Source organism: Cavia porcellus, unplaced genomic scaffold (genome assembly GCF_034190915.1).
Source record: "Cavia porcellus strain 051 isolate PalLab524CR breed Dunkin Hartley unplaced genomic scaffold, mCavPor4.1 scaffold_8, whole genome shotgun sequence".
NCBI lineage: Eukaryota > Metazoa > Chordata > Mammalia > Rodentia > Caviidae > Cavia > Cavia porcellus.
The window spans coordinates 89,990,944-90,110,746 of record NW_026947491.1 but is presented as its reverse complement, the minus strand read 5'-3'; the positions used below and the strand labels follow the sequence as shown (position 1 = coordinate 90,110,746).

At 51.3% G+C, this 119,803-nt stretch overlaps 2 protein-coding genes and 1 long non-coding RNA gene across 16 annotated transcripts; 1 reads left to right on the top strand and 2 right to left on the bottom strand.

Moving 5' to 3' along the window:
* Nucleotides 1-1,407: 1,407 nt before the first annotated feature.
* On the bottom strand, nt 1,408-68,770 carry Mybpc1 (myosin binding protein C1). Of its 13 annotated transcripts, XM_013159336.3 has the most exons (34): nt 68,594-68,770; nt 54,878-54,913; nt 52,598-52,639; nt 50,977-51,018; nt 45,327-45,365; nt 44,602-44,637; nt 43,329-43,451; nt 42,555-42,703; nt 42,340-42,457; nt 41,447-41,498; nt 39,368-39,424; nt 35,051-35,217; nt 33,365-33,497; nt 31,179-31,303; nt 30,420-30,525; nt 29,184-29,350; nt 27,680-27,842; nt 25,993-26,099; nt 25,603-25,736; nt 22,617-22,776; nt 21,632-21,736; nt 20,237-20,425; nt 19,016-19,150; nt 16,303-16,356; nt 15,358-15,525; nt 12,995-13,083; nt 11,086-11,281; nt 10,393-10,532; nt 9,999-10,158; nt 8,223-8,359; nt 6,299-6,485; nt 4,173-4,231; nt 2,746-2,788; nt 1,408-1,707 (listed from the first exon to the last, which is right to left on the bottom strand). In XM_013159336.3, exons 1-33 carry the CDS (start codon nt 68,616-68,618, stop codon nt 2,783-2,785), a joined length of 3,606 nt encoding a protein of 1,201 aa, XP_013014790.2. In that variant the 5' UTR covers nt 68,619-68,770; the 3' UTR covers nt 1,408-1,707; nt 2,746-2,782. The 13 variants fall into 13 exon arrangements, with proteins under 13 accessions (XP_013014790.2, XP_013014794.2, XP_013014795.2 ...); XM_013159340.3 differs by lacking the exon at nt 4,173-4,231; XM_013159341.3 differs by lacking the exon at nt 16,303-16,356 and having other exon boundaries at nt 68,594-68,769.
* A 20,892-nt stretch (nt 68,771-89,662) lies between these two features.
* On the bottom strand, nt 89,663-103,289 carry Spic (Spi-C transcription factor). Of its 2 annotated transcripts, XR_010049451.1 has the most exons (7): nt 102,847-103,289; nt 101,306-101,331; nt 100,767-100,860; nt 99,141-99,250; nt 97,483-97,594; nt 93,744-96,501; nt 89,663-92,216 (listed from the first exon to the last, which is right to left on the bottom strand). XR_010049451.1 is itself a non-coding variant. In XM_063255447.1 (6 exons), the coding sequence occupies exons 2-6, from the start codon at nt 101,306-101,308 to the stop codon at nt 96,035-96,037; spliced, it is 786 nt and encodes a 261-aa protein (XP_063111517.1). In that variant the 5' UTR covers nt 101,309-101,331; nt 102,847-103,289; the 3' UTR covers nt 89,663-96,034. The 2 variants fall into 2 exon arrangements, 1 of the variants encoding a protein (XP_063111517.1); XM_063255447.1 differs by having other exon boundaries at nt 89,663-96,501.
* LOC134477394 (uncharacterized) lies at nt 95,721-102,111 on the top strand. The gene is made up of 4 exons (XR_010049452.1): nt 95,721-95,859; nt 96,365-96,472; nt 100,653-100,898; nt 101,487-102,111. It is a non-coding gene; the product is annotated as an uncharacterized LOC134477394 (long non-coding RNA).
* Nucleotides 103,290-119,803: the final 16,514 nt, after the last annotated feature.

The following is a 119,803-nucleotide window of genomic DNA, read 5'->3' as shown; positions in this document are numbered from 1 at the left end:
GGCCAGGACACCCCCTCCCCATGATGGTCCCGGTGCACACAGGCCGGTTTCTCTCCCTCATATCCCCACCCCACCCCTAGCCAAGGAGCTTCGAGGAGGCCTTTTGGGCCTGGCACTCATAAACCAGACTGTAGAAGGTGTGTCCTTGGGACCAGGGAAGGCGTCCCCAAAGTGGGTCTGTAAGTAAGCTGTGCTGAGGGTCCCACCTTAGAGACTGAGGTGCAGCCCGCACGAGGGGAAACTGCACCTCCCAAGCAATGCCGGAAGCCAGAGTCACAAAGTGGTGCGGTGTACGCTGCCCTCACAAACAGTACTCACCAAACTCTGTATCCTTCGGGTACTCACGGACTTGCCCTGTTGATGCTTCCTGAGGAGTGCTAAGCAGTCTTGCATATTATAAGTTCCTCAAAGGCACGAAATGGCTATGAATCATGGCGATCCAAGCTCAAACTCACACAGCCGACACACCAGACATTCACAGACGTGTGTGCTGGGCTGAATACAGTGTTTCAGAATTCAGTTTCAACCAGCAAGTTGATGCATACCTGTAACCCGGCACTCGGGAGGCAGAGGCAGGAGGATCCTGGTGGGATAGAGGCCAGCCTGGGCTGCACAGTGAGACCCTGTCTCAAAAAAAACCAACAAAAACAAAACCGACACTATGGACACACCTCCAAGTCACCATCTGTTTAGAATGTGGGCGAAAAGACCAAAAAGAGAAACATGGGGGAGACCAGCAGAGAAGCAAGAGTGGGGAGACTGCCTGTCCAGGCGGGAGCAGCCCTAAGGGCAGGGAAGCGGTACACAGTTTGTGGCTCAGCCCAGAGGCCCCAGGAAGGAGGTTTGGGAAGGTACCGTCAGCAAAGCCTGAATTCTGATCCTGAATCCTGGATGCGCACCGCTCTGCACGGTGCTGACCCCTCCACCACCCCTTGGAGCAGCTCTGCAGAGATCTGGGGGTTGGGCCAGGCTGCTCTGCCGGTGGACACCCTGGCTCCTGGACTTTGGCCTCAGGCTGTGGGTCCAGGAGTCCATCTCCCGGCACCTACAGCAGTGTGCACCTTGACCTCATGAAGGTGGCAGGGATATCGTGCCATTCACCGAGTCCCATTTCCTTTTTTTTGTGTGCTGGGGATCAAACTCAGCACCTTGCACTTGCCAGGCAGGCGCTGAGCTGCTGAGCTGTATCCCCGGCCCAGGACCCTTGTTTTAAGCCAGCCTGTGTGGAATAAACAACTCTGATTTGCTTATGAGAATCTATTAGATAAAGTGCGAGACAGGTTCTTAAGATGCTATCACAGCATGACGTCTTTCATGATAAAAGGCTTTTCAATCTCTGCTTTCGTTTTTATTTTTTATAAAGTACAACGAGCAAGACCATACAATGAGCCAAGTGCAGACGGCAAATGAGGTTTCCTTTTTGCAGCTTTTAATGAAGCAATCTGTGCAAACTCTTTTATTGTTTTTTTATTTTTTTGTTTTTTTCTCCTCTTTAACATTCGGAGGGAAAAAACTGACCACACGAGAGGCCTGGCGGGAAACCAGGAAATGCTTTCTCTTTCCAAGCAGATTTCCAAGCCGCGGAGCCGGGAGACAGCGCTGGCCTTCAGTACTCCTCGGGGTAGCTGGAGTGCAGGTCGCGCAGGTAGGAGTCGATGATGTTGGGGGGCACGCCCTGCAGGAGCAGCCTGCAGAAGGACAGCCCGCCTGCAGGGGGAGAGGTGCAGGGTCAGGGCCGGCGCCTGGAGACGGCTCCGCGCTCCCCAGCTCCCCAGCCACCGGGCTTCCTTCGCCTCTATTTGGAAGCCTCCCCAGCTCCAGCGCATCCAGAAGCCAAAGCAGTTGGCATCCAGACAGGAAAGCGAACTCCCGGCGGACCCGTGGCAGCGTCTGGCCCCTGCCAGAGCCCAATCTGAAATCCTTAAAGGCAGGCCAGCGCTCCCACCTTGTGACCCCTCTGGAGCTGACTCCAAGGTCCTGCCTGCACAGCAAAGTGCGTGCTGCTGACTGAGGGGTCCGCGGGAAGATCGGTTTCCCGGGTGCTAAGGCTCTTTCTCATCAGGCAGGACACGTTCCAGTTCAAGCACAGTGGACAGGGAAAGACACAAAACGCTTCCCTGGACTCTGACCGTTCGCACGGAACCGCCTGATTACAAACACCAAGGCAGACCCAGTGCCTCAGGCAGGCAGGAGGGAAGCCCACCCAGCCTCTGTACCTACCGTCGGAGTTTCTGAATTACACTGAAACACTCAAAAGTATCAGAACCCATGAAACCACACACCTGCACGGTCTCTTTAATAAAGTGCTTTACTACTCGCTAGAAAACTCATAACCAGACCAAGACAGCATGCCGTGTGAACATTCTTAACATTGCTCGAATGCAAATCTGAGAAAGTCATTCTCCTTAAAAAAAAAAAGAACGAACTCAAGTCACATAGTGGTAGAAACGATGCTGTGTATGTCCATTCCTTGATGCAAAGAGTTCAGGATGCGGGCAAACATTCATCTCCAGCCAGTTAAGGGGCTCGGGTCCATGCGCGCCCACATTCCACAGCCTGCTTCCATGGATGCAAGAGACTAGCTGTTAATGCCGAGATACGGGATACCAGTTAAAACTACAGGTTAGCGGTCCAAAGGAGCTGTTTTCATCGGACTCGGTAATGAAAATCATGCCATTCTCCACAGGCTTGGGATGGCTTATGACAACCATAAGCTTCATATGCCGAAGCCATATGAAAGCTTACCTTAGATGGCAATACACATTCACAAATCCTTACTGTGCTACAACTAAGGGAAAGAGAGAGAGGGAGAGAAAGAGAGAAGTTGTGAGCATTAACGATGCCGACACCCGAGGCAGGAATTCGTGGCAGGAGATTACGGTCAGGATTATGACCAGGTGGTTCATTAATCCTTAGTCGTGTGAAGGGGGGAGGGGAGGAAGAGAAGCGGGTGGAATCGAGGGTGGGGGCTCCAGTCACTTCAAGGGGATCATTAATAGGTGAACGGTGATTAATTTGCACAACCGCTTCGCCAGCGTAGGCGGCAAAGCCGATCTGATGGTACAGGGGAAATTTATGGTGAGAGCTTCCAAACCATTAGCTTAGAGGGACAAAGACCCTACAACATATATATATCGTGTTTTTCAACAAAAGAAAAACATGGGCAAGGGACCAAGTGTTAGAGCTCATATATATATGTTGAGATTCCAAAAGGCAAAATTATCAAGTGTGACAGGGAGGCAGGCGGGTTCTGTCACGCTCTGTTCTGGGCTGACTGTATACAAATGACCCCAGTAAACTCGGCCTGCACTGCAAAGGGACGCTTCCTATGGCCTGCAAAACCATAAGGAAAACGCTCTCGGTTCCTCTCCGGAGCTGACACTGCCTACGGGAATTCAGACAGCGACTGCCCTAACCTCAGGCAGACCACTTTGCATGCAGTTGCTAGCCCAGCTCCCCAGGCCCTTGACTGTTTTTCCATGAGGGAGGAACCGTGCATCCACCACAGGATTAGGGTTTGTTTATTGCTCAGCACAGTTCAGTAGTGGCTCTTAGATTCCCTTTCCTTTCTAGTTCATAAACATGAAATCGTTGGGGCCCTTGTCAATACTGGGCTGACACAGAGTGAAGCATATTCCATTGGTGAATTTTTCACCGGAAAATCTTATATATGAGGGCTTCCAAAAACATGGATCTACTTTTGATACAAAACACACGGGACACTTTTTTCTACAATTTAGTGAAAAATGTTCGGTTTTCTGAACCTCGTCATGCACCTAAGGAAAGGGTTTTCCTGTAATGCTATCTTGCAGGTCAAACCTAACATTCCACCTGTGAAAAGTGAGGGTATTCAGCAAATGTCGCTGCCTCCAAAGTCTTCTCAGTGGTCTTAGTATTCCATAAAGGGAAAGGCCATGAAACACAGCTTCCTGCTTTATTTATTTATCAGGTATAGGGAATTGTCTGCTGGGCTTCACTGTTTCTACGTGAGTTAAGATCCTTGAATAATTTGGCCTTCCTTGTTCATGGCATAAACGCCGTATGCCATGAGCTGCTAAGAAATACGGTTAAAAGCAAGCGAGAAACTCAAGCTTCGCATGCAAAGTGCGTTTTCATTGAAAAGGAATGGAACCGAAAGGAGAGAGATCCGGTGGGATGGGAACTGTTTAGACCTGTGGCTGCCCTTCCAGCAGGACCGGCTGTCCAGGGGTATTTACTCCTTGATATATCACTGCAGAATTAGAATATTTGTACCGATATTTATTTATTCTCATAGATTCTTACCTCTTTTTTTTTTCTACTCAGCTTAACTTGATTCAAGTTGCCCATGGTCACGCAATCTGATTAACAGTTCCAATTTACCCTTAGGACCCCAAGTTAGACCAGCATCATCAACCGTCTGTCCCTCCCACAAGCTCCCAGTGTCTGTTCCTCCTGGAGCTCCCACGAGCTCTAGGAAACATTCTCCTGATTCCACTCACCCACTATACATAATTGGATCTTATGCAATTATTGAGCAGAATGTAGCATCTCCATGTACAACATTGTTTGCTTTTACGAAAGAGCATAAATATAAAAGCCACATACAAAAGCATAATTTTACGTCATTAGCAACGTTCAGTAATTCCCAAAGTGCAAGTGTGTGATAACCTTTTACGTTTGTTTTGTTTTTTAGGGAATAATTGGTACTTAACTATCAACAATATCGTGGAACCAGTAAGCACAGGAGCTCAGAAGCTGGATGACTTGAAAATATGGCCTTCACTGCTATTTAAATTTAATAAAGCTGCTAAAAATAATTAAATTTGTAAGGTCTAACTCAATAGCAAGTTTTGAAATTTTCTAATATTATATGCTTTCTAGGTATAAGACAAAAATAAAATTTTCCTTATCACTGAGCTATATATAGATCCACTGCAGACTGAAACACAGAAATCAGAAGAGAAAAAAAAACTGCTTTTCAAAGTTACAAAAAAGAAGTTACTTTGGTCCATAAGTTTTTTCCACCGTATTTTTAAAAAAGAGTAAAAGACTCTAAAAAAAATAAATACCTGAAGCTTTTGCTATGATTTTCTCCCCCCTCAAAATCCATTTTATCTCAAGGAGAAAAAGAAAAACTAAAACAAAATTTCAAAACACATTGATCAGGGGGCCACAAAGGTACACACACTGCCCACTGTCACCCCCTGGTTTTCTAAAATAGATATTTATGCAGTCAGCGTTTTTCACGGTGGAGAGGCAGAGACAGTGAGCCCTGGTGGGCACAGCCTGGCAATATAATAAAGGGTGAGAGAGGCACCGTGGGCTCCTGGCAGCTGTGATCTCACAGTCACTGACTTAGGGGTTCCCCGGGCCCCCAGGTAGGTTTTGTCAAGAAAAACTTCAGAATAAAAATTATAGTTAAGATGAAATGTAAGATCACAGTCTACACTGAGACTTTTCTATCGTATAAATCCCATGTGTTTTCTGGGTCTCCACATCTTTGTGTCTTTTGGAGACTAGATCATGCTATTCTGTTCAGGCTCCTGCGATCCTCCTGCCTCAGCCTTCCAAGGACTCGGACTACAGACATGCGCCACCACAAGGGGCTATTGTCACATTTCTTAAGACTCATATGAATGAAATATGTTTCTATAAATAGGAAGTCTTTAGTTAGCAATTTTGTTCTTTTCTCCGTGCAGTACTGGGGCCGTCACACTGGGCTGCCTCCCCAGACATTTTTATCATTGTTAGTGGCTAACTTGCCCAGGCTAGCTGGAATCTGGGATCCTCCTGCCTCAGCCTCCCAGATGCTGGGATTACAGGTGTACAGCACCCCGTGCAGTGGGCATGCTGTAGTCTCTCTGTGTAACATCAAACCCCCATCAGCAAACCTAGGCATATCCCTAACTCTGGCTCTACACCCACAGTGCTTCACAGAGTTGTAAACTAAAAACCTTGCAGATTTGCTAACTGCGGGGTCACTCGGTGAGCTTCTCTCTGCAGGCCACCGTGTCACCAGTTATGTCCCCTGACTCCCTCTCACCCGGATCTTTCCCTGAGTTAGGAAGCCTCCCTCACTCAGTCCCAGAGGGTAAACATAAGCGGGCTCTCTTTGGCCAACAGAGTGGCGTGGCCGGGGCAGGGAACATATCCCCTCCCCGGGGAGGGGCGCCTGCTTGTGAGTTCCTCCTTTATTCTGAGACAGGGTCTGCTCGGCAGCCCAGCCTGGCCTGGAGCCCGCAGCGACCCTCCTGCCTCAGCCTCCTGAGCGCAGGGATGACAGGCGTGCGCCCCGCGCCCGCGCACGGCCACCCACCTTTCACCTCCAGCTTGCACTCGATCTCCACGGTGCCCAGCTCGTTGACCGCCTTGCAGCAGTACGTGCCACCATCGTAGGGACTGGGCTTGCGGATCTCCAGCGTGCACACGCCCTGGTTGCTGAACATCCGGTACCGGGGGTCATCCACGATGGCCACTTTGTTCTTCATCCAGGTTATCTTGGGCTGCAGGTCAGAGTGAGCGGGGTCAGGTCGGGGCGGGGGCTGCAGGGCGTGAGGGGGGCCCCAGGGCCAGCGACTGAGGGGGGCTTCGGAAGGTGGGCGCAGAAGGGAAAGCAATGGGGGGGGGCACTGATGCAGCGCTGCTGCTCCCGGATAAACCCCTCTGAGTGCTCGGCCTGAAAGCTAAGGCGCAGCTTTGTTCAGTGGACAACGTGGGCAACCTTCCCAGAGGGGTCCACTTCTCAGGCCCAGGCGTTCTGCGCATGACACCTGCCCCGTGGGCGTGGCCGAGGGCCGGGTTTATCACTGTCCGGGAGCCCTGGACATACGCAGGTGCTGTCAATCAAATTGTGAGCGCACCTGCTTTTAGGGCTGCCAGGCCTTCTCCTCCTGTCCTTGCTTTGCGCCTCCTGACCCCCCGAGCTTCTCTGCAGGCTGCACGGCCCCTCGCCCTGCCTCCCTGCATCCTTCATGGGGACCCAGATCCGCTGGGACCAGGACCCCTCATGTGCTCTGCGCCCCACCGGGGTGAGCCTGGCGCGTCTCTCCCTGGGGTCTGAGTGAGCAGTGGCCCGTCTGCAGGCGCCATCAGCTCCAAACCTGACACTGTGTCCTCCCCCACCTTGCCCAGCGGAGGAGGCACCCGGGCCGCCGGCTCCTGCCCCAGTGCCACAGAGACCAGGCGGGAAATGATGGGCATCGGCTCGGGGTCAGGACATGAGGCAGCCGCACCAGGGCCACCGACACCCACAGGGAGAGGACAGGACATGGTGGGCGTGTGCTGTGCGGGGGACATCTGCTGGGGACGCGGCTGTCACTGTGCACGGTTCTAAGCGTCTGAACTCCCTGCCATGTTTGGGTCCGGCTCTGGCTCTGACGTCTGACGCCAAGGGCCCCTTTTCTGTCCCTGTCCCCTTGCCCCTCTGTTGTTGTCCCTCCATTTTAGACGTCCACTCTGGTGTCATTTTCCCTGCCCTGGTCCTGGCCATGCCTCCTCTTCTGTGTCCTTCCCTAGGGAAGCAGCCCCGCGCCTCACCCCGTCACCCCGACACCCAGTCACCACCACTGCTTCCCCGGGGACTCCAGGGTCGAGCTGGCCCGGAGCTCTGCCCCAGCCTTGTCTGTCTGATTGTCCACCTGGAAGCAGCCAGCGTGGTTCTGCAGGGCACTGCCCACCAGCACCCTGCCACCACGTCCCCGATCCAGGCCACTGCCCTCTGTGTCTCTGGGGTGCCGTGGCCACCAGTCACTAATTCATCAGGTCCTAGCGCCTGTGACACAGCCCCGTCCCCGCACCAGGGCGCCTTCCCCTCCCGCTCCACCCGCCACCCACTGGCTGACTCCAGGTCGCCCCGAGGAAAGATACCCCTTCCGCTTCCCTCCCCGGCAGCTCTGTTAGGGTCAGCCGGTTTCCTGAAGCAGAGATCTTGGTTTTGACTTCGATTCTGAACAGTGCGGACATTACTGCACCAACCCCGCCCCTGCTCGCAGACCTACTGTCCAGAGAGCAGAGCTGGCCACAGAGGGCCCCTGCGCCACTGCAGCGCGGCAGACACGCGATAGGGACCCTCGCTGGTTCTTCTTGGTTGTTTTTTTGAGACTGGATCTCACACTGCAGCTCAGGCTGGCCTGGAACTTGCGGCGACCCTCCTGCTTCAGCCTCCCAGTGGTGGGATCCAGGCGTGTGCCCGGCCTGAAGGTGGTTCTTATATCCAGCTAATGCACCAGGGTGCCGCGTACCTTGGGGTTCCCCCTGACACTGCAGTTCAGGGTGGCGTTGTACCCGGCCACAGCGTAGGTGTTCACCAGGGGCTGCGTGAACATTGGTGCCTCTGTGAAGTCGAAGTCTTCGTACACAGGATTTTTGTAGATTTTACCTTAAAAACAAGAATTCAATCCACTTAAATGAATTTTCCTCCCCAAAAAGAACCATCCGTGGCTCTTGTGGATGGTAAAGTTGCCAATTTTAAAACATTACTAATGTAGTAAAATAGCGTAGAAAAATTTTATTAAAAGGATAAAGTATTACTTTTAATTAAGAATTTTAACCGCTTGACTAATTTACTTATGGTTTTAATTTTGTGTGATATGAATTATTTTAGGGATATTTATCATTCTACTAAGAAGAAAGAGAAAACCTGCAGATATTTTTCAACATAATTCATCTTAGTCTTTGTATCCTTGTAGGCTACTTTGCTAAGGTCACAAAAATAAATCCCCTGAAGTCATCTTTTTAAAAGGTATGTGTCAATGTAGGAGGCTAATTTATCAAGATTGCTCTCTGCCCTATAACTTTTTAGTTATGTTGTCATTTCATTCACAAAGTTTTAGTTTGGTTTGGTCTACTGTCTTGCTCTTAATAAATTAAAAATTCTGTAGAAAAAAACCCAAACCAACCAAGGGTTCAGGTAATAGCGCACCGGACCTCCAGGGGCCGAAGGCATTGGAGAGCCCTGGAAAAGCAAGTGGACCGAGCCGCCCTGCTCCCCGGTACTTCCTCACACTGCAAAGCTCCTGATGGAGAGAGGCCGCCAACGCCTGGCCTCTGCGGCATTCTGAGGTGTGCAAATGTGTGTGCAAATGTGCACAGCCAGCCACACACAAAACGGAAAATCAGGTGGCTGACACTAACACGTATCACCAAGACTCCAGTGTTTCTCTGAGAATTTAATTTTCTATTTATTTATTTTTCTCTTTTTGGTACCAGGGTTTGAACTCACGACCCTGCACTTGCCAGGCAGGCCCTTGTGCTGCTGAGCTAAATCCCTGGCTAAATTGTTCTTTTCTTGCAGTACTGGGGATTGAACCCAGGGCCTTCCTGCTGAGCTGCATCTCCAGCTGTTTTTAGTTTTATTTTTTCGAGACGAAGTCTTGTTAGGTAGCTCAGGCTGGCCTTGAACTCACTATGCAGCCCATGCTGGTTTTGAACTTGCAGAAACCCTCCTGCCTCAGCCTCCCACGTGGGATGGCAGGTATGCACCATTGCATCTGGCTGGGTCCTGAATATTTCAGTTGGGAATTTGTTCTGATGGGAAATCACAAGGAAGGGCTACTGAAGGAGACTGACTGACCATGGAACGTAAGGCGAAAGTTAGAACTTACTTCTTCGTCTGCAGCGAAGGCTTCTTGTGTGGCTACACCAAAGCCACCTGGTAATAAAATCAACTGAACCCTAGAAATAAATGTCTGTCCCTGCGGTGTGGGCCATTTAGATCCTGGGCCCAGGAAGTGGAATGATTTAAAGCTTAGAGCTACAATATAAAAGCTGCAGTGACAGCAGCTGTGGAGGCACACACCTACCACACAGCACTAGGGAGGCTGAGGCAGGAGGGTTTCCATGAGTTGGAGGCCAGCCTGAGCTCCACAGTGAGCACTGTTTCAAAACCAGAACAACTCAGGCTGTGCAGAGAAAGCCATTCCCCTTAGAGACGCCTGCCCTGCCTGCTGAGCAACTCCTCCCACACTTCCCCTCCTCCCCATCCTCTCCTCCAGGCCCTGCCCTGTGCCCCCACTCACCATCCTTGGCGATCACCGCACTCTCCTTGGTCATGGTCGCATCCTCGCTGAGGCCGCACATGTTCTCAGAGAAGACCCGGAAATAGTACTCGTTCCCGATGACCAGCTCCGTGATGGTGGCGTTGGTGCGGTGGTAATGCTCGATGACGGTGAACCACTCCTGAGAGGAAGAACAATGCCCGTGATTTGAGGAAACAAAACACACATGGTGGGCCTTCCCACGTGTCGACCCTCCTGCCTCAGCCTCCCCGAGCGCTGGGATCTCAGGCCTGCGCTGGCTCCAGCTGGCCCACCTTTCCCAGCCCATCGCTTCACCCTTTCAGGCCCCCATGGACTCCTCTGGGGCCACCCAGGCCACCCTTGGGAGTGGGGACGTGGCAGGAAGCCCCCTCACCATGCTCTTCCTGTCTGCTTTCTGGATGGTGTAGCCGGTGATGGCGGTGTTGCCGTCATCCTTGGGTGGCGTCCACGTCAGGGCCACGTTCTCCCCCCACACGTCCTCGATCTTCACCATCTGCGGTGGCCCTGGACGGTCTATGGGGTGCAGGTGGGCACCAGTGTGAGTCCACGGTCCCTCCTCCAAAGGCCCTCCGAGGCATGGTGCAGTCCCCACCCCTCCCTCTGATGGGCCGTGGGTCCGCACAGGCAGGTTAAAGGGATGTCACCCCAGAGGGGCTCTAGGGGATGCAGGCCTCTGCTCAGGGCCTCAGGTTTCAGCTAATTTACTGCAAATTACACTAAGAGCAATGGGAGACAGAGTCCTCCCAGCCTGCCTCTCACATTCCCTTCCTCCTCCTCCTCCTCCTCCTCCTCTTTCTTCTTCTTGTTTTTTTGAGACAGGGTCTTGCTCTGTAACCCAGGCTGGCCTTGATCTCACAGTGATCCTCCTGCCTCAGCCTCCCAGTGCTGGGGTTATGGACACCACAGCCGGCTAGTTAAAATTTACTTGGGAATGCTAACAACTGTACTGATCTATCGTTCTGTTTAATCTTGGGAGACTTCACGCTGCACCGTCCTGACAGCTTCCCTGCTCCTCCCTTGAGGACCAAGGAGGCAGGTGGCCGCCCCGCTTCAGGCCCAGACCCACCGACGATCCGGATGTCGATGGTCGCGGTCTCCACGTATTTTTCCACCTTGACCTGCAGGTCGTACTTCCCCGAGTGGCTCCTCTCCGCCTTCCTGATGAAGATGATGGTGTCCGTCTCCGAGTTGCGGATGTTGATTTGATTCTTGTCGATTTCCTGCCCGTCTTTCTTCCAGGTTAGTTCCGGTCTTGGTTTTCCCTGCAGAGAGAGACGGCAGCATGGAGGGGAGACCGCAGCCATCCAGGGAGCCGCCTGTGTCCTGGGGGAGGCGCAGCCCTCGGGCCCTGGGTTGTGCATCGCAGTGACTCGGAGCTTCAGTCTCCCCGAATCGTGCAGTGGCTTCCCAGCAGGGCACTGTGGGAGGGGGTCCCGAGGTGCCTCTGCAGCCCCCAGAGCCCGCACGACCATGACAGTGGCCCAGGCCATGGGCTCTGAGCCCCAGAATCCAGATCTAGAGCCCAACTCCTGTCAACCTTGGGCCAATAACTTATGCACCCTGTGCCTCAGTTTCCCCAGTAAACTGGGAAGGGTGGCAGTACCTGTCCCTCAGCAAGGCTGTCAGGACTGCAGTCCTAGCCCGGCCCCTGAAGAGCCATGGTGGCACCGAGGGCACAGGTTTGGTTTCTGGGACACGGGACCAGAGCACAGGCAAACAGGAGCCCAGCACGGAGCCAGGTGGACCAGAGCACAGGCAAACAGGAGCCCAGCCATCCCCCGGTGGAGGTCCCAGCCTGAGTGCTGCTGCTGGGGTGCACGTTTCCCCGCGGGGTGCCCAGGCTCACAATGCAGCACTTGGGCGATGTCATGCGGTGAGGCGAAACAGCTGCTCATGGGCTGGGCCGTCTGAGTTCTCCAGTCACAAAAGAAGTGGAAAACAGTGCCGGGCTGTGTGACCCCGAGCAGGTCACCACCGTCTCTGGGGGCAGCGTCTCCCCTTTCCCAGGAGGGATGAGGAGACCTGTCTGTCCAGCACCCACTTCCCTGACCCACAGTTTCTGAGCTTTGCAAGAGAAGGCCCTGGGGTCTAGAGCTGCCAGGTGCAGACAGGACTCCCAGGCATCAGCCCTCTGTCCCGGGCAGGGTCCCTCCCCCTGCCAGGTGCCCAGAGCCCCAGGGTGGAGCCGGATGTGGGCTCAGGTGACAGAGTCTGGACAGATCTCTGCGTGTGAGTGTGTGCCTGTGCAGGGGAGTGTTCACGCGTGTGCAGAGCCCTGGGTTCCCCATCAAGGCCCACACTACTTGACAGAATAATCACGAGCAGCGTGTGACTCTTTAAATCAAAGTAATGAAAGTTAAAACTGAAAGTTTGTTTCTCCAGGTGCACGGGTTCTGGTGGCGCCAGGAGGGACGGGGTACACAGGACGCTTCCACATCTCAGACGCGCCTCGTCTAGAGACACGGGAGCCACCACACACATGGTTGTGTGCAGGTGTGCGTGTGTGCAGGTGTGCGTGTGTGCAGGTGTGGTCAGTGTGCGGAGAGCGGTGCCGATCCCTCCGCTCATCCTGTGGCTGAGGGTGGGGGCCTGAGTTTAGGCTGCAGCGTAGAGACTTCCGTGGGAGCCCATCCTGCTGTGGGACCCCGGCTGGGTCTGCGGTCACTGTGGGAGCCACAGGCTCGAACTGTGTTTCCTTCGCAGGCACCTGGAGCTTTGCTTAGATCACCTGGTGTCTCAACACGCACCTCTCTTGCTCCCCAGTGACCCCCGAGCTTCAAGTGAAACAAGAGCCTGCCCGTCTACTTCGGGAAGAAACCCCGGCCCTTGAGGAGATCTCTGTACTCATCAGCATGAGGCCGCTCACCTCCCCTCTGGTCTCTCCTGGTTTGGCCCCTGTCTCCGAGGAGTCCTGCACCGATGCAGTTGACTCCAAGAACCCCCTCTGATCCCTGACACCCCACCCCTGGGGTTACCTGGAAGGGGATGACCAGATTGACAGCTTCCCCGACCCTGCGGATGTAGGTCTGCTTCAGATGCCTCGGGATGCGGATTTTCGGAGGCTCTGGGGAAAAGCAGAAGAGCACAATTCTGCAGTCAGGAGATGGTCCTGGAGGGGGCCCTGCCTCAGGAAAACGGCTCGGTGCTCACGGCCCAGCCTGGGGTCTCTCTGGGCACCCTCGGGTGTGCCACCGCGGCGTGTGTGATGGCATCTTGGTCCAAACTGCTGGCTTTGAGTGGAGATACATTAAGAGATGACCGAAATTTATCCCTGGATCCCTGTTGGAGACCACTACACAGCGGCTCTGAGCAGGATTTATATTTTACTAATTGGCTTTCTATGTTTATTTGTGAGTCTGTCCTAAGCCTAGGCCCCTTGCCTGGCGATGGGAGCTGAGTCACAGTAAGTGAACCTCTATGAATCACTACCTGAGGCCTGTAGTGGCCTGTGAGGCCAGAGACACCTCAAAGGGCACGATAAGGCCACAGCTGCGGACACTTGGCTCAGACATCAATTAGGTAGATGGAGACTGCAGCTGCAGGAATTCCTCCTCCTGTCTCACTTCTGCCATGTCTTCATGATAAGACAGCGCTACTGAATTGACTTGATTCATTCCTTGGGGACGACCTTGAGGTGACTCCCAAGGTCCTGCTCATTGCCTGAGCTTTCCTCAGTTTCCCTGCCCTTCGTTTTGGACCTAATAAAAATGGGAGGTCCACAGAAGTCTTTGTCTTAGCTTTCAGCATCTCGAGCTCAGCTTTGCTCCTCCTGGAGCCCTAAAATCAGACCACTTGTGTCATCTATTTAAGCCTCCGCCCTACACTCGTTTGGGAGATCCGGGATCTAGGCCAGGGCCCTGTAGCTCCCCCTGACTGCATCGTGACTCTGTGTGTTTATTTACGACATTAGAGGCTAACGCAGGTTTATAGCAAACCGCCTGGATTTCACTCAGGACCTTGTACACGTTTCTCATCGTGCCTAACATTAAGAGTGTTCCCCAGTGAACATTCCACAAAAGATCTCAGGCACCTCCTCGTCAGCTGGTGAATGGGTAGCAAGCACTCTGGTTGCAAATCACAAACAGAGGTTCCTTTGATTCTCACAATATCTTGACGTGCAAGTATTATTATTACTCTCCCTGTTGTTCAGATGACAATATGAAGGCTTAAAAAATCACAGCTCTTATCCAAGGTCACATTGTCAATCGATGATAGAAAAAGGATTAAGCCTACATAGTGTCTCCAGAATCTATTAAGAAAATATATGTGCTTCATGCTTTCCTTCATCTAGTCCCCCATCCACCCATCCATCCATCCTTGCATCCATCCATCCTTTAATAAGCCTCTCAGGCACCCGTGGATGCTCTTCGGTTCCGTAGTAAATGCGCTGAATTTCACTTTCCTAGTGATTTGCCGCAAAGGGACACCCAAAGCCATCTCAGTGACCTTTCATAACCAGTCACGTGCGAGCCCATTATCTACCTTGCTTTCTTTGTTTTCTTTTGTGTCCTGGGGACCGAACTCACACCTTGCCGCTCCTTGCCGCTCGCTAGGCAAGTGCTGTGCCACTGAGCTAGATCTCCAGCCCTTTCTTAAAAATCGCTTTTCAGACCGAGTCTGGTACCCAGCTGGCTTTGCACTTGGGATCCTTCTGCCTCAGCCTCCTGAGGGGCTGGGCTTGTGTGGTGCCACCAGCGCAACTGGGTCTTTTATTTTAAAGGGGAGCTCGGAGTGGTCAGGAAGACAGCGATGGCCGGTAGAGTGTGGTGGTGCTGACTCGTCTGCGCTGGGCACTAGCGGTTTGATTCACTCACTTCCTGCCACTTGTGCAGACGCCAAGACACTGGATGGGACCAGAATCCACGTACGTGAGTCTGGAAATGGTTCAGACCTCACAGACACGACACGGGAGCCGGGAGCTGCTGTGGGGCTGTCCATACCACACATGGGCACATGCCCTTTCCAGTCACCTGGCCAGGTGAATGAAGGGGTCGGTCCTCAGGACGCCAGACGATAAACTAAGCTGGAACTGACCTCCTGCACTGCCCCAAGAGCTAACTTCCTGGACGCATTCATTAAAAAAAAAGCAAAGAGGAAATACAAAATCGGTATCAAGCAAGAAAGGTGTTTTAAGAAATAAAGGTGAGGCCTGGCGTGGTGGCACACGCCTGTCATCCTAGCAGTTGGAAGGCTGAGGCAGGAGGATCGCTGCAAGTTCAGAGCCAGCCTGGGCTACAAAGGAAGCTCAGCCTGAACTCTGCACAGCAAGATCCTGTCTACCAAACAAAACAAACAAAGGCAAGACATGGAGGGGGATAGTGTCCCGCTGGGCACCGACCTATGATCTCCTTCACGAGGATGGGCTGCGAGTAGTACTTGGGCTCGCTGGCGCCTGCCGCGTTCACCGCCTTCACGCGCACGAAGATCTTGGCGTCGGTGGGCAGCCCGGTGATGGTGAACTTGGTCTTGTCGATCAGGTCGGTGTTGGCGGTGATCCAGTTGTCAGCTAAGGCCCGGAAAGAAGGAGGAGAGGAGCAGAGCTCGGTCAGTGAGCGGCCGGGCTCTAACCTCAGCCGGCGCGGGCCTTTTCGCACGATTAGATCATCTGGACCAACTGACCTCGCTGCCGACTTGGACTCTAGAGCGGGCATTTTTCATGCATTTAGATGAAAAATGGCCTGAGGCTAAGATAAACAATCCGATTTTGCTGCTTCTGAAATATTATTCTAAATAATAATATTGTACACAATAATAATCATTGTTCCTCAGCATTTTGCAACAGGTTTTTTGTTTGCTTGTTTTATTTTTTGTCCGTTTGAGACAGGGTCTCGCTATGCCGTTCAGGCCAGCCTTGAGCTCATTATGTAGCCAGGCTGACCTCGAACTGGCAGCAATCCTCCCGCCTCAGCCTTCCAAGTATTGGGAATATGGGCGTGCACCACCATACATGGCTGTACAGTTTTTAGGTTTTATTAGTACATGTTTGCAGTACATGATGGTTTCATTCATCATGGAGAGATTTTCTTTTTAATTTAGCTTTTGGCAGCTTTGCCTACAACAGCAAGAAAATTTAGCCCTGGAATTCAGGGTTTACGAATCGTTCGGCTTCTATAAAAGTGAAAATGCACGTGGCCCAAGGGAAATCAAAGACTGAGGTCCCAGGACCGCCTCCCCCACCCCGCTCCGGGGCTCCATGCAGGTGGTGACGGGTGTGTACGCGCATCAAAGACACCCCAAAACGTTAGCACACAGCGAGAAGGCCCGGAGCGCCGCGGTACTTTACCTGGCAGTTCTGACGCAGCCTCCCCATCCTCACCAGACTGTTTGGCTGAGGTACCTTTGAGAGTCGTCATTAGAGGGATTAAAGACACCCACGCCACGTTCACACCAAGAATACCGCATCAGTAGCCAGCATTCTCTGTTAGTCACGTAGGCAAAGTGTGCAGAGAGATTCGCCCTCAGGGCAGGGACAGAGAGACCGAGCGGGTTAGTCAGGGGCTTCCTGCAGCCCCGGCCCTGCCCCGGAAGAGGAGCTGGAGAAGAACCAAGCAAGCCCCCCAGGGCGAAGTCCTCGGTCCTGCCCGCCCCCTCAGCCTGCGAGTGTCCGGAGCACTGGGGGTGCAGGGCTGGTGACTGGGTAGCCCCATCTTACCAGGCTCCCAGGCTCACCATGGGGGAGGGAAATGGATTTGGCCCCAGGAGCTCAGGAGGATGCTCTGGTTGCCATGGAAACAAACTCTGGGTCAAGAAAACAAACTCAGCTGCTGGGTCCCTCCACACCTTGCCCCGGAAAGGTGGCCTTCTCTGTGCGGGAGAGGAGCAGGGCTTAGGGACAGGACTGGCCACCCCAGGGAATCCCTGCCCAGGGTGCCAAGGAGAAGGGACAGGAGGCCAGGTGCCCTGGCACCAGGCGGCTGTAGAGAGGGAGCTGGAGAGGGCTGAGTGCGGGTGTGGGGAGAGCTCCGCGGCTGGGATTCCCAGAGCCAAGAGGACAGATGAGGCAGTGAAAAGCAGGAGGGAAGTCATCGGGAAGAAGGGAAGATCAGCCAGAGAGAACATGTCCGAGGAAGAGAGCACTGAAAAGTCCAGGGCAGCCCAGCCGGTCTCTTCCCACCCGAGCCCTGGAGACTAAGGGAACACAAGACGAGATGTGTGTGTGCGCGTGCGCATGCGTGTGTGTAAGGGGTTATTTGAGACACAGGGTGAAGTTCTAAGAAAGAGAAGAACAGACAGATGAGAGTGAAGGAAGAAAACAGAATCAAATGCTGCAGGCATCAAAAAACCAAAAACCCAGACAAGAAAAAAGCAAAACCAACACACGGTCTCGTACAGAAAAGCTGCTCTTAGGGGGTACACCCAACAGGTCCAAAGCGTTAAGCACTTCTGAAGGTTAGTCTAGGAGACAGCAGCCATTAAGAGGGGAGGAAAAACGAGAGAAGCCCCCCAGAAGAAGGTGTACGCGTTAGGAGAGAACGTAACTTCCACAGGACGCTAACTCCAAGACGTTATGTGGCAGCTGGATACGTGGGACCCGCTGCGTACTTATACAGATGTATACGGGATATACATGTGTATCTACACAGACCACACGCAAGACCACGTAAAATACACTTCGTTGTATTTTATCTAAGGTGGGTAACACCAAAATGACAGCCCTCTATCATTTTGCTGTATCTTCTTACTTTTTAAACCTATCAGAAAGAAAAGAGCAAAGAATTGGGTCTAGTTCAGAGACTCACAAAGGATTCGGGGTCACAGGCCCGCAACGCGTACAAGATTGGGAAATCCCGCTGGTTGTGTGAACATCGGTGCTTGTGACTTTTTGTTTTCTTAAAGTGAGGGGACAGGCAGAAACAAACCGTGCTCCGGAGCCTGTGAGCACTCTCCAGGTGCGCTGGTGGCCGTGCCCGCCTCTCTTGCTGCGGTAACCCCAGGACTTTGGTTCTAGATGCCCAGTGGCTTGGGTTAAGGCTTTCTGAGCCTGGCACAATCATGCACAGTGCTCTGTGAGAAGAGTGGGTGGAGGTGACCGTGTTGCTGGGTTACTTGGTCTCTTCTGGTTTTCTGCCCTCTGGCCGGGAATGCCCGTCTCCATCGGGCCCCACGCAGGGGCTGGGGTTCTTTCTGTGACCCTTTCTCCCTGACAAGTTGCCTCTCTGCAGTGGTTTTCTTCGGGGTGCACATGTGGGTTCACCTCCTAGGTTCCCAAAAGCAGACTGCAGCCTCCGTCCCCAGGGAGGACCCATCTAAAATCTGGGTGCCAGGGCGCAGTGGGGTGCTCTCAGAGCTTCTGCCTCAGGTTCCTTTTTGCAGATGGGCTCCTGGTCACCCAGGCAGAGCCTCGAGCCTCCATTCACCCACATTCGGATGCTACCGCCTCCTCCTCATCCGTCATGACGAGTAGGGGACGAGAACCGTGGCGGCTCCTTGCCAGCCACACCGCTGCAGGGGTGCGGCTCCTCCTCTCCCTGGCTTCTCTCAGGGGTCTCCTCCGACCCCTCCTTCACTTCAGTGATGAAGCTGTTGGAAGCCCAGCACTCGTCACCCCACTTCCTGCGCCTGCTGGGGTTTAACAGCGTTTCCTTTAACCCGGAGAGCTGTTCTCGGCGACAACCCAGACCACCTCTTGATGTTGGTTTTCTTTTTCCCTCGGGAAGGCAGCGGGCCACCACATGGCCGAATGCACAGCCTCGGCCGGGTCCCCAAGTTCACGGCCCGGGCCAGGTGCCGAGTGTCAGCCGCGCTCCTCCTAGCTGGCCCTGCCCCGAGTTAGGGTCCAGGGCAACCTGACCACTCCGGAACCTCGAGTCCCTGGTGTTGTCTGGTCGATCGATGGTGCCACCTGATCAGGGTAATTTCTAGATCTCCAGTCCCTCGAACAGGAACTAAGAAGGGCTCCCTTTCAGACCTCTCCGCAGGAAAGAGACAAGAGCCCAAGAGACAGAGAAAGCCAGCCACCCCCTGCACGGTACCCGCTGCCCCCCGAGTGTACTCACAGCCTTCGAAGCAATACTCAAGCACATAGCCGTCCAGGCCAGCGGCGCCAATCTGGTCCGGGGGTCGCCACTTCATGGTGACTGTCGTGTCCGTCACGGAGTCCACAGCCAGGAGAGTTGGCGGGCTGGTGACCGCTTCAAAGACAAGGGAGAGGGAAGGGGGCGACTGTCAGCTACAGAGCCACGGACAAAGCCACGGAGACACAATGAGCAGGGCCACGCTGGAGGTGGACAGGGAGCCCCAGCTCAGTGCCACTCAGCTGAGACCCCAGAGTGTGGCTGTGTGGGGGGCAGAGGTCACATCCACTGGAGGCCCGTCCGGAGTGTGGCCACACTCACTCTCCGAGTCCCGGTGTTGGCGTGAGGGCCTCGGGCCCGAAGGGGTTTGGAGAAGTCAGAGTTTTGGGAGCCAATGATGGGAGTAAGTTTCCCACAGCCCTTCAGCTTTGAAGTACAATTTTAAGTTGGCAGCACGTTCGGGAGGCTGAAGCAGGAGGGTCACATGAATTTGAGGTCAGCCTGGGCTACACAGTGCGTTCACAGCCAGCCTGGATGACATAGTGAGACCCTCATCTCTCAGAAACAGTAACAACAGCAAAAATATCCCACAACAACATAAGGGACAAAGTCTTATATTAAATTTTCTATTAAAAAAAACCCAAAACTTGAGTACAGTACAGTAGTGGAGATATCTCTTCTGTACTTTTTTGCCTCATGATCAGTTCAGTAGACAAAATTGAAGGCATAACCCTAAGCAGAGAGACGAGCGACCAGGCAGTTTCCCGACGGCGTTGGTGGCCTTAGTTACACTGCTGTGGTCGCACCGAGGTCTGTGCATACTTGGAGTGTGTGTGTGTGTGTGTGTGTGTGTGTGTGTGTGTGTGTGTGTATAAATGTGTTCACGGCTCAGATACCTGTTTCCAGGGCCAGAAGTAGAATCCTAGAAACCAACTCCGGGGCCCCCTCTCTCTGCGCGCGCTCAGCTCTTCCTAGAAATTTGCTCCTAATCACACTTGTCTGTTTGTCTGTCTGTCCGTCTGTCTTGGTTTTCTGAGACAGGGACTCCTTCTGTAGCCCAGGCTGGTGAGCACTTGTGGTGGTCTTCCTGCCTCAGCCTCCTGAACATGCTCCATGCCCACCGGCCGCTCCTGGCAGCCTCGGCTTGATCTGGCTGGCAGGGGCATCACAGGAAGCAGTGATGCCCGGCCCGGGGTGACTCACCGAGGGGCACGAAGGGCTTGGATGGCATGCTGGGCTTGGAGATGCCGACGGCGTTGACTGCGAAGATGCGGACCTCGTAGGCCACGCCCTCAATCATCTTCTTGGGCTCGAAGGTCGTCTCCTTGCACAGCTCAAAGTTGAGCCTCATCCACCTGGAGCTCTGCTTCTTCTTCCTCTCGATGAAGTACCCTGCGGGTGGACAGACCCGGGCGGGTCAGAGCCGGGCTGCAGCCGACTCGGGACGGTCTTAGTGGGACGGGACAGAGCCCAGCTCCCCACCAGTGGTGAGAGGGGGAGTGCAGAGAGCACAGACCCGCGCGTCAGGAGATGACGTAAAGAGAGACGGCGGCCAGGAGAACCTCAGGGCACTAGAAAAGGAGGACACACAGGCGGCAGACACGTGGAGTGTGTAACACACGTGCATGGTGTGTGATTCAGCTGCTGCATCATGCCGGCCAGGGAGACACCGAGCAGGAGGCGGCTCCCTAATGCAGAGAGGACAAGCTCTTGTGCCACTTGGGAAACAAACTATTCTCAACATTTAATGACAAAAGAAAATTCTTCATGATAGAACACTCCGGAACTAGGTACCCACTGACTGGGATGGTGGTAGTTAAACTTAGACTCACTTGAAATTAGATATTAAGCCAGGCATGATGGCATACACCTGTCATCCCAGTACTCCAGGAGGCTGAGGCAGGAGGATTGCAAACTGAAGCGTGGGCAATTGAGTGACTTAGTGAGATCTAGTCTCAAAACAAAAATTTACAAATGGGGGGGCTGGGGATTTAGCTCAGTGGCATAAGCACCTGCCTTGCAAGCAGTCGGTCGTGAGTTCGATCCCTGGTACCGATAAAAATGAAAAAGACAAAAAAAAATTAAAAAATAGGCTGGGAACCTAGCTCAGGAGGAAGCCCACAGATTGGATCACCATTACTGCAAACCTTTTAAAAGATAGGTAAGTAAATTAATGATAATGAAAATGACATATTGAGCAGGGCATGGTGGTGCACACCTGTCATCCCAGCACTCCAGGAGGCTGAGACAGGAGGATCATGAGTTTGAGGCCAGCCTGGGCTACACAGTTTGAGGCCAGGCTGAACTGCATAGCAAGACCTTGTCTCAAAACCAAACCAAACCAAACCAAACCAAACCAAACCAAACCAAACCAAAAACAAAACAATCAAACACTGAGTGTAAATGACAGAAAAAAGGAACGGTTAATGACATAATGCCCACAGGACCTCCCTGCCTCTCACTGGTCAGAGAGCAGCCCTAAGCCCACAGCAATCTGATGGATGTGCAGGAGCCAGGCCAGAGCTGAGCTCTACTCCGTGCGAGCGTGTGTGGCAGGCACCGTCCCCACAGCGGCACAGCCCGGGCCACGCTCCTCACCCAGGATCGGAGAGCCGCCATCGTAGACCGGGGGCTCCCAGGTCATCACGCACCAGTCGTCCCCCACCTCGGTCACGTTCGGGGCCACCGGGGGGTCCGGGATGTCTGTGGTGGACAACAGGACAGTGTGAGATGAAACAATGTGACACCTGGGGAACGGCGCAGAGAGGAAAATCGTTCCCAGGAGCCCTTTTCTGTGTGACAGACAGTTAACTCTGAGTGTTTTCTCGTGCTCTCTGGCACAGTCACACTCAGCGTGAGCCATGGGCGGCACAGTGCTGGGAACAAATCCACGGTGTCACTGCACCGGTCCCACAAACGTCCATGTTGTACCCCGAATGCCACCCGCAAGCCGAGACCCTGCAGCTGCTTCTTGCAAACATTAACACAGAAACTGCGTGGTGTCAGGTGCGATTTTAGCTATAAAAGAAACTTCCGGGCCGGCTGTGTGCGGAGGACCAAGTGTCTGGGTCACATCAGGTGGACGAGGGGCTGTCGCGGTGGGCTGGATGGATTACAACTCACCTCCCAAGGAAGGAAGAAAGGGAGGGAAGGAAGGAGGGAGGAGGGAGAGGAAAGGGAGGAGAAAGGGCGGCCATCACTGTCCGGCCTCTGCTCTGGGCCCCACAAGGCGACTCATCTCTGGTGGCTCTGAAGCTGGGGTGTGTAGGGGCGATGCAGGGCGAAGTCGCACCCCGATCATCCCCCGATCACCCATGCACCTTTAGCAGCTCTTGTGCGGCCTGGCACAGACCCTGTGCCCACCGCCACCATGGCGCGGGCAGTCACCTGGGCTGTGGTGACCTTTAGAGGGCGCCAGGAGGGACTCAGGGTTAGCAGAGCTAATGACCAGGCCCCAGAACAGCTGCCCTTGGGGACTCGGCCCTCAGAGGGCTCCAGCGGAGGGGGCGGCAGGGCCTCCACGGCCACGGCTGTCGGCTGCGCTTGGTGACCCTGGGGTGGGGCAGGCTGGCCGCCGACTCACCCACCACCTTGATCTTGATGCTGGCGTGCGCCTCGCCCGCCTCGTTCTTCAGGTTGATGTGGTAAACGCCCGAGTCGTCCCGCTCGGCCACGTCGATCACCAGCGTGCTGCTATCGGGGTAGTTCTCCGAGCGGATGCGGCCGCTGCCCTCCATGATGGCCTGGCCGGACAGGGACAGCGCGTGGGTCATGTGTGTGGTGACAAGGGCCCTCTAGGGGGCCCAGGGTCATGAGCCCCACACGGCGCTAAGGCCCGAGACACAGTAGGTCACTTTACTCCTCTGACCCATGACAGAGGCAAAGTTCTCATTGTATAGTACAGGCTGGTCTTGAACTCCTGGTGATCCTTCTGCCTCAGCCTCCTGAGTAGCTAAGATTGTAGTCATATACCATGCCTGGCTAACTCCTTTTTGTTTGTTTGTTGTCTTTTTGAGACAGGGTCTCCCTATGCAGTTCAGGCTGATCTTGAGCTCATTTTGTAGCACAGGCTGGTCTTGAATTTGCAACAATCCTCCTGCCTCAGCCTCCCGTGTGCTAAGATTTCAGGCATGTGCCACCATGCCCACTTGCCTAGCTAACTCTTAATTTTTTTTTTATCTTAGTACTAAGGGGATTGAACCTAGGCCTTTGTATTGAGCTACATTCCTAGTTGATCACTTATTTATTTTGTTTTTGAGAATGGGTCTTGCTATGTAGCCCAGGCTGGGCTTGAGCTCCTGGTGATCCTCCTGCCTCAGCCTCCTGAGTGCTGGGAATACAGGCATGCACCGCCACAGCCCACAGCCCTTTACACTTGTGCCTGGATTAGGGCTCCTAAATCTTCAAACATGCAACTGTACAACAGTAAGAATATCGGAAATCATTTCCATAATTATTCTACTTTATAATAGAATCAAATCACTCACAATACTGTGGCCTAATTCTACTTTTTTGGTTTTTTGGGTACTGGGAATCGAACTCAGGACCTCGCACTTGCTAGGCAGGAGCTGTGCCACTGAGCGAAAGCCCCGGCCCTACTCTAACTGAGGAGTGAAAAACATATTCTACCTTTATGATTGTTCAGAGAGAGACGTCTGTTTTGGGTAGTGCCACATTAACCTCTTGAGTCTTCTGTGTTAGTTTATTTTGTTTGTTTGTGGAAACCTGTTTCTCTAAAGTAAAACAGTTTTGGGCTCGTTGCTCTAATTGTAGTCATCGTCACAATGAAGACAGAGATTATTCCCACGTCTGACAGGTCCTCAGGGACCTGGGAACCAGTCCACACCCTCGGCCTGGTCTCTGGAGGTCTCTGGTCTAATATCTTCCCTACAACTTTCTTTTGTCCCAAACGCTGTACAAGTGGAATCAAGAGTGCACGGCCATTTGAACCTGCGTCACACTGCGTGATGCCTTTTAGACTCATCCGCCTTGCTCCGTCTAATACCCGTGCTTCTTTTCACTGCTGTGTAGTGCTCCATCAGACAGTTCATAGTACAAAGAAATATCTAATCAGTCAATGGTTCCCTCCACTCTATTTCTTATCTGACATGTTCTGCAGTTTTTATCTCTAGATAACTTGATTTGGGTCTTTTGTACTTCAAATTCTCTTAACTCTAAACTGAGACCTAAACATTTCTCCGCCTGACTTCTTGGACACATGGAACAGGTTGTGCCAGCAGTGTCCCTGCCCTTGTAGCTGGTCCTGACACACAGGTGAGAGAGCCGGGCGGGTTCCAATGGACTTTCCTCTTCCTTTGGGTCCAGTTTCCCTGCTGATTTCTCCGCAGTCATGACAGTGGATGGAGACCCTGCAGACTGTGCCCTGCTGGACGCCTGATATTTCTGCATCCCAAGTCTTGAGCTTCACTTTGGGGTGCAGTGAAGTCACTGGACAGTGACCCTTTGGGGCTCATTTCTAGGGTCCTGGGCAGTAGCCAGGCCCGGGGGGATTACTCCTGGGTCCCTCCGGGTGCTGTGCACGGTGAGTTTTCAGGCCCGGGGCTCCGGAAGGCGGGTGCTACCCTTCCTGTCCTGCCTCTCAGCCGGTTTCTTCCCCAGTCTCAGCCCGGCTCCAGCACTGCGCTCAGAGAACCCTGCACGGCCCGCTCTCTGCACACACTGGCTGACATCTGCCTGCCTCAGCCTCCAGGGCCACAGGCAGCCTTAGACCTGCTTTCCCTCCCTCATGCCCTGACCAGAAACTCTCTGAAGGCACAGAGCTGGGACCCTTGCGGACTCCGCTCCTTTGCTGGCTGCATCTCAGGTTTCTGTTGCCCGGAGGCCGAGGTCCTGGGAGCCACAGCTCCTCATGGTCATGCGGGGCCGCCTGGGGCAGGCCGCCACCGGCAGCTCTGGCTGGAAGTGCAGGTCTCACGCTCTGCTTTCCAGGACTCAGCATTTTGCTTGCGCTTGTGCAGGGCCCCCTCGAGCTCCTCCACACTCTTTCCCTCCCCTCCTGGCTGCCTCTGCGCAGGCGCTGGCTTCCCCTCTCTCCCCGAGCAGGGGTGAGCTGATGCTCACACCCGAGTTATCCAAGGCGGTCCTGCTCCTCCACTCACCGCGTGTTCTATCACACAGCATGTGCCGCCCCCTCATCCTACCCCTGCCCTCCGTGGAGGGAAAAGTGGGATCCTGGAGCTGGGCGTGGTGGTGCACGCCTGTCATCCCAGCACTTGGGAGGCTGAGGCAGGAAGATGGCTGTGAGTCCAAGCCCAGCCCAGGCTACAAAGTGAGCACAAGGCCAGTCTGAACTGCACAGAGAAAGCCTGTCTCAAAAAGACAAAAAAAAAAAAAAAAAAAAAAGCAGGCTCTGGCTCTTTCCATGCAAACCATCCATGGCCACAGCAGGTGGACAAAGCCAAGCAAATGAATAATTGCCAGATTTGCCGGAAATCAGCCCCTTCCCTGCTCCAAGGAATTCGGTCTCCACGTTCATTTGCCTTCTCCCCTCATCCGGCCAGCGGAGCGTGCGTATGTGCATGCATGTGTGCACACGGCGGGTGACAAACCTTGTCCGCCCGGCTCCAGAGGGCCTTGGGGGGCGGCTCCCCAGAGATGGGGATCTCCAGCCGCAGCTTGTTCCCTGCCACGACTGTCACGGTGTTGTCAGCATCCAGTCCGTCCAGGATGATCTTGGGGGGATCTGCAAAGGGGAAGCGGGCTTGTGATCTGCTGGGGACTCCCAGCGAGTCTCTGGTGAGGGATCGTGGGCCCTGCAGGGAGGCATAGCAGGCTGCAAGGACTGTGTGGGACCAGGGTGTGAGGGCCGGCGCCCAGCACACGGAGGACCAGCACTCCGGTTTCTCTGTGGATGCACTGTTTTCTTTATCGTCCAGAACCGAACGCGCTGTAACTCTCAGGCCGGCGGGGCACACGCAGGAGGGTGGCTCTCCACTCACCGATTACACGCACTTTGGCAGGCATCGGGATGTTGTAGGCGTCCGGCGTGAACACGTAGTCCCCCTCATCCTCTGGGAGGGCGTTGGCGATCACTAACTTGTGGATCCTAAGGGACCGAGGAAAGGACATTGTTACAGACTCGGAGGTCAGAGCCAGGCGATGCAGCCTGAAGAGGCCGGGGTTGGGCTGTCACAGGCTGGGGAGGGAACCTGAGGCCCTAACTACCCTGCTTAGGGACCCAGCTAGAGCTCTGTGCTCCGGGTTCTACAGCTGGAGCTCCACAAACCAACCTGCTCTTCGATGTATGCAAACTCTATTATTTTCCTTCTTCTGACTTTGAACATAATAAACACAGCAACTCAATCACGCTGGGCCTGAGGATTCTGGAAATGACCGAGGGCACCTGGAGGTGGACTTCCCACGCCCAGAGATGAGCAGTGCTTTGGTTTATTGGGATCCCCAGACAGTGAGTGTCAGATGGATGCCACGGCTTCTCTCACTCTTTATAAAGCACTGTTTCGGGGTTCTGGGTGTGGCTCAGGGCTGGAGCACGTGGCTAGCAGCGGTCCATCTCTGAGTCTGACCCTCAGTACGGCAAAAAGATAAACAACGATGTGTGATACATGAATGGGCATAAATATCACGATTCTCCTAGACGAGAAACTGACTAAAAACAAAGTGAAAAGCACAAGACGGTGACCGGGAGTCGGGAGACGGGTTTTTCCCGAATGGGAAGGGGAGGGTGTGGAAAAGGACCTGAGGTGGGCTCAGTCCCCAGCCAGGCCCGTGACACATGTAACCGTTACCTATGACAAATTTGTACTCACAGAAAACAAAAACTGAAAAAAATACAGTTATTGCTAAAAAAAAAAAGTATGGAGTCAATACTTTGAGGTTCCGAAAGTATGTAATTTTGTATGCAAATAGAATTCCCTCACAATTTCAGGGGATATTTGGGATCCTGAGAAGTTCATGTGTGATCTCAAAAGAGTCTCTGGGGCTGCATTTTAAAATGCTGCCTTGGGGCTGGGGGTTTAGCTCAGCGGCATAAGCACCTGCCTTGCAAGCAGGCGGTCGTGAGTTCGATCCCCGGTACCGATAAAAATGAAAAAGATTAAAATGCTGCCTTAGGGTTTGCTGGATTCTAAGATAGTCTACACTGCCACTTCAGGGAAAAGGGGGGACAGGTCACTGGATGCTTGTCGATGTCAAAATCCAACGCCACGAGAAATGTCCACCTTTGTCTGACCTTCTGGAACCGGGCCACACGTCAGTCTAGACGCCAGTGCTGGGTGCACTTCCCGGTGTGAACGGGCACTGGCCTGCTGGGGGGCCGGGCCTTCCCTTCTTTTTCTCCTGATTTCCTAAGTCAGGAGAACACTGGGTGTGGTGGGGTCGGAGCCTAGTGTGAGGGGCTCCACCTTGCCGGGGTGTGAGGGCCTGCTGCAGAGGCTCGCTCCGAGCCAGGACTCCTGCAAACCCTGCTTCACCTTGGGTAGGGACAGGGGATGAGTCACCGGGTCCTCAGCTGGACACACAGCCGGGGGCCTTGGGAGACACACAGCACTGGGGCACGGTGGCTGAGGAGAGTGCACATGCCCCAGACAAGAAGGAGGAGGAGGAAGAGGAGGAGGAGGGGGGGGAGAGGAGGAGGGGACGCCATCCTCCAGGGCCCCCCGGGCTCACCGTCCTTTGTGGACCACCTTCAGCCGGTCGGTCTCCTGCACGGGCAGGCCATTTTTTGTCCACTTCCCAGGGACATTTTCTGAGATCTCGCACTTCAAGCAGATCTCTTTGCCAAGTTTGACCGTCTGGTCGGTCAGGGGCGTCATGATCTTCAGGGGCTTCACTGCAGAGAGAAGGGTGCCGTCACTCCTGCTGCCCCTTGGAGCAGGACGGCTGCCCCCAGGCTCCCGGGAGCGTCCATCAGATCCCAGACCCCCGTGCCCAGCTGGGTGGACGGGGGAGGTTTTTATCATGAGGTTTCTAGCTCTTTAAAAACATGTCCCTGGGAAAGATCTGTGAGCTCTGGGTCTCTAATCTCATTTCCTCTAAAACCCCATGGCACCTACTCCATGATATGGTTTTAGAAACGCGGAACTCGCCTGATAGCAGAACCCAGGGCAGTAACTGCTGTAGGAGGGTGCAAACAGCAGATACGGGCCGGCCTCTGCTTGAAAACCTTTCTAACACTAAAGCTAAAATGTCCACACTTCCATGGAGCATAAAGCTAGCACGATCTGAGACTGCTTCCGAGTCAGTCGGTGATCACAGAACCGACGGCAGGGTCCACACAGAAGTCAGGAGGCGAGATTTCTACACTGCAGATACCACCAGTCAGCCGACATTGGCTGCTTTATTCCTTTTTTTATATATATATAGGTCTCATATGTGACCCGGGCTGGCCTCAAACTCACAGTGACCCTCCTGCCTCAGCCTCCTGAGTGCAGTCACAGGCGTGTGTCACCGCTGTTTTAATTTTCACGGCAAACTGGGACCAATTCTGCCCTGAGTAGATGTCTCCTGTTAGAGGTTGTTTGGGAAAGCTCGTTAGTTCTCTAATTCTCTGAAACCTATTAGCAAGTCCACTTCTGCTCATCTCTCTGGTGCTCTTAATTGGTTTCCCATGGTGTGAATAACTTTCTCCTCACCTAGGGCCCCTGAAGACCAGTTGGGTCTTCATTTAATGAGCAGTCAGCAAGCTCCCCTGCGGAGTGAGCAAACATTGTCAAGATTTGATATCAGAGCCGGGCATGGTAGTCCCAGCCCTTGGGAAGCTGAGGCAGGAGGATTGCTGTGAGTTCAGGCCAGCCTGGGCTACAAAGTGAGTTCAAAGCCAGCCTGTCTCAAAAGGACAAAAAAAAAAAAAAAAAGAGAGATTTGATATCGGATCTGAGTGTTTATTGTCTGTTTTGCAGTTTGGGGATGACAGCCTGGAACCAGCCTTCCAGCTGATGGTTTCTATACTGTCTCCCCAGAGTTTCTGCTCTGCTATTAAAGCGAGTTCTTGTCTGTTGTCAGAAATCCTGACTCATCTGATACAGATGTACCCCCAGAAAGGAGCCCGATTTTGCATGCTTACAGTTGCCACGGGTAGAAATCAAACAGGCCCAAACCTTCCCAAAGTGGATCAACAAACCCAGCACCCCTCGGCCGGCACAGAAGGTGTGTGAGAAGGAAGGTCACTCACAGTCCACGCTGAGTTTCGCAGTGGACTGTCCACCCGTGGTCATCACCGAGTACTCTGCGCTGTCCGCCTTGGTCGCCCCTTCTATGACCAGAATGTGCTTTTTGCCCTCGACTTTAATTTTGTATCTTGATTTGGGGCCGGGGATGATCTCCTCTCCGTTCTTGAACCTAGGGACAGGGGTTGTGGAGAGTTTTATGACATGGCCCTGGGGCACAGAGCCCACTGGTCTCCTTCACCCTTGATCCATCCTGACGTCTCTCTTCCAGTTTCAGGCAGACCCCAGACAGATCCCACCAGGTGAGAGCAGCAACCACTTTGGTTTTTTGTCTTTTTTTTTTTTTGTACCAGGGATTGAACTCATGACCTTGTGCTTGCCAGGCAGGTGCTTATGCTGCTGAGCTAAACCCCCAGCCTTTTTTTTTTCTTTTTGAGACAGACTATCACTATGCAGCTCAGGCTGGCCTTGAGCTCACTCCGTAGCCCAGGCTGGTCTTGAACTTGTAACGATCTTCCTGCCTCAACTTCCCAAGTGCTAGAATTACAAGTGTGCACCACCACGCCCAGCTAGTGACCACTGTATACATCCCGAGATTCCCAACGCAGCAAGAATCATGCAGAAAATCATGCTGAAGGGACACAAACCCTGCCTTTTCATTTACGAGCAGGCAGATACACTTGCTGAAAGTGACCTGTACCCTCTTCTGGGTTTGTGACACATTTTATTTTATTTATTTTTGTGGTGCTGAGGCTTGAACCCAGAGCTTTGCTCATATAAGGGAAAAGTCCCACCACTGAGCCCCAGACCCAGCCCATCCTGACACGTTTGAAAGGTAGCTATGACCCTAGACTTGCATAAACCATCCGCTCTGTACCTATTACTACAGCTGCCCGCTGTATAGTTTATGTGAATAGTGATTTTTTTTTTTGAAGTAGGGTCTCAGTATGTAACCCAGGCTGACCTCGAATTTGTGATGTTCCTCCCGCCTCAGCCTCCTGAGCGCTGGCATTATAAGTGTGTAACACCACACCCAGGGCCAGGGTTAGCTCTGCAGCAGAAACCCCTGCCTGGCAAGTGCAGGGTTGTGCGTTTGATCCCCAGCACCCAAACAAACAGACAAAACACTACGCCCAGCAAGGGTCAGCATTTTCTCATGTTTAAAAAACGTTTGTATGTCCCGTCCTGGCCCCCGGGGAGGTGACTTTCTCTCAGAAACGGGCGCTCTGGAGAGTCCTCACCATTTCACGTTGGCGTCGTCCTCTGACACCTCGCACTCTAACTCCACTCTCTCCCCGCAGTACGCGTTGGTGTCTTCCAGCTGTTTGGTCACCATGATTGGAGGCTCTAGCGCGGAAAAAGACAGGAACTGGGCGTCATTAAACATGCCAAGCCTGCTCCTAAGCCCCAGGTTATTCACAGATGCAAACCCAACAGTGTGGAAACCCCATCTGTGGCTCACATGGTACAGAAGGGAAGGGAGGGGTTTAGTTTAGTTTAGTTTAGTTTTTTAAATGGATTTTAAAAATGTCTGTGTTTGGCAAAAGAAACACCTGGTAGTTCTGGAAGGGACCCAGGCTGGAAAGGGGAAATCCTAGAGGTGCTGGGAAGCCGGGCATGATGGCACACGCCTGTCATCCCAGCACTCTGGAGGCTGAGGCAGGAGGATTGATGCACGTTCGAGAGCAGCCTGGACTACAAGGTGAGCTCAGATCCAGCCTGGAGTGTCTTCACCCTCCCCCAGGTCTTGGAGCAGTGAGTGTCCCCGCAAAAATGACTGGAAATCTCCAGGCAGTGGGCCCCTTCCTGAGGGTCCTGCTTGCGATTAGCGTAGTGGGTGCCCATGGGCACTCAGAAACATGGCAGGGGCTGGAACTGGAACCACCAGGCGGTTCTCCCTGGGCCTCTCCCTGCCCTCGCCCCCTGCAAAGCTGAAGCCCAGCCAGGACCCGAGCCTAGCCAAGGCCCAGCCCGAGCCGAGGCGGGGAGGCCGGCCTCACCTCGCACGAAGAGCTCAGTGGAGCACTTCTCGTCCCCTGCCGTCACGTAGTACTCCGAGTCATCGGTCAGCGAGCAGTTGTTGATGAACATGATTCTCTCGCAGCCTTTGTGCTCAAAGATGTACCTGTTCCGGGGACGGGAAGCGCTCAGGAGCCTGGTTTCACAGGCCCCTCGGCAATACTTGAATGTAAGGGGTACAATTCTCTTTTTATTCCCCCAGGGGGCAACAGTGGTGCATCCATTGTATATCCCAGCCTCCGATCACTTACCCAGAGCACAGGACATCTGGGGTATCATTTTTACCTTACATTTATATATTTTAGAGCTTAATATCACACAAAAAATGTTCATTTTTGTGATGTGTAATACATATGCATGTTTATATATCTTAGTTTCTGTTATTTTTTACAATATAAGCTTTTTACTTAAAGTATAAACCAATCATCACATACTTGCTATGTTATTATATTTTCCCCCCACTGCTGGAAAATAAGGTTGTTGGCATTGTCAGAGAAATTTTAACTCTACATTTTTAAAATGACCAAATCATGAAGATGGGGAGATTTGATCTTATTTTTTTTCTTTGATCTTATTTATTGACACGTACCCCATTCATCCCCTAACCCAGGGCATGATAGATTTTGTTGGGTGAATAAATAATTCTTTGATTTATGCAATAAGGCTGGGTGTGGTGGCACATGCCTGTAATCCCAGCATTCAGGAAGCTGAGGCAGGAGGATCGCTGTGAATTCAAGGCCAACCTGAACTACACAACTTCAAGCAATGATCTAATCTTTGTCACTAATATAATTCTGTATAATGTGATGCTCTATTACATGAGCTTAAAGAACTCGTTCTGCATCATGTAGCAATTATTGTCTATTAAGTATTTGGAAACCAAAATGTAGATGTGAGCAAGATCATAAAACTTAGTGATCTGTGGCCTGGGTCACAAAGGAGCACATTAGAGGATTATAATAGATCAGAAAAAAAATTTGGCTTGGGAACTTCTCAGCTGAATTCATCAGGAACAGAATATTCCAACATTCTCTCCAGACAGCCGGCCAGCTAAGTGTTTCCAACCATCCAGGCCGTGGTCAAGAGATTTCCACACAGGTCAAAGCATCGCACAGTCACTCTGCTTGGAAATCACCTCATTGTACCCAGAAGTGACAGATTTCCAGGATTAAAGTTGCTCATCAAGGCACACGTGGCTCTTGTTAACTTAAAAAAATATAGCAGAGTTGAAAATCTCTGGAGCTGAGGAGGATCTCTGGGAAGCGGTTTCATAAGAGGCCAGAGATAGCATCAGCCCCAGGGATTAGGCAGGCTGGTCCCCTGGAAGAGGTCCAGGGAGAGGAAAGCACTCGCCTGCCTTCTGTCGGATGCAGCTCCGAAGAGTGTAAAAACAGCACCCTCGGGGACACAGCGGGGACCGTGTCCACTCGGCCCAGGTGCTCATCAGAAACAGAAAAGTCAGGTAATCATGGCAGAGGATCCTCAGTGGGCACTCAGATGTGTGCCTCCACACGCTAAGGTTCTATTTTAAAAACCAAGATAAATCCAGCCGTGCTCTAAAATAGTTAATCTGGTAAAACCCACTGAGGTACGGAATTATTACTGGGACTCACTCAAAGTAATAAGCATACAACTAAACATAAAATCAAGTTCTCCCCAGTGTGGTGGCACACGTCCTTCCTCCTGGCACTCGAGAGGCTGAGGCAGGAGGATCGTTGCGAGTTCGAGACCAGCCTGGGCTACTAAGTGAGCTCAAAGCCAGCCTGAACTGCACAGTGAGATCCTTCTCAAAAACAACCAAGCAAACAAAAAACCTAAAACCTCAAAAACCACAAAGTTTGGTCCAAGTGAATCAGGCTTCGTACTTGCATTTGTCTTTCCGACCTTATTGTGATTTTAGTGGTTCCAAAATATATGGAAAGAGGGGCTGGGGGTTTAGCTCAGCAGCATAAGCACCTGCTTGGCAAGCACAAGGTCACGAGTTAGATCCCTGGTGCCAACAAACAAACTATAGGAAAAGAGACTTAAACTCGGTATAAAGAGACCTTCCTCTGTATCATCGTGCTTCACAGAGATATCACTAGAAGTGACTGGAGCTCAGAAATGCAAGTCAGCCCGCTGCTGCTTGATTTACGTTTATCACTGATAAGTAGAAAAGCCCACTTACTTGGTGCTGGGTCGAATTTCCTGGCCATTTTTAAACCATTTCACTTCCAGCTTTGGATCCGCCAGTTCCACAACGAACCTTACTCGGCCTCCTTTGTCAACCTGATACGCAGGGTCAAGAATTTTTGCAAAAGCTGGTAGATAAAGAAACAAAAGTACGTCAGCATGTGTGTCCGTAAGCTATGAGTTTTAATAGTCAATCTATGTAAGTGAATTTAAAAACAAATGAAAAATGCCGGGTGTGGTGGTGCACGCCTGTCATCCCAGCACTCAGGAGGCTGAGGCAGAGGATCACACTGAGTTCGAGGCCAGCCTGGGCCCCATAATGAGTTCAAGGTCACCTTGAACTATAGAGTAGGACCCTGCCTCAAAAAAATTGTTTTAAATGAAAAAAATGAGTCTTGGAGAAGAAAAAGTTAGAAAACTCCCAAATTATTCTTTATATTGTGCTCAGCAACACAAGCGCCTGCCTGATGAGCACAAGTCATGAGTTTGATTCCTGGTATAAAAATAAAATAAAACTTCAAAAGACATATGTCTTTTGAAGGCTCCTAAATAGAAGCAGTTAATTTTTAATGTAATATTTTTTTTCTGATTTTAAGATAACAATCCCCACATGGGATTTGAAAAACACTGAATACAATTTCCAAGTGTGACTGCATCAGGCCTCATCAGACTTGCATTTCTGCTTTCTGACCTCACTGTGCAGTGGGTGAAAGCCCCTCACTTCCTTACATTGCAGCAAAATAAGAATGAATGTTAGCTTTAAAGAATCACATTCTGAGTGAGAATGGGTACGAACAGAGGTCTCATCCGCCGCCGGGGAAGGGTCCCCTGGCTCTCACTGCTGCGTTCGGTCCATGACTTCTCAGAAGATAACTTGGGACGGTGAGAAGCTCAGAAGCACAGGGCGGATTTTAACAAAGCAGAGTCCTCCAGCACTGCCTCTGCATTAGCAAAACACTCAGCAATAACAGCACTGACGTCTAACCCCAGGGGGCATCAACGCAGTAACCGACAAGGTCCTAGTCCAGGAAACTGGCTTTGTGTTGTTATTCGGTTCGGTTTGGTTTTTGGTATTTTTGAGACAAGGTCTCACTGTGTAGTTCAAACTGGCCTTGAACTCACTTTGTAGCCCAGGCTGGTCTTGAACTCACAGTGATCCTCCTGCCTCGGCCTCCAGAGTGCTGGGATTGCAGGTGTGCACCACCTCACCTGGCCAGGAAACTTGGAAGAGAGGATAATCAACTTAAAATTCATTCCCTTCTCCTTTTCCACTGTAAAACGGTCCTGAGGAGCCAAACCAAGGGCATCTGCTTCAGACTCCCAGGGAGGAGCAAAGTTACTTTAGAAAACAGAATCCCCAAGGCCTGAAGGGCTGGAAGAATACGATGGTAAAACAGACACAAGCTCTCCTTTGCCTAAGAATAGAGAGAAAAGAGGAAAAGAGAGGAAAGAGAGGCCAGTGAAAGTGCCCAGTGGCTGGTGATGTGCGGGTGACAGTGACTCCATCTGAAGTCCAAGATATCCTGCACCCCAACTTGGCCCCATCCCAAACCAGGTGCCAGACAATGGGAAGCCAGGCTGGGAGCTCCTGGCCGCGCACCTGGGCCGGACACCTGTGCCGGACACCTGGGCCCTGGGCCGCACACCTGGGCCGCGCACCTGGGCCGCCGCGCATGCTCACCTGCGCTCTTCTTCTCCACCCTGCGCATGCGCTTGAGCCGCTTGAGCATGCCCCGCAGGTCGGTGATGCCGTACTGGAAGGCGATCTTCTCATACTCGCTGGGGTTCGCGTTCTTCAGCAGCTCCCAGACGTCCACCTCGGGCTCCTCCTCCTGCTGCTTCACCTCCCTACCCGAGACCCACGGCCTAGGTTAGTAGCTGACCTGGCTCCCAAGACAAGGAAATCAGGGTATGATTCAGATTTAGGGTTGTGCTAACAGTGCTGGCGAAGGCCCTCGGGAGGTGCCCGGCAGGGCTCATGGCACAGCACAGAGCCTGCAGAAACGCCCAGTGGGCAGACGGGAGCTTTCTGAAACACAGCTGGCTGGGCGGAGCGGCCAGCAGGCTCTCACGGTCAGCGTCCGAGTCTAACCGAGGCCGAGGTTTTTGAGATCCTCTACTTAGGGATGATTCGCACCCAAGAAGAGGATATTGCATTCCCGTGGGAAAGTGGATTAAGAAGGAAGGGTTTAGGTGTCCCCCCGACCTTATGCGTCGTCTTACAGAGACCGAATTTCAAACCTGCACAGTTTTCTCTACCACATTGGCAAAGAGCACATTTACTATTTCCGCTGATTTTATATTAAAAATTGAAAGTACCATTGAAGTGTTTTGTGTGCTTGTTTTCATACTTTTGTGGATACAGAGACTTTTAAAAAGAAAACTGATTTCCTAAATTGGTAGAGAAAATGAGGAGTCGGGTCAAAAATTCTCTCCGATTTCATCTTAACATATTGTGTTTAATTTGAGGGAGCAGGTTGGGGGCAGTTACGAGCATAAATGACAAACTGCTCAGGGGTCTAGGAACAAGGAGGAAGTAACTTCGTAGGACGGTCATCAAACTTAGAACCCAAATACTGATCGCTGGCTACACAATGTGGGAACATTTTAAGAACATACACGTTTCAAGAGTATACCAGGCTTAAGCGACACTTCTTTTCCATTATTTTAAATCCACAAAACGTAGGGCCGGGGATACAGCTCAGCAGCACCGTGCCAGCCTGGCAAGCACAAGGCCTGAGTTCAATTCCCGGTAACAATAAATACATACGTACATACATACATTGAGATCTATACAAGAAAAGAGATTCACTGTCTTAAAAAAACAAGAAGGAAAAAAGAAAACCACAACAGGAAACTGAAACCAGGAATAAATGCTTCAGGCGGACGGGCTTAGTATAGATGTGAAATACAATTTGAATAGATTTTCTTCTGTGTCGGCCTCGCTGACTGTGCTCCTCAGGTTCGTTTGGGAGTGGACGGTGACCACTTACGGTCAATGACCGGGTCACACTTGACGTCCTGGTGAGCACATCACACTGTGACCCTGGCTCTTGGGTCCGTTAGGGGACGATTGGGGGCAAGTTTGCCTTATTTCATGGCTGCCATTGGTTTAGGTTCTTCCCTAACCCTCTCTGTCCTTGGTGTCAGGGTGATGAACATGAGGGAGAAGGGGCCACACTGAGCGCTCTGCGCCGGGATAAAGCCTAAATATCTTGTTTCCATTTCCCAGTGTCATGTCAGCATTTTTGCCTACAGAGGTCACGGAAGGAAGTGAGGGTTCGTTCAGTGATCTGATGGAGAGGACTACTGAGCCCCATTAGAAAAACGCACCCCCCAAACGGCAGGTGCACACATTCTCTCTGTTTCCCTAGTGTGCGAACACACCCTCTGTTCATGAGGGGAACTGTAAAGCTTAGGAAAACTATCCTGAAGTTGGAGTATTCATCGCATGCCAGGTCTACGGACGAAAAGAAGTCTCCATTTCAAATACGTATTACAATCATTTATTTATCTAGTGGCTCTGAGGATTGAACCCAGGGCTTCACACTGATTTATAGCCCAGTCTTGGTTCTTAAACATTTTCGGAGACAGGGTCTTGCTAGGTTGCTAAGTTGCCCAGGCTGGGCTCAAGCTTGGGGTCCTCCCGCCTCAGCCTCCCAGTGTGCTGGGGTTCCGGGTATGTGCCACCATGCCTGGCTATTGTAAAAGGATTTTAATAGGAAGTCTTGGAGAATTGCAATTTAATGAATATGTATGTACGTATATCTCTGTGGAGTATTTCCTCCAACTATTAATGCTTTGTTTTTCTTACATTTTAGCTTAAACATAGTCCCCACGCTTTAAGATTGTGTTACTCTAGATTGTGCAAACTTTGGATTTTCTTTTTTATTTGTTTTTAAGATAGAGCCTCCCTCTGTAAATTCATATTTTAATCAAGAACTACATACTTACACAATTCAAGTAGCCTCTTGGTATTGGTAAAAAGATTTAAAGACATCAAACCAGATAAAATTTAAATAAATTTTTAAAAAGGCGCAAGTCAAACATGGAGACATGCCTAGACCCCTCAGGCGATGATATAAGACACTTATACTAAGTTTATGCTAAGAAACAGCGAGGAGAAAAATACAAACCTCTGACTCCTTTCCATACTGGGATAGACCTATGTAGCATTCACAGTGCTTCCGTCTACATCAAAATTTCTATAACTCGATCTTAGCGGAGTAGAAAGTGTTATAGAAATTCTATGTAGGGTGAGATTGCAAGTATTTGCATAAGTCTAGTCCCATAACGAATCCTGCCCCCGATTTATCTACGTGTGCTTGAAATAAGCTGGCTTTGATCAGCTTATTTTTTGGACCGAAATGTTGGTCGTAATGCTATTTATCGGAGGAGACCCGGCCACACGCCCGGAGAAGTAGAAACGGTAACCATGTGGTACGATCACGGGGAAACCCATGCAGTTCACAAGTTAGCTGGGAAACACGTGAGCCTGAGTTAGGAGGCCGTTAGGACAGTAGAGTGAAAGGGCACAGTCTGATGTTAGCAGCAAACCAAATCCGGATCAAACTCTTAAGGATGGAAAGAAAATAAAAACTGAAGACAGGTTGGCTTCTGAGGTCCTTCTTTCCTACTCCTGGGAAAACCTGTCTGTTACTTTCTCCTCTTTCCTGTTAGGGCCAAACAATGGCCCTTAATAATCTACTGTACCTCAGCTTGAACGATCGTATGTGTGTGTGTGTGTGTGTTGTCTTTTTTTGAATATAAATATAAACAAACTTTCTTTTTCTGTTTGAGGCAGGGTCTCACTATGTGTTCAAGCTGGCCTCAGGCTCACTTTGTAGTCTAGGCTGGTCTTGAACTTGCAGTGATCCGCCTGCCTCAGCCTCCTGAATGAGGCTGAGGATGACGGGTGTGCACCCCACACCCAGCTCTATAACCACAGAAAGTGCTAAACATAATTGAAAATAAATCTGAAAAGCTAACTTAAAACACCAACATTTTGAATTGTTAATTCAGAATTGTAGTTTTAATGTTCAGCCAGACATTTGCTGGATAAAACAGAATTGTAGCAAAAATTATTTTCTTATTTCTTCCTCACTATAGTAAATTCTAGTAAAAATCTCTGTGAAATTTTGTATATAACACATTTATAATGTACCGTGTGATTTGGTATACACAGAGGAATCTTATGAAATGGCTCTGTGGCATATATTCCCGCTGGAATTCTGTATATTTTATTGCAGAAAAAGACGCTGTCACGGGTTTGTGAACGAGCGTAATGATAAACATTTATCGCCATATTTCATTGCTTCCAAAATGGACATTTTGGGAATACTTTAAATATCTCTAAAATAAGGTTATATCTTACCAATATTATGTCATAATAAGCTTATTTTTCATTGCTTAGTGATTTATAAAATACTGATATATCTTCAAATCAATAGTGCCTTAAATTCATTTTTTGTCTTCTTTCCTTTTTGACACAGGGTCTTGCTATGCAGTTTGAGCTGGCCTAGAACTCACTTTGTAGGCCGGGCTGGTCTCGAACTCACACCAGTCCTCCCGCCTCAGCCTCCCAAGTGCGGGGATGACAGGATGTCACCATGCCTGGCTACCCTGCCTGGCTGATAGTGTCTTAAATCTGGAGAGATATAGTAACTCGTAAACAACATGATCAAGGTAGGTCTGCATTTTCAGATCCAGATCTATCCCTGCAGACTTCTACCAAGAGTGTGGGGCTAGTTTTTTTAGTCAGATATCGAGCATCAAAGGCAGAAGAAGAGGAGTTTTATTTTCTCGGTCATGCACAGATTAGTACACAGCTGTTTCTCTCCCTCTTTCTTAGAGCACTCTGTTACTGTCTGTAAGCAAAACGCGTTTTAAGACATGAAAATCCCTTGAAAACCATTCACTTGAAACTTGACTTTGGCGGGAGAGGGGGGGCATCGAGCAGACTGCGGGCCACCGTCCCCCCTCTGAGACTCGTTCTCACCTCCGTTTCAGGAGACCACTAAAGTCAAGTTCTCCCGCATCCTCTTGACCTTCTCCGCTGTCGTGGACAAAGAAAAGCAGATGGGATTTAACGCGACACACGGTGACCGGTTCCCCTGAGCGCCACTCGGAGCGCATATGCAATGCATCTGGCACACAAGGACTGGGTCCACGGGACCGGTCCTTTTCACACAAGTGACGGCAGAGTTTTCTGCACTTGTGGAAAAGCAGACGTGAGGAGCTTGTGCTGCTCTATGCTTCCAAAGACACCGTCTCATCGATTGCATATAGAGGACTGCTTGGATTTGTGTTAAGACCAAGTAACACAAATACACTGAAGCCAAGCGATGCAAAGTACTTTGTTTTTTTGCATAGTTGGGAGCTCTTGAAACAAAGGCGTGTAACAAGCAAACAACTTTTGCCGATCTCTGTCTCTTGTGGAAGACAGCGATTAGCTTGAAGGAGAAAGTGGACCCGGTCAGGGATATAAGTACAAAGCCTTATATGCAGCGGTCACCTCTCGTGTCCAGGAGCAGATGCGTGCGGTCACGTTGGCACCCACAGAGCCAGCACAGAGCTTTTTAAAAGATGCATTCCTTTCTCTTCAAAAGGGGCTGCCCACTAAGCTGCAATCGCTTGATTTTCTAGTTCATGTCTTTTAGAATGTATTTGTCAAAAATTCCCCTTAAGAAGTCTCTGACCCCTCTGCTGGCAGACCTGAGCTGCGCTTTCCCCGTGGAGAAATGCATCTTTAGGGACTTCAGAGGGACCCGAAATAGCAGCTACGGGGCCAACACTGAGAGGAGGCTGCGTAGTTACTTACGCGTTTAATTTGGCTAATGAAGAGTTTTTTCCTGCTCTTTACAAGGGTTAGCCTATGGTGTCTAAGGAAAAGGTCTGTGGGTTTAAAAACAGTGTGTATAGAGTGTAAGTCACGAGAATTCAGCTCGAGAAATGCGCTTTCAAATTTTCTTACATGGCCCGTGTTTGGGGGCCCTCTTGAAGTAACTTTCTGTTTGTTTTTTATTTAGTTTTTTGGTACCAGGGATCAAACTCATGACCTTGAGCTTGCAAGGCAGACACATGCCATTGAGCTAAATCTCCAGCCCAACTTTTAGGCTTTTAAAGTACGAAACAGCAGAATGATGTCTCCCTCGCCTGAAACACACCTATCCATGTCATGAGCAAGACATTAGACCTGTGCATTTGCTAAATTAAGCATGCGCTAAAGTGGTGTTTGCTTTCCTACGCAATAGGATTTGGAAGTTGGACATTTGTTTCAAATTTTAAAAATACCATTGACTGATCAGGTAATATTCTGTATCTTTAAAACGTAATACAAAATTTTAATTTATTGATTAAGTAGGTGGAAACTTTAGTGCCTTCACTAAAAGGTTGAATCATGGCTTTATAATTATGGGTGAAATATCATTCTAGAATGGTTCAAACGACTGTCCTTATTCACCAAAGTTGCTGTGGCTTCAGCCTCGGGAGAGGAAACCATTTGCTCTCAGTATGAATGTGTACTCTGGCATCATTAGATGCTTGGTAACAGAACGAGAAGGGGTCAACTACATCTCTCAGAATTTGGAAAAATTTCATTTTTCTTCCTTAGTCCTGATTTTTCTTTCTTGGCAGTTGCAAAAGTGAACAAGTATTGAAGTTTACTGTTCTACCGTGTTCTTTCTGCTAGTGGGTTTTATTTAGGAGAACTCGGTACTACAGATACTTCCGAAACATGACTCTTTATGTATCTCTTTTGGCCATTTTTTGGGAAATATTGCATTTAAAGAAGAAACTGTACACTAACAGTTTGCAGGTCCACTTTTCTAAGCCAATTGTGAGGCCAGCAAAGACAAAACTTTCAAAGAACATTTTCAAAATGTCTCAGAACAGGTTTGGTTGGGCATCAAGCCCTTGGCTTTTCTAGAACACCGCCTGTTAAACACGTGGAATGTGCCAGGACTACAGAGAGGGATCCTCCTACTGGGAACAGGGGTGTGGCAGGAAGGGGTGTACTCTGAAAACCCTCCACATCGGAGTCTCTCCCGAGCCAGCCGGCTTCCCCGCCCGCGGTTACCTTCTCTTGAAGGCTGATCTGATATCGATGTTTGGAGTAGTCCCGGTAGATTCTTTGAAAGGAAAGAAAACCATGAAATAAATACCTGCACGCCAGGCAAGTTTGGGTTCAGTTCCTCTACAGGCTGTGGGTTCTTGAGACAGAAGTGTGTCAAGGTAAAGAGGCATCGTCCCCCCAGATGGCCGGGCCACCAACACAGAATCATCCTGTCCTCACAGAGGGCCAGCAGAGGGACCTGGGGGCGACCGTCCAGCTGCCGTTCCTCCAACCTGCCTGTTGGAATTGCTGGAGGATCTTAAAAATAAACCACCTTCTTCATCCTTCCTACCAGAGATTTCAATCTTGCCAGATCGGGCAGGGATGTGATGTTTTGCGGTACTGGGGATCAACCTCAAGGGCTTCACACTAAGCTACCTCCACAGCCCTTCAAAAAAATTTATAGGATTTTGCTAAGTTGCCCAGGCTAGATTCCAATTTTTGATCCTCCTGCCTCAGCCTCCCAGAGACCTGGGGTTACAGACATGTGTTGCCACACCTCGCTCGCAAATCGATATTCTTAACAAAGTCTCCAGCAAATTCTCAGAAATGCCTGGCCAAGGTGATTGAAGGAATAAGAGATTCCTAGCCATAAAATCCTCCAAGCCCTACTTTTCAGCGATTCCCATAAAGATTTAATTTAACTCTGCTGAAACTATCACAATCAGAAAAATGCTGTTTTAAGCTTTGAAATTTAAGCAGTTTGAAGGCCACCTCTCCCCAAATCTGACAACATTCAGTGGCCACAAAAGATCTCTCTTGAAGGGGAAGAGGACCCCAACCTGGAGAGGGCTGGGGGCGGGTGGTGCATGGATGGGGTGGAGCCGGGGAGTGGAGAGACCGGGGCGGCTGCTCACCGTGCACCTCCAGGTCGAAGGAGCAGCTGTCGAACTTGTCCTTGTAGGTCACCTCGCACCGGTAGTTGCCCGCGTAGTTCTCTTTGGCTTTGATGATTTGCATCTCGAACGTGTACATCTGCCACGAAACGCACCCAGGCGCGCTGCAGGCCCCAGGTCCTCGGCGGTGGCCCGGCCCAGGGCCGTCCCCGCCAGCCCATCGGCCCCGGACGTACCCGCGTCTGCCGCTCGAAGGTCTCCTTCAGCTGCAGGTGCTTCCCCGCCTTGCTGGCCAGGTCCATCCACTTGCCCTTGAACCACTTGACAGTGGGCTTGCGCAGCAGGTCCTCCGCCTTCACCTTGGCCATGAAGGTGATGTTCTCCCCTGCAAGCAGCGTGGGCTCTCTGTCTGGCTGGCCTCTCTGGCCGCAGGCCACACCCCTCGGGCAGGGAGGAGCAGGGGAATTCAGTGGGGAGAATTTCATGCATGGAGGGGAGTGCACCCAGGAGCCAGGGGGAGGGTGACTAGATGTGGGGGTTTGCGCCTCCCTTTTACTAGGACTCCTGGGGCCTGCTGAGGGAAGGTGACCGACTGTGCCTGTGACCCATCAGCTTGCAGTGTCAGCTTGCAGCCTTGCAATGGCCCACAGTGCAAAGCCCTGCAGGAGTCCAGGGCTCCCTGTGCGGTGTCACCTGCCCAATGTCTGTGTGTCAGCCCCAGGAGAAGTCCTCTGAATAGTAATCAGCAATGTGCTCATGGGCATCAGAGATGTATAAAGTTTGGTGCTGGGCGTGGTGGCAAATGCTGTGTTCCTAGCACTCGGGAGGCTGAGGCAGGAGGACTGCTGTCAGTCTGAGGGCCGCCTGGGCTACGAAGTGCGTTCAAGGCCAGCCTGAACTGCATAGTGAGACCTTGTCTCAAATAACACAAAACAGAATTTAAAAACCACAAAAAAACCAAAAGTTCATTTTATGTGATCAGTTTCGCGAGTCAGTCCTGAGTCACTCACCCACTTTCACCGTTCCGGACTGCGGCTTCTCCACGAACAGGAGGGACTGCTGGGAGCTGTCGTTCTGCTTGTTCTGCTCCTCCCCGCCGGTGCCACCGCCAGGGGCCTCCCCGAGGGACCATTCTGGCGGGGAAGTGGACATCGGGCATCACTCAGGCTCTGCTCTGCGGGGCGCTCTTACCTGTGCTGGCGTCCGGAGCTCGAGCCTCTGTCCTGCCTCCTAAACCCAGGGACAGGCACAGAGCCCCGTCCTGGCGGGTCTCTTCCACACAGGAGGAGTGTGAACCCCAGAAACAACCGGGCTTCTCTGCTAAGTGTCGGCTGCCTCGGTTTCCCCAAGCTGCCCCACTCGACCCCTGCTGCTGGATGACTGAATGATACACAGAGGTGGCCCAGGTTAAACGACAGGACCCCGGTCTGCGGGTCCACGAGGAGGCCCCGGGGCTGCTGTCCTGAAAGGAGGCGAAAAGTGGAAAGGAAAGAAATCCCGGGGTCTCCCGGTTCGTGCTCCCCGCGGTCCTCTCCTCAGGTCTCAGCTGAATCCGGGATGCTAAGGAAGTGCGTGGTAAGGTGTCTCGGGAAGAAGGAGAGGGCATGTTCAGTTATTTCAGTCTCCAGGGGTCCGTCATGCTCGGAGCCAGGATGGCTTGTTATTTTGATGCCTGGGTTAACGTGAAAACTGTTTTGTGTGTGCATGAGACCCACAGTGATCATGGGGAGCGGTCACTCATGTTCCGAACATGAGGGGAAGTGTTTTATTCTTTGCTTTTGCACTTGCTGTGCCTAGTAGGTAGCAGCCCATCACAGAATGATAGCAGGCCACAGCACACGTTTGTTGAATGAATGTATGAACCATGGAATTGTAGCTGCCTCTGGTGGGAAGCATTTGAAAGTGTTTTGCTTATTTAGTGTTTACTGCATTTAAAGTTCCATGTAAGTATGAGCTGCTGTAATGTTAGCTCATCCTGGGAAGGACCTGGAGTTTGGGTACTGGTTCCCTGTTTCCAGGGATACTAAAAAAGACTAAAGAAATGAAGGAATAAATTCATCAGACGAACCTGTAGGAAGTGAGGCTGGACCCGAGCATGGATGCATATGAATGTGTACCATGCAGAATTAATTGTTTTCCCAAACGTTAGTTTTCTGGTAGGAGGAAGTGTAACAGGTGAGAGGCCGCGCGCTCAGCTAGCTAGGGAGTGAGACAGTGTTAGAAGCGAGCTCCTCAGCGCTTAGGGTTAGGTGACACCCACACCGCGCGTCACCTGCCGCTCACCTGAGTCCTTCCGCTCCAGGGCCCGACTCCCCAAACCTGAAAGGAAAGCGGACTTTGGAGGATGCTGCCCGCCGGTGACGAGGGGAGACAGCGCTGCCTCGGCCTCCCCGGGCTCCCACACGCCTGGCCTCTTTCGGTAATGGGCAGAGAAAAGTGTCAAGTGGGCTGGGCGGAAAGTCAGTAGAGCTCCGCTCTACAAGGAGGACTGCTTTGAAAACAGTAGTGAAGTTGAAAGTTTCCAATTTCTAAATGTAAAGAAAGGAGGGAAGGGTCTGGAGATGGACATTTTTTTCTCCCTAGACCCTCTGACTTAAATGATCTCACCAAGAATCCTCCTTTTAAAAAGTTTCTCGTGCAGAAAAACTGGACCGGGGTACAAAGGAAAGAAAGTGGTTGGGGAGGTTTCTTCCCCTATGTCCATAGGAACTGACCCTTCCAAAAGAAGGGAAAAAGTGTGAATGTAATAAAGATATATGCTTTTAAAAAGTTTCTCACATAAAGCCAGGCACCGTGGAAATGCCTGTCATCTCTGCACTCCGGGAGGCTGAGGCAGGAGGATTGCAAGTCGGATCCCAGCCCAAGGAACTTAGTGACTTAGCCAGACGCTGTCTCCAAAAGAAAAGGAAAGAAGAAAGCCAGCGCTTTCCCTCTCGGCCAGGGGCCCTCCCTCAGGACCAAAGTAAAGGCGAAGTCAGGCAGCCAGGGGAGGGCAGGGGCTTCCTAACCTGGAGGTAGGGCGCTAGGCGGGGACACGTCCTCTTCATCTGAAACAAGAAACAGGAGTGAAAGTCAAGGAGAAAGAACTTGGCACAGGGAACCTGCGGAGAGAGAAATCTCCACCAGGGGAGGAGACGCCACGCGGAGCTTTCCCAGCTGTCCAGGGAGCCGGCGGAGACTCGGAGTCTGCAGGTTCACCTGCAGAAGTTCAGGCAAACGGAGAAAATGGAAAAACAAACGGAGAAGGAAGCCGGGCGTGGTGGCGTCCACCTGTAATCCCAGCACTCAGGGGCCGAGGCAGGAGGGTCGCCAGGCCTTTAGACCAGCCTGGGCTACACGGTGAGACCCTGTCTAAAAGAAAAAGAAGCCAAAATAACAAAGATAATAATTAATAGTGATATAGCAGAAGGGAATTGGGGATGCAGACAAGTCAAAGTACAGGTAAAGAGCAGGACTGCAGGAGGAGGGTCATTGACAGCGAGCTTTTAGAAAGCAACAGCAGAGATGGATTTCGAGGTCTTCTTTGGCGGCTAAAGTCAATGGCAGATGTTTTCCACGTATCATGCTCACCGGACATGGACACAGCCTGGTGGTGCGGGCGGGGTCTCATCCCGGGCCCAATGTCTGCTGAGCAACTTCTGTATTTAAAATATGAAAGCCCGATTGATAGCAAACATCAATGCCTCTCGCCAAGTCCACTGAGCATAATTTGAGGACCTTGGAGGTGTCTTCCCCAAAGTCATCCTGGTCTTGCCCACGCTGAACAATGTCTTAAGTTTACCCAGGAGAGTTTGTAAAACTCCACACGTGCCTTCTCCTGAAGCTTCTTTTCTCTAAAATACCTGAAGTCCTTGTCTGAGATGCTCTGAGGGTTATTTGGCATTATTGGAAACTTTGCCTCTTTCATAAGACAATCATTCTGCACAGAAAATGCTAGAATAATTGTGGGTCTCAAAAATATTGATTTAGCTGGGTGTGGAAGCACACACCTGTAATCTCAGCACTGGACAGGCTGAGGCGGGAGGATCATTGCAAGTTCAAGACCAGCCTGGGCGGCAAATTGGATGAGCCCAGGGCCAGCCTAAACTGCACAGTGAGACCTTGTCTCAAAAAGATAAAGTTAAAATCAATCAATAAATAAAAACACATTCAACCAAATCCCAGACAGGAACATCCTTCACTGGATATACGCTGGACTGCAGTCACTGAGAGAAAAGTCCACTGTCTCCGTCCTTTTGAAAGGTGGGACATACTTACTTTCAACTGGGAAATGTGCTTCAGGTTTGAATTCTGACCTTAACTGCTTGCAAAGCGGCTTGGTTAAATCTGGCTGACCTGATCGAGACTGAGTTTAATTGTTCTTGCTTCCTCATAGGAAACCAGGTCCTCTTGGAGAGAAACTGACCAAGTCTTTAGGGCGGGGTGCAGTTCAGCAATGTAGACACGAAAGCCATCGCATCTTACAGAGAACCAACCCAACAACGCCAGCCAGGATGCTTCCGGTCATGGGAAAATAGTGTCTGGAGACCATAAAAATGATTTTTTTTTACACAACTGGGTTTTCCAGGGAAGAGCTCCCAGAATGGAAAAGGGAAAGAGCTCTGCTCCCCATCACAAGCCTCGGATTTTCAGGGGATGCACGTGAGTATTATGGGATTGCTACCAGAGAGGTAGCAGGTTCAAATCCTTCCCTCTCCCACTAAATGACTTCTGCCTGGAGTTGGTTTCAGACTGTTTGCTTCAGTGTTTTAAGTCATCAGAGATAATCACAGGCATTTTAGAATAAAGATTAAAAGCACATAAAACACGTGACCCAAAAAACCCAAATATCAGTTAAATATTAGGAGAGCGCCTTTGTTAGATAAATTCATGAATTCCTCAAGCAGGGCAATCGGTCATGGTAAATATCAGTATATAAGAATAAATTCGGAAAAAAAAGGGGGGGCTGGGGATTTAGCTCAGTGGCATAAGCACCTGCCTTGCAAGCAGGCAGTCGTGAGTTTGATCCCTGGTATCAAAAAAATATATATCAGGGGCTGGGGATTTAGCTCAGCGGCATAACTGCCTGTCTTGCAAGCGGGCAGTCGTGAGTTTGATCCCTGGTACCAATAAAAATGAAAAAGACAATATATATATATATATATATATATATATATATATATATATATCAAATAACAACAGCAAGATGTGGAAAACACCCACAAAAGCTAACATTAATTTATCACATTGAGGCATTGGGTGACTATAAGGTCGTTTTTTAGTGAGAAGACACGGCCCTCACGCTTGGGTTTTCCTGGAATCAAGATTCATCCTCTGCCAGCTCTGTCTGTAGCGAGCTTTCATCCCCCAGAATCAGGGTGGCGTCCTATAACGGCCAGGTCCTAAAACTGAGAACCAGACTAGCACAGTGTTCCACACAGCTCATTGCCAGAAAGCAACAAAGTTAAAATTCGTGGGAAAAAGCACGGACGGAGGAGACGGTTGGCTGACCCTAACAGTGAGCTGCAGAAACCTTTGGGGGCATCGAGAAGCTGGAGGGCACCTTGCTGCACGGAAAGGAACCTACATGAGGAAACTCGGCCACTCCTTTCACTCAAAACACGATCACCAAGGCAAACATTCACATCTGTGGGTTTCTGTCGCTCTCTTCCTCTGCGGGTGCCTCGCTCACCGAGCGGGACCGGGGCACCCTCGGGACAGCTTCTGTGGGAACCCTGTGGCCAGGGAAGAAAGTCAGTTTGTATTTTGCTTGTGTTCAACACTAAAAGCAGTAATTTTTCCTGGAGAAAAGCGAAAAGAGGCAGTAACGGTTCCGATTGGGCTTCCCAAGAAACAAAACGAGAAATAAACAAAGCCAGGCTCGAAAAGAAAGAGACGTAAACATTTACAAACATAAAGTCTCCTCACTTGGGCACCTACCCAAGTGGAGACCTGCAGCGCCTCTGGCTCCGAGTGGGGAGCAGAGCGGGGACTTCCTGCAGGCCCGGGGCTGGGACTGGGGGCGTGTGGGTGCTGTGGAGCAGAGGAGGAGGCCTTGCCTACCCCAGCCCTGCACCCCTCATCTGCTTCCAAACCCAAATTCCCAGCATCCCCCAAAGCAAGTGTGGGCTCAGAAGGACAGGACACGTGCCTGGACCTGCACCTGCTGAATAAGTCATTTCAGACGCAGAAGGAGGTCTCTGCCCCTACAGGGGCACAGAACAGACTCTGTACTTGGCCTCTCTTCGCTGTGCTCTGGCTATTATCCTAGGCCCCAGCAGTATTTGTTTGTCTTTTTGAGACAGGTCTTATTATGCAGTTCAGGCTGGCCTTGAGCTCACTTTGTAGCCTAGGTCTTGAATTTGCAATGATCCTCCTGCCTCAGCCTCCTGAGTGCTGGGATTACAGGAATGAGCCACCACACCCAGCTGCAGTATTAGTTGTGAAAGTCATTTATTGTGTGCCAGTATGATCATGTGAAAGGGGTTTGTACATCTAATTTCTGGTGTTGTTTGGTTGAATCCCTTTTTTCTTTCCTTTTTTTTCCTGTTGTGGTGATCTTCCTGTCTCAGCCTCCCTGCCCTTGGATTACAGACATGTGCCCCCACGCCCAGCTAAATACATTTCTTTATTGGCATCCCTACTGCCTCTATTCCTGGAGGCTTTGCTTAGCACCCAGGAGGCAGAGGGGGTGGGATGGTTCATAGACCACATGTCCAGAGTCAGCCAACGTGCACACCAGCGATAATGAAACCCTTTCCCTAGATGTGCAAACTCTAACAAACCTGATCAAAACACTACTGAAAAAATAATCTGGGAATCAAACAACCCCTTCTGGCTACAAAGAGAAGTATTGGCAGCACATTTCCAGACTGTTCCTGGATGATTCTGTCGGTACGAAAAGGATATCACGGCCGTGTCCCTGGGTGAGACATTCTGGGGGTGGCTCTCCTGGGTGTGCCGGCTGGACAGCCTCGATGGTGATAGAGAGCTAAGGTACCAAGAAGGAGCTGGGCTCCAGGCGTGGCCATGCCTACCAGCCTCACAGTGGAGGTCTCCTCCTGTCCAGGGCCGATTCCTCGGTCCAAGCCCTGCCTGACCTGGAGTTTTCATGTCCATCCTGCAGTTGTGAGGTGGAGGTGAGCGGCCCAGGAGAGATCAGAGTGAGGAAGGACAGATAAATGCAGGCAGGTTGGTGGGACAGGCTGTGTGGGGAAGGAAAGCAGGGAGGGGTAGATGGACCGAAGGAGGAGGAGGAGGATGCACAGAGGGCAGAGGACACAGTTAATACTGGAGAAAAGGGACATCACTCTGTAGCCCAGGCTGGCCTGGAACTTGTAGCGATTCTCCTGCCTCAGCCTCCTGAGTGCTGGGGTTACAAGCCTGTGCCACCATGCCGGGCCTGGGCTTTGTTCTTTCATCAGAAAAACAATTTTTGTCAGTCAGTTGGTTAATCACTGCTTTGTCTTTACGGAAAGCCAAGGCTTTTATGGGTGTAGCTTAGGGGTAGAAGGCTTGCTTAGCATGGGAGAGGCCCTGGATTCAGTGCCCAGCACCGAAAATTTAGCGGGGAAAAAAACAGAAAGAAACCTCATTTAAATACTGAGCTAGAACACTGATCCCTCCCAGTGCAGGGCCGGTAGGGGCTTTGTGAAAGCAGTGACCCTTGGGAGGACATCATTGGCCCTGTTGGTTGAGCTTTAACCTGGTCCAAGCCTTTCCCAGCTCTGAAGCAGAGACGGTGCCCTGGGCCTTGTTGGGAGTCGCGTTCCCATCTCCTCAGCCAGCTGGGGCTGCCCAGACCTCCCTGAACCCCACTCAGGGAAAGATCTCTAGGAGGCTGCAGTGCGCGGCCCCAAAGGCACCCTCTCCCCGGGCACCCCAAAGGTCAGGGTGGGGTGGGGCTAACACTAGGAGGCTCCAGTATCCAGGCTACTGCAAGACAGAGAAAAAGCATTTTACGAGTGAGTAGAGACAGTGAAACAGTAGATAACGAGATCCAGCCCACCAGGAACTCGGGGCCCACATTCTTTTGAGCGGTGTCTGAGGAAAGGAAATGGGGGCTCCAAAGGGAAGCCCCACTCAGGACTACGTGAACAACAGGCCAGCGTGTAAAAACCAGGATGCAAACACGCAAAGCGAAACTGTCAAACCGACTTCCCAGGAAACGTCCTCGGCAGGTGAGGAAGCTTGGTTTAAGGGCTCCAACCCTGCGAGACAGAGGAATTAGCCTTTCGGGGCTCCCAGAAGGACCCGCTAAGGCTTATTCACCTTCTGAAACGATGGTGCTGTGTAGTGTAAGAAGGGAACAAGGGAGTTTGCCGTCCGATGAGCAGCGCCCGCCTTCACGGGCACCTTCAGCCTCTCCAAACCCCGAGCCAGACGGGAGGATGCGGTGGTGGGCATCACAGACCTGGTGAACTCTGGAACAGCTCACAGGGACAATAACCCCTTTTGTTTCTAACCGAGCTGGATCACTAGGATCATTGTCTCCAGTGGCGGGAAGCAAGCACAGGGCGGGGTATCCAGTCCTTGTCCTCCAGCAGGCAGCGAGTGCCATGGACAGCTGCTGGCCTCATCCTCCAGATAAGACAGCGGGTGCAATGGCCCCAGGACATCTTGCCCACCTCTTCCTGCCCCCACTTTGTGACCTGGCCTCCCCACCCGCCCCCTACTCACCTTTGGCCGGAGCACTTCCCGAATCTTTCTCTGTGTTTGGTTCTGTGTGGAAAACAAAGGCACGGTTTAAACAGTGTCCTGGGGCAGTTCACTGTGTGAGGAGCAGCAGAGGAAGCAAAGGAGGTGGAGACTGAGCGGCCAGGCTCATTCTCCAGCCACCCCAGTCGCTGCCCGATGGGCACAAGGACCGAATGACCTTGGTGGCAGGGACGCAGGCCGTGCCTGAGCTCACGGACGCCCTCACCAAGGCTGATCTGCCTACTGAGAGAAAAGGGAATGGCCTTTTGGAGACGCCGTGAAGGCACCAGCGAGGCGGCCGTAGCTTGCAGGGCTGGGCTAAAGTTCAGAAGGCTGTGTCTGCTTTGAATCCGCATCCACTGTGTGCCACTGTGTCTCCCACAGTCAGGATTCAGGGGTCCAGCAATCAAGGCGCAGAAGCGGGAACGGGACCACACACCGTGAGCCCCCGGGATCCACTTGCAAGATTGCTGCTTCCCGTGCCCGCGACCTCATGCTCTGCTGGCCTCGAAGCCTTGGTCCCAGAGCGGGGGAGGTTTGTACAGGAAGCACACTGCACTGGAAGCTAAGATCTTCCCTGGTCACTCTGGTCTCCCCACGCCTCTGGGGAGCAAGCTCAACAGGACTCACAGGTTGTCAGGGTGACTGACTCTGATGTCAAGGGAAAGTTGGACTCCTCCTCCCCAGTGGAGGAAACGTGGGGTGCAGGAGATCCCTTAGGGCGCCTCTTAGTGTTCCCACACCCTGCTGTTAAAGTGGGTGGAAAACTACACCCCGATAGGAGCAGCATGACCAACGGTCCTGGAAGGCGTGGGTCACTGGGCCAGGGACAGAACCCCGACCTGCTGAGGGGCTCGCTGCAGGCCAAGGGAAGGCAGAGTGGGCCATGGAAGAAGGGAGGTCTAATACCAGCTCAGAAAAGAGGCCGTAACTGATTTGTGTCTCCATGATGTAGTTCTAACATAATCTAATGCTGACAGACCACGCTGGTTCTTACGGATTCTTAAGCTGTGTTACATCACCCAAGGAAAGTTCACCTCCTGTTCTGGCGAGGGAATCAGGGCTTTTCAGTTTGTGCCCTGGACAGTTATAACAGGTTAGGTGCAATTATAAGCCTGACATTGTATCTGAATGGGTTTAAAGAAATGTGTCTGGTCACCAAGGTGACAAGGGGTGGATTGTTATGGTGGATACATTGTGCCAACCTGAGAAGTTCAGGAGTTTAACTAAGGGACTCAGCAGGGTGCCAAGGTCCTCACTGTGTAAACATCCTCAGCCTGCGCAAGAGGAGGGTGCCAGCTGGTGGGAACCGGAGGCAGGTCATCTGCTTACCGGGTAAGGGACGAGAAGAGGCTTGGTTTCTCGTTTTGCTCTGGCTGCTGGCCTGTGCCACGCCACCCTGCCTGGAGCCAGCTGATTATGGCCTGAAACCTTCACAAACTGTGAGCTAAATAAACCTTTCCTTCCCTCATTTTGGGTGTCAGGTATTTTGTCCCAGCAAGGAGAGAAAAGTAACCATGGGAGGGGTAACCCCTAACCAAACGCCCCTTCCCCGGCACATGCCTCCCTGCGCCCCACTTTGTGACCTTGCCCCCCAGCTCACCTTTGTCTGGGGCACTTTCCACCTGCTTCTCTTTATCTGGTTCTGTGAGGAAAAACATGCCCAGTTTAAAAGGTGTCCTGCGGCATTTTGTTGTGTGAGGAGCCACAGGGAAAGCAAGCAGGGGAGATAAATGGCCTGAAGGACCCCAGTGCCACTCTCGTCAAGGCTGCAGATGGACTTGGGCGTTTCAGTGTTGGGTCGCATTAAATGGTGACAGAAGAGATGGCTACATCTGATCTTTTAAAAGTGTGCAGAAAAGCATGCATTTTGGGAGTGCACACGGGTGTCACTGGGACTGAATTAGACTGCGCTGGGGGAAGTGAGCTTACTATGCGGCCCCTTCCATGTTAGAGCTCAGCGAGGGGCCAGCTCTTTACAGAACTCTGAGCAGCTTAGTGGGTTCTTTTCTTTGTTTGTTTTCTTTTTTGTCGTTTTGGGGATGTTTCGTTTTGTTTTGGGATAAGATCTTGCTTGGTAGTTCAGGCTGACTTAACCCAGAACTTGTGTTATGTAGCCCAGGCTGGCCTCCAACTCATGGTGATCCTCCTGCCTCAGCCTCCCTGGGATTACAGGTGTGCACAATCATGCCTGGCTCTGGGGGTTCTGAAAGTGTGGGCTTCTAGACATGACAGGAGGGAGTGACATGTGCAATTGTGTGATGATAGTTTCACAGAAAATGTTGAGACTGGCTATAAATGCAGTATGAGCATGGTCACCTCGGATCATATTGGTCAGGAGCTCCACGTCGCCTTTGTCCTGGCTGGAGTTGTGAATTTGGACTCCTGCATGTGGCAGCTGGCTCGAGGTGTGTGGAAGGAAGGGAGTCTGTGTCTCTCGACTGACAGCAGACAGCTGACCTGGTAGCTGGGACAGACGTGAGCAGAGCTACCAGGAGAGATGCCGGCCGCAGGGGGTCAGCGGGGAGCCTGAAGGAGGTATATCTCTTGGCTCTACTGGCCTAGCCCTCGGAGCCCCGGAACACTAGATGGGAGCTCGAGGTGCTGGGTCCCCCAGACCTGAGCCTGCGAGGTCCACTGGACAGGAAGTGACCTCTCCCGTCCTACCCGAGGTTTCCTGAGTGTGGACGCTGTATTATTAGCTGGACCAAGGGCTCAGGGAGCAGTCAGATTGCTCAGGCTGCTGCCTCAAAAATGGTATCTGGGCAGGACATGGTGGCTCATGCCTGTAATCCCAACCTTTGGGAGGCTGAGGCAGGAGGGTCACCATGAGTTCAAGGCCAGCCCAGGCTACATAGCGAGTTCAAGGCCGGTCTGTATACAAAGCGAGACCCTGCCTCAAAAAACAAAAACGTACCCACGATGAAAAAGCTTCAAATGCCTCTCATAATGGTGAATGCGAAAAGAACAGAAAGGGGGCTTTATTCAGCTCCGCTCCCCTCCCCCCGGGGGCGCGGTCAGTCTGCCCCAGCGGCACCTCTGGCTCAGCTCGCCTGCAGGAGCGCGAGGCCCGGGCGGCCCGCTTCCGAGAGGCGGGGTTGGAGCGCCCCCTAGGGCCGCGCCGTGGTACCTACCCCTCGTGCAGAAAAGCACATGGTTCTGCTGGCTTCCATTTGGGGGGCTACTCGGTGGGTCCCGGGAGCAGTCCTGGAGCCGTTACGGGGCCGCCACCCTCCCGAGCCTGCTAGGAGACTGGACCTGCGCTCGCTGTACCGCGTGTCGCCGGGTTAGGGTTAGGGTTAGGGTTAGGGTTAGGTGGTCTCTTCGATCACCTTACTTACATGAGGTTGGCACTGGTAGACCACGTAATTATAAGGTTTCAAAAATGTGGTCGTGATAGGGGCTTCGGGGATGACTGAGGGTATTTCTGGGGGTGCCCGATGGAGACATAATTCAAGTTAAGCCGTGTGTGGTGGTGCACACTTGTAACCCCAGCGCTCAGGAGGCTGAGGCAGGAGGATTGAGAGGTTTGAAGACCGCCTGGGCTACACAGAGACACCCTGTCTCATACAAACAACAAACCTGAGGTGGGGTGTGCTCCTCCCTAATGTGAGAAAAACAACAAACTCTGTTTCACTATGTGGGGATGGGGGGGGGGCACAAATCCTGCAGCCCCCCCCCCAACTCAGGGACAGCAACAGCTTCCCTGTAGCTGGACCGGCTGTAGAGTAACCCTCCCCCACAGGCGCGGCAGGGCTCCCAGGGGAGGTCATGCGAGCACAGACCGCATGGGGCTGAGCCGTGTCCCTGTGGTCACCATCACAGCCATGCAGGGGCCTGGGGCAGGCTGCAGTCCAGGCTGGGGGGACGCGAGGTCACTTACCTGTGGGGGGCGGGGTTGGGGCCGGCGCCTCGGTCTCTGCAGAGGACAGAGGACAGGGTGTCAGGGGTGTCCGGCAGGCACCGAGAGAGGCTGGGGCTCGCTGCTCTGGTGCATGGGGGTGGGTGGTCTGGGGGTGGCTTGGCACCGTATGGAAAGAGCCCGGGGTCCTCAGCCCCGTGTGGACCACTTGGGCAGCACTGGGGCGAGGCCTGTGCTCCCCTCCATACAGCCTGGTGCATGAGGACCAGGTGAGAACCAAAGGCCAAGGTGACACCCACTGATGCGACCCCACCTGAGACGCAGACACCTTTGCCGGCAGCCCTGGGGCGTGTGGCTTTGCTGCAAGCTGAACGCCTCTTAGTCTGGGGGGGGGAGGCGCAGGAGACCCTGGCCTAGGCTGGGCCGGAAGTGCACATGCGCCAGGCTCCAGCTGTGCAAGTCCAAAGGCTTTCTGCTGGTTCTGGGTGTCCCAGGCTCTAGAGCGACCTGACTTCAAAGTCTGTTAAAGAAACTTTTTTTTTCTTTTTGAGACAGGGTCTCTCTATGCAGTTCAGGCTGGCCTTGAGCTCACTGTGAAGCCCAGGCTGGTCTTGAACTCACAGTGATCATCCTGCTTCAGCCTTCCAGGTGCTGGGATTACAAGCATGCGCCACCAGCTGGCTCTGTTAAAGAAACTTCTACTGAAGAATGTATTTCTGTGGGCATGGTGGTGCACACCCAGAGCTGAGGCTGTGGCAGGAGGATCGCTGGGAGTTCAAGGCCATCCTGAACCATATAGCAAGAGCTTGTCTTGAAAAGAGAAAGAAAAAGAAAAAAAAGAGAACGCCCTGCTGTTTTCTAATAGTCAGATGAGCATAAGTGAATTCGTTACAATTTGCTAATCAGGGAAAAAAACCCGTATAACCTTGGGAGTCAGAACTACAGCTTTACAGGCCGGCAGCAGTTGGCGTGGCTGAGTATGAGGTCATTCATGGTCCTGTGGCCCCACGGGTGTCCCTCAAACAGCCTGGCTGGGAGAGCTTCCTCCTCTGGGCTGCATCATGGAAAGCCATCTCCGTGCCTCGGTCCCCAGAGGTGACGCGCTCATGGAAACGTTTTATTTGCAGAGAGACATGCGGAGCGGAAACTGAAGCTGGCCGCTGGCTTTGGGCTCTGCCCCGGCGGGCGTGGGGATCCCGGTGCCTGGTAGGAGCCACAGTCACTCAAGGCCCCCAGCCTCTTCCTCCTGGCTCCGTGTGCTTCCCGCCACCCTCGTCTGGGGCCTGGTGAGGCCGGCATGCAAAGCCATCCTGGGGGGCACTTCCTCGTCACCCCCAGCACACCCCGTGTCCCCCACTCTAGATCCAGCTTCTCTGTTCAACTCGTGACCTTTCTGCCACTGACAAAAGCAGCGCCCCCCCTCCCCCCAGGCCTTCTGCTTTTTCTCCACGGAAGCCTAAGTTGGGTAATATTTGATCTAAATCCTGACTCTGTGTCATTAACTGTGTCATCTTGGTTGATTTCTTCATCTCCTGCCTCAGTTTCTTGGTCTGAGAAATAAGAAATATAAAACAAATCTGAGCCAGGCATAGTGACCCATGCCTGTAATACCAACACTTGGGAGGCTGAGGCAGGAGGATCAAAGTGGTTTCTAGGCCAGCCTGGGTTTCAAAGTGAGCTCAAGGCCAGCCTGAACTGCAAGGTGACACTTTGGCTAAAAAAAAAAAAAAAAATCCAGCCGAGGCCAGTGATGAATTCCAACCGCCTTGGTCAGAATCAACTTGGGCCTTGAAACCAGAGGTGCACGGTTTCCTCTGTGCCTCACAGGCCCAGGGTCTGTGCCAAACGCCAAACATCCGACCAAGGGGAGAACTCAGAGGGCTTAATGCAGCTCCCTCCAAAGTCTGGAACAGCAACTGCACTGTGCGGCCCGCAGGGCTGCTGCAGGGGAACAGAAAGACGGAAAGACACACCTTCCCTGGTGAGCCCAGAGGACCAGAGCTTCCCTTCCTTAAAATCACAGAAACCTCGTACTTTACAGACAGCAAGGGAATAAACACATAGCTGCTCACAGGAAATGCTGGAGTGCAGAATCTGTGCATGGGGGTATTTTTGAGACAGGGTCTCGCTGTACAGACCAGGCTGGCCTTGAACTCCGGGTGATTCTCCTGTCTCAGGCTCCCAGGTGCTGGGGTGACAGGCGGACACCTTGGCCACTGCTAAGACTCACGCTTTGAGTGACGAGGTGCAGCCAGGCTGTCGGTGTCACCTGTCCCCGTCCTTGTTCATAGCTGACAGACTTACAGTAGACGGGACTTTTCCTGTCCCCTTGGTCACAAGCCCTGTGAGGACTCGGCCCAACTCCTCCCCCTTCCAAGTCGCCCGCGGCAGGTGCTCTATAAATATAGTTGCCGGCTGGGCTGCTCCTCCCGCACAAAAGCCCCTGCTCCTGGCTGCCGGGAAACCCAGCCCCATCCCCTGGCCTCCCGGGCACCTTGGTGTCCTCTCCTGGAGGGGAATAGTATGCCTCACAGGTCACCTCCCGGGGCCAGGCCAGGAGCCCCCCCACTCCCAGCTTCTGTCCGCACGGGGCTGGCGCTCCCAGCAGGCTGGGAGAGGCCTCAGGGCTGGAGATTCAGCTTTTGGGGTCACCCTGCTCCCCCTGCTAAGGGCTCCCCTCTTCACTCTGTGCTGGAAAGGCAGCCAGTGGCTGAGTTCCGGTGCCGTCCCACCCAACCCTCAGTGGGCTGCTTGTGGGTGGCATCAGTGTCAGGCAACGGGTGGCACCTGCCTTGCAGACTCTCTCTAAATCCTAAGTAAACGCACACTGGGGGAGGGGAGGGCCTGCCGTGGAACATCATTTTGAACATCAAAATGCACCGGTAGGGTGGCACACGCCTGTAGTCCCAGCATTTGGGAGGCTGAGGCAGGAGAATCACCATGAGTTCAAAGCCAGCCTAGGCTCCATAGTGAGTTCAACGCCAGCCTGAACTACATAGTGAGACCTAGTCTCAAAAAACCAGTGAATAAATAAATAAATAATATATAACTAAATAAATAATAAAATTTTACTTAGAACTTTTGACCATATTAATTATAAATGTCTCCGGTCAGCAAAAACGAATTACAGACAGGAGAGGAGGTACCCTCCTGTAAACCCAGCACTCAGGAGGCTCAGGCAGGAGGATTTCCCTGAGTTTGAGGACAGTCTGGGCTGTATAGTGAGTTCAAGGCCAGCCTGAACTACATAGCAAGACTCTGTCTCCAAAAAAGTTAAAAACAAAACAAAACAGTATGTTTGTATTGGCTGTGTTGCTGACATACCAGAGACAGAATTTGGGCCTCAATATTTAGTTCTATTTTAATGATTACGGACTTATTTTTGTTTCCTGCTGCATTCAGTATGATGGGTGTGGGGTATGGTGGGCCTTGAGAGGTAAGGGCATTACCTATTTTTTAGAGTCAATCACAGCAGCTCTTGAAGTGAGGTATAGAATTCCTAAGAGCCTCTGGGGAGTCCAGGAGCCAGAGGTGCTCCCGTAATCAGGCTAAGTTGGGTTTTGCTTTGGCCACTCTCTGTCACCAGTCCACAGTGCAATGTTCTAGCAAGCACATCCTGTGTGCTCACAGCTCATCAGCGTGCTCTGTAGACCCTGGTGCTCAAAACATTCATTGCTGCCCCCTTTCCAATTAAATAACAGATGTGCTTTAGCTTCTTCAGTAATTACTCAGAGCCACGCATGTGGCACATGCCTGCAATCCCAGCACTCGGGAGGCTGAGGCAGGAGGATTGTCATCTGTTTGAGATCAGTCTGGCCTATATAACGAGTTCAGGACCACTATACAGCAAGACCTTATCTCAAAAAACCAAAACAAAATTATTGGCAGTGAAAATTGATTTAAGACCCTCCCATTTGAGAAGAGCTGGTTTAGAATTTACTGCAAAATTTTAAAGAAAAGAATTGCCCATCTGTACGTGCACTGTTTTGCTTTTTGGCAGACACACGTTACAGACCTCATCTGGGGACACAGCACCGGCTCTGATTGGTAAAAAGAAGCAGACAGGATAAAAACTACAAATTCATTTTCCCAAGTACGTAAAAATAGCAACAGAGCAAAGCCCAGGCAGGCTCTGCTCTCCTGCCACCATGAATCCAGACGGCAAGGCGGGAGGGTCCCCACGCAAGCCAGGGGACCCCTGTGACCGCAGGAAGTCCACTCTGAACTGGGGAGAGCCAGCGGGTGCCTAAGGGATGGCTCCCTAAGGACGGCTCAGGGCACCCCAATATTCTGTGATCCTGATTGTGAACACCTTCTTCAACCCTGGGAGGACCCCAGCTGCAGAAAGACCTGGAGCGCGGGACCCCACCAATGGCCATGGCCTGCACAGGGGGAGAAGCTTCTCCTGACAGAGAAGGGCAGCAGGGTGATTCGGGTCTGAACCTCAGCGACTTGGAGGTTGAAGCAGGAGGGTCTCAGCAAGAGCCTGCCTGAAAATCAAAATGAACAGCGAGGCCAGTGTAGCTCAGAGGGAGGCTCTGGGTTTCGTCTCCAGTAACACCAAGAAAAAAGAAGAAGGAAGGAGAGAGAGGGGGAAAGGGAGAGAGGGGCAGCCACGCTCAGGAAGGGCTGAGTAGGGAGAGCTTGGATCCAGGCAGTACAAGCCCACTGCACCACAAAGCAAATAGATTCAGCGCACACATGCTGCACTGATGGAAATTCATAATGCAAGGCAAGTCAAATGCACCCACTACCTTTCCCTGTTGTTGTTGCTTGTTTTGCATTAAAAACCTGCAAAACCCCCGGGGCGCCCTGTGTGCCAGGCAAACACTGGACCACCACCACCACCACCTCCAACTCCGGCCTGCATTTTCTTTTCAAAAGCAAGAAAAGCGATGCGACCCTTCAGGAATCCGCTCATCCGCATAACTGGGATGGGACCGTGTTTTCAGGTTCCCAACTAAAGGAGCCCCTGGTGTTGCAGAAAGCCGAGCTCCGGGGCCTGGACAGTTTGGAGCCTCCAAGGCCCTGAGCCGTGGAGGTGAGGCCACACAGACCAAGAGGTTTTTCCAAGAACTCTTGATCCAGCCTCGTAGAATTTCCCTAAATCTGCGGGGCTCCTCCCCTCCTGGTCAGCTGGCTCTCTCTCCTAATTCTGGGCGCCTGGACTCCGGAGGTCAGAATGTGCTCCCTGCTGAGCAGCGGCAGAGGAGCAGGAGGTGTGATCCCCAAGCTGTCTCGGTCTCTGCTTTCAGATGGGAGCTGGGGGCAGCAGAGCCTGGCTAGTGGGGAGGAGGAGAAGCCTTTGCAAAGGCCATTCCAATCGCTCCCCACCCCAGCCAAGAGCATGCGGGAGTGGTGACGGAGTCCCAGCACGACTCCCTGAGAGGCCGTGCCCAACTTCGCCAGGCCCCATGTGGGGGGACTTTTTTAAAAATAGAGGGAGGAGAGGCCCCGACGCCAGGTGGGGTCATAAAAATAAAGCCCAGGCAGTAAACGCAGTGGCACTCAGTTGGTCACCCACTGCTTCCCCACGTGGTCACCTCGGCCCCGAGGTGCTGCCCCAGAGAAATTCAAAGCCACCGGGAGACCCCCAGACAAAGGGTCCCTGGCAGGGGTGGGGAGAAGCCTGCTGGTCCCCCCTCTCAGCCTTCCAGCCTGATGGCAGTGATGGTGACGGGGCACAGTGACAAATGGAGACCCCAGCTGGACTGGCCACCCAGATCTCCGCGGGAAGGTGACAGAGGGGAGGCCTTTCGTGGGACCTGAGCTCCTGAGGGCGGCAGCTAAGATGCTTCACCAGCATCAGAAAAGGAGGCTGCTGGCGTGTGGTGCTGGGAACAGCAGCTGCTTGGGTTAGACGCTGTAAATATTACTCCGACACGGGGAAGCTGCTGCCGTGTATTTTATGCCGCTAGAAATGGTCGCTGAGTTTACAGCAAATCCAAGACATTAATACCTTACACCGGGCAGGATTTCTGAGTTGACTGCTGTCGGTCTGGCTCTATCTTTACCTCGAGCTCTAAGCACTTCGCTGAATTTACATCAGTTTTTACAAAGACAGGATGTAAAATGTAGGGGGAGGGTTTGTTTTGTTTTGTTTTGTTTTTTGAGTTATAGTCCAGGCTGGCCTTGAACTCATGGCCATTTGCCTGCCTCGGCCTCCCAAATGCTGAGATTACAGAAGCGTGCCACCATGCCTGGCGGTAAGATGTAGTTTTACAGATGGGGAAACTGAGGCATATAAATCATAAGTAAGTCAGTAAATGGTGGTTTTGAACTATCTAGAATGTTACCTGAATGATAATAATACTCTGTCTATGTCATCATGCTTAATGAGGAACATTATTTGATATACACAAAGAAAAAGTAAAAATGTGTACTATATGTGGAGCAGTCTTAATGATATCTACCATAAACACGAGGCCTTAAAATGTCCTGTTGTACACATACGTGAACTTTTAGTTACGAAAGGAACATTCTGTTCTGAGACAAAATTTTTCAGAAGGCAAAGGGTGTTACTGAACAGTAAAAAAATTCCTCAGGAATTTGAGAAGAGATTTGATGCCATTCAGAGAAAGTTTGAGATGCTTTTGGAGCGGAAAAAATGTTCCACCTAAATAAATAAATACAAATAAAAACACTGGTGAAGTCAAGCTATAAGATCTGACGCCTGGCTTTTTTAAAGGTAATTTTAGCTACGGCCCTGGTGCCTGAGCGGCCGATCAAAAGGATTCCTCGGGAGTGGAAAAGGGCAAAGTCTTACCAAAGTGGATTTAAACTTGAAAGGCATAATGAAAGCTTACGGCCAGCTTTGGGTGCGTTCATTATAGAGGGAGAAATAAGCCGCAAGCTGGAGGATCCTGGCTCTGCCTTCTGCCAAACCAGCCCACCTGCCGCCCAGCCCACTGGGATGAGAGCTGTACCTTGGACATGCACACAAAGGCCCGCCAATGTCCTTCTGCCCCCAACTGGGAACATCAGGCAGCTTGGCTGTCTGTCGGTCTGTCTGTCAGTCTGTCTTTGGAGTTACCCAAGTAGCCTCTCTGGACACTAAAGTGGGGCATTGATTCTTGGTAAAAAGCTAAGAACAGAGGCCCTTTCTATCTGGTTACAAAGTAATTTGTGGACGCTGGGAAATTAGACATCAGGGGTGAAATGTATCTCTTTTTCAGTTTTCTCGTCTATCATCCCTGTGTTCTCAAATTTTAGGAAATGATTGTTGAATAAGAATCGCTACTGGGAAGTCTCACTCAGGACTGATTTTCTGTGTGTTTACTGAGTTTTCACAGAGCTCTGAACTGATCCAGGAACCCAAAACAGACCTACATTGACCAGATGTGGTGGTACATATTGGTAACCCCAGCACTGGGGAGGCTGAGGCAGGAGGGTTGCTGTAAATTTGAAGCCGGCCTGGGCTACATAGTGAGACCCTGTCTCAAAAAACTAAAACAAAAAAGCAAAAACATCAACATGGGGGAAAAGTCCAAGGGAAACATGGCCACATCCCCTGGGGTACACAAATGAAATGAACATTTTCTATTTACTGTTGATGGCTAGAATTTTAAGCCTGTGATTTATTATTGATTTATTATCTAACACACCCAAGTGTGTCTAGAGATCAGGTCTAGAATTACTATAGAAGTTGCTGGCCGCCAGGGGCCTCTGCTGACACTTAATATGGGTGCCACAGACTAACGAGGGAGAAGCCTGGATAAAAATAGTAATTATCCATAATAATAGGACCTCCTCTCTCGGTGTCACAAGGTCCATAAAATATACCTTCAATAAAACAGAGTTTTAAGCAAAATCGTCAAAGATACTTTTATGGCTAAAGAGAAAAAAATAGTAACCATTTCCCAGCAGCCTCTTTGCAATGACTCTCTAAGACTTAAAAAAAAAATAGGTTTGTTTATAAAAGCTGTGCAGAAATTTCATCTCACATTCATTGGCAGTTTTCTTCTCCTTCTCCTTCTTCTTCTTCTGTCTTTTTGAGACAGGGTCTCACTATGCAGTTCAGGCTGGCCTTGAGCTCACTTTGTAGCCCAGGCTGGTCTGGAACTCGCAGTGATCCTCCTGCTTCAGCCTCCCGAGTGCTGGGATGACAGGCATGTACCTCCACACCCTGCCCATTCAAGCTTTTAAAGAGACGTTTTGTTTCATTGTCTTTGTGCCCAGGCATTTTAAAAAGCCGCCCTGGGTAGTCTATTCCAGCTCAAGATGCTGGAGAATGGACCGTGAAATCGCTGTTAACAGGGAAGTGCTAATGAACCGCACGTGTGCGGCTGCCCGGCGGTTCAAGGTCGCCTCTCAGGCTGTGGACGGAGCTGGCTGAGGACGGAGAGGATGCAAGCCAGGACGCAAGGTTCCAGGTGCTTGGTCCCTAGAGGCAGTGGGGGCTGGCCTCCGCCCTGACCCTTCCCAACGCCTTGCCCTTGGCTTCACTGCCGCCCCACAGGCCTGGGAACCAGGGCAGGGGACATCTTTGGACCCACTGGCAAGGCAGGGGTACTTATTTTTCCAGAGTTTTTTTCAAGTGATATATTTAGGCTGCTGGAGAGGAAAGAATTGGCCAGCCCTTTATTTATCTTCCTAACAGGTGCAGGCAAGCGATCATGAAAGCAGGCCACCGAGAGGGGTGACCCTGCCAAGGACTAAGCCCTGCAGGGCGCCTGCGCCTTCCACGGCTGTGTCCCCGGGGAGGGAAGCTGTGGCCCTGTTCCCCGCAGCCCTGTCCCGGCCTGGTCCCCATGCTGGCGCCAGAGAGCCAGTCAGCCGAGGAGGAAGTGGGGCCCCCGAGAAACTGCTCCCCTCTTTCCTGTTACCTCCTATCAATGACAGACTTCTCTGGTTGCAGGGAAAGACTTTCAGAAGCACGGTCACAGATGCCATCACCGTGTTTAAACCGCACGGATTGTGACCCTGAGACTCGGTGCTGTCGGTTCCCCTCGAGATCCCCTCGCTTCAAACCCCCTCATCCCGAGGTTGCTGCGCCGTCTGCAGCAGCTCTGGAGCCCTGTCTTTATGAGGTGTGATGGAAAATCCTGGGAAGGCCACCGCCAGTGCCACCCACACGGCAAGGCAGGCTCTAAAACAGCGTGTCCTCCTCGTCCACCCTGTGTGTCCACCCTGGTGCCATGGGATCTCAGGTTCCTATGCAAAGTCAAGACGACCGTGAAAGGTACGAGGTTTGAATCAGTTCCGGACACTGAGGCAGCCAGGACAGTGCGACAAGAGGCCCTCCCTCAGGAGAGAGGACCCCAGAGCTGCTGCGATCGGGGCGGGCACGTGGGATGGGTGTGCTGGGGGCCGGGGCAGGTCCTGGGGAGCGGGTGGCACCGTGACTTACTGTAACTCACACTTAGCACCCGCCGTGTTTTTGGCGTGGTCAGATGCACGGTGACCCCAGACATGCTGCCTTGGCTGTGGGAAGCAGGTCATCCGGGCTCACGGAGGTGGCCCCTGAAGGTCAAAGAGCGAACCCGAGAGCCAGGCTCCCGTCACCTGTCTGGGCTCCTTTTCCCACGGTGACTCAGCCCCGGGTGACGCCTGGAAGCAGGCGAGGGGTTAGCGGGCTGCTCTCCACGCGGGGAGGGGTTTGGGCCCAGCTCAACTCCAGATGGGGTGCAGCCTCCCGGGGGTCCAGAAAGCACAGTGAGGGAAGAGGACCCCTAATGTGACCGTCGTCACGGAACCCGTGCTCCGCCCTGTGTCCGAGCTGTCGAGAAGAAATCCTCCCTGGACCGGAGCACTGCAGAGATTCACCAAGGAGCCACGGATGGGGGAGAGGCACTGCCCTCTGCCAATGCGCTGGGAGCAGAGGGTCACAGCCGAAGCCGAGGCCTGGGTCACCACGGGGACGTTTCCTGGCTTCTCTAGCCTCTGAGCGCTAGCAACAGTGTCAGGGCGGTAAAGCACGGCTTTCCTCATAAACCACAGAGAAGAATTCCTGAAGAGATCTCTTCACGGTTTTGGAGCATTTCTAATATGTTGGAGCAGACAGCAGTCTTACCACACAGAAAGTGGCCACTGAAATATTCTAATTTTACAGTAATAAAGTTTATTTCCCTTTGCATAGAAAATCAAACTCAGGACCCCGGGCTTGCCAGGCAGGCGCTGTGCTGCTGAGCTAGATCCTGGACAGGTTTTTTTCTTTTCTGCTTTTACTGGGATTTATTTATACACTAGGACCTAAGGAAACTGAGGCTCTCCTGCCCAGAAGCTATGCTGGACATATCCCTGAAATCCCAGCCACAAGCACACACTACGCGCTCAGTTAATAGTTGCCGCTAAATAAATGTCTCAGCAAGGCATCCTGGGAGATTCCCAAGAGCTGAAGTTCCACGTGCCACCTCTTACGAGTTTGTCTGAATAATTTCATCGTTATTCTAGATGAATCCGGTGGCGTGGTGGTGAATGGGTTCCTTGAATTGTGGTTCTGCTAAGCACAGGCACACCTCGGAGGAAGGCGGGGAGGGCAGGCAAGCAGGAAGTGGCCGCTTGTGCAGATGGCGCCTGCTGTACCCCAAAGGCTCACAGAGACAGCAGGACATTCTGCAGGCTTTAAGGGCGGCTTGGTGGATTACTCCCATCAGACTTCCCTCGCGGACTCAGGTTACGGCTGGCTTTCTTTTCCCCCCAAGACCCAGCGCAAGGCTCGCTCTAGGAACTGGGCCACGCAGGCCAGGAGGTGGGTGAGTGCCACATTTTTTGCACCTTCTGGGGTTGAAAAGTCTCTGAGAAAGTCTGCAGAGCCTCCTGGGTTCCGGGAGCATCCAAGCAGTTCTCAGAGTCTATCAAGATTCATGGAAACCCAGACATCGTGGGACAGACCTGTGATCCCAGCTCTCCAAGAGGCCGAGGCAGGATCGCTAAAGTTAGCACCAAGCCTGGACAATTTATGGACTTGGCAAGACCATGTCTCAAAACAAACACAAAAAAGGCACTTGGTGTACAGGTCAGTGCCGAGGCCTTGGGTTCAATGCTCAGTACTGGGGAAAAAAAAGACTTTTACTAAGTGATCATCATGGTCTTCCTAGTGGGAATAGCTGGGCTTTCCCAGTGGGGAGGAACATTAAGATGTTCTGTAGAGGAGCCAGGAGGCTGAGGCAGGAGGATCTCTGGGAGTTTGAGGCCAGCTTGGGCTGCGTCATGAGACCCTGTCTCAAAAACTGCCCCCCACAAAGAAACAAAAACAGTGTTCTGCAGGGGTTCAGGAACTGTTTGGGGAGGAAAGAATCTAGTCTTTGGCAGATTTTGCTCTTGGGGCGCTCTTAGAGGAGCCAAAGGTGTAGTTTGCCAGCAGGATAAGAGCTGCCCACCGCGGGGTCCCCAATAGCACGCTGGAGGGTTAGGCATGGCCAGCAGAGTGCCTCCAGGCGCGGCTCCTTTAAGAATCAGTTCTGCCCAGAGGGAAAAATCTCTGCGCTTCCTCCGTGGATTGTGAGCCACTCGGAGCCCTCCGGGTCTTTGCGCCTGCTCCCCACCATCCAAATTTAAACTAACTGAAGAATCCCGGGTGTAAGGTTACCACGCTGGGGGTGGGGACTCCTACGCGGAATAGCAGCGGTGCTTTTACAGCAGGGAAGGTCATGAAGACTTTAGGATCAGGGCTGGGGATGTAGCTCACTGGTCGTGAGTTTGAGTCCTGGTACAAAGAAAGACTAGGATACACGCAGATTTATTCAAAGAGAAAAGTACATTTGGGCAGGGAAACTCCCCCTCCCCTTTTGGGGGCAAGGTCTCCCTATTAGTCCAGTCTGGCCTCAAACTCACAGCCACCCTCCTGCCTCAGCCTCCCGAGTGCTGGAGTTACAGGCATGCGTCACCACATCCGGTTATGTTCCTGTTTGTGGCTTTAGAATTTCACTCTCTAGAAGTAGGATGAATCCGAGTTGTCAAATGAAACATAAAGCGGGGGTCATCTAGCGTCAGCATAATTTAATTAGCTTTATCATTTCTACAGCCTGGGATGTGTTTATTCAGCTTTCAGCTTTCTTGTGGCTTTCTACTGGGCTTTCTTTTTCTTCTTGTAGAGGCTTAAACTTTTTATTTTAACCCATGAAGCCCTCTACATGTTCTTGAGAATATGCTTCTGCCCTTTTTCCCAATGATGACAGTGAACATCTCTCTGTGTGGATAAACATCTATCCACAGCGTACTGTTAACAACCGCATAGTACTCTGCTCTCCGGCTGTGACACGATTTATTTACCCCTCACTCCCCAGGACATCTAGGCGGTCTTCCATTTGCCCGCTGCTAGCAGCAGGACTGGGATAACCACCCTTAGGAAACGTCTGTGCCAAGCTGCTTTCGTATTCCCACAGGACGGTGCCCTGGGTGGGAATCTTGGGGCTGCACCCTTAAAAACCTTCTCATATATGGTGATAAATTGTTGCAATCTGTCTTCCCCCCACCTTGTCTGGTCCTTCTCAAACCCTTCCCAACGCTGACCCACGCGACTGCACCTCCAAGCCAACACACATTCACCCACTGAGGCCAGGACAATTAAAACAATGTTCTGCCCGCAGCTAGGAAGCACAGAATGCGTGCTGTCCAAATGAGCACTGGACAGGAGCGTCAAGTGACCGATCAAGTAAAAAGGACACTTAATACACATGTAAATCATTTGCATTACAAACAAGACACTTTGGCAGGCTCGGCCTGGCCCGGGCTGGATCGGGTTCCCATATTAATACATGCATTTGGTGTGGTTATTTCTGGTGGCAGAGTTCACTCTTCAGTGATCTGCCACTAAAGAAGGAGACCTGTAAGCCGATCACCACGGGCTGTCACCACCACGCACTTAATGACATAAAGAAAATAGATTTAGCAGGCTTCGGAGCATTTGGTTAGTGTTTCCACTGGGGTTCAGCGTGTGGGATCCTTTTCAAGGCTGTGCGAAGTAACGGCTGAAAGCGTTTATAAGAGCTAAAAAAAATGAACAAGCTAAATACTGCTTTTATGTGCTAGTCCTTTAATCTCGTGTGTGCTTTTATTGGCAGAAATGTGAAAGGGAGATTCGGGAACGCGGTGCAGTTGGATGTGAATGAAATAATATGTTAAAATATATTTGTATTAAAAATGAAAATCAACATTCTGATGTAATGGATGCTTTTTAAAAATTATTTTTATAGTCACTAATTCCAGTTATTTGCACTATTCATAGTGTTAAAAACATTGACAGAAAGGAGAAATTTAACTGGAGGAAACATGTCCTCTGATGAAGAATATGCTTGTATTTTCAGTGTTACTGGCTTACAGAGGCTGGAAAATTGTACACCACAAATCTCAGGGAAGGCGCGAGCTACCATGCAAGGATTTGACACCAAAACTCCAAATGTACCAATCGAAGCCAATAATACTTTTGATCTGTACTTTAAATGTCTTTCCATAGAAAACCACAATAAAGCAAATCTGGGGATGAGGTCACAGATTCTTTTCTGATGAAAGTAACCTGTGAACCCAAGATTAAGACCAAGACCCGCTTCCCACGCACAACCATCACCTGGAAATTACCCCCAGAGTCCTTTGCTGTGGAACCGGAATGTTTCCAGGTGAGCTCTGACGGCAGCGTCCCTTTGCAGGCTGCTGTCATGAGGTAGCTCTCATGGCAGCTTGCAGTGGGTTCTGTTATCTCCCCCTCTAGGTGGGAACTGAGGCTCGCTCTGAGAACAAATACCAGCCTAGGTGCACTTCACTGCAAAGTACCGGCGAACGTTTTTGGGGTGGCCTTACCCTCTTTCTTCGTGGGCTCTGGCATGGCTGCGGCAGTTTCCTCCCCTCGGATGCGTGGACAGCTGGTGCAGGAGGTCAGTGTGACAGCGGCTGCCCAGCGGTCCCGGCTTTTATTGGGCCCCGCACGTCAATCACGCGGCCCCGCCCCTCCTCCCCGAGAGGATGCTGAGGCCACATCTGTCGCCTGCTCCGGCCTCACCCGCTGCAAGGAATCTGTGTCCTCTTCCCAGGCTCAGCCCCTCTCCGGCACCCATCTCGGCCACACAGTTTGTGGATTAATTAAAAGAGAATCAAAGCCTGATCTACGCCTCGATTCTCAGGATGCTCAGAAATAAATCCATCTCGAGAGTCGCTGTCCTGGTCCCTGAATTTTGGCTGTCACCGATGCTCTGCTAGTTCCTTCTGAACGCGTTGTAGTTCCCTGGTGTGGCGAGGATCTTCCGCGTAGGATCCCCCGTTTCACTGTCTTGGCCAGGCGGGTGACACGGTGCCCGTTGGCATATGCCTTTTTCCTTTAAAGATGACAGGGAGAACCGAAGAGCAGGAAGTGAGGACGTGGACCGGGACAGGAATGGAGCCTCCTGGAAGGGCAGGGAGAAGGCATCGGTGGCCCGGTGCCCCGCACCAGGGGACCGGCACCTCGGCTTCGAGGACTCAGGAGGTGGCTTAGCGGGTGCCAGGGCTCTGGCAGTGGGATTGGGGTGGCTGCGCGTGGATATGGGATTTGGGGGCCAGGAGGAGGCTCTGGAATAGAAAGGGGTCCCGTAGTGCAACCTCATGGATTTAGAGTCGAGGAGCTGCACACTTGCAGGTGTGTGGGGCCCCTGGCAGTAGCCCCGAGCAGTGGCCTTGAAACCTGCAGTGGGTTGTCACAGCATCTGTGGGACTTGGCGCCTCCTCCTGACACTCATGGGGAAGACCGAGAGCTGGGGAGCAAAGACCCACCGTGTCCCTGCTCCAGCCCAGGGCGAGGGAGACGGGGTACAGGGAGCTTACGCGGGAAAGGTGACTCCGAGTGCTTCGTGGGGTGCGGGGTGCCTCTCGTGGCATTTCCAGGAGCCGGACGGATACGTCCACCCCGAGCAGCCCCGCCGTCCCACTCCATTTCCCTCGTGGCCTGGGCGCAGCTGGTGGGACTTAACTCACCTGACTCTGTGCCAGGCCATTTCATGTGAGGATGGAAACTGGACTCAGCTCCATAACCTCATCCCCGAGCTATGCGGGCGAGGAGGAGGCGGCGGCCGGATAGCCAGGCCCAGCGCTGGGAGGAGAGCCTGGCCTCCCCTCCAGCAGCCATTCAATTTTAAGGCTGATTCTTCGGCTCTGAGACGCTGGACAGTGTCAGCCAGAACCCGGGGCCTCAGGTACCACAAAGTCAGAGGTGGCCTGAAAAGAAAAAGAAAAAAAAAAAAAAAAAAAAAGAACACAGCCAATTAATTCCGAGCTCCCAACTAGAGCATCTGCAGCCAGGGTGGTGGTGCATCGCCATCAGCCCAGCACCGGGAGGCTGAGGCAGGAAGATTGCTGTGAGACTGATGCAGCCTGAACTATACTGTGAGACCTCGTCTCAACAAAAAGAAAAAAAAGGAAGAAACTAGAATCTATTTCCGGGCTTATCATGAAACCAGCTGTTGCTGGGCGTCAGCTTCCTTTAATGTAAAATGAGGGTCTATAAAGTAATCACCAAGGCCCCTGCTCGCTTTAGCATCGTGAGAGCACAGGAAGCCTCCAAAAAAGAATCACTTTCCCGGCGTTCCCGGCGCGCTGGCCGCCACACGGCCAAGGGCCAGAAGGGCACGGTGTCGTGTTGCAGAGGAATGTCCAGTGTGACGGGCAGATGGCACGCATGCCGCGAGGAGGTGCCATGCCATCACTGGCCTCCGCACAGCCCCCTGGGTCTTTAATACGCCGATCGGTTTACCGCAGGGAACCCGAGCCAGGAAATATTGCACTCCGAAGGGAAGGCATCCCATGGCCTGGAGCTTTCGGTAATGAAGAACCTGATCGTGAGAAGAAAATATTCTTGGAAAGATGGACAGATTCTAGCACAGACTGTAAAATTCTAAATTCACAGGAGGAGGGGAGAGACGGCTCACAGCCTTTTTTTCTTCCTTTTTTTGGTTAAATGAGCTCTTGCATTTTTCCTTCTGCGTACAAAGATGAGATGAAATTGGAATTCTAACCCAGACTGCAAGGCGGCCTCAGTGAGATCCACATAAACAAACTCCAAAGCGGGGAGCCCAGGGCCTCCTCAGTGGCTGCAGGCTGCAGGTGGCTTCTGGCTGATCACGGAGGTGGGGTGCACGGGGAGGCCCAGCTCCTCAGGAGGCTGAGGCAGGGAGACTGCTCGAGGCCAGGAGGCCAGGTCACCCTGTGCAACACAGAAAACTCCCATCTCAAACTTTTAGATTAAGTAATTAATTAAAATAAGTCAGGGAACAAACAAAACGGCTTCTGTAGAGTATTCGCCATTTCTGTCACATCCTGGGTGGCAGAAAAAGGGAGGAAGCGACAGGGAAGATGAATTCGCTTTCTCCGTTCTGAGCAGCCCACTTTGGCCCGTACCTTACCCTGTTAGGGCCACGGGCAGGCTGGAGAGGAGGGCCCGATCCGGCTCCCAGAGAAGCTGGAAAATATAACCATCCCTTCCTTCCTTTTTTCCTTCCGTGCTTTTTCTTCCCTCTCTGTCTCCCTCCTTCTCTCCCTCCCTCCTTCTCCCTCTCCTTCTCTCTCCCTTTTTTCTTTCTTAGATAAGGTCCCCAGGTGGAGCCCAGTCTGGCCTTGAACTCGCCATGCTCCTGCCTCAGCCTCCTGTGTGCTGGGATCACAGGCTCGGTTCACCTCAGCCAGCTCTCTCTCGTTTTTCTTAAGAACATCATCTGATACACAGAAGCTTTTGGTTTGGGTGAGGCTGGGTGTGCTGAGCTTTTCAGCTGTGCTGCTTGCACACATCGAAGCAAGGTCTGATGATCTTGCCCTTCTATTTCTTCAGGAAGCCCGCGGCCATTGCACCGAGACGGGCAGTCTGCAGCCACATCAACAATGTTGTGTCTTCTAATCTACGGACCTAGATGTTTTTCCACTCACTTAACTCTTGGCTGATGTATTTTATTTATTTATTTGGTTGATTGGTTTGTTTATTTAAAATAGGGTCTCGCTATGTAGCCCAGGCTGTCATCCTCCTGCCTCAGCCTCCCAAGGGCTGGGGTTCCCCGTGTGCACCCCCTCACCAGCTGCTAATTTATTTTAGCAATGATTTGTAGTCTCGATATCCAAATCTTTGAGCTGGGTCTGATTTATTTCTAGGTATTTTATTCTTTCTGAGTGTTTTAGTTAGTTTTCTATTGTTGTGGAGACAAAATACCTGGCACCCAAAGTTAAAGGGGGAAGGTTTGTTTAGCTCACAGTTTGTGGAAGTTTCAGTCCACGAGAGGCTGCTCTAAGGCAGGGTGGCACATGGCAGAGGGGCAACGGTTCATGGTGACAGAAGACAGCAAACGCAGCAAGAGAGAAGCAGAGAGAACAAGCCTCTTTGTCCCCTTTTATCTTACCCAGACTGCTGAGATTAGGGCAGTGCCAAGCCAGCAGTGGACTAACCCAGCGAGGCACTTACCCTTGGTCTCAGCACACCACTGACCCCATGACTCAGTCACAAACTCCAGGCCCATCGGAAGGAACGTGAGGCTTTGGGGGCCGTCTAGACACAAGCCATTAACTCTGAGGCCCTTAGAAATGGGATTGTTTCCTCTCCTCTCCACTGAGTTGATCCTGCCGGTGCATAGGAATGCAGTGGAGGAGGCCGATCTTGGGCCCTGCAGCCTGTGGAATTTGCTTATTAGTTCAGATCACAGGTGTGTGTGCGCGTGTATGCGTGCGTGCGTGCGTGCGTGCGTGTGTGTGTGTGTGTGTGTGTGTGTGTGTGTGTGTGTTCCCTGGTATTTTCTGTCTACAATGCAGTTTGCACCTTGCCTCATTCTTTGCAAGTCAATTGCCTTTTATTTCGTTTTCCTGCCCAGCCGCTCCGTCTGCACCTCACGGTGCAGCGCTGAATACTCACCCTGAAAGCACACATCTTGTTATTCCCAGATAGTACAGGAGAAGTTTCTGGTTCATCATCGAATAAGATATTAGCTGTGTGAGCTGTTCATAAACCCCACACATTACCACACTGAAGGAATTCCTTTTTCTGTTGAGTTTTCTGAGTTATTTTTTTAATCAAGCAAGGGTATTGGATTTTGTCAAATGCATTTTGTGCATCTGTTGAAATGGTCATGCGGGCTTCGTTCTGGTGATGTGGGGTAGTGCTGATTTTTTTACATTGAAAAACCCTTGTGTTACTGGGGGAGTCCCCCACGGCCACGGGCTAGCCCTGTCCATGTGCTTCGGGTTGAGTTTGCTGGTGCTGTTGAAGGCATATTGCTCTGTCTTACTTTTCTTGTGGTATAATTTTTTTATTTGTTTCTTTTTCATACCAGGAATCGAACTCACAACCCTGCGCTTGCCAGGTGGGCGCTGTGCCCTGAGCTATCCCTCCCCTCTTGCATGATCCTTTGACTCGGCAGTGGGCTGATTCCAGCCCATAAAACCGGTCAGGAAGTCCCTTCTCTTCCTGGAAGAGTTGGAGAACAGCCGGTGTTAACTTTTCTCTAAGTACATTCACGGGCACCACCACCTAGTTCAGGCCCTTCTCGTTCTGAAGGTTTGATGGCGGGTTTAACACCCTCCTGCTAGAATTTTTTCAGATCTTCTGTCAGCTCCGAGCGAGCCTGTCCGGTGTTTGCTGGCCTCCTCTGTGTGTTTCTTCTCTCCTTCCTCCTCCCTCCCCTCCTCCTTCCCCTGCGCTTTCTTCTCCTCCTTCTTCTGGCTTTAAAGCTGATTGCTTCTTTTTCTGCTCCTTCAGATGCAGTTTCCTCACTCGTGTTTAGTGGGGTGTTTATGCTCACGAACTCCCCTCCGTGTGGCATTTTCTGATGTTCTCCTAACGTCCCTTAGCGCACGGTTGTTTAAGAGCGTCTTTTAAAATTTCTGCCTGCGTGTAAATTTTCTAGTTTTCCTTCTTCTGTTCCCTCCGCACTCTGGTCGCCAGGGAAGGCACGGGGACGTCAGGCTTTTGGAAGCACGGAGATTCGCTTCTGACCCAGCCCGCATGCCCAGCTGTGTACTTAATTTCAAATACTTAAAATAGTTTAGAGTCTGGTGGTCATGGGAAAAAAAGATTTTTAAAAATTTCAACTTATGTACCTTGTGAGCCATACATTTAAGGTAAAAAATTTAGATCATTTAAGGCAAACATTATACTAAATAGAAACAGAATTATGAGTTAAGTGGATAAAAAATATTCACTCAGAAAGAGAAGAGAATAAAGTAACTTGTAGGGGCTGAAGAGTTTATTTCTATACCTTTGATGTTTTATGGTGGGCAGCACATCAATACAGCATTTTTATCCTTACTTGTATTCAAAGTAAGTATGGTTTTATTTTTATTTTAAATATTATCTTTTCTAAATATAGAAAATTATTTTTGCAACTATTTAAACTTATGATGGAAATTTTTAAATACCAATTTGGAAAGGTACGAAAAGGACCCAGAAATTTTGAAAGGTGCTTTTCATCAGCTCGGACTTCTTGACCAAAATACAACATCCTAGGTGACTTTAAGAAGCAAAAATTAAAAAAAAAAAAAAAAAAAAAAGCAGAAATTAATTTTTGCTCAGTTCTGGAGGCTGAAAGTCAGAATCAGATCACTTAATCATTTTCCTGTCTGTACAAAACACCCCACACCACAGCTTAAAGGAGGCGAGGCTGGGCCGAGACAGCTCAGCGATTCAGGTGCTTGCTTGGTAAGTGTGAGGTTGTGAGTTTGATCCCTGGTACCAAAAAAAAAAAAAAAAAAAATCTGGTTCTTTGGGGCTAAGCTTTAGCTCAGGAGTAGGTGCCTGCCTGGTATACCCAAGGCCTGGGCTCCAGCTCCTGCATGACAGCACAGGTGGCGAGGTTTATCTTGGCCCACGATTTTAGAGGTTCAGTCCATGGTTGGCTGACTCCGAGGCAGACATGGCTGGCAGGAAGGAAGGGAAGGGGAAAGGTCTCTCACTGTGTGGCAGCCAGGGAGGAGAGAGAGGCAGGAGGACAAGTCTGCACCCCTCCAGGTCACGGCCCTGGTGACCGCCTCCGCCCAGCCACCACCTCCCAGCAATGCGTTCAGCTGTGAGCTCATCCACCTAGGAATCCACCAGTGGGTACAGCACCCGCGATCCAGCCACCTTCCGCATGCATGAGACTGTGGGACATTTTAGATCTAAACCCTAACAGGTGGCGGCAGGGCCAGGTTCTGGCGAGGGGACGCGTCCTGGCTTGCTGTGTCCTTATGTGGCAGAGACAGGGACAGGCGGCCCTGGTGTCTCTCCTTCTGGGGGCGTCCAGGCTGCTGGGGCACCCCGCCCTCCTGCACTCTGACCCAGCGTCCATCAGAGGCTGCGTCTCCTGCTCCCATGGCCGTCTGGGGCCCCAGAGAGGGAAGCAGCAGGGACGCGGTGGCTGGGACAGCAGGTGGGGGAACAAAAGCTCCCAAGACCTTGGTTCCAGGACCCATTTTGAAAGGGGCCAGGAACCCCGAGGATGGAGACAGCGGAACAGAGCGGCTTTTCCTGCTTCCTGGCCGGAGAGCCTTGGGTGGGGGCTCCCCCAGATTCAGCCCTGGCCTCTGCTCTCAGGCAGCCCTGCTCTAATCTCAGCCCAGGAGTGTGAGGACCATGAGGTCCACTTCCCAAGCGCAGTCCTAAATATTCTGTGAGCTGAGTTCTTATGGTGCGTGTTTGCATAACACAGAACCATTGTTCATAGGGCCTGGTGGTGCACACCTGTAATCCCAGCACTCGGGAGGCTGAGACAGGAGGGTCCCTGAGAGTTCAAGGCCTGACTGAACTACATAGTGAGTGTTTTCTAAAACACAAACAATCAAAAAGCCTGTTCTGTTCATTTGGGTATTGGTGCCCATAAGGAATCTTCTCCCTTACCACTCTCTTGCATGTTACAATTTTAATCCGTTAGAGACCATCACAATCGGTAAAATTGTTCCATTACCTCCCTGTTTTCCCCATGCATATTTTGTGGAGATTTTTGGAGTTTTTAGAGCAGCTTCTTGAGTAAATGAAAACTGAAACAGGGCTCTGCAAAGCTGTCACCATGGAAGATGTGTGACGCTGAGTGTGTGGCGAAGGGCTTGTGAGCCTGGACAACTAGCAGGGCCAGGATAGCTAGGTGGGGACCAGAGGCGCCTCCCTGTCCTCGCCCTCCTCACGGCTCAGTGGTGTGTCTATCCACCTCATGATGGGCTGCAGGGGCGGCTCTATCCACCGCACGGGAAGCTCACCTGCTAATAACTGTTCTTTAAATTCAGCATCTGAACGAACTTGGTGATGTTAATTAAATAAATAAATAAAACCAAAAAGCTAAAGGGCTGGGCTCACCTTGGCTGGTGAGCACAAGGTCCTGCGGTCCATTCCGGGGGCCAAAAATAAATAAATAAAGGGGACCCCCCCAACACCTCGTGGAAATCAGTTTCACTAGCAGACAGAGCACTCCACGGCCCACAGTGTGGCCGGGCTGGGGGTGCAGAGACACTGGCAAAGCTCTGCACGTCGCTTCCTGGTGGCTTCCCTGAGCCCAGCGGGGCCAGCCGGGCAGCGCAGGCCGGCACCGGGCTATCAATAGCAGCGACTCTGCCTTATCTGAGCGCCCAAGTATGTTAAGCCCTGAGCCTGCCCTCCCAGGACAAACCCTTCCTCTCCCAAATTAGGCCTGGGCCTCTGCTGGCTGCCTTCCAAGGCTCTGATGTTCCTCTGAGCTGTGTGTCCTCCATGGAGCGAGCAAGCCACAGTGCCAGCGAGAGTCCCCCTTTGCTTAGGGACCTGCCAAGTCCCCTTCCAAGGCTCTGCCCTTGTCAGCGTTCCTCAGAAAACACAGTGCCGAGGACCCTAAACCCATTATGGTGTATCTGTTTATGATAAGAAAGTCACACAGCCGGGCGTGGTGGCGCCTGCCTGTCATCCCAGCACTCAGGAGGCTGGGGCAGGAGGATTGCTGTCAGGTTGGGGCTAGCCTGGGCTACTTAGCGAGACCTTGCCCCAAAAACCAAAAAAATATACAAAAAGATCCAAAGGCAGGAAACAAAGGAAAGGGAGAGAAAGTGGGTGGGGGAGAGGAGTACAGAAAAGAGATGAAAACAGAACCCCAAATCCAAGTACAGCGTGACCAGAGCTCTCACCTCCGAGCCTCTATTCTGGTCATTTCCAAGACCCCAAGCTTGGTCCCCACCCGTCCCCGCCGAGCCACAGCCGACCCATTTAGAAGAACAAACCCAGAGCGGCTGTCAGACTGATGCTCCGGCCGGAAGTCATCCCTGGCTCCTTGGACGGCAGAGATGTGGGGTCCACCCGCTCCTGCACCCTCGCTAGCTTGTGTCTCACCGCCTCCCACCTGGCCGCCTGCGAGCTGAATCTGGTCTGCAAAAGAGTTTTGTTTCACCCCAACATGTGTGTCATATAAAAAATGCAAATCATAAAATATGAAGTCGTGCTTTTGGGGGGCAATCACAGGGCCAGGTAGAAACTGGAACCCCTTCGAAGCTGCCTCAGTTTCCTCCTTTGGACACTTCCCTCACTGGCTGTAACCCCTGAGCCCCGGGGCCACAGGTCCTGTGCCATCTTGTCTAGACTGCCGCCTTCCTGAGGCAGGATAGATCCTAATCCTCTTTACTGCCGTGGCAATTTGCAGACTGAAAGATGAGTCTGGAGCTTTTTAAATTATTTTTTGGACTGAGCCTCACTGTAGCCCCGGCTGGCCTCAAACTCCCAGCGATCCTCCTGCCTCAGCCTTGCAAGGACTGGGGTTGTAAAGCATGCCCCCCCGCCCGTCTGTTTTTTGAGGGGAGTGGGACTTTCAAGGGGCTTTGAGGTGATGTCGCTGGGAGCTCCTGATTCTTCCCGGCCTTGGTGACAGCTCTCAGGTTCAGGAGTGAGACTCGGGTGACACCCCAACTCCGCCCTTAGAATCTGTGCCCCTGGGAGGATACGCCAACCCTGCTGGGCCTCACCTGTTACTGTCATGGGGTGGTCAGTGATGACTGCTGCCAGGCCTGCTGGTGCCGGCCTGTGATTCCAGTATTCAGGAGGCTGAGGCAGGAGGACTGCTGTGAGTTCAAGGCCAGCTTAGGCTACACAGTGAGACCTCCATCTCAAAAACGAGAAAAGTTGTAATTTCAGAAAGTACATTCTCCACGGTGGCTGCTCCAGGGCCCCCGCTGTCCCTTTGTCAAGCAGCGAAGGATCCAGTGGTCATCACTAAACACACCAAGAAAGCTGATCCGACAGGAATCCTGTAATGAAGTTTTGTGTTATTTTTAAAAAGCCTGATCCTGAGCCAAGCATCAGGTGTCACACTGTTCATAGGTCACACAAAGTTTCACTCCTCGCTTCCTATCCAGGGATCACAGATCTTTCCTTCAAAGATCTTAAGTTGAGCTCAGATGGAATTTTGGTGCTATATACTGAAGCTGAACAAGAATACTTTCTGTTTTGTTTTTTTAGGATTTCTGCTTTTTGTTTCTTTGTGTAGTTTTTTGTTTTGTTTTGAGACAAGGTCTTGCTATGTTGTTCTTTGGCTTGGAAATCCTATCGATCCTCCTGCCTCAACCTCCCCAGTGGTGAGCTTATAGTTGTGGGCCACCGTGCTCTGCTGAGCTGCGTATTTTTAAAGGGCTATACTTTTACACTTCATAAAAATGAAGGCAGACTCAGTGATAGTGTAAAATCTCCCCAGATGGCCCACAGAGAATTTTGCCACACACACTGCACAATTGCACAAGTGTGCTATAGATTGTTCCCTGAGTCCCCCCCAAAGCTCAGCTTTCCCACGCATTTGGGAAAATCCCAGCTCGTCCAAGAGGAGGCGGCTCTCAGGGCGTCGCTTGTCTGGGTAAAACAGCAAAGCACAAATTCCCACGTCTCTCCCTGTTTCTCTCAAAGGCTCTGCCCACCATCACAGGGAGTTTTGTTTTGTTTTTAGGAAAGAAATAAATTTTACATTTATCGATCAAAATTACAGTTTTTTTAAAAAAGATAAACTATTAAGTTCCTGTACTAAACTTTTCTAAAGTCTTTTAAAAAAGAAAATTGATATCAGCACGTGAAGTATTTTTTCAACACCAACAACCGCCATGGGGCACCAGGGTTTGGGGTTTTTTGAGACAGTGGGGCCCGGTCTCACTATGCAGCCCAGCCTGGGCTCAGACTCACTGTGATCCTCCTGTCTCAGCTTCCTGAGCGCTGGAATTACACCACACACGGTGTGTTTTCTAAAAATATATCTTACTACTCTTTGTTTCCACTTTGATCATTTTGAAACTGTGTATATTTATAGATTTGATGAAATGGCTATTTTTCATGTATTTATCCCATCAACTGCCCATACTTAAGGAGATTTATGGGGTCATTTTCCCAAGCACGTGTGACTAAAATCACTCCCCGAGGGCCCTTTAATGTCCTGTCCACTCTGCTGTCCTCTCTACGAGCTCAGTCGTGTGACCAAAGCCTGCTATTTTCTGAGAAACAAGTATTTCTGATGATCCAACTCGGGGGAGAGTTTTCTCCGCTGAACTGTCCTAGGCTCTAACGAGAGGGAGAGATTGACGCGGGTGGGGTGGACAGGCTGGTCCCTGGGGGAAGATTCCTCAGCCCAAAATAAACCCTTCCTGCTCCAGCGAGAGCTCAGGGCTTAAAGTCTCAGTGGCTGGAACCAGAACAAGACAAAGACAGAGAGCAAGCTGCACGCTGGGCCCCCGGGGTGCGCGGCCACCCTGTCCTGCTGCTGCCCTGACACCCCAGGAAGGTGCCAGACTGGGCTGGGGACTGGTCAGCGTGATCCAGGGGCCACCTGCTGGCAGGGAAATGGGAGATTCTCAGAAAGCCACTCAAGAGAGTGGGAGTTATCACCCTAGCCCTGCCGTGCAGGAAAGGGGGTCTAACCCATCCCCAACTGAGTCTACAAGCCGCTCCACCCAGCTCCTGCCCCAAGGAGCTCAGGGTTAACGTTAGGGCACCTGGGCAGGAGGATGGCAGATTCAGGGCCAGCCTGGGCGGTTAGTGAGACCCCGTCTCAAAACAAAAAGATGAAAAGAGCAGACTTTGAGGGGACCCTCCTGCCTCAGCCTCCCCAGTGCTGGGATTACAGGGGTGCCAACATGCGTGGCTTAGCACCGGTACTATGATAATTAACAGATCAGCATCCTAGTAAAATGCAGCCGGCCGCTCGCAACCTGCTTGTTCTCTCGATATTTCTGAAACACACTGGCGTCTGTCAGCATTTGGGAAACTGCTCCTGCGTGTGTGTGCCCACGCTCTCAGGCTGCACGCGGGACCCACGAACTGAGCTACCTCTCTGGCCCTTCTATACATTTTATTTTGAAACAAGGTCTTGCTAAATCGCAGTCAGGCAGGCTGGGCTCACATTTGTGATCCTCCTGCCTCTGTCCAGTTCCTCTGCGAGCAGAATCGTGGTGAAAATTAAGTTTACTGCACTTCGTTTTTCGAAAGGGATAAAGCCCTTCACATGCTGTTTCATTGTGATATATATATAAAATCTTTATATCTAGGACTTAGTATACTTAAGTATTTAACCAGGTTCCCATCATTGAATACTAGTTTCATTTTCTTAGCTTTTTTGATTGTTTTTGTATAGGGCCTTGCTATGTAGCCCAAGCAGGTCCAAACTCACAGTGATCTTCCTGCCTCAGCCTCCCAAGTTCCAGGACTGCTCCTCCATGCCCTAGTCCTCTATGTCCAGGTCGCCTTGTCGCCCTGGGGACATATATTTCATTTGTTGTTTTTGATGGAAGCAGCACCCTCTCCAGTCTCCAGGCCCCATCCTGACACCTGGGGCTGCGCTCTGGGTGCACCTAGGCCCGCATGGTTCCCCTCTGTGCCCGAGTGTGAGGCCTCCTGGATTCCAGAACAGAGCTACACAGGGAGGGGCTGCATTAAGCTCCAATGGGCCGGGCTGGGCCCAATTACAGCTGGGGTGGTGGATGGGACTGGTGGAGGGGACGAGCGCCCGGGCTGGCCACTGGGCTCAGCATCTGCTCGGGAGCGGAGCAGAGCAGGGAGCTGGGGTGTGGGGCGCTGAGTCCCTAACCGCAGGCACAGGGGACCAAGTGGATGTCGTTGGGTCCCGGAGTGGGAGGGACAAGTCTGCCTCAGGCAGGCTGTGGGGTCCTGGCGGTGTTTCACCTCTGTCCCGAGGAGCCACAGGATTCCCATACGGAGCAGGATGGGACGGGGCAGCAGGTGCAGGGGGACTGGGGCAACCATGTGCACATGCATGTGTGCGTACATTGCACAAGTATGTGTGTGTGCATGCATGTGTGCATGCATGTGCCTGCGTGTGTGTGTGCACTTGTGTATGTGTGCATGTGCATATATGTGTGCAAGTGCATGTGTGTGTGATGCGCAAGTGTTTGTGTGTACTCATGCATGTGTGTATGCATGTGCCTGTGCTTGTGTGTGTGTGTACGTGTGTGCGTGCATGTGTATGTGCGTGTGTGCGTGTGCATGAGCACGCGTGTCTGTGGTCCCTGAACCCAGGGCCTTTGCACTGAGCTGCATCCCCAGTGCTTGTTTATTTGTGTATGTGTTTTTCTGTTTTTGGTTTTGTTGTTTGAAAACTGGCCTTCCTAGGTCACCAAATCGCCCAGCCAAGGCTCGAACCTATGACCACCGGGATGACAGGCACCGGCCACCATGCAGCCCAGTTACACCTGGCTTTAGCCAGTGTTGTCCCAGCACGGCTCCGGGTCCTGGGTTCTGGAAAAAGCTGAAGTGACAAGGAAAATCCGCATTGCCGAGAACCACAGCCAAGCGGGGTCTCCCCGCAGAGAAGCAGCTCTGCCATAGCTGAGCTCCAGGCTTGGATCTGAAATGGTATTAAACAGCAAGCCAGGCATGGTGGCACACGTCGGTCATCCCAGCGCTTCAGAGGCCGAGGCAGGAGGATCGCTGCAACTGTGAGGCTAGCCTGGGCTCCATAGTGAGTTTAAGGCCAGCCTGGACTGCAGGGCAAGACTGTGTCTCAACAATAATAATTATGATGTTTTTAGAAAAAATAAAAAATAAGGAAGCCTTGACGGCCTTCCAGATGGGAATGGTGGACACTCTGGGGTTGTTTTGTTGTGTTTTGTTTTGTTTTGTTTCTGAGACAGGATCTCGCTCTGTAGCTCAGGCTGGCCTTGAACTCACTACGTAGCCCAGGCGGATCCTGACCTGTGGCTGTCTTCCTGCCTCAGCCCCTCAGCTGCTTAGATTACAGGGCTGTGCCCAGCTTCCCGGCGTTCCGGTTGACACCTCCCATTCCTCTCCTTCTCTACAGGATCCACCACCAAGCCTGGTGATTTACCAGCTGCCTGTCCAGTCTTCCGGCTTGTTTTCCTAGCTGATGCCCCCTCTTGCCTGGACTATAACGTTAGCACCCCCTGGTGTCCCTGCATCTTCGATTTTTTGAGACAGGATCTTTCTGTGTCACCCAGGCTGGCTTCAAACTCACCGCGATTCTCCTGCCTCAGCCTCCTGAGTGCTGGGGTGACAAGTGAGCACCACCTTCTGCTCACCCTTTGAGCCCTGGTGCCCAGCAAGGTTCCTGGCCTGCAATAAGCTTCTGTAGAGATTAATGAGGGGAGCGTCGAAGGGAAGAGCAATCAGACAACGGAGGAAAGAATTAAAGCTCTGGGCTTTCCAAAGGTATGTTTTACATGGCCGCCAACAGTCACCCTTACGTAATCTCCACCGTGTGACAATCAGATCCGTCCTGAAAGTGCCCAGTGACAATTTTCACAGCTCCCAGACAGATGCCGTGATATTAATACAGATCCGTGGCCTCGAGCCCGGTTTGGGGAGAGCAAATGCTCTCCTTTCACGGGGAGGATCGTTTCAGTCACTTAAGAGAGCACCAAAAAGCAATCTGGGCACATTTTATAGCTGTGAACCTAATTTTATATCCTAGTAAAAACACGATCCTGCTTATTCGGAAAAATCATCAGGGATCTATTTGCAGACCCATGGCTCTGGGCGTTGGTCAGGTCAGAGGCTTCCTTCGGGGACCCAGCTGGGCCTGTGGGGAAGGGGGGAAACCCAGCTCCAGGGCCCGCAGCGGGACCTCTGAGGGTGACTTGATGACTCCACCCAGGAACCCAGCCGCCCTCCCTGAGCTCCAGCCTCGGCCCCGGGGGTGCTGTTCTCTCCGGGGAATCAGGGTGGGCTGGGTTTGGATCCTCCCGTTTAGGATGACGCACTCCCCAGAATCAGACCCTTAGGGCTGCAGCCATCACCTCGCCTGTCACCCCTGTCACCCCAGCCAGCCCTGAGGCCCATGAGAGCAAGCTGTGTGCCACCTGTGAAGGCTTGCTGGGACACACAGAAAATATCTGTCACTGGGGTGGGTAGCACCTGCCTGTGATCCTGGCCCTCTGGTTGAAGACCAGCCTGAATTACACCTGAGAGCCTGTCTCAAGATTAGAAAAAAATTATGGCAGACTTATCAGGCCTGAAACCTCCTGAATCAGTGCACAGCAAAGGCTTAAATAAAAGAAACAAGTGTGTGATTTTAGGGTTCCTGGAGGATCAAAACCCTCTAGCAAAATTCAAGATTCTCTGGGGCTGAGATGAGGGACTTCTCTGGGTGGCCGTATTTATCTGGTTTTCTAACAAAGAGAGGGGAAACTGAGGAAAGCTTGGGAACCAAGCAGGGCCTTGGGAGTCAGTTCAAAGACTTCCCCAAGCAGTAAGTCATGCTAATTTAAGAGAACCGTCTTGTCTCCAGGCTGACACAGCAGCCTGAGACAGCAGGACCTGAAGCTGTGGTCTCTATCTTGTTAATTGGGTGGAACAGGCGTCCTCAGCTGTGGCCTTACCTTGCCCTCTGAGGGTCTCTAGCCTCACAGACACTACAGGCCTCAGCCAGGACTGGTGACTCATAGAGGTTCACCTACGGTGAATCCGATGCCCATCTGCAGACAGGGGCCTAGGCTGGGAGGGACTCACAGGTAAACATAGGAGCCAACCTGTTAATTAAAACCTTGCCAGAGGAGCCATGCTGGGACCACGAGGGACAAACAAGAAGTCACTTCGCCCTTCCTGTGAGCCGACGGGCGTGTGCGCTGGGCGTCAGCGTCAGGAGCACCATCCCCAGCCACTGGCCGGTTGGGAGGACGGGCTGAGGTGACAGCTGGGCGGGGGGTCCTTCTGTGTTGCTTTTGAAACCCAGTAGTGTTCTCACTGTTGAGTTTTGTTCCGATTTATTATTCTGCTTTGTTCAGTGCTCTGCTGAACTGGTTTTGTTCTGCTGTGTGTCGCTGGCCCACTGTGCCCGAGGGAGTGGGCAGCTATGTGCAGGCAACAGGAGATACCGTGGGGGCCACTGTAGATTTCCCGTCACCCCGTTTTGGGGTTCCCTAGCACTTGCACTGCTCTGCTGTAGCTGGCTTTACTGTGCTTTATTCTGTGAGGTTGTATTTTCTTTAAAATAAAATGAAAAATAGAAAAAGAAATCCTGCTCAGAGGCCCTGTGAAGGGGTCTCCATCAGCATCTCAATGCAGTACAGGACACGTCCCCGAGGACAGACAGTCTCCCTGTGAAGACTTTTGTCACGATGACTCTCGCCATCACTTTATGTTGTATGTTGTAATGATGAGAAGTTATGACTCCAAGAATTAAATTTACTCATCCAAGACTAATGATTCAAACGCAGACTTTTCTACTCTAAGTCTGGAATCTGTGTACACAGGATTGTGTGTGTGTGTGTGTGTGTGTGTGTGTGTGTGTGTGGTGCTGGGGATTGAACTCAGGGCCTCACACATGCCAGACAAGTGTCCTACCACCGAGCTCCAGCCCCATTCCATGGAGAAAATGTAATATTCTCCAGAAACAGGTGTTTTTTTTTTTGTTTGTTTGGGTTTTTTTTTGGGGGGGGGATCTTTTTCCTTTTTATTGGTACCGGGGATTGAACCCACGACTGCCTGCTTGCAAGGCAGGCGCTTATGCCGCTGAACTAAATCCCCAGCCCCCAAAACAGGTTTTTAAAAAGCGCAACATACTTTGTTAAGCCAATAGGATTCCACACCATCACTCTCATCACAAGGCACTTTTGCCTATTTAGTTTATCACCATTGATTTCTTTTCTCCTATAAATGAGTTCCCAGGACTCACATCTGTCATGAAAAACCATCTGCCAGGGGCTGGGGATTTAGCTCAGCGGCATAAGCACCTGCCTTGCAAGCAGGTGGTCCTGAGTTCGATCCCTGGTACCAATTTAAAAAAAAAAAAAAACATCTGCCAAGCAAGGCCTCATGGCACACCTCGGTGAGCCCAGCACTCGGGAGGCTGAGGCAGGAGGATTCCAATGTGGAGGTCGGTTTGGGTCCCAATTTAATGTGACCCTATTTCAAAATACAAAATAAAAAAGGCTGGGGATGTAGCTTAGTTTATTAGCACCGCTGGGTTTACTTTACAGCGCTGAGGAAATTAAGAAAGAAAACCAAAAAGAAAGGAAGAAAAAACCTGTTTGCCAACCTACAATGTATGTTTAAGATTTCTCTGCTCTATTCCAGCCGGTGTCTTTGTCTCGCACGGAGTCAGATGATGTGGATCTGTTCTTCAGTATGGAGGTAATAAGACACCCAAATATTTTTATGAGCTGCACTGACATATCCCTTCTGCCACTCAAGGGACATGATAGGACACTGCTGCCCTACAGAAATGTTTTCACATCACCTGGCCACCACTCTGTCCCTACATATAAATGTTACTAAAAATACCCACAGCAAAGGCTGCCTTGTGGGAAACCGAAAAGAAAAACCAACTTTCTGTGGGCAAAGACATGAAAATAATGCCTTTATTTTATTTTAAAAATGACTTCTAGGTTCAGTAACATAATTTCTATTATGTAGTTTAAAAGTGTCAGCGCATTTTGTGTTGGTTGTCTGCCCCTTTGAATTAGATGAAGTTGATTTTTCAGTGACTTAATAGAATGTGTGAATTGTAGCTAAAAACTACCACTAAGTTAATGAATCCTGTCCCTGCCTTTGAAGGAAATAGCTCACAAAAGTAAGCAAGGAATAAAATGATCAGTAGGTCGGAGAGCTGGAGATACAGGTGGGGGGTATAGTTACACCCTTACCTACTTCAAAGAAAGTGGCAAACAATAAATGCACATTTCAGAGTGTATCTGAAAAGCAAACATAAAAAAAAGAAACTACATATAGATAAAAGAGCAATAATTGAATAATAAATGATGAATAAAAGTGAAATAAATGGATAAAGACATTCATGGGATTGACCAGGGTGAATCTGCCAGGCCACATTCTGAATTTCTTGGTAGTCAGAAATACAGAAGGAAACAGAATTAGAGACGATCTGCTCCTCTCAAACTTTTCTCCAAAGTTCAAACTTTCCCCTGAAATTCTGGGCACCCAGTCAGAAGCATCCCACCAGCATGGAGAAATTTGATGACCTGGAGAATTCATTTATGATTTAGATAATGACCATATTGCATGTGGTCATTAACAAGTCATAGGGCGGGGTACCGATCAGGGGTAGAGTGAGAGCTTAGTATATGTGAGGCCTTGGCTAATGTTTATAGCATCAAAATAAATCAGAATTTGTTTTAATAAAAATCATTTTTACTGTCCATAATCTGTGAATAAAATTTGATCTTCAGAATAAAGTGCTGTGTTCACTCTGTGGTATTCTGTCATGTTCCAGTAGTGCATTTTCTCCTCCTACTTCTGAGAAGTAACATACACAGTGTAAGGAGTACGGATTTATAGGCTGGCATAATGGAACATGCTTTCAAGGCCTGAGGATCTCCACAGGTTCTAAACCATCCTGGGCTACAAAATGAGTTTAAAGTCAACCTAAGCTGCATAGTGTGACCCTGTCTTAAAAGGAAAAAAAAAAGCATGAATTTACAAAGTTCTCACCTGATTAAACTTTGTATGATTATATTTTAAGTCACACAATAGACTTTTAAAAGTAGTGTGTACGTGTGTGTGTGTGTGGTCTATATACCTAGCTAATGTAAAAGGAAATAGGTTATATCTCTTTTTTGTCTTTTTGAGACAGAGTCTCAGTATGCAGTTCAAGTTGGCCTTGAGCTCTCTTTGTAGTCCAGGCTGATCTCAAACGTGCCACGATCCTCCTGCCTCAGCCTCCTTAGTGCTGGGATTACAGGCATGCACCACTATGCAGAGCTCAATAGGTTATATCTTATAAAAATTGCAATTCAGTCTTGAATTAACTCAGCCTCTGAGTAGATTAAAATGATATGCTCAAATCCATCTCCTAAGTGAAGCTGGAGAAATCTTTCTTGAGGAAATCATACTATACAGAATTCCAGAGATTTTCACAAGACATGTCTGGCATTCAGTTAAATTACCAGACACACCAAGAAATGAACTCAAGAGTCAAAACAGACGGTAACAACAGAGCCCCGGATGACCCAATGGAAGGATAGTAAGTACCTTGAGCACCCTCCTGTTCCCACAGAAGGGAGACCATAACAGCCAAGCTGATCTGATTTCTGAGAAAGTCAGGCCTTGGAGGCACAGGCATCACAGAAAGCAGAGATCAGTATAAAATAGAAACAGAGCAATCTACTGAGATTATTTAAATGGAACAATGGCATCTCTAGATGCAGACAGACAGGTGATTACTTCGTTCATAGGAGATCACCGTGAGTCCAGCGGAACCTGCTCTCAGAACCCCCAGAGCCAGGCATAGGTCCCTCTGGGCAGGCACTGGAGGGTTCTTCTAAGGCAAGTTCTTCTCCTGGTTGAGAATATTTGAGGTCTTCCCAAAATAGCCAGCTCACAATCACACAAAGTAAAGCCTCGTTTCAATTTTCCTTGAAATCTGGAGAACTGAAATTCCCTTCTCAGAAAGATAAGGAAAAGTTGTTTAGAAACTTGAAATTCCTGTGGCCACAGAAGTACCAAGAACAAAGAATATTTTTGGGTGTCAGCCCAGTGGAGCAAATGTCTTTAAAGCTGAACATTGCTGTGTTCTCATGAATGAGGTTAAAAATTGTAATGAATTTTTGTCATCCTGCTGATTGCCTAGTATCTGAACTCGCTCCTACGTTTGGGGAATTTCTGACCTTTTGAGTCTTGCTAGGAAGCAGAGGCTTCTTTTGTTTAGTAGGAAAAAGAAACTAATTTTTGGACAAAGTTGGAAAGTGTCTCTTTTATTCATTTCGCTTGCCTGTTTTTTGATTGGTTCTAAGTTATGGACACATGACTGAGCCTCAGCCAATCAGAAGCCCCTTCCTAGAATTTGCATGGAAAACTGGTGATGCACGTAGCAGAGTGGGCAGCAAACCCTGTCCGGGTGCAATGATGGCTGCAGCAAGATGGTTCCGGAGAACAGTAGTGATGCTGGGTTAGCTCTGGGCGGTGACAGACAAGATGGCAACCAGACCTGTCAGGGTTGGGAACAGAATGACGGTGGTGTCCCAACTCGACCTCGTCTTTGGTGTGGTTTGTATGTCCTCCAGCCTTCTCAGAAAGTCTGTAAGCAATCTAATACCTTTCAGTAAATTCCCTTTGTGCCTGCAGGAGCCAAGACTGGCTTTAGTCAGTCACCAAGGACAGCGGCTGCTCCGAAATCTGGTACCAGGAAACAACCTGATGTCAGTCCCAAGTGCCAAAATGTGGACTTGGCAGTCCTGGTGCTCCAAACTCATGTTAACAGACTGTTGCACAATTCCAAGGAAAGAACATCTTCCTACAGCCCATCCCGGAGGTGAGCACAGGAGGAAACTGAACAGGGGATGACCCCAGAAGTCAGGACCAGGCCCCTGAGGAACGTGGTATTCCCTGCTGGGTGTTGTGACACACGCTAGTAATCCCAGTACCCTAAGAGGCTGAAGCAGGATGATCACAAGTTTAAGCCTGACGTAGGCCACTTAGCAATTGAGCAAAATTTTGTCTTAAAATAAAAAAAAGAGCTGGAAATGCAGCTCAGTGTGGAAGGCTTTGGGTTCAATCCCCAGTATTGAGGAAAAAATTCCTAAAGCACATGGATGAAGGACCAGCCCTGCAGCCCACGTGTTCCCCTCCCAGGCGGCACCTCACTGGCCCTGTGCAGTTAATTGGGATGTGTGACAGTCAGGGGCCTCTCCTTCGCAGGACACACTGGATAGTTTAGCCCATTGCAAATGCAGCCACGGCAGGGGACAAAATTGAACACACCTCCAGCCATCCTGGGCTTGGGCCTCAGTGACCTTTCTGAAACAGCGCCTTTCTGAGGGAAGAATGACTCCTGCAGAGGCATGATCGGTCTTCAGCATCTCTGGAGATACCGGGCAGTAAAGGACTGGACTGTGGCCAGCACAGCCAATTGCACTCTCTCACTCCCTTCATATAGCACCTCGGTTGTATGTCGGTGGTCATCTGTCTCCCCTGCCATTCAAGGGGCACAACTCTCTCCCCTTCCAGAGGAGACTCCTGTTTGGCCTGAACCAGTCACAGCTGTACCTTTTCCTTTTGCCAGAGACTGTTTCATGGCAAAGTGTGACCCAGTTCTGGACAATGAAACATGGGGAGAAGCCAAGCATGGTGGAACATTCCTGTAACCTCAACTACTCAGGAGGCTGAGGCAAGAGGGTTTCCAGGTTCAAGGCCAGCTTGGGCAACATAGTGAAGGTCTATAAAATAAAGTGCTGGGTGTGTTACTTGGTGCTAAAGTGTTTTTCTAGCATCTGTGAGGCCCTGGTTCAATTCCAAATACTGCAAAAAGCAAGTAAGTAAGCAAGCAAGCAAACAAACCGTCCACACACACACAACAAAAGAACCATGATCTGGAGAGCTTTGGAAGTTTTCTTATGATTATAGAGGAAACACTAGAAGAAATACCCCTTCATACTTCCGAGCATTGCTGTGCTGAGATTATGTGGCAGGCATCTTGTGCCCTCTCTGCCTGTCTTGGTTACTTTCTCTTGTTGCTGGGACAAAACACCCAACACCCAAAATGAAGGAAGGAAAGGTTTATTTAGCTCAATGTTTGTGTAAGTTTCAGTTTATAATCAACTGGCTCCAAGGCAGGGTTGTGTGGCTAAGGGGCAGCTGTTCATAGCAGCACAATGAAAAGGGCAAAAGAGAAAAACATACCTCGCCTTCCTGCTTATATAGTATACTGGCTCCGCCCCTGGGTGGGTGTAGCACTCACACAGCCAATCTCAGCACTAGACAATGAACCAATCATACCAGTGCTAGATGATCAACCAATCAGGGCTAGATTCAGCTGCAGCCCAAAGGCCGGTTCTCCCATGACTGCATGAAGCTTTGGGAAGTATCCAAACGCAAATGATAACACTGCCCAAGGATAAAGCAATGGCAAGAAGGAGACAAATGAGTCCCCAGAAAAGAAGCCACCGTGATAAAATGTCACAGTGTAGCTCATGCTGCCTTGGACTTCTCAGTCTGTGCAGCAAGAAGTTTTCTTATCGTTTAGACCAGCTTGAGAGAGGCTACTTTTGGTATTTGAAGCCAGGAACATCCCACCGGATCCCCCTGCTTTACTTAAAAGAAGAAACCAAGTGTTTCAGGGGACAGAAATCTGTCAGTGTGACCTTGCACATCCCTGTAATCCCAGCACTCAGGAAGCTGAGGCAGGAGGGTCACTTCAAGTTTGAGGCCAGCCTGGGCTACACAGTAAATTTAAGGCTGGCCTGAATGGCATAACAAAACCCTCTCTTGAAAAAAAAAAAAAAAAAAGGAAAATTTGCTTCTGTTTGCAAATTCTCAATCTGGTGACAAACAGGACCACAACCATCTTCTCCAGAACCTTGGAACAAATTAAGTTTGTGAACCAAGGCACCACTGTAATGACATGAAATGTGCTTTGTATATAAAATTGTATTTGTTCTCCTATGTCATAAAAGTTGGATATAAGAAACTCAACTCTGTTTCCTTGAGCTGTGGATGAACTCACTGGCCAGCTTCTTGCGGGTTAATCTTCTATGGATCTGAGCGACTTTGCTTGTCACAGTGAGCCTGGCCCGGCTCCCGTGCTGTCGAGAGCAAAACCAGCTGGGGAAGCGGGACCTGACATTACGCAAGCGTTGCTGCCACACAGAGCGTGTATGCTTTGGATCTGAACCACGTCGGCTTCTCGGGCATCAATTATTGGCTCCGGAAAGCATCCCTAGACTCAAAAGCCACAGTTGTGGGCGTGGCCGTAGATGACTGACATGGAGCCCAGCAAACCGAGAGGTAAGACCCGCCTCGAATGTGGGTGGTACCAACCAACAGGCTGATAGCCTAGACGGCATAAAAAGGGACCGAAGGAGCCCTATGCCCAGTTTTGGAGGCTCCGGTCTTGGATGTTGACTTAGATGTTGGATTCCAGTTTCTTCAGCCTCCTCTTAGCGACCGTACAGGGAACTCCCAGGCCTCTGACTTCGGAGCTGCATCCTTGACCCCTCATGTTCCGTGGCTGATAAACCTGCCTAGGAAGTCCCCTGGGATAGAGATACTTGTAGCTCCCTTTGGTTCTATTCGTCTAGAACCCTAATGCAACATGCACTAACAGTACGTATTTGTGGGGTATGAGGTGCCACTTCCCCGCATTTATGCAGGGGGTGAATGTTGCTAGGTAGCATTCTCACCTCCTAATCGAAGTTTCTCCTGTCTCTTCTCAGACCTGTGCTTTGCCATTGTCCACTGTACTGGCCACCAGCCCCTAAGGTGTCACCTGGCTGTAGGACACCACACCGTTCTCGCCTAGGGAAGCTCACTCGACCCCATCTGGCTTTTCTTTTTGGAATCCAGCAAAGCGTCTCAAACCCAGGTGTGAGCTGGAGAGGTGGCAACTCCCAAGTGCAAAACACTTCGTCGTCAGGCAGAAAGTACAGACTTCCGGGGTCTCAGCTCAGGGTCTTTCCACTCGCTTGAACGAAGGCAGACAGGTTATTTAAACTATGTCTCAGAGCTGGGCATGGTGGCGCATGCCTGTCATTCCAGCACTTGGGAGGCCGAGGCAAGAAGATCCTTGCGAGTTTGAGACCAGCCTGGGCTACAAAGTGAACTCAAGACCAGCCTGAATAGCATAGCGAGATCTCAAAAAGACAAAAACAATAATAAATCAATAAACTGGTTAATTAATAAACTGTGTCTCAGCAGCAAACCAGCTGGTGCACACAACTGCAGGTAAATGTCAACTGTGGTTATTATTAAACAAATGGCTCAAAAGGGAGTCCACCTGTTGGCTTCGGGGTGCTGCGCAAACCTCACAGCACCACACGGAGTGGCTGGAAACCAGAAGACCAACGTCCAAAGGCAACAGTGAAGACCAGAGCTCCTGGCACTGGGGATTTAGCTCAGCGACATAAGCGCCAGCCTGGCAAGCGCTAGATCTTGAGTTCCAAGAGAAAAAAAATGACCAGAGCTCCGCCAGAGAAACGCCCCCGGCCTTCTCCTTCTTCCCCTTGTCATTCCATCCAGGCTGCAAGCCGATTGGCTGGGCCTTCCCTCGTCAGGAAGCCCATCGTCCAATCACACGCAGGACTGTGCCGCACCAATCAGCTAACGTTGTTATTCAAAGCGACGCCACAGGCAATGCAGAAAAAGCAAAAGGAGGCAAGGATGAGCTCATCGAGCACAAACTCCGCCTCCCCGAGGGGAGGGGACCGCGAGTCAGGAGCCACGAGGGCAGCCCCGAGAGGGCCCGGCCCCGGGGAGCGGCAGCGCCAGCCCTCGCCCCAGGGCCTCCCAGGCCGCGCAGGGGGCGCCCGAGTGCCGGCTCAGTTCGCTCCGTAGACCTAAACGGCCCCCACGCCGCTGTGTCCGGACTGGGGATCCAGGGCGGGCCCGGGTGGGGGTGCTGGCCGATCGACGGGCCGGGTCACAGTCTGATTCCTGCATCCATCAGATGCGTTCTGCTGGAGCGCCCCGCGGGAGACCAGGCCCGGGAGCTGGGTCGCTGGGTGCGACTGCGCCCCGGGCGCTGCGCTCCTGTCCCCCGCGCCTCCCGTGCGCGTGCATCGCTGCCCCGGAGCCAGTGACTGCGAACCCAGGCCCCGAGCCAGGAGGAAAACGGGGACCCCCCCCAACCCCAAGGTGTAAGCAGAGCCTCCAGCGATGCGAAACTAACACGGCCTGCAAGGGGCCCTTCCCGCGTGGCCAGCGAGTTCTGCAGACACGCACCGCCCCTGGGGTGCTGCTGGGTTAGGGTTAGGAGCCACCCCACTACCCCTACCCTGAGGTGGGGGTTGAACCGGGACAAGGCCTCCACCCCAGGCGGCATCCCCAGCCCTGGGAGCCATCCAAGAGGGGACTTAGCATTCGGGATTTGGTCACTCAGGGGATGAGAAATCAGACTGGCTGGGCGTGGGGGTGCATGCCTGTAATTGCAACACTCAGGAGGCTGAGGCAGGAAGGTCGCTGCAGATTTGAGGCCAGTTTGTGAATTCAACACCAACCTGAAATGCATTGAGAGACCCTGTCTCAAAAAAGAGAAAATTAAGAAAACGAAATTAGGACTTCATTTATAAAATCATAAAAGGAGGAACTATTTAAAGTTTAATACATGGGCTGAGAAATCACGTCCTGGGAAGCCGCCTTCCGGAGCCGGGGCGGGGGTGAAGTCAGCCCCCCCCCAGCCCTTCCCCTTGGGCAGGGTTTCACTCTGCTGTCCCCGGACGGAAAGGACAGGATGGAGGACCGGGGAGCACAGGCCGAGGCACAGAGCACAGGGCCCAGGAAAGGCAGAGAGGCCGCTCCTGGTCCTTCCTGTGGCAGGAGAGGGACCCGGGTGGCCGGAAGGGCGGGGCCCAGGCACAGCGGCAGGGCTGGCGGGCGGGGAGCGGCCCTGCGGGGGCTGGGGAGGCCGGGGAAGGCGCCTGGGCGGCCGGTTCCTTTCGGCCACGACGTGTGGGTGCTGCGAGGAAAGCCAGGCCCCTCGCCGAGCCAGGGTCACCCCTTTTCGTATCTGTATTTTGAGACAGGGTCTGGCTATGCCTCGAACTCACGGCGATCGTCCTGCCTCAGCCTCCCAAGTGCTGCGAGTCGAGGTGCTCACCAGGACTGGCCAGGTCCTTGCCCTACCCTTACCAGCGCTTTCCGTGCCCAGCGTCCACACCTCGGCTCTGCTGTGTCCTTTGAAGGGCAGAGACCTTGTTCAAGGTTGGAGCAACAGCACCCCCCAGTGGCTGAGTTGTAGGATAGCAAGAGATGCGGGGGCTAGAGGGGGCGCGGCCTCTGCGCTGTCCTCCAGGGCAGCCGCGGCCCCTTTATTATTTATTTTGGTCTTTTTGAGACAGGGTCTCGCCGTGCAGCTCAGGCTGCCTTGAGCTCACTTTGAAACCCAGGCTGATCTCGAACTCGCCACGATCCTCCTGCCTCAGCCTCCCAGTGCTGGGATGACAGGAGCGCACAGCCACACCCAGCTGCCCCTCTGCCCCTTTGGCACCGAGGGTTGAGGACCCAAAGTGGCAGGGAGATCCGGAGTCAGGTCTCTCCCTTGGCCATGGTCGCTGCTGCCTGTTGCGAGGTCCACGGGCTGTGAGGTGGCCCCTGTGGGTCACCAGCGGTCACTGGCAGCTCCCTTCGGAAACTAATGATTTCTCAGGGGCAAGAACGCTGTCCTAGCGATTTGGAAATGTGCAGATGACTGCGTCACTGTGCTGCATAAACATGGGTGTCCGTTCCTCCTAGTTAACTCTGGCACGGGACCCCCTCTGCCTTCGGCCACCCGCTCCAGTCTGTCTGTGTGCTCTGCCTTCTTAGGTTTGTTTTTTTGAGCCAGGGTCTCTCTGTGTACTTTAGACCAGCCTCGAACTCAGTGTGAGCCCAGGCTGACTTTGCACTTGCAGCAATCCTCCTGCTTCAGCCTCCTGAGAGCTGGGATGCAGGTGCATGCTGCCACACCAGACTCTAAAGTCAGAAGTTTTGGGACTCGGGGCTGAACTCCTAACTTTGCTGCAAGCAAACAGGGAAAAGAACAGGACGCTGGCCCTGGGACGAGAGCTCTGGGATGTGACCCCCAAAACACCAGCAACCACAGCAGAAAGGCATGGGACTGTGGTCCCAGGAAAGACAGCCCACACCCTAGGAAGGAACACTGGAAAATCCTGGCTCCTGTACAGACCAATACCAAAAATACTCAGGACTACTCAAAAACAAGAAAACAAACAGCCTGGTTTAGAAACAGGCGAATACCACTGTGGGGACACCCGCCTGTCATCTCAGCACTCGGGAGGCTGAGGCAGGAATATTGCCACAGGTTTAAGGCCAGCCTGGGTTACATAGCACAGACCCTGTCTCGGAAAAAAACAAAACCCAAAAATGAATAATTGTCTTTTTGTGCCTGATTTATTTCATTTAGCACTGTGGTCTTAGGATCCAGCCCTTTTCCTGCAAATGACATTTGGTTCTTGGTGGCAGTGAAATACTCCATTGCGTGTCTATACTGTGTTGTTTTTTACTTGTCTTTACTAGTACGTGTTGCAGTGCACAACCTTGGTCATGGGACCTGGTCCACACACACATCTTGATTTCTTCTATACCTGTCCCCTCCTCTCTGGGATGTTTCATATTATTTTTATTTTCTTCTATAAATTATTTCTAGTTTTGTCACGTGACTTAAAAAATTATTTCTCCTTTGCTCATAAGAGACCACGAGCTATTGAAGCTCACGTGTCTGACTTATTAACATTCAGTTGTCAGAGTACATCCATCCCTGACATGGCTCAAGTTTGCCCTTTGTGGCTAGGTAGTGCTCACTGGGGTTCAACACTTTACATAAAAACATAATGCTACACATTTTTTGTCCATCTGTTGGCAGACATATTGGCGGCTTCCAAGATTCAGCTACCAGGACCTGCATTCTACAGACGTGTGTGGCGGGCATCACTGCAAGGCAACGTCTTTGTAACTTTGGCTTTCTTGGCAATGAGATTCAGATTGGCCCTGAACTCTGTGATCCTCCAGCCTCAGCCTCCTGAGTGCTGAAATTACAGGGACGGGCCACCATGCCTGTCTGGCTCCTCTTGTGGCACTGCTGTGGCAGCCTCCATGTCCCAAATTTTTCAAACCATTTCCCTTGGATGGTCACATTTCCTTGGAGAATAAGCCAGAGGTTCTGAGGTACCAGCTGCGGGAATGAGATGTTGGCCCCGCAGTCAGCTCGGGGGACACTGTTCTCGGACTCCCCGAGCTGCTTCGGAAGGTGTGTGCTCCACATGGACATGTTTTTTTGCAGTCTTCCCAACACACCACAGTTGGCAGGACCGGGCCGTGGGCCTTAGAGACAAGGAAAATTCATTGAATTTGCTTCCAGGGAAACATCCAGCCAGGCATGGGGGAAGGCTGAGGCGGGAGGATCTCAGGTCATCCCAGGTGGTTTAGTGGCTAGGCCAGCCCCGAGCCAGGGTCGGGCGGGCGTCCTCATCGGGGTGGCCTGGCCCGGGGTAGGCGGCGTGCAGGTGGCCGAGCCCGGCGCTCCAGCTGCTGAAAGCCGGGTGCCCCTGCTGGGGCTGTGTGCCCGGGACAGAGAGGACCTCCTTGCCCATTGGGAGGGCAGGGGCCAGGCGCTGCAGGGTGGCCTCGCTGAACTGGTAGGTCAGCTTCCTGCGGACCTTGGTCACCTCCCCGGTGCGGCCGTAGTTCCGCAGAGCCCGGGCCATCTTCTGGTAGGTCATGGGCTTTCGGTTGCCTTTTCTCCTGCCCCACAGCTCGGCGAGCCGCTCTTTGTTCTTGGACACGAACTGGAAGACGCCTCTGGCCCTGTCCACCCACTGGATGCAGGAGGCCATCTCGGGGTCGCACAGCGACTCATGCAGGTACTCGAACAGCCGCGGCTTCCTCCGGCCTGCAGGGAGACAGAGTGAGGCTTGCGGGAGGGCACGGCAGGCTTCTTGGGAGGGACCGGGGCTTTGGGGGGGTGTTTTTGGAAACAGGGTCCAGCTGTGTCCTTCAGCCTGGCCTTGAACTCACTGGGAGCCCCAGGCTGGCCTCGGATGTACTGCGGTCCTCCTGCCTCGGCCTCCCGAGTGCTGGGCCCGCAGGATTTGCTGAGCGACTACTTCGGGACAGGTTTCCCTCCAGCTCTCTCCCCTCAGGACAAGGGCACTGACAGCATCTCCCTGTGGGACACGGAGGTCAGACGAGGGTTTGGCCCGTGGAAGTCTCATTTGTTGGGAGGGCGGGGCCAAGCCCTGGTTTTCTCTGCTGGGAAGGGGAGACCAAGGGCTTTCAGCACAGCTGACCAATGTCAGGCCCGAGGACAACCTCAGACTTCTACCGAGTGAACCGAAAATCTGCCAGTTATGGAGAGGCGTCGCCCACCTGGAATCCCAGAATTTGGGAGGCTGAGGCAGGAGGATCCCAAGTTCAAGACCAACCTGCGAACTTAGCAACATGGTGACACACTAAGGGTCTACATTCAATCCACAGTAGTTCAGTAAAAAACAATAAAATAGCTGTCTCAAAAGCCATTTCCGTGGGGCCAGGGGTGTGGCTCAGCAGCTTGGTGCCTGCCTAGCAAGTGAGGTCCTGAGTTTGATTCCCAGTACCCCAAAAAAAGTCATTTCCAGGAAGCGGGTCATTTGAAGACGCTTTATTCAAATAAGTGTAGTCAAATGAGTTCAAGGCTATGATACACTTTGTCAGATGGGAAACACGATTCAGACAGAAAGTAAGATTAGGTTAGGGGAATTCCCAGCAACTTGGGTAGAGATGGCTACTCTTGTGGGCAATCCCGGCACTCAGCAGGCCGAGGCAGGAGGGTCACCGCGAGTCTGAGGCGTTGCTGGGTGTGTGTGTGTGTGCGTGCGTGTGGCGCCCCACTTACCTCTTCCGCCCCTTGGCTGGGACAGTGTGGGGGCCCCTGGCTGATGTCCAGCTGTGCTCTGCAGAGATGGGTGAACATTTCCTTCAAGATAATAGAAGTCCACAGCACTGTTCTGCACAAATAATATCTCACTGTTAGACTGGGGCTGGCCGCGCTGTTCTATAAAATAAGCAGTGAGGTGACATGCTTTTGCTGGGGGTAGCAACACACGCACCTGTACTCCCAGCACTGTGGGAGGCTGAGGCAGGCGGATGATGCGTCCCAGACCAGCCTCAGCCACTTCTATATATATTTTAAGGGTGCAAATGTAGCTCAGTGCTGAGGCCCTGGGTTCAAACCCCAAAATAGGGGAAAAAATATATTTTTCACAGTTTCTGTAGCAAGATGCAAACATATGTCAAGTAGTTTTTGCAGTTTTTGCTCATATTGTTCTAATTACAGAAACTTTGGCAAGGCAAGCTCAGCTCATGCTGATTACCAGGGTTGTTTTGTTTCTTTTGTTTTTTTGAGACAGGATCTTGCTCTGCAGCCCAGGCTGGCCTGAAACTGGAAACCTTCCTGCCTCAACTTCCCAAGTGTTGGGATCATAGGCACGCACCACCTTGCACAGCTCCCTTCTCCATTTTGATGCAGGGATTTGAGAAGCATCATTTTCGGCGCCCACTTGTGACTCTAGATTTAGTTGATAGAACTGTATTCCTTCCCTGCAAGTTTCCAAACGCAGTGTGCAGAGATGCAGCCGCAGACATTCAACTCAAATCAAGTCTCTGCTCAGCCATGGTCAGCGCTGGGCTGCTGGCCAACCTCCCCACTTTAGCAGCTGTGAACAGCTCTTTCCAAGGAAGAGCCACAGGCAGGGACAGCCAGGCTGGAGAGTCTCAGCCAGCGCCCCAAAGCTCCCCCTGAGAACCACGACCCCTTCCACCCACCCACACTCTTGTTAGTGTCACAAAGAACAGTCAACGCCGCACCTGTTTAAGGTGCCTCTTTTTAAAAAGCATACAAAAGCCATGCATGGTGGTGCACACCTACCGTCCCAGCACCAGGGAGGCTGAGGCAGGAGGATCACCTCAAGTTCAAGTCCAAACTGGGCTGTTGAGAGACTCTGACCCCCCAAAAAATTCCCATTTAGATCCCACCCTGCTAGACTGCTTGGTAAGGCAACCACTAGAAGAAAACAGTGTGAAAGAGTACAGAAAGCACTCAGAAGGCTGAGGCAGGAGGGTGACAAATTTGAGACCAGCCTGGACTCCACAGCCAGTTCCAGGCCAAATTTGGATGAATAACAAGATCTTATCTCAAAAAACAAAACACAAAGCAACTCCATCGGCAGAGAGATGGACATCTGCCTCTGAAGGCGGCTGCTAAATTGTGGTAAATTGACCCAAACCATGGAATTAACTCAAGAAAGAAAAAAAAAAAAAGCCAGGCACGGTAGTGCACACCTGTGACCCCGCCACTAGGAAGGCTGAGGCAGGAGGAATGACTCATTAGTGTGGAACCGTATTCTGGAAAGACTGCCATGCAGAGAGAGCCAGTGTGGGGCTGCAGGCCGGTTCCTGCCACTGTCTTTTTTGGGGTGTTGCAGGTTTCCGGGTCACTGGGCAGCTCAGGAGAATCGGGGCAGCTCCCTGCAGGCCGGGCACAGGGATACCAACCAGGATGGATCGCCAGCTGGCGATGGAGACGGGGTCCTCTGCGGACAGCACCCCGGGGCTGGTGCTGAGCGGGGTCCAGTGGTTCAGCAGGGCCAGGCAGCTCCTGTAATCTGCACAAAAGCAGACAGGGAGGCTGAGTGTGCCTGTGTGCGCAGATTCTCCCGCCTCAGCCTCCTGTACACACACCACACACAGCACGTGCACACACATAGTCTCAGTGCACACACAGTCTCAATACACACAGTGTGTGCACACAGCACACACATACACAGCACACACACACACTCATAGCCCGCCTGCCCCTTCCTACTGCACTACTGTGAGTAGCTGAGACCCCGGAGTTTGTATCCTGAACTCTGCAAGCCTCTGCAGTCACCGCTCATCCGAGTAGCCAGGCTGCATCCCGGCTGGGGGAAGCGGTGGGTTGTTTAAAACCCATTCTGTATACAGACAGCCCTGGTTTAGGGAGGAGCTTGGGCCCTGAGTTCGGGACCTAGACCAGGTCGTTAATGAATGGGTCACTCTATGAGGTGCCACGTGCAGCACCAAGGCTGCGGTTGGGGGACACAGTGGCCTGGCTTTTATCTGCGTAACTTACACACAGCACTGAGATGCATGACAGAACAGGAAGCTGCAGCCCTGCCCTGCACGGTGCGGTCAGCAGAACACTGAGCTGCACGGCCAAGGTGCGCTGTGCAAAAACAGACCCTGAACCGGGTGTGCGCCCGGAGCCCCAGCACTCGGGAGACTGAGGCAGAGGCTCCCGAGAGTCCTAGGCCAGCCTGGGCTACACCGTGAGACCCAGATCCTGCCTGAAAAAGCTACAGGAAAAGTCAAAGTCGAGTGGCCTGCTGCAAGCCTGACCAGGGAGGTCGTTAAGACAGCAACACCTGTAGCTGTGTTAGATAAATAGACACCAACCAGACCAACAGACTGTTGGGGATTTTGGTACCGGGACTGAACCAGGGCTTCACCCTGAGCCTTGGGCTTGTATTTCGAGACAGAGACTGAGTCCCTATCCTGCCCGGACCCTCCCACCTGGGCCTCCATGAGTACCAGGACTGCGTTTGCACATGCCCTGGCCCACTCTGCTTTGTTTTGAAGCAGGGACTCCCTTTGCCACCCAAGCCAACCTCAAACTTGGAACCCTCCTGTCTCAGCCTCCTGAGTCCTGAGATTATAGGTGTCAACAAGAGACTCTAAATAATAATCTTAATGCCTGTAATCCCAGCACTCGGGAGGCTGAGGCAGGAGGATCACTGCAAGTTCAAGACCAGTCTGGCCTACAAAGTGAGCTCAAGGCTGAACTGCATAGGGAGACCCTGTCTCAAAAAGACAAAAATAAATACTAATATTACATCTACAGTTCCTGAAGTTTTGTGTGGGAAACTCATCCCCCTCCCCAGTGCCTCAGCTCTAACCCAGGCCCTTTTCAGTGAGCTACACCCTCATCCTTTTTTAAAAGTTTGAGACAGGCTTTTGCTAAATCATCCAAACTGGCCTCAAACCTAGGTCCTCCTGCCTCAGCCTCCTGAGTACTAGGACTGCAGGCACTCCAACCACGCACGGCCGGTCACTACCCTTCCACATGGGACCAAGCACTGCAGAGGGCGCACGGCTTCTTACCTGGGGAGGAACTTGGATCCACGGTGGAGTGCTGCCTCAGGACCTCGAAAGCATCTTCGAACGCCTGCCCCAGCCTGTCCTGGTCAACACAAGCCTGCGTGCACAACGTGGAGTTACCAAGCTGCCAGTGAGGTTAGTACTCCTGAGAGAAAGCGGCGTGGCGGTTGGTGCACACCTGTCACCCTAGCGGGGGAGGCTGAGGCAGGAGCATCGCCATAAAGTCCCAAGCCAGCCTCTCCTACATAGCAAGATCCTGCCCCAGGATCCTGTGAGCCAAGCATGATTGATCTAGGGAAGCCAACTCAGAAAAAGAGGTCAGCAAAATGAGACTAAAGAAAGAAAAAGATACAGAAAGTATCTTAAGTGGAACAGAATTTGTCAATCATTTAAACAAACAAAATCATCTTAATTTCAAAAATACATCCCAGACTCAAAACTGAGCTATGATACTGGGCAAACCACACCAGACCTTTTTCATGTGATCCAAACACTGTGTTTGTCAAATAAAGGGGTGCAAAGATTTTCACGTATCCACTTACCATGCTTCATCAATAAACTGAAGACCCTAAAAAAGTTAAACAATGAAAAGACAGAGTTAGGGACACCTCCAGTGTGCCCTAAGCCTGTGCTTCAGGGTACCCCAGGGCATTTGTACAACATCACAGAAACCAAGGACACCCTTTGAATTCTCTGTGAATTGTATACATTTTTGTTCTGCAGGATTTCCCAGGAGCCATTCTTGGCTAGGCTACATCGCAGCCTCTTAGCTGGAGCCGCCCCACACCAAATGTCTGCAGGATGCTGGTGTTGCTGTGGGTGCCCATCTCCAACCCAAAGCCTCCTGTGCTTTGAGAACTCAGGGTTACCAAGTCAAGGCCAGCCTGAACTGCATAGCGAGACCTTGTCTCAAACAAATAAGCAAATTCCAAAGCCTCTTTGCCTTCTGAGAATCTGGTAGAAGACTTGTTCTCGTCCCATGAAATCCAGACTTGTGTAATTCAAGAAAAATTCAGCTCACGAAGGCAGTTCCAGGACTCCCTTGAGTCTTGGATTCAATCTTAGTTCTCAGGCGAAGAGTCCAGGGTGGTGGGCAGGCCTGTGCCCCCAGCACTCCCGGAGGCTGAGGCAGGAGGATCGCAAGTCTGCGATCTGTAGCCTCTGCTACATTGTCCATCGCCTGGGCAATATAGCAATTTGGTGACTCGGTTTTAAAATTAAAAATAAACAGGGGCTCGGCCTGCAGCCCAGGCGAGGTCCTGAACGCAACTTCAGTACTGCAAAAGCAAAATGGCCAACTCTGGTCTGTGAGTTCACGTGATCTGCTTTCTCATTCTTCTAGATTTTTTTCTCCAAATAAACAATTATTGCAGAGAGAGATGCCTCTTATTCCTTTTCATTCTGTTTCCTACAAGGCTGGCAAATAGCATGATAAGGAAGACTGTACCTCGGTGGGCCCAGCAGTACCCACTTCACTGAAGAAGCCCAAAGCCCATTTATGGGAGCTCTTGGTTTGTCACCCTGCCAAGTCAAACCCAAGCCTTCTGTGTTTAACCCTCAGCGGGTGCTGGTCTCTGCATCCACACCGCAGCTTTGTGGAATCTCTAGGTCAGATCAGTTAAAAGGAAAACCTGAAGCCACGTGTGGTGGTGCACACCTGTCATCTCAGCACTCGGGAGGCTGAGGCAGGAGGGTCTCGGCAATCTAGAGAACAGCCTGGGCCACAAAGTGAGCTCAAGGCTAGTCTGAGCTGCGCAGCGAGACTCAGCCTCAAAGAGACAAGAAAAAAAGGAGTGTGAGAAGAAACCCGTCCGTCTGTGTGCCCCCTGACCAGCATGGGTGCTTCAGAAGCTGCGGCTCAGGGCACCTGCAAGCCTTCGTGCTCTGGGTGTTTGGTAGAGAGGTACGAGGGACGGCTGCACGGTGAGAACACCCCACCGCACTCCTCCCGAGCTGCAAGCTGAGACGGAAAAGCGTCCTGCCAAAGCGACTGTTCCCTTCGGGGGCTGAATGAGTACCCCAGGAGGCTGTGACAGGAGGGTGCCAAGGGGCGCTATCCTGGAGAAGGCAGCCACACACTCACCAGAAAGCAGGCAGCCCTTTCCCCAGACGTCTCATCCAACCGCGCTCTGGCCGAGGCTGGCACTACCGTCCAGGTCCCGGGCAGCCTGTGCTAAATAGCTGTTTTTGAGGAAGTGCCGCAGAAGGGGAATTTTTTAAAAGCTACAGTGTCTTCAGAATGTCTCCTGCCCAGGGTGGCTGGAGACAGCAGGACTGCTATTCTGAAGGGGGGATGAGTGCAGTGAGTGTCTTCTGGGACCCAGTCCTGGGCCGGGGCCTGTGAGCCCCAGCTTCAGCTCAGACAGAGCAGGTCACACTGCAGCTTTGTTAGGCCCTCACGCAGCGTTCACCTCTCCCAGGTATGGCCCCTGCACTGTCTTCCCATCCCCGTTTCCCCAAGGCAGTCTCTGTACCGGGAACAGAACCCAGGGTCCCGGGCACACCAGGTCGCTGTGCCTCTGCCACCGACCCACAGCATCCACTTTCTCTCTTTGCAGGCAGGGTCCTGTTGAGTGGTGGCTGGCCCGGAAGCTGCGGTTCTCCTGCCTCAGCCTCCCCTGTTGGCCATACTCCTTTTAAGTCCCAGGCTCATGCTGCCTTCCTTGGGGATCTTAAAGGATCCTAAGGATTCCATGCAGCCACTGAAGACTTTTCCTCAAAGAAGAGCTGCTCAGCTATGCATGGCCGTGCAGGGGGCTGTGCAGGCTCCTGAGTGGGTCACCCAGGAAGCTGAAGCGGGAGGAGCTCCCGGAGCTCGAGGTCAGCCTGAGCTACACAGTGAGAACCTCTCAAAAGCAAGAAGAAAAAGGAAAGAAGTGAAAGGAAAGGGTGCGAGCCCCGGCCTGCTCACGGAGCTCCTGACCCTCGGCGCGGCCCTGGTGGCCGTTCGGCTCGAAGGCGCTCTCGGCGCCCTGCAGCCTCGGACCCTGGCTCAACTTGGCGGCTGTGACGAGTGTGGAACCCAGAACCCAGAACCCAGCCCCGCCCCACGTACCTGCCACGGGAGAAGGGAGCCCATGGAAGTCACACTGCAGAGTCAGTCCGGGAGCAGCAGGGGTTAAATAGGCGCACATCTGGCCTGGGGCGAGGGCGGGAGGCCGGGACCACGGCAAAGCCAGGCGCCCTACGCTGCAGGTGCCCGCCCATCTGGGCTGGGCTATTGTTTGGGGCCGGGCGCTCTGCAGCCAATTTGTCCTGCAAATGTAGGGGCTGGGCTGCCTTTGGAGATGCAGATTGTCAGTGACAGGTGAGCACACTGCTTAGCGTCAGCTAAGCACTGAATCCACTCATTGGAAGCCCGGCTTGTGGCTGGCTGGGAGGCTGAGGCAGGAGGGTCTCGGGTGTGGTGGTGCATCCCTGCCGTCCCCTGGGAGGGAGGAGGAGGAGGCAGGCACCTCCGGCAGCCTGGGCTCCCCTTTTCTGAGCCACCTTCTGTCTTTTTTCTTTCTTTATGAGACTGGGTCTCTCTCTGTAGCCCAGGCTGCCCCTGAACTCAAAGTCATCCTCCTGCCTCAGCCTCCCGAGTGCTGGGATGACAGGCATGGGCCACCATGCCCGGCTACCAAGGCATCTGATTTCAGTTGGTTCGTTCATTGGGTGACTATGTAACCTACGTTTCTGAGGCCGGAATTGGGCATGGTCCTGTGTCCGGGAGCAACAGCTATGAACAAACTCTAGTAAGAAGGAAAAAGAGCGTCCTGATGGACGTGTTTTGAAATTTTGTTGTTTTTTTCCTTTCTTTTTATCCTTAAATGAAATGGATTTGAAAAAAAGAACCAAAAAAGTGGTCACCACTCCTAGCACTTGGGAGGCTGAGGCAGGAGGGTCACTGCACGCCTGAGGCCAGCCCGGGCGAGAGTGAGACCCTGCGTCCCTCTGGCTTGGAGTCCGCACTGAGCCGCCCGTGGACGGGGCTCACAGGCGAGCGTGTGAAGTGAGGATCCCGGACCCAGCATTTCCAGGGCCGGGCTCCTCGTAGCGGGGTGCAGGGAGCCTGGCCCTGTGGCTTCCTGCCAGTGCTCTGGGATTGCTAAGTGTGCATCTTGTCATATTCAGTCAATACAGGGTAGAGACCTGAAAACCTGGCCCAAGAATAATGGGCGATGGAGCCCAGGCCGCCCACGGTGACTCTCGCCCTCCTCCCTCACAGGGGACGGCAGGGATGCACCGCCACACTCCACACCCTCTTGCCTCAGCCTCCCAGCCAGCCACATGCCTGGCTTCCAATGAGCGGATTCAGTACACTGGCAAGTGGTGTCTCCAGAGTGTCATCCGCAAGGTGTTCTCCCCCCACCCAAGGTGTCAGTCACCTTGAGGAGTTGGCAGTGGTCCTGTGTCATCCCAGCCCTCGGGAGGCTGCTGCCTAGGCCTGCGGCCAGGGGAGGCGGAGTAACACATGGAGCCCAGCCCTGGGCTCCGCCTTCCGGAGACTGGACTCGGCTGGCAGTGGCCGTAGGACCCGGGCGTGGGGAGGTAGGGGACAATTTGAAAAGATGACACACCAGTCTTTGTGGCATTTTGGAGGTCAGCACTATTCCAGCCTGAGCGGTGGAGCACACCTGTCATACCTGCTCTCTGGGAGGCTGAGGCAGGAGGATTGCACATTCAAGCCCAGCATGGGCAATTTAACAACTTTTCTCAAAGAACAAACAAACAAACATCTAGTCCCTGGGAATCTGGTGAACACCAGGGTCCCTTCCCTGGATGACGCCTTCTTCACCCAACTTCCTACAGAGCCCTCAGCAGTCCCTGCAGGAGCCCTGCTGCATGGCACCCCGGGGACATGGGGACATCTGTCAGGAGGCACAGGGCAGTTGGGGGGCGGAAGAGCCAGGGGAGCCCGGGCTTTCACAGCTCCCTGGGCAGACGGGAAAGTGTAGAGTCCAGGAACAGATGGACGGAGCCAAGCCCTTTCTAAATCTTTACTTCTGTGACATTTGTCTTTACCTTGGTACTAAGGACTAAGCCCAGCACCCTGAGCAGCATCCCCAGCCCCTTTTTATTTTGAGACAGGGTCTCACTAAGTTGCCCAGACTGGCCTCAAAGCTGGTGATCCTCCTGCCTCAACCTCCCAAGTAGCTGGGATTCTGAGGCTCTCAGGAAGACATGGCCTTCGACTGAGAGACATCTGGGGGTCCAGTGAGCACGTGGAGATGAGTGCAGGCTGGGAGGGCGGAATGCTCGCGCCCCACCTCGCAGGAGAATTGCAGGGACGTCACCCTCGCCTGAATCACTGCGTGGAAGGTCGTCATCACAGATCACTGTGACACCTGTGAAGACAGCTGCGGCCCATTGGGAAAGGATCTTGAACACCTGCTCCGTGTGATCCCAAACACCTGTCATGTACCTGGTGACTGTCCGCCGGAGCGAGTTAATTGTGAATGTTTTTTCTTTTTGTTTTGAGAGCTTGTCTCGCTGTGCAGCTCAAGCCGGTTTTGACCTCACAGTGATCTTCCCGCCTCACCTGCCAGGTGCTGCCAGGTGTGCGCCACCCCCTGCGGCTCATCGCCCGTATTCTTTTTTTTTTTTTTTTTTTTTTTTTTTGATCTTTTTGAGACAGGGTCTCACTATGTAGTTCAGGCTGGCTTTGGGCTCACTGTGTAGCCCAGGATGATCTCAAAACTGCAAGAATCCTCCTGCCTCAGCCTCCCGAGTGCTGGGATTACAGGTGTGTGCCACCACGCCCTGCCTTCATTGCCTATACTCCGATGGGACTTTTATTTATTTATTTATTTATTTTAACTTTTTAAACTTTTTACCAGGGATCGAACTCACGACCGCCTGCTTGCAAGGCAGGTGCTTATGCCGCTGAGCTAAAGCCCCAGCCTGGGATTTTTATTTTGTGTGTGTATCTGCATGTGCTACCAGTTACTAAAAAAGGAGTCTCAACTGGGCGTAGTGGTGTATGCCTGTGATCCCAGCACTCAGGAGGTTTAGGCAGGAGGACTGCTGCCCGTTCAAGGCCAGCCTAAACCCTAGTGAAGCCCCACCTCAAAAAAGACCATAGACATAGCCAGCGAGGCATGATGGCACATGCCTGTGATCACAGCACTTGGGAAGCTGAGGCAGGTGGATGGTTCTAAATCTGAGGCCAGTTTGAGCTACAAAGTGAGTCTAAGTCCAGCCCGAACTGCATCGTGAGATCTTGTCTCAAAACAAACAAACAAACAAACAAACAAACAAGACCATAGACAAATAAATAAGAGATCTCAGTGGGCATGGTATAGCACGTCTGTGATCCCAGCACTCAGGAGGCTGAGGCAGGAGGATTGCTGTGAGTTCAAAGCCAGCCTGCGCTACATAGTGAGTTGAAGGCCAGCCTAACCTGCAAGACAAAGTTTAAAACTGAGCTTAAAATTGAGGACAATGGTGCCTCCGGCTTTGCCCTGGTGGAGGGTCACTGCTGAGTCTACTGGGTCTGCAGGGATGCTGGGATGGTCTCTCTAGCTCCGGGAGGAACACTGCTGGAATTTTGACTAAGATGGCATTAAATCTGCATGATACTTTTGGATGTGTGTCCTTCTGACTTCACTGGCTCTGTGTGTTCAGGGACAGGGGACACCATTCTGCTGCTCCTGTCTTCTTTAATCTTCTCAGAGCACAATAAAACCTGGGCTTGTGAGCTCGGTTCATTCCAGAACCTCACATGTAACCAAAGGGCTTGTGTAACAAAGTGAATGCCCCTAAGAAACCATCGAAACAATGATTCACTCTACAACCCCAAAATAGTCACATAAAATGATCACAACCCTCCTGCCTCAGCCTCATCGGAGCACACAAAATAGTAAAGCTAATGCAAAATATAAAGAAAAGTAAACAAATCAGCCTGCACTTAGCTTTGAAAACCCTGGTGACTGGCGTGAGGGAGGTAAGAGGTGGGCTGCTGTGCTGGAAAGCTTCCACCATCACCGGCAGAGCCGCCGGCTGTCGGCTGCATGGAATCTTTATCCTTCTGTGCAGCGCTGAAAAGATCCTCCCCGGGGGCACGTGTTTGGCCTACTTTGAGGATTTTGCCGAAATGAAACGTTGCATCACTGCTGAACAGATGCACTGCCACGGCCTTATCTGGGTGCTTTTTTTTTTTTTTCTTTTTTTGTCTTTTTGAGACAGGGTCTCACTATGCAGTTCAGGCTGGCCTCGAGCTCACTGTGAGCCCAGGCTAGTCTTGAACTCACAGTGATCCTCCTGCCTCAGCCTCCCGAGTGCTGGGATGACAGGCATGAGCCACCATGCCCGGCTCTGGGTGCTTTTTCTACAAAACTTTGCATTTTAGCTCCCTAGTTTCATCTGAGGTGAGGGAATGCTCAGCCCCAGTCTCTTCCGCCTCCTCTGCAGAGGAGAACTCCATAACCGCTTGCTCAGAGAGACAGACAGAGAGACAGAGACAGAGACAGAGACAGAGACAGACAGAAACAGAGACAGAGAGGAGAGACAGACACACAGACAGAAAGACAGACAGATGGACAGACAGAGAGAAGCCACTATCTGAGTCGTGACCACGTGGTTTTGATGCCCACACTACTTGTGTTGCAAAACACTGCTTGTTTATCAAGTGAAAATGTATTAGGGCCAGGCATCACAGCACACACCTGTAATCCCAGCACTCAGGAGGCTGAGGCAGGAGAACTGCCCTGCCTTGGTGCCATTTTGGGCTACATAGTGAGTTCAAGGCCAAGCTGGACTACATAGTAAAAGCTTATCTCAAAAAAAAATAAATAGGATGCATTAGAAGTGTTCCTCATCTTCCCGAGCATTCACTGAGCAAGCTCCTGCAGCCCAAGATTGCACTGTACTGCAGCTTTCTTTGTAGAGATCTTCTTTGTTAGGGCATACCTACATACTGAATTTTTTTTGATGCTATTATAAATGGTTTTGTTTTTCTAATTTCTTTTGGTTTGATTATTATTATTATTATTAATTTGCTTTTTCTTGACACAGTGTCACTGTCAGGCTGTTGTCAGGCTACTTACTATGTAGCCCAGGCTGGCTTTGAACTTGCAGTGATCCTCCTGCCTCAGCCTCCAAGTGCTGGGATTCCCGGTGTGCACTGCTACACCTGGTGTGCGGTGGCTCCTGGCATATGGGGAAGCTGTGGGCACTCCATCCTGCTGCCTTGTGGCACTTGGTCACTAAGCCTAGGAGTCTCTTGGTGGCACTGTATGTGGAGGGTCAGGCCTCCTGTGAGCGCTGACGGTGGACTCTGGGCCTTCTGTCTGGACCCCTTATGTCTTCCTCAAGCCTGGTCACTCCGGCAAGTGCTCCCCGGATTCTGATGAGGAGGAGATGGTGATCCTTCTGGAACTGGGGGGAAGGCTTTTCCCCCATTTAGTAGGTGTTGGCTGTAGCTTTGTGGTAAACAGTTTTTATCAGATTGGGGTAAGGGCCTTTCCCTCTTCCTTTTGTAAAATTAATAATTGATTTTTTTTTTTTGGCTTTTTGAGACAGGGTCTTGCTCTGTAGTTCAAACTGACTTTGAACTCACTACATAGGTCAGGTTGGCCTTGAACTCACCAACTGGAGAGCTCCATCAATCCTCCCAGCTCAGCCTCCCGAATTCTGGGATTATAGGTGTGCGCCACCACACCCAGTGAGGTTAGGTCCTTTTATATCTATTTTTCTTCAAGGTATTTTTTTTCATGAATTGGTATTGAATTTTGTCATAGGTGTTTATGTTTTGTTTTGTTCTTTGAGCCAAGATTTTGCTAAGTAAATCAGGATAGCCTTGAACTCAAGGTGATCCTCCTGCCTCAGCCTCCTGAGTGCTGGGATTATAAGCATGAACCATCACTTTTTAAACTGGCATTTTATGTCTAATTTCTTACTAATTTCATCTAATCTTAGATTGATCTTTGTATCACCTGACAGCTGTTGGGTCCATTTTCCATGGTCTGTTGTGGTTTTTAAGGTACCTCTCCATCTGACATCCCAGCACTCAGGAGGCTGAGGCAGGATGATTGCCATGAGTTCAAGATCAGCCTGTGCTACACAGTGAGTTCAAGACTCTGTCTCAAAAAACAAAACATGAACACCCCCCCCCAAAGAAAAACTCCACATAATACACAATAAAACAAAACAAGGTTACTGTCACCCACATGAGCTTGTATCCCAGGTCTGACACTTTGTCCTCCTATTGGCCACTTCTGCAGCCCATGCTTGCTTGCTTGCTTTCTTTCTTTGAGACAGATTCTCATTGGTAGTCTAGGCTGGCCTTAATTCATGGGGATCCTCCTCCTCAGCCTTCCAAACTTTGGATTACAGATGTGTGTGTTTCAGCATAACTGGTGTGTATTGTTGATCTTTAAAAACAGCTGGAAGCTGCAAATAAAGGAAAAAATCTTTCCAGGGGTGATGGTGCATGCCTATAATCTCACACTCAGGAGTCTGAGGTAGGATTATGCTGAGTTTGAGGCCAGCCTGAACTACAAGAGCAAGACTCTGTCGAGAGAGAGAGAGAGAGAGAGAGAGAGAGAGAGAGAGAGAGAGAGAGAGAAATCTTGTCATGTATCATATGATGAAAATATTGTGAGAGTCTAATGCTCAGAGATTAGCTGAGCTCACTTTGAACAATTACTTGTTGCTATTATGTTGTATATCAGATAACAAAGGTTCAAACCGGGTGTGGTGGAGCACACCCATAATCCTAGCACTGCAGAGGCTGAGGCTGGAGGAGTGCTTGGAGTTTGAGGCTAAGCTTGGCTAAGCCTGACTACATAGTTGAAATCCTGTCCTAAAAACTTTTAATAGGGGCTGGAATTTAGCTCAGCAGCATAAGCACCTGCCTGGCAAGTGCAAGGTCATAAATTCAATCTCTGGCACCCCCCCCCAAACCTAATAATAAACTAAAACTAAAAATTAAAAAATAAAGTTTTGATAAGGCCACGCTGTGGACATCCCTGGGGAAGTTGGCTGTTTCTACCTGTGTGAAGTCGGGATTACCAGGGTCTGCTGTCTGGATAATCAATTTTTTTCCAGTCTGGTGATTCAATCCAGGACCTGCACACGCTAGCAAACACTATTCCTTTTTAGAAGCTGCCCAGCCTGGCCTGAATTTGTGATCCTCCTTCAGCCTCCTGAGTAAGTAAACCCAATTTAGAAACAAGTTTTGTTCTGGAAGAATGTACGTAAGTCTGACAAAGTGAGTTTTACACACCTGTGAGACACATGTACGGTGGCCATTGCTTCGGGGAGAGGGTTGTTTTTTGAGTATGTGGTTCAGGATGGCCTGAACTTGCTGTGTATTCCAGGCTGGTCTCAACTTCTGGTGATCCTCTTGCCTCAGCTTCCCAAATACCGGGATTACAGGTGTGTATCACCACAGGGATTAGACTATTGTCATCAGGGATTTGCAAGGAAAAACAGCTCAACACAGGGCACATAATTTACAGAATTATTTTATAATGGTCACCCAGAGAGTCAAATATAAAAGGAAGAGTACAGGAAATCTGTGTACACACTAAGACCCAAATAAACCAGCCGAGGGCCTGGATCCCATAGCAATGTCCTGCAGGAGTCCAGCAGGAGGCCTGGAGCCTGTGACAATGTCTCATGTGAGTCTGTTTCATGGATCTGCACTGGGAAGGCCCAAAGGTGAGCTGTGGAAGCTAACGTCTGCACCAGTGGGGTGAAGGAGCTGTGCCAGCAGCTAAGAGTCTGCACTGGAGCCGGGAAGTGATGCTCAAAATAAGGACCAGGGCTCCCCTGAAAACCACTACAGACATCCTCAGCAACAGCGAGGTCCAAGCTCCTCTGACAATGGAAACAGCTAAGTATATATCAGGAAGCCAGGGTGACAAGCTTCTCCTGGAGATTAAATGGCACATATCTTCCCCTCTGGAGCTGGGAGATAATGATCAAATTATGGGCAGAGCATCCCCAAAGTGAATCACAGCCACCCTCAGTGACAAGGTCCCGAGCTCCTCCGATAACAGCCAAGTTCATATCAGGGAAGCCAGCACAGCCAGCTCCTCCAGGAGAACCACTACCTCTTCCTCTCCAGGTCTCCTTTTTATGCTGGCCACAATCCTCAGGGGGGTCATCCACACTTAGCACTGTGCTGACTCAGTCCGGCTGGTGTTACAAGCTGGCCAGTGACCAGTCTGCCACAGGGATCTATTATTATTGTCATTGCTTTGTTACACAACTCAGTGCCATGCAGAATCAGAGGGAAACCTGAGCTTGTCCTCCTCCTGCAGCCACTCCCAAGGGTCCCACGGTGTGAAGGGAGCCAGCCATGCAAAGCCTGCTGCTTAGGTCCTTCCCCAGTTGTGTTTTGGTTGCTGTCACTGCAGGAACCCTGCTTCACAGGAGCTGGGATTGGAAGCAGGCTTTGTAGGGCTCCGAGGCAAGCCTGGGATACTCTGCTGGTCTTTACTCAAAATGAAGGAAGATTTGAGGTTGTCTCAAATATACATTATTTTGGTGGTGGGGGAAGAAAGAAGTACCAGGAATTGAATTCAGGACCTTGTATTTACCATGCAGGTGAACAGACACTTAGGGCCACCATTACTTGCAGTCTCAAACAATTGGTTCTCCTCTAACACCAAGAAAGCCAGTTCATCTGATTTATCTGCAGGAGGATCTCAGGTCCATGCTTCCGGGTAGGAGGTGTTTGGTGCTTGTGAAGCGAGTCCAAAGACTGAAAGTTTTCCAAAGCTGAGATCATGCAGCTGCTGGGAGAGAGAAGACCTGGCTCAACTTCTTTCAAAATCTCCACCATGCCTCAAATGTCAGAACTCCCAGTGTCCCTTCATCACCCCCATCGTTCCAGTTCAGCTTTGAATTCGGCCAGTTTATCCTCGAACTTGGACACAGTTGCTGTTCTCTGAAGGGCCAGGCTGAGCTCACTGCGTAGGTTGATGATGTCACAGAGCAAGTTTTGCGAGCCATTCTGTGCCACTGAAGTGTGCTGCACTGGTGATAATTTTTCTAAACCAATCAGTCAATCTCTGGAGCATCTCATACCTAAAAATCTCTGGCTAGATAATTTAATCGCATCCTGCAAAACCATCGTTAAGTGCAGGTAACGTTTTTTGGCCAGCTGCTGTTTCTCTACAGATTTACACTCAAAAGGGATCTTTTTTACTCAAGCACTAAAACACACAAAGGCAGGAGGTGCCAAGCTGTGGCTGTGTTGGTTGACAACAGGAGGATGTGCACCCCTTGTGCACACCCTCCTGAAAAAATCTCCCACAAAAGCAAACATGGCGTCAGACGTCAGTAGACAGCCAACCTGAACTGCAGACCATGGTGACTGTCTTGGTTGCTTTCTTGCTCCTGAGATAAAATACCTGACACCCACACATTAAAGGAGAAGAAGTTTATTTCGGCTCACAGATTGTAGAGGTTCGGCCCATAGCTGGCTGGCTGCAGGACAGGGCAGCGTGGCAGAGGGACATCGCAGAGGAGAAGCAGTCCATGCAGGGCAGGCAGGCAGCGGCCAGCAACAGCGAGCCTGCCTTCCTCCTTTTCTTATATTTCATCCAGGCTCCAAGCCTGGTGGTGGGTGCCACCCACTCCCAGGGTGGCTTCTGTTACCCACACCCTGAACAATGCCAAACCAGTCAGTGGACTAACCTAAGCATCCCCCTTAGCCCACATTCACATACCTTAGACCCAGCCTCCTCTGGAGACCACAGCTAGGAGTACATGAAGCTTTGGGGGGCATTTAGACACAAGCTGTAACGGTGATCCCTTAATCTTTTCTAACCATTGTGCCTCAAAACTGCATCAATTCTAGCTAAGGTGCTACTCTCAGATGAAGGACTAATACCTGACTTACATGAAGAACTCCAAAAAATCGGATCCTTATCCAGTTCAAAAATGGGCATCTAAAATGAATAGACACCTCTCAGATCAAGAAGTATGAACAGCAAATAAATGCCATGAAGAAATGTTCAGCATCACTGGTCATTTGAGGAATGCAAGTTACAACAGTGCTGAGATTCTATCTCACTCCAGAAAAATGACTGTCATCGAGATGTTAACAATAATAGACGTTAGTGGGGATGTGGGGGAAAAGACCCCTTCTGCATTGCTGGTGGGAGCATGGACTGGTGCAACCACTGTGGAAATCAGTGTTGAGATTCCTCAAAAAAAAAAAAAAACTAGGATTGAAGTTCCTATTTGATTCATCTATTTCTCTTCTGGGTATCTTCCCAGAAGAATTGAAAACATCACACTACAGTGATATATGTGTACTCATGTTTATAGCAGCACAGTTTGCCAGATCTTGGAAACAACCCTAATGCCCATCAACTAAAGAATAGAAAAAAAAAATGTGGTATTTTTATACAGTGGAGTAATACTTGGCCATAAAGAAGGATAAACTGGAGATTTTCACAGGTAAATGGATGCAACTAGAGACCATACTCAGAAGTGAAATAAATAAGATCCACATGTGTAAACATTGTATTGTTTTCTTTGGTGTTAGAAGCTGAAAGAAACTATACATATATATTACATGATGTATGTACCATTGTTACTCCCTAATTATTGTGTTTTGAAATTTTGTTTCATTTTTTTCTCTTTAAAATAAAATAGATTTTTTAAAAAACCTAAAACTAGAAATTTCATTTGAGCTGACTATTCTTCTTGATATCTTCTCAAAAGAGTTAAAAGCATCACACCATAGTGATATGTGTATACTCATGCTTATAGCAGCATGATTTACAGTAGTTAAGTGTTAGAAATAGCCTGGATGCCCATCAACAGATGAAAGCATAAAGTGTGGTACTATATACAATGGAATACTACTCTGCCATAAAGAAAGATAAACGAGTCTTTTTTAGGTAAATGGATGCAACTCAAGGTCATAGAAACAAAGCTTGTATAAATGGGGAAGAGAAGAAGGGTTGAAAGGAGGGGAAGGGAATAGGAAAAAAGTTAAAATGTATTATGTACAGGTACAAATTATCTGTGATGAATGTGAACACAATGTATGCAGACACATACTAATAAAAATAAAAATGTAATTAAAAATAAATAAACACATAAACAGGGCCTGGGGTGTCTTCCTGTAACTGCAGCTCTTTCTGTGGGCATCTCAGGTTCCTGCTCCTTCACTGGGTCTCCCCTCTTTCAAAGCACCTCTCCGGAGCTATTTGCTTCTCACCCACTTTGGCTCAGGTTTGGCTGTAGATTTCCCAGAGCTGAGATCAAGACACACTTGCAGCTAATGAAAGGGCTACAGAGGAAAGTGGTAAATGAAACAGTGGACAGGCCACCGGCCAGCCTGTAGGAGCAGCAGATTCTGGCTTCAAGCCAACCCCAGCTCGTCACTTGCTGCTCACTGGTTCGGTCTGGATTTGAGTCTGCAAGCCCTGGGGTCTCTGCAGTGGAACCTCTCCACTGCTCATCTGGGCCTGCAGCTGCTTCCCAGGGCTAGCGTCACTGTCTCAGCTCCTCCCACTCCATCATGCAGTAGAGTCTCACAGGGAGCTCACAGTCTAGACCCTTACACGCGTGGTGACAGTGGGGTTTATACTCTTCTAAGGATACTGCTGACCTGACAGGAGGCAGAGTCTGGGCAGTGGTGCAGCCATGGGAGCTCGGTTTTGCTCCCCCTCTGCCTGCCTCATTGATCAGGCATTGATTGTGGTCTAGGGCCAGGAGCCTGGAGGATAGGATACCTCTGTATGTATGTAAACAGGGAGGGTTAACTCTTTTTCAAGCCAAGGTTGTATGGCCCAGGGTAACCTCAAACTTATGGCAATTCTCCCACCTCAGCCTCCTGAGGGCTGGTATGACAGGCATGCACAACCAGGCCCAGCAGAATTAGCAGTTTCCAAGGAAAAGAGAAAGTCCAAGAATCCACTGTTGGCCTCATGCATGCCAACGGGATGTTCTCGCGTCCAGGATGGTCCCCATTAGCTGAGGTTCACAGTGAGTCTCTGGAGACCTTGCTCAGGAGAAAGAAAGATTAGCCCCTGCTATGGATTAAAAACTGGTGGTCAACTTAACGCCAGCTGGATTAAATCACCATGTGCTGAGCGTAGATGCTCCACCTGAGGAAGGTTGCCAGCATAAATAGATGTGGAGATAGAGAAGCATTAATGCACTGAGGCATTGTGACTTCTCCTGGAGAGGCTCCTCACATGGAACACTGCTTCCTGGCTCCAGAGAGGAAGACGTGTGCCGCTTGGTCTCCAGGATGAACTCATCATACTGCTTCCTGGCACGTGCCCGACTGTGCTTGTCATTGGAGGAGCTCAGGGCCTCCGTGGCACTGAGGATGGCTGTGGTGCCTTTCAGGACAGCCCTGGTCTTTGTTGTGAGTGTGACTTCTCGGCTCCAGCGTAGAACCCTCATCCCACCAGCACAGCTCATTCACCCCACTGGCACAGACTTTCTGGCTTCCACCACAGACCTTTGGGCCTTCTCGGCACGGATCCGTAAAAGAGACTGGCGTGAGTCCTTCTTGTGGGCTCTGGACCTCCAGTTGGACTGGTGGGAGGCACTGTCATGAGCTCTGGGTTTTATCTGGACTCATGTGGGAACACTGCTGTGGGATTCAGGCCCTTGGTTGAATATTTTATGTCTTCAGTGTTGTGGACAGATTTCCTGCAGTTTCTTGTGTTAACTCTGGGTGACCACCATAAATAATATTATAAACTCTCTGTCCTGATTCTAATTGTTCTCCGCACAACCCCTGACTATAACAGTCCCTGCTCAGGACAATGGCTGGAAATCAAACCACCCTGGAGAGCCTCCTGGCAACAGGAATCTCCAGGGACACACAGCCCCCTGGGAGCCAGATTGGGGAGGGCCAGACACAACCGTGGCTGAAGACTTCAAAAATGGCAACAGTGGACTCGAGGACAGTGGCACACGCCTGTGACCTCAGCACTCAGGAGGCTGAGGCAGGAGGATCATGAGTTTGAGGCCAGCCTGGGCTACAGACCAAGGTAAACCCGGAAGCACACGTGCTGTTGTTATCCGTGGTGTGCTGGGCAAGTCCTGCGCTGGGCACTTCCTTGTTTGCCCTGGTTCAGCGCGGCCCTCAGCGCCATGGCACAGTGAAGGAAACCAAGGCACACCGCACAGAAGACCCACGTCCAGGAATGCACACATCACCCCTATCCATCCAGGGTCTGCCTGCTTCACCACTGCTGGGCCTTGTCAGGAAACGTCAGAGCAAGCAGACGTAGTCTGGTGCTGCATATCTCTAATCCCAGTGCTGGGGAGGCTGAGGCAGGAGGATCATCAGTTCAAGGCCCGCCTGAGCCCTGGCTCAAAAAAAGCCCCAAACAGCTGGTTTTCCTGATGATTCTGGGAGATCTTGGATTCCCAGGAGCACAGAATCAGTCAGCTTTCAGAAGCAGGGCAGAGGCCTCTCATCAGAGCGGGTGAACCCAGGGCGCTGGCCTCCTTGTCTATCCCCTTCTGGGGACCTTGCTTCCCCTGTGGATGGGGCTCTGGGGACCCAGTGCACTTGGCACCTTGACTTTTCCCAGCCAACTCTGTTTATGTGGAAGTCAACCTCAGCTCTGCTCAGCTAGCGTTTTACGTCTTTCAAAAAACAAGCGACCGGCCAGGCATGGTGGCAGCCACCTGTAATCCCGGTACTCAGGAGGCTGAGGCAGGAGGATCTCCTTGAATTCAGGGGCAGGCAGGGCTACACAGTGAGACTCTGTCTCAAAAAGCCAAAACCAAGCAAATAAATGAGAAAAAAAAACTGGCACTAATAGAAAAAGTCCTGTGCGTCTTGCACTGTTCTCAGCATCTTCTGAACAGTTGATCATTTATTCTTCCATTCTGACCTGCAAAAGATGAGATTTTCAGGTTAGATGTTCACCCCACTTCAATAATGTGGGGCTGTGTGTAGCAGGATGGGAAGGGCGGGTCCAGTTCCAGTCAGATAGGACCAGAGCCTGGTCCAGTGGAGGGGCTGCAGGCGATACTGGTGTACTGCACATTTCAGTCAACTGAAAACACAGGTTTCATGTTTGCACGTGGATGTTCATGTTCAGAAGCCGGCATGGTGGGGCCAGCCCTGAAATCCTGGCGCTTGGGAGGCCGAGGTTTTCGCTTTTGCTTGTGAGGCGGGGTCTCCCTTTATAGTTCAGACCAGCCTTCAACCCACTCTAGCCCGGCTGCCTGGAATTTTAGTGCCGGAGGACAGGTGGGCACCAGCACGGTAGCAAATGTTACTTCTCACGCAATCCGTGCTCTGCTCAGAAAGTCTCTACCTGTGACCACGTCTGCAGAAGCTTTGCATATTTATCTTCCCATAAGTTGTTGGTCTTTTAAAGTCTAGATCTTTGTTGTGATTTTTATTGTTACTGGGTGGTAGATATGGCCCTAGAGTCACCCCTGAGGGCGTGGATGGCCAGTGTCCCAGCACTGTTACAGATGCTGTCTGTCTTTCCAGCACATGCTTTTGGGCCCTTTGTCAAAGAGCATAAAGCTGGTGTACCTGGGGTTATGACTGCTCTTTCCATTCTGGAGCCTTTGCTTTTGTTTTTGTTTATTTACAGACAGGATATCACTATGTAGTTCAGGCTGGTCTTGAACTCACTACATAGCCCAGGCTGACCTCAGAGTTGCAGCAATCCTCCTGCCTCAGCCTCCCAAGTGCCAGGATTGCAGATGTACACTACCATTCCCTGCTATTCTGGGACATTAATATGTGTATTTGTTGGGCTGGTACCAAGCTGTCTGTATCACTGTAGCTTTGTAACATAATCCTCAAATCAGGAATTGTGGTGTCTCCTGCTTTGCTCTTGTTCCCCAGGACTGCAATCACTATTCTCTACCTGTAGCTGCCTAAGTTATTTTGGTCATGAATGGATGTTGGATTTCATCAAAGGGTTTTTTTGTGTCTGATGAACTGACCACGTGGTTTTTGCTCTTGTTCTGTGTATGTGGTGTATTCCATTCATCCTTGCATTGGCCCTGGATTTGCCTACATTAAACTCGAGTCTTTGGCATCAAACCAACTTGTTATGAGGCATGAGCTTTTTATTGATTTGTTGAAGATTTCTGCATCTATGTTCATTAAAGAAATTAACCTTTAGTTTTCTTTATTAATTGAGGTTTTTTTTGTATGAGAGATTGAACTCATGGCCTTGAGCTTGCCAGTGAGCCAAATCCCCAGCTATTAATTAAGTTTTATCTAGTTTTATTTTTATCAATTTTTGTCTCTTTTGTTTTGGACACAAGGTTTCACTTTGTAGCCCAGGCTGGCTTTGAACTCACAGCGATCCTCCTGCCTCAGCTTCCCGAGTCCTAGGATGACAGGGTGTGTACCATCATGCCTGGTTTTTGTCTAGTTTTGAAATCAGAGTAATACTAGCTTCAGGAAAGAGTTTGACAGGACTCCTTTCCTTTCAGTTTATTTCCAGAGTTATATGGTGATGGCATTAGATCTTCCCTGGAGTTCTTGTGCAATTTGGTGGTGGATTGACAGGGTCCCTGTCTCAGAAAGACAGGGCCTCCCTAGGTGGTTCAGGCCAGCCTTGAATTCACTGTGCAGCCCAGGCTGGCCTCAAACTCTCGGCAATCCTCTTGTCTTAGGCTCCCAAGAGCTGTGATTACAGGCGTGCATCACCACACCCTAAGAAAGCTGGGCTTTTCTTAGTTGGTAGCTATTTTTTATTGTTGTCTAAATTTCATTGTGTATTCCTGGATTATTCAGGGTTGCTCTTATACCCTCCTCTTCCACTTCCTCCTCCTCCTCCACCTCTTCCTCGTCGTCTTTTTTTTTATGAGACAGGGTCTCATTATCCAGCCCAGCTGGCCTCAGACTCACTGGGTTACTCCCGCCTCAGCCTCCCAAGTCCTGAGATTACAGGCGTGTGCTACCTTGCCTAACCAGGGTTGTTACACTTTCTTGGTTAATTTTTTATATTAATATGTATTTAGAACTCTATTAGTTTCTTCTGGATTTTCCAATTTATTGGACTACTGATTTTTGTTTTGTTTTTTGTCTTTTTCCTTTTTATCGGGACTGGGGATTGAACTCACGACTGCCTGCTTGCAAG

Excerpts from the sequence above, each read along its gene's own strand:
- Mybpc1 (XM_013159335.3), bottom strand. The coding sequence starts at position 68,618 with ATGCCAGAGCCCACGAAGAAAGAGG. Across the intron at positions 43,452-44,601 it reads CCTGGAGCGGAAGGACTCAG|AATGGTCCCTCGGGGAGGCC; the intron begins GTGAGCGGCAGG and ends CTTCCCCGCCAG. Across the intron at positions 20,426-21,631 it reads TGGCGGCTCTCCGATCCTGG|GGTACTTCATCGAGAGGAAG; the intron begins GTGAGGAGCGTG and ends GTCCACCCGCAG.
- Spic (XM_063255447.1), bottom strand. Across the intron at positions 99,251-100,766 it reads GGATCCAAGTTCCTCCCCAG|ATTACAGGAGCTGCCTGGCC; the intron begins GTAAGAAGCCGT and ends GCTTTTGTGCAG. Across the intron at positions 96,502-97,482 it reads CCAGCCAAGGGGCGGAAGAG|GCCGGAGGAAGCCGCGGCTG; the intron begins GTAAGTGGGGCG and ends GTCTCCCTGCAG.